This window comes from Numenius arquata, chromosome 3 (genome assembly GCF_964106895.1).
Source record: "Numenius arquata chromosome 3, bNumArq3.hap1.1, whole genome shotgun sequence".
Taxonomy (NCBI): Eukaryota; Metazoa; Chordata; class Aves; order Charadriiformes; family Scolopacidae; genus Numenius; species Numenius arquata.
This window is the reverse complement of record NC_133578.1, coordinates 56,421,760-56,557,811: the sequence shown is the minus strand read 5'-3', so window position 1 is coordinate 56,557,811 and position 136,052 is coordinate 56,421,760. Positions and strand designations below refer to the sequence as shown.

General features: G+C 41.1%; 3 protein-coding genes across 3 annotated transcripts; all 3 read right to left on the bottom strand.

Annotated features, from left to right (window-relative positions):
* Positions 1-12,271: 12,271 nt before the first annotated feature.
* FZD6 (frizzled class receptor 6) lies at positions 12,272-36,131 on the bottom strand. The gene is made up of 6 exons (XM_074145277.1): positions 35,952-36,131; positions 20,331-20,527; positions 16,872-17,889; positions 14,620-14,768; positions 12,915-13,343; positions 12,272-12,428 (listed from the first exon to the last, which is right to left on the bottom strand). Exons 1-6 carry the CDS (start codon positions 36,129-36,131, stop codon positions 12,272-12,274), a joined length of 2,130 nt encoding a protein of 709 aa, XP_074001378.1.
* Positions 36,132-59,080: 22,949 nt separating this feature from the next.
* On the bottom strand, positions 59,081-82,096 carry BAALC (BAALC binder of MAP3K1 and KLF4). The gene is made up of 3 exons (XM_074145788.1): positions 81,931-82,096; positions 62,453-62,622; positions 59,081-59,185 (listed from the first exon to the last, which is right to left on the bottom strand). The coding sequence occupies exons 1-3, from the start codon at positions 82,094-82,096 to the stop codon at positions 59,081-59,083; spliced, it is 441 nt and encodes a 146-aa protein (XP_074001889.1).
* An 18,978-nt stretch (positions 82,097-101,074) lies between these two features.
* On the bottom strand, positions 101,075-123,454 carry ATP6V1C1 (ATPase H+ transporting V1 subunit C1). The gene is made up of 13 exons (XM_074145039.1): positions 123,391-123,454; positions 117,490-117,672; positions 114,925-114,992; positions 113,754-113,839; positions 112,670-112,764; positions 109,231-109,322; positions 108,045-108,143; positions 106,603-106,671; positions 105,148-105,240; positions 104,966-105,059; positions 104,306-104,403; positions 102,995-103,121; positions 101,075-101,820 (listed from the first exon to the last, which is right to left on the bottom strand). The coding sequence occupies exons 2-13, from the start codon at positions 117,619-117,621 to the stop codon at positions 101,725-101,727; spliced, it is 1,149 nt and encodes a 382-aa protein (XP_074001140.1). The 5' UTR covers positions 117,622-117,672; positions 123,391-123,454; the 3' UTR covers positions 101,075-101,724.
* Positions 123,455-136,052: the final 12,598 nt, after the last annotated feature.

The following is a 136,052-nucleotide window of genomic DNA, read 5'->3' as shown; positions in this document are numbered from 1 at the left end:
AGCTGGGGATAAATCACGGATTTCGTTTTAACAGAAGTAGAAGGTAAGGATGCAAAATCCTTCTGAGCAGCAGCGGAATTTGGACTTTCATCGAAGTATTGCCTGACTGAACACTGTCAATTTAATAACAAAAGAAAAGACCTTGGTAACACAGCATAAACCATCTCATTTTGCTTTCATTTAAAATAATGGGGTTTTTTCATCATACAAGAAATGAAAACACTATAAAATAAAGAATGCTCTATGTTCTTAAGCATTAAAAATAGAAATAACAAATACTTGAAAGGTGCCTTCTGTACATTGCAGTCTCTGTGGGGTTTGTAGAGGTAGAGTTTCCAGAGGGGGGAGATAAGATTCAATACATTTTTTTTCTGAAGTATTTAACAGAAGTCCACATTTCTGCTGGAGGAATGCATGTTACAAGATGTCGAGCCATTCACACTAGACCACGCAGAACCAGCTTTTTGTTTACATTAAACCTCTTAATACTGGTCTGACTGCAGTTACCTCTGCACTTCGAGCTCCTTCTGTCTTTCTCCCCTTTCCACGTCCACTCTGGTGGAACCACAGCAGCATGGTGAGATTTGCACCACAGGTCAGGCTGCTGGTCTTAGTGAACACACACGTGCAGAGTATTCATTGTGCCATCGTATGCCGCAGTCAGCAAACCCTCCTGCCTCTGCTCCGGGTTGGTGGTAATACTGTAGAGAAAGTAGCATTGGACTTCTCTGTAATGCACATGTGCACACAAGCGTTGTTGCCAAGTGGCTGGGGGTCCCGTGTTCACACAAGCATCGCTACCAAGTGGCTGGGGGTCCCTAGCATCAATACGGGCTGTTGCCAAGGCACGTCCCTTCCCAGGCTGTCCAACTTCTGTACTACAGAATCAATTTCTTCAGGAGATGTGCAGTAGCTGAAGCACACAGCATGGCAGCACCGTACACCTTCCCAGTACAATTACTCAGTATTTAGATGACAAAATTTGCGCATTTCCCCACCTGCGTTTGCTCCCCATTAGAGTTTGGGTCTGGGCTAGAAGCTTTTAAATCCCAAATGGCTGGCTTGGCCAGGGTAAGCAAACTGAGGAGCGCTGTAAAAGAAGGTCTTACCAAATAACGGTGGGACATCTGCCTTGAGCTCCGGTAAGTGCACTGTGCAGTTCCTAGGGCTCATTTGACTTGCAATGTGCAGGACCATCTGGAAAACAGAAACATCAACATCCTCCTTAGCCTGCTTCAGTCCAAGCGAGCCCTGCCATCTGCTAGGCTTATGTTCTGTGGGCTTTTGATGTGTTTAAATGCTTCTAAGGGCAGCAACTGTTGTTGAATGCTGGTGAGATACTCAAATTGAATCAGAACTACTGATCTATTTTGCCTTAAATATTTTCTGGACAAAAGGAGCTGTTGTAATAAACTTGCCTGAGCATGTTCAAACCAGGATCCTTATTATGTCAACTAGTGATTCTTTCATCTTACCCATACTGCCATATGATATAGAATTTGTCTTTTTCATATGACGTTACAAACGTATCAGCAAAGATGATGCTGTCATTTAAGTGTCACTAAAATCTTCCACATGATGAATCTTCAGGCTCATGTAAGATCACCGTGGTGCCATCGGTGTACCGTACGTATCAGGTGTTCACACCACCAGGCTGGTGCCATGAGAGCAGCCTCTCCGCTGCGGCTGTTTTTCCTGCCTCACATAGCCTCTCAGCATCCCAAAGCCCAGTCACACAAGCCTGGAGAGGAGGACGTGCTCATACACACACGTGTTCCCACTCACCTCAGTTATAAAATGTTTATATTCAAGGATCTGCCCACTGGGTTGCTGGGTCTCTCTACCTTTCTTGTGCAAACTCTTCCAGTTTATGAATACTATTTATTACAGCCCTGGTTTGAATTCAACCAGTAAATAATTGATATTCATTCCTTGGACTTCAGAAAGCGAAACAACTGCAGTAGGAAAGATACAAGCACTTTATAATGGGGAAACCCATTGCCCGTGGTTAACGTGGAGCCTAGGAATGAAAGACCAGGTCCATATTCCAAATCCAGTAGAACAGACCCAGATCTGGTAGAAGAGTCTCCTTATACAGTGAGGAGGAGCTTTAACCACTCAGAAATAGATTCGCCTCAGATGGGAAGTCTATTACTTGTGGCTTTCCACAACCAGGAAAAACAGGCTTAGGTGTCTAAATATTACGGAAGGTTCAAGGCAGACGATCCTGAGCCAAAAGAGGCCCAGTAAGGTGAGTGCCCAGACCTTTCATCTGCTTTTAACTCCTAGTGCTTTATACATTTCCCTGTTCCAGTGATGTCAGGGGATTTCGGCTGTTACTGTCAGTCCTGTCTAAGCATTGCTCTGGGGAACACGGGCACACCCCAGGGAAAGCAGCAGAGTGCTCAGGGTTTTAGCACTGCAGTGCTCAGCATCGCAACGCTCAGGATCTGTGCTCATCTACCCTTGGTGCTTTTAATTGTGGAGTTCGTAATTTAGCTCTTGTTCACTTTATCACTGATATTTTAGGGTGAGCCGCAGGTCAGTGCGAAAGGCTGAGATCAGAGAAGACTGCTGAATTTCTCGAATGGCTCTTTGTAGCCTGCCTGTCGGATCAAGGAAACAAAGAGCCGTCTGTATTGCTGTAGAAGAAAACCCAAGCAAGAGCTCTCAGGGAAATTTATTACAGGTTTAAAAAACAGATTTCATTTTCTTCCACAAAAAAAATATCTTTGGATCTGCATAAAAATCAATGGGATTGTGGCCTTGATCCCTTCTAGCACCTTTTAATTTATGTGTATAATTTATATAGCATGCTTAATATTTTAAAATAATCCAAAGCTACTCTGCCTCTATTTTGTTGCTTTACGAGCCCAGATACACCTATTAAACAAATCCCTCAGTAGCTTCTACATAAACATGGTAAGCATGGCATTGTAGTCACAGTAGTTCTCTGCAGGTACACATATTAACATTTCAATCTTAAAAATTAGTTTGAGGCACATTTTTTAGTGGATTATAATACTCACTAATGTCCTATTTCTGCCTTTGAGAAAAGTTTGAAAGTGTAATTTGTATCAATATTCTACTTTTTGAGCTTCCATACCTCCAGGTGACAGTCAAGTCACACTAACAGCTCACTGCGCAAGTCACAAACATCTGAATGGACCTGTTGGAGTGGGTCCAGAGGAGGGCCACAAAGATGATCAGAGGACTGGGGCACCTCTCCTATGGACACAGGTTGAGGGGGTTGGGGTTGTTCAGCCTGGAGAAGAGAAGGCTCCAGGAATACCCTATAGACCCTTCCAGTACTTAAAGGGGGGCTGCAGGAAACCTGAGGAGGGACTCTTTATCAGATAGTGGAGTGATAGGACGAAGGGTAATGGTTTTAAACTACAAGAGGGGAGACTTAGATTGAATACTAGGAAGAGGTTCTTTACTGTGAGGGTGGTGAAGCACTGGACCAGGTTGCCCGGAGAAATTGTGGATGCCCCTGGGATCCACAGGGATGATCCCTGCAAGTGTTCAAGGCCAGGCTGGATGGGGCTTTGAGCAACCTGGTCTAGTGGGAGGTTTCCCTGCCCATGGCAGGGGGGTTGGAACTAGATCTTTAAAGTTCCTTCCAACCCAAATCATTCTATGATTCTATGAATGATGGCCAGAAAGGAAAGGCAGAGGTTTGTCAAAGACAAGAGGCACACAAGTGCCAGGAAAGTATAGGCTAAGCCTTCAGAGCTTGTCTGCAGAAGAAGATTCCTGTGTCCATACACAGGATGGCATTTTTTGAGGGTGAGACAAAAATCATGCGGTTAAGTATTCATTCTTTACTGAGGTCATTCTTCTGAATAAGCACATAGCACTTCTTAATGTTACTATGGGAAATAATTGTATTTTTGCAGAACAGAAAACACTTTATTACTCCAATTAATTAAGTTTCCTATCAAGATAAATCTTTAACATTGTTACCAGCAAGCCAAGAACAGGAAATATGTCAGATACCAAGGAACTCATCTTGTGGAAATAGATCCTTTAAAAGCCAACTGGAGCTTCTAGGCAGATTTTTTCTGTCCAAGTCATCAGTTGATTTATAGTTGCATTTCCCTATAGCTGTGGCTTTTACAATAATAATGGAAGCATTGAATATCTTAAAATAAAGACCATTCACAAATTGTCGGACAGGGTTAGATAAACTTTAATAAAACTATTTGGGAGAACTGTCTGGTTCACTGATAGAGGATCACTCAGGATGCCCAAACATACCCAGGGTGTAAACTTCATGATGAGAAGCCGATACTGAGACCTGTTTTCATTGGTTTCTGGTTGCAAAAGTCTGACACTGAAGGAGTCTGGTCTGTACCCCTGCAAGACTGTCTCCCACGTGCAGCCAGCACAATCCTGGCTGCTGTCATGAAAACGCTTGGGTTGGAAGGGGGCATCTGGATCTCATCAGGTCGAAGCAGGCCCAGTTAAATCATGTGGTTCAAGGACTTGTACACATAGTAGAACGGGAAAATTAATTCAGTCCAGTTTTAAGTTAAATTCTTGAAGAAGATGATGATTACAGAGAGCAGAAAAATGTACAGGGGTGAATCATCATGTGCAAGGAGAGAGCTGAGGGTCAGGAGAAACATTTGCTCATTAGAGTGGCTGTGAATCAGTCAATGGTAGAAAAATTACTTGGCTGCCTCATGAATCCTCCATAAAAAGAAAGGCCTTTTGCGGAACTGAAAAGCTAACTTTCCTTGAATCCTCCATTAGTAAATAGTTATTAGGATGTGAACTACAATGCTCCATTCAGACAAGAAAGTTTCTTCAATGAGGGCAACAATCTTTTTTCTTCTATGCCATTCATCTAGCCCACTGCCATAGGTCTGTCCTTCCAGTTTTGGAAATGGCACCTTGAATTAGTGATAATCTTGAAATTAAAGGAATGGCCTTGAACTTTGAAATGTTTATTGTTATTTGTATCCAGCATGCCCTTTGAAAAAAAGTTTCTCAGGACAAGCAAGGCAGTGATGAGGAGTAGGCTACTGGCCTAGGAAGGTCTGTGTAGAGCTTCAGGACGGCTTACAGAAACCAGAGGTCTATAGCCATCACAGCTGACACACACAAAATAACACAGAAGCCTGCGGATGCAAGAGGATTCTGTCACAGAAACAAATGAATTGGCCCAGGACACTCTACAGTTGCACAAAACTTCCTGTCCCACGAGCGAGATGGAGAGAGGGACAGAGCCGCAACGCAGAGATGGCAGAGCTGAACGCGCATGGTTGCTGTGGCTCTGCCCGTTGAACGTAGTGGTGGAGCCTGGAGCCCACGGCATTCCTGAGACCCAGCTTCTCAGATCCACACTGTCCCCCCATGGTGGCCTGACCTCAGTGAAGAAGTGCCATGGCTTGCTGCAAGCAGGGCTGTGGAGCTCTGGGCAGCACCTACCTCATCTGCTCACTTTGTGGCCCACTGTGGCCCCCACCAAAAAAGCAATGGATTTACAGGAGCTGCTGGGTCAGGCACAGTGAGAGAAGTCCACCATCAGTGGGGTCATCCCATAGCTAGCCCTGGGGATACTTCAACAGATAAACTCTTGCAACATAATTATTATATGTGCTAAAGTAGAAATCTTATTTGACTTGCATCAACAACTGAGTAGTGCAATGGCACTGGAAAGGATCCAGCACAACACTGAATCCCTGGCTCACATGGAGATGAAATTGTGTTTGGCCAGAACAGCGAAAGACCCACCAGGTTCCTGTGAAGAAAAATGTCCTTTCAAGACCTTCTTTGAGATATATTTTTTACAGCAGGTGTTCATCTAAGTATGCTTTTGTGAGGAATGACTTTGTTTCTAGCATGGTTTCCTTACTTCTGTCCTTGTAACTTTGCTGTAATTACAGCACCTTGTGGTTGATTAAAAATCTCATTTATGAGTTCACAATTTCCTGTTGCCAAATAGAGAAATGTTCACTATGTGTGCCCTAAAAATATCTAATGCTGTTGAGGGCATGTTAATTTAAAAGGCAAAGTCCTCCCTTCTTCGTTATTGGGTGTACTTTCTTGGTTTTTCCTACTGGTTTGATGACTTTCCATTTCTCTCCATAAGGAACCCCATCTCAACTATCAGCTTCCCTCAGAGTGTCCAGTCTCAGGATGATATTGCTCATTAAAATCACATTTTTTAAAAAATAGCTCTTATTAATTTCTGTGGTGAGTCCTGACTTCAGCCAGCCCAGTGCATTCGCATCTCATCCCCTCACCAGCACATCACCCCCCTGTCAGTGCCTTCTCTTCATATTTCACCGGGTGACAGGTGCCTGGATTGTTACTCCCTGTAGTGCATCCACTCGTTCTTTAGTTGGACATCTGGATCGCAGCCCTTCCTGTAGGAATCTGGAAGGAGAGGGAGTCCCAGAGAGGACTGTGTCCATTGTGCAACACTGCTGACCCAAACCCAGCGCCAAGAAACCTCTTCAGCTGCTTCAGCATCCTCAAATCCTCCATCTTCAGCTGGGTCATTCAAGACTTGCATGCACTCTGGAGAGTAGGTATGATACTATGAGAGCTGGGTCTAGAGAGTATGCAGCTTGCCATCCAGCTTAAGTCATCAACTAATTAATTAATTTACTAATCATTTCCTCCAGCACCTTATCTGGCAGTGTCTTATTTTTGTACCCATGTAATTTCTTGTGATCCAGTTTCATGTGGTCAAGCAGAACATCAAGGAAGATAAACTGGGATGCACATTATCTTCATAAAAATATAGGTACTTTGGTCACCTTTCATACATGACCAACACGGACCGTACTTTTTCCTGTTAAGATCTCTTTGGTGGCTGTGTCTAATGATCCCACCATCACCTCAGTAACTTACAAACCTACTTAATGGAAGTAAAATTTCTTCTTGCCATTTCCCTTCACCTTGTATGTCAAGAGTGAGTCCTAAAATATCAGTGTACTCCTCTCCACTCAAAACACCTGATGTTCTCTCATGACTACACAGCCACACACAGCCTGCTCTCCAGGCTGGAGGTCACTGTCTGAGTGCCCGTTTAGCACTTCCCTTCCTCAAAACCTGCTTTGTTCCACAGTTCTTCTTGCAGAAACTACGTTCCTCCCCAGCTCCTGTTTGTGGGGACAAAGCAGCTGTGAGCCGTTCAATGAAGATAGGTCTTTGTACATTTAAAGTTCTCTCATGTTTGTCATTACTTTAACTAGTAAAACCTGAAATAAAGCAAACTTTTCTTTCAGATGTAGTTTTGATGAACAAAGTTGAAATACAGGGAATAAGCATTAGGGAAGAGCTCAGATATAAATGTCCTGGCATGTTTTTAATCCTTTAATTATACTTTGTGTCTCAAGTGCTTTTCAGTAGGAAGTAAAATCCGGGTAGTATACAGAAGCAGATTTCATAGATGTGCATCAGAAAGGTACTCTGAGCTCCGCTTCTAGAGCTACAAAGCAGACAGCTCAGGAAGGTGTGGTACAGGTTGCCCAACTTCTTTGTTTTTAATTACCGTTAAACTCTAGTCCTAATAAAAAAAAAAAATAAATTATAAGGGACAGAACTAAAAGTGAAAGAGTAAGTGCGAAAAAAGGCAATGCGTAGGAAGCAACATTTATTCTTGTGAGACTCTAAGATACCTTTGGTGGCAGCCATCCAAATCACTGCAAATACCCGTGGTTAACACTGGCAGAGATCTTTCCCAGTGAGCGCAGCCAAACAAAGAGCGGCCAGATACCTTCAAAGACCCGTTCAACAAGCGGCCAGTGTCCAGGGAGGGATGTGGCATTTCTCCTTTGATGTGCGGGGATCTGCAATTGCACACAGAGGCTGGGTGGTCAGACTTCAGAGGGAAATATTATTCCTCATCCTATTCAGCTACGGCATTTTGCAGCGCTTTGCAGAATGCTAAACTTATTTTTATTAAAGAAGTTCAACTTTTCATATTCAATTTTTTTTTTTAAATTTTGCTTCGGAAATTCAACTGGATCTGACCACCTTTAAACCAAATATAATCTGCATTCTGTAAAGAAAAAGGACCTATAGTTCTCTGTAAATCAGTTGAAGGACTGGCAAAGAAAACAGTACGATGCTTCAGCTTGTTAGGGCGCCACTCCTGAATTGGTTTGGGTTTTTTTAAAGTTTCAAAAAGCAAAAGGATTTAAAGAGTTTTTAATTACTGCAGATATTTTTATTATCTGCTAATAGCACCTTTTAAATGCTACAAATATAAACAAAATAATTATTTAATTTTTTTCATATCCTGTGTTAGTTTTTCAAACTTGGACTACTTTTTTCCAAGTACGTGCATATATTTATTTTATACTCCAGGTAAACTTTACCCAATTTTCATTAAAAAACCTAGCAGAATAGGACAGTAAAATACAGTATACACAACTTGTACCATAAAACTACTGTATCGGTAATTTCAGTTGCTGAATCAAATTTATCCTGTCCTTTGAAAGATTTTTATCTGCAACCTGAGAACTCAGTATAACGTATACTTTGAAGTGATTTCTGATAGAGCCATTAAGAGAAAGAAGGAAAAGACCATTTGGCACACATATTTTAAGGCTTGGAGTTGTCAGCATCCTTTATTATAGCTTTTTTGCAAACAAAGGCAGAAAACCAGACTAAAATGGCTGCATCAATCTTTTAAATTGTTGGATTGAAAGCACATCTTTCAGAAGACAGCCAGTCTTGATTAAACGACCCCAGTTGGTGCAGATGTTCCAGTAAGAAGTTATTCTTACAGTTTAAGAAAAGCCCTTTTAATGCGAATTGTCTATTTTCAGTTTCAACTTTGGTCAGGTAACAGATGAAAGCAAACAACAGGGTTATTAAACCTTCGTAACTCCCTAGAAAGCACCCTGTGGCAATTGCATACCTTTGAGACTCTTGTGCATTTTGTGCTACTTAAAGGTTTTTTGTTTGTGTATTTTGAGTAGCCACTTCAGAAATCGACTATCTACTGGGGATTTTTTTTTTTTACTAACAAAAATGTTGGCAACTGCATATTTGGTGAATCTACTCTTCCCTGGTGAGACCCCACCTGGAGTGCTGTGTCCAGCTCAGGGGCCACCAGCACAAGAAGGACATGGACCTGTTAGAGTGGGTCCAGAGGAGGGCCACGAAGATGATCAGAGGGCTGGAGCACCTCTGCTATGAGGACAGGCTGAGAGGTGGGGTTGTTCAGCCTGAAGAAGAGAAGGCTCCGGGGAGACCTTATAGCAGCCTTCCAGTAGGGGGCCTTAGGGGGGACCCCCTTCCTTAGGGGGCCTAAGGAGGGACTCCTTATGAGGGAGTGTAGCAATAGGACAAGGGGTAACAGCTTTAAACTGGAAGAGGGTAGATTTAGATTAGATATTTGGAAGAAATTCTTTACTGTGAGGGTGGTGAGACACTGGAACAGGTTGCCCCATCCCTGGAAGTGTTCAAGGCCAGCCTGGGTGGGCTTTGAGCAACCTGGTCTGGTGGGAGGTGTCCCTGCCCATGGCAGGGGGGGCGGAACTAGACGGTCTTTAAGGTCCCTCCCATCCAACCCAAACAATTCTATGATTCTATAACCCAAACACTTTTAGTTAGAGAAACTGTTTATGAGTTTCTCTACCGTCCATCACTGTAAGGCAGCCTTCCACACCCTGGCTCATCTCTGCACCTCTTTTCTTTCAGTTTCTTTCCCCCCATCATTTTCGTGGGCATTCAAACAGCTGTTTAACTTTCCAGTTACTGCTTTGGTGTTTCAAGGTTAAAGCATCCAGAGATCACAATCCCTTAAGCTATAGAGGTCACCACTGTGGGAATTCACAGCCTGTATGTTATTTCTGGTACAGCAGCACTGGAACACACAAGTGCTACAGTCTCATTCTGCCACTGATGCATTTCTCTTCCCATGAATGTTATGATTACTGCTTAGTATTTCACAGTTCTTTGAAAACGTGTCTATTTTTAATCCCACAGTATTGCTGTAACTTCAAAATTACTTTGTATTTATCCTTTTTAGAGTTGTTACCACAAACCCAGAACTTTTTCTGAACTACCTAAAAAAGGAATAATATAAAAAAATTTAAAAATTTGTATCAACATTTTAAGAAGGTGGCAGCAAGCACACGGTGTGCAAATACACATTCTATGTAATCCAAACGTCTTCAGAAGTCATGAAAGAAAGAATGGTCTTAACGTTAGAATGAAAGAACTAGTTCACTTTCTCACTCTACCATAACCCTCCGTGATCACGTGAACAATCCCCACCACTCTTGTCTTGGTTTCTCACTAACACAGGAGTGATAAAAACATTGCAATACTTCTTACCTCACACAGCTCTAAGAAAAAAATACATTAAAGTGTCTTGGGTGCAAAAATACTACAGTAGTAGAACAACAAACATGCTACATCCAGTTAGTAAGAAAATATCAACTCAGAAGCTCTTACTATACAACAGTATATTTTATTACTAACAAAGACAGTAATAACAAAACTACTGAACATGTGTATAAAGTTACCCGTTTACAAACGTGCCTACAAGAATGAAGGGTTCTTAGTGTGCAGTTTTCACAGGAGAATTTTCAAACCTTTCTCAGCAGCAAGAATTCTGTATTTTTTCAATGGGGAGATCATAATAGAAGTGGCATGTCCTATTTAAGGCAATAAGTCACAAATGCTAAAATGCAGATGCTGTAATAAAGGTAAATACATTCCAGTTTTAATACACGATGGATAAAACTAATAACTTTGGTTTATCAGAACTCTAGTTCCTGTTGATTCAGCATTTACATGACCCTTGTACCATGCAATTTTGCTTGACTGTTCAAAGCATAACCGTGAAAGCTGCCCAAATTGGAAAACAATAATATCAAAGTACTGAGAAATATTCTTATTAGTAATCACATGCAAGATGCTGAACAGTCTCACAAAACGCATTGACATTTAGGTTTAGAAAACAGCAAAATCCTGTCTCCAAATTATCTCAGGTAATAAATCACATTGACTTAATTGGAGCCAGGATTTCTTAAGAGCCAAACGATGAAATTCTTATCCATGTCAGTAGTACTTGCTCTTGAGAACCCCCCCATCATAAGAAAGGCTACATGTATTAAGGCCTTTTTGATTTAAAGAAAATATATCGCTGTAGCATACAGAAAATTAAGCTTTGTGGAAAAAATATTAAGGCCCTCTTTTAAGTAAATATAAAGTTAAACAAGCCTGTATATTAATAACTCAAAGGTTTATTTTCTGCAAGATATTTCTCTACAGAATTTTAAAAAATTAAGTTACTTGCATAGAAATAACATGAAACATACACTTTCACTGCAGCCCAGTAAAAAAAGCCCAAAGTGTACACACTTCAGATTCTGTCCCCCATGCCAGGAGGGACGTGTAGTGATTTCTTCTTTGGCACAATGCTCTGAACACCACACCAGGAGGGGCTCCGAGAAGGACGTTCCTGCAGTGCTGCCGCATCAAATGCGCGGTCCCCGTAGCAGAACGCACGGAGGTCTGACCAGCCCTGCCCCGATGCACAGCATATGGCGCACGTTAGGTATAAAGGTACAATCCCTCTTCCTCAGAACGAAGTAACCTTCTCTGGCCACCACAGGGCTGTTGACATCAGTAACAGCCTAAAGGAAGCGTGTGAACTTCACCAAGTTTGTACAATACATACAAAACAGTAGTTCTAAATATCGACCTTATGCAGTCAGTTATTTACAAAATTCATTTTTATGTACAAAATAAATCACTAATTCCAGTTCCCCTTTCATATTCAGTGTACAAGCTACCATAAAACAGTGCTATAATTGATACACCATGACACATTATTTAGAGAGTATTTATAAATTTGTGCATCTAAGTGATACTGCTGCTTAAGACACAGCAAAAAAGAGAAAAAAATTAACAAGTTTTGAAAAATATCAAAGACGCAGATGGAACTTTTATGCCTTGAAAAGTAACAGTGCTTTCTAAGCATTATTTTAATGCAATTCATTACAAAGTGTTCTTTATATTTGGAATAATATTTGTTTCTCTCATCTTGTTCTTAAATCACTGCTACTCAATCCAGCTGTGTCCTATAGAACTTGAATTTTCATTATTCCTGGATAGGATTAGATATATTACAGTATTGCTAACTGTCCCCACAGCAAAACTTACATTTTTTAAGTGCAAAGCAAGATATGTGTGTTTTTTAATAAGGCACAGAATATCCGTTATTTCCAGTGTAACACAGAATCCGTATTTGTTTTATACATTGAAAATGTTCATATAAAAATTCAGTCTTTCAAGGGTTTGAACTGTTTCCTGAATCCAACTCTCTTCTAGTGTCTGAAGCCGAGTAGACAAGTAGTGATGCGGGAGGTGACTGTGAGACATCAGGTATTTGGGAACAGCTGCTTTGTAATGGAGGAGAATCGATAAAATCATTTTTAGGAGTTATTCTGTAAATAATGAAAAATAAAACCCAGGGAGTCAATTTTAAGCACAGTGCATTACACTAGAAAAAAAATACATTTTTAGCAATGAAATTATAATATATCTTAAGCTATATTGCTTTCAAGAGAAGTCAATACAGTTCTGTATACTTTTCCAAGTTTAGGGTCACCATTGTTCTTTTTCACGTCTCAACATGACTGCATTGCAGAAACACATTTCTTGAGGGTCGCCGTTCAACAATACAAAAACATCCTACAAGCTCTCAACGCTTAAAAGGAAAAGAATAATCCTACAAAAACGTAAAATAGCCCATATGCTAAAGATGCACGGCTATGTGAAACAGTTTGTAAGAATTACAGTACTCTTAACAGCTACTGAGGGTTAGTTGTCTACTGAGAATATACTGATTCTGCAGAGAGAAGAAATAGAGAACTTACAAAAATAGCCGTAATACGCATAAACAAGCAAGAGACTGAGTTAAGGAGGCTTACCTTCCTTCACCTACTCTCTTCATGCTCTCAGTCAAGCTAGTCATATCACATGTGCTATCGGCTTTGTTTCTTTTTTCCACCTGATCCACAGTCAGTTTAGGACTAGATAACATTTGATCTCCACTGTTTTCACCCTCCTCGACCCTTCGGGCTGATATTCCGTCTGCCTCTATCTCTTTCTCAGATGTCTCTGGAGAGGTTTTAATTTCTGCAACAGTTTCTTGGCTTAAGTAATCATGATTAGTGATTGCTACCGCAGAAGTTCCATGATTTGTTGTGCCACCCGTACTAGTCCCCATTGACTTCGAAATGACTTTCAATCTGTGTGAAGTTGATTTGTAGTGCTTCTTTTTATGTTTAACTTTGGAATTGTGCCTCAAGAAAAATTCGCATGATTCTTGCAGCACTCTTCGACTCTCGCTGATTGGACTGAAAGAAATACAAGCATGTAACTGAATGAAGAGGATAACCTCAGGTATAATGTAATACAGCTTTGTACACAAAAACGTAAAAAAGCAGCAACCAACGATGCAATCTGAGCTGGATGTTAAATGAACCCAAGGAAAAAAATTGTATGTGAAAAGAAGAGAAAAAAAAAAGTCTGATCATAATGGCTCCAATGTAATTATGTCTGTGGAACAATTAAATAAAGCAGATTTCTACATTTCTTACTTCTGCAAGTAGGTCCAATGACTTCAGTACATTAATCATCTAAGAGAGGAAAGCAGGATTAGCTCATAAGCAGCTGTATTATCAAACTAACTTTCTGTAAAGTAAACCTCATTCACATGAAAAAAGGTAAGTATTATAAAACTGACTTCATTATTTTTAAATTCTTATAGCTGAAAGTAGTTAACACCTGAAACACACAAAAAAATTATACAGGAAGTGGAAAAAGAGAGGAGAGGGAAAGGAAGCTATAAGCTCACCATCAAGGAATGTAGACGCAAAATAAAAGGAGCTTAAGGACTGCTGCCTTGGGAAATCCAAAAAAAATAAAAAGATGTATAATTTATGAGTAACACAGATAACCTAAAAAGAAATAATCAAGGAATTAAAAGGAATTTAAAAAAATGACAACTACAAGAAATGGAGATGTCATTTATAATCTGTTTAAATCCATAGATATAGATTTTCTAAAATTAAGTAACGGAACTGAATTATTCTGTTTCAGAAAAAAAAAAGGAACAGTAGATTAAGACAATAGAAGTGATACTAAGGAGAGTTCAACGAAAATTAATTTTAAAAAAAAACAAGCCTGGCAGAGGAGAAAAGCAGAGGATGCTATTATTGCATGACAGCAAACACAGCTAAGCACTGTGCCAAATGAAGCAGTCGGAACACGTGAAAGAATCTAAATTGATGGCTGAAATTATCTTCCCTCATTCAACTGGAAACCAGAGATGTATTAGCCAGCGCTAAACACAACAAAATGTCTTTCGCTCTATGAAAAAGAACAAATCAGCAGAGGAAAACATTTTCTATTGTCAGAGAATGTTGTCAAAAGGTCACTGCATATGTAAAACTTCAGACTCCAACAGCATTTTGCTGATGCCCATATGCAGCATTTAGACTCCAAAAAAGAAGGGTTCTAAGGACATTTTGATTACCTGAGCTATATTTAAAGAAACATGTCTGAAATCCAACTTATTTTTAAGTAAACACTTTAAAAACAGGAATAAAAAAAAATAATAGTTGTTCTTACTCTCTTTTGCGATTTCTGTTGAAGAAATTGGCCCATTCAGAACAGGTCTTTTTACTTCCCACCCAGAAGACTGGAGATATGCCAACAATTAATGTCAGCAAGTATTTCATCAGAAACAAAAATATTTCTGGTCTTGCTAGTGCCTTTGCCTAGAAGATAACGAAATTTAATAAATGCAAAGAAGAAAATATACTCGCCGATTTATTTTTTTAAATGCAGAAATCAAATAAATTATGTAAAAGAGAGACTCTCTCCTTATGGCTGTTGTTCTTTGTTGAGGCTTGTGCTGCGGACAAATGTTAGACATGTACAGTCAAGTCAGACCTTGTTAATGCCTACAGCTGAATACACAGAGAGGAGATTAGTCAGAAGGAAATATTTTTCTTTTAAATTGAAAGGAAAGATAATTTGGGGGGTAACAGTAATAGGAATCATGTTCTTCAGAGATAGTATGTATGCATAAGATTTATCCCTTCAACTTAAAAGAAACAGTAAGTGGATGAGTTGGGAGTTAATCAGATTAGACAGTATCTTCATGGAGCCACAGGGAACTACATAGTAGTTTTCTGTTTATTGCAAAATTAATCCACCTATTTGCAGAACAGGATCATAGGAGCAGAGACATTTAACCCAGTAAGAGATTATTATCTTCTGCTTCCATGCTGCAAATTTAATTTACATTACCTGGCTTATCTGCCAGTCCCATCTATGAAAGTCACTATTTTTTTAGCCAGGTAACATTGGCCAGATCAAAACCAAACAAAAACAAACTTCAGTTTAAGTAACCAATGTAATAAAAGGCTACAAAGAAGCTCAGGTAAGCCAAGGCCATGCTCGCTACTTCAAGCTCCTCCATAGTCAGCACACGCTGTTTATTATAGGGACAGATTCCACTTAAGTATGTCTTTGTGTAACATTCCCTGTTGCTATTTACTCTTTCCAGTAGGTTAATTAAAGGCTGAGAATACACGTTCCTTCTGTGTTATTATACCAAGCTGTTATATTTAAGCACTACAAACCAAGGTGTGTTTTGTTTTTTTTTTAAAAAAAAAAAAAGCATAAAAGCCTTGTTTTCAGCCTTATGTATTTTAGACCATTTAAGTTTTTACAGAGCTCAGCGTAAACGCACTGAAGATGAGATGTGCTCGTTAAGAATGGTAACGGAAGCAAAAATAATGAAGAAGTCTGTGAGCTGTGCTACACTGACTTCAACACAGAGGATACAGAGGATGTTTAAGAATGCAGAAGGATCTACAGATTATCATTCCACAATGCCTCTGTTTATATTGCTCTGTGTAATGACAGCTTATTGCAGGAAAAACATAGATGGTTAAGTGCAAAGCAATGAAAGACGACAAGAGACACCTGCATTTCTCTTAGTGATGGTGTCTCCTTTTATGTTTGTTCTTAAATGGAAAGAAACAAACCACAAATTACTTGCGATTGCAGGGAGTTTTATGTACTTACTAAAGATTTAATCCACAGACAGCACTGAACATGGCAGATTTACTTTAAAAGCCTTTCCAAAGAAGTTGGTTTTTTTAAGAGTCAAATATTATACACCTCTGCAATTTAAAGTGCTGTTGGGTTGCTGTTGGGTTTGTTTTGTTTTGTTTATTTTATTTATTTGGGGTTTTTTGTTTGGTTGTTTTTTAAAAAGATTTCTTCACATTACTGAAAATCAGCCTGCAAACGCCAGCTATCATGGAAAAAAGTATACTGGAAATTTGTTTTGTAATTTCAAGTGTTTACAACTCTACACTTCGAAGAAAAAAAAGAAGAAAGTGATTTTAAATCTATGGTTAAGAGCAGCATTTTAAATCCAATTTAGACTCAATTTTCAGGAATCATTATTTCAGCATCAACTGATAGAAAGTCACCTTAGGTACTTTGATACTGAGCTAGGCACCCAAATACTGAGCAACTAACTTTTAGGAATAGGTACTGTGAAGAATGATCCTCCCCCCAACACAATTTGTAATGTGAAATTAAAATATTGTAAAGATTACATATTCCCTTTAGAGCTACGAGCTGGAATTTAATTGGTGAGTGCTATCAATATTAGTGAAAAATTTCAAAGCAAAAGTATGATACCACTGATTTTGACTTAAAAAGCAACTAATCACTACATTTCTTGAACTGATTACTTAATGTGAAAATAATTTACTAACTGCAGAGTAGATACGGTGATGCATAAGGGTTTCTGTTAAATTTACTTTCCGGTATTATTTATAAAGGAAACTGCTACTTGCCTGGTAAGGACAAGGAATATGGTACTGGTCACAGTGGTCAAATACCCAAGTCGTCTCCCAGATTTTCCGGTTCACCAGTTCATAGACATAACATCCAAGAAGTGCTACAAGCGGCACCAGGTATAACCCACTAAAAACTCCAATTCGGATCATAAATTTCTTTAGTTTCTCCTGGTTTCTGCCATCGTGCTGTATGACTTGCCGCACATGATTTAAAGAAATAATACCAGCTAAAAGAAGAGAGAGACCGAAAAACACACAAAGGCACAGGGGCAAAAGCACAAAGTACAGAGAGGCATCCAGATCGTAGAGACCCACAAAACAAACTCCACTGATATTGTCCCCTTCAACTTTGTTCATCGCAAGGAGCATGATGGTTAGAAAACCAGGTATTCCCCACGCAACTGCATGGAACCACATGGCCTTTTGTGCAATAGCTTCACAGCTCCATTTTCTTCCCGCTGCAAGGAACCAAGTGATTGTAAGAATCACCCACCATATAGTTCCTGCCATAGTGAAAAAATACAAAACCATGAAAAGGAAAGTACAGGCTTTGTTTTGGGAGCCAAGAACAACTGTTTCACCGATTTCTAACTTATCATCTGCCTTGTTACAGGCAGTTCTGTTCCCAAGTAAAAACCCAATGAAGTACATTAGGGAGACTATGCTGTAACAGACGGAGTAGTATATGATCGGCCTCTCTGGGTACCTAAACCTTTTAACATCAATCAGAAAAGTCAGGAATGTGAAAAGCGTAGCACAGAGACAAAAAATTGAAACTATTCCAATGAAGCTTTTCGCAACATCCAATTCATAATTTTTGAAGTACATATTGGGACACGGGGGTGCGCACTGGTCAATTCCCAGAAACTTGTAGCCTTGTCCATTGGTGGTGTGCAAGTGCCGTGGACACCAGAATCCATAATCCCTTCGGGCCTGGCCTGGGGTCTTCCGAGTTCCATGTAAGTCTGTGGTTACAGCAGCAGTGGCAGGAACAGTCTCATCACAATTGACTAGTCTACATAAACAAATAGAAGAGGAAATGTCTTAATATCCCTCATTCTCAACTATAACTACTTCTCAGAAAAAAGAAAAAAAAAACCTCATTTTGAACCCTGTTAAATTTTGTAGATAATGCAAAATGTGCATTATATGAATATTATGTGAAAAAATCAGATGGCATTTTACAAAACAGACTTCAAATTTTGTCAGTTAAAAGACTATTCAAACCTGCTGTTCTCTAGCTATTGTTTTATTGCTTATGAAACATCACTCAAATTGCAATTTTTCTTTTAGATTCTCAAATTCTACTAAACGTTCATGTATGTACATGAAAATATTTACAGTAGTTTTCCTTTTTTAAAATCTGGATAACAACAGACTGTTGGAGACAGCCAACGGTCTTGTCAAAATGCAAGCTTCAGTCAAGGAACAAAGAAAGAAGACTGACAGTATCTAGAATTAAGTGATTACTAGTATATGATTATTATAATAATTGTTACAGTGATATATCATTGTCATCAGCAATAAACCCACCTAATTGAAAAAGCAGAAAGAGATAAGCATTGTAAAAAATGATCACTATTTTAGCATTTCTTTTTCTAGCTCCATAATGTTCATTTTTAAATTGCACAAGACTCAGTAGCTCAAGGGTTTAATAGGACACAATATGTGACCTTTTTATGTGCTTAATATAGTATAAACAGTGATGGACACATCTTCAAACTACATTATGCAAGTACACTTCAAACAAGCAAGCATTTACTCAAAAAGGGATTTATTTTTATATACATTCCAAATTGAAGCATGTATTTAAAAAGAACAAGTTTTGCATTCTAGCTTTTAAAATCAGATTCTGTTATCTCAAAACATTCTTTGTCAAATGCTATTACGAATTCCTCAGTGTCACTTTGCAAGCTCAGCTTGAGCTAAAAAAACCTTCAGTTCTTTGTTTCTCTGCATTATCATGCTGTCCAAATAAATGCAGACTAATCATTAAGAAAACTGATTTTGTAGCAGATTCTTTTATTAACCATGGGCCACACCAGCATGTGCGGAAACAGTGTGGACTTTATTTACCCATGTCTTAACAGGCATTATGCATGCCTGTAACAATACAATAGTGTGAATGTCAGGATTGCAGCTACTGCCCATCCTCACGCCAGCTCCTCTTCCATGGGGTCCAGCAGCATGATCTCTGCTGTTGTAAGAACATCCTGCATTACACGGACTTCTTTACATCAGCTATTGGGCAGAGATCATTTCATACACGAACAGAGCAGGTTCATTTTCAATAAATGCTAGCAGTAGTAGAACAATTTTAAGCTGCAATGATTCCTGCAAAAATGTAATTTAATTTAAATGCCATTTGAAAGACATATTGAATAACTGGATTCACTTGTAATTTTCCTAATTTTTCAAAGCAACTCTTGAAGACATTTGCTGCGCTGAGCGGCACTACTGTTGCACAGAAGTTGATGCCTTCTTGTTTTTAAAACCCCACAACTTCAATTTTTCTGCAGAACTAAGGGCAATACTATTAATGCCATCTGTCATATTCACTCCGATACAGGTTTCTACCAAGGATCATAGCACAGGACTACTGTCCCAGCCCTCCCTCAGCCCTATCACAGATTAGCAACTGCATGAGGGTTAGAAAAACGATTTGAGTTTCCACTCTCTGCTCCTTTCCTGCGCTTCTTGCCCCGACGTGTGTTAAAAAAAAAACAAACAACCAACATCTGGCTTTAATAACTCATAAATATCTGCAGTTGAAGGTCAGAATCAAGAAGATTACACTGGAGTGTTTTCAGTGGTTTCTATTTAATATATAGAGACTCATCCTTTCCCCAAATTTACTATTAACTGTCTTCTCTCTGGAACAGATACATGAACACCCTGGAGAAAAAGGTGAAACTTTTAAAAAAGAGACTTTTGGCAGGCAGTAGAGGAAAAGCAACACAAGATTGAATTTGCACATTTAAGTGGTTAGGAATAAGATGCGGTTTCTACTATTTAAAGCTCTGTGTCCATTCAAATACAGGATATTTTATATTTCATTATTTTATTAGCAATTACTTATAAAACCCCCGTGAAGTAAGTATGATCATTCCTAGTTTAGACATCAGAAACCAAAGCACAATCTATGCTGAAATATTTAATATTTAAATTTTAAGAAACTTATAGTAAAAAGCTTCTTTTTGCAGGGATCTGAATACGGAAAAGAACTGCTGCAGAACTTTGTTGCAAAAAAGTCACAAGCAGGAAATGCAGGTGATCATTAGATCAATGAAAAAGTTTTCATAAAAAAATAGTCCTGTGCATAAGCGCTGTAGGGTCACCAGTGATGGGGAAGCTAAAGCAAGGTGATATTAACATTTTGCCTCAGATTTTCGACTCAGTCTAGGTCAAATATGAAAATATCACCCCCACCACCTGTCAACATGAAAAATACCCCACCTGCTACATTCCAGCTCTTCAGGCCATGCGATTGCAAAAGTGTCCATCAACTTCTTACAGTCAGAATACACTTTCTCACAGAGGCTCCGACAAGGGTGAATCACATGAACTTGCTCCAGGCAGGCAGGGACAAAGGCTTTGCACAGAAATGTGTGGACGTCTGGTGAACAGTGAAGATTCATAAGCGGAAGAAAAGGCTAGAGGGAAGAAAAAGGCTTTGGTTAGTAGTATTAAAAAGATAATTCAAGGCATCAAAACTAATTTTCATCACTATGGCTCACATTTGTTCCCCTGTATGTTTAAAAATATGATAGAAATGACAGCAAATAGCGTTTGTTCAGCAGTTTTGAAAGAGCAAAACCCAGCGGCCCTGAGCAGTGAGAAGCACTTCTAGCCCAGCCCCTGTCCCGGGATCTTGGCCAATCTGTAACTATTCAAACCTGATTTTTCCTGTTTGACAATATTAGAAATCTGAAAGGTATTATGAAAGTCCATGATTTTTTTAAAAAATGGGAACTTAATATTTTACCCTACATTCACCAGCCAGCTTCTAAATAAGGGCCCTGAGATCTTCAAAGGTGTGTCTGGCCCTGTAGTTCCTGTTAAATTACATTTCCAGTCCTAAGCTGTATCTTGCACTTATTGTCTTCTCTCATTCTCAAGAGGTTTGGGGTTTTTTTGATTAATGAGGTCCAAATATCATTGTTCCTCATTTTTGAAACACTGCATTTCAAAACCTCAACACGACTGAGAATTCCTCTACCTGTACTACTGAGCACCAAGCAATGAATAACTGATGACTGCTCTCACTAGAGAATTCATACAATGAAATTTAATGCAACTTTTTTTTTTTTTCCCTCAAAAATTAATTAAATCCATTATTTACAGACAGGCTTTTAAGGAAAAAACCCAGCCTTCCTTCTCTACCTTTTTATCAATTTTATCATTAGGGAAAATTATTATTTTAGCCAAAATACTGCAGTGTGTAAAAAATTCAGACAAACCAGATGCTGTCGTTCCTTCATTTTTGCAAGTCATTTTCCTGACAGCATCGCCAGCCGCGCTCTGGTACCTCTGAGTGGGCTGCATATCTAAAGCAGTGGAGCCAAGAGGAGGGAACGGAGGTGCCGGGGGGGCTGCCTAAGCAGGCCCTCACCTTAGCGAGAGCAGGCAGAAATAAAACTGAAGAAGCCAACCACGCACTGGTGACCTGTTGGTGACTACAGGTGGATACGAGATCACAGATCAGCCAGGGCCACAAGGTACCAGGCATCGCCAGTTCCTTTTACGTAGGCTTTTTGATTAAATCCTTCTTGTATTTCAGGAAAAAGGAATCTCTGTATCACACGTAAATAGTCAAATTCAGGCATCATAAAAGCTGAAGAAGTATTTAACACACTTTGAAGTGTGCTGATAAATAGGGACACTGCACGAATTTTTTTAAGAGGGCGGACTTTTTAGTAAGGTTTTTATTTAGGAAGAATTTGATTTAATTCTTTGCCGTTAACAGCTACATCTCTCAAATATTCAACCAATGACTGGTAAAGGAAGGATTAACTTCTAAGCCCAGAATACCTTTCAAGTATCCCAAATATATATACACCCATATCCCAAAAGCAAGTCTTACTACTAAATATATAGTTTAAAAGGAAAAACATTGATAAATAAGTTTTCCCCTTCAAAAATGCAGTATCTACAAATCCTCATGGGACCTCAATAATAAACATAGGAATGTGTGGGGAGGGTAGGGGGGGAAGGGAGAAGATAAGGCAGAGTAATAACAGTAAAATGCTTTATGAAAAACCAAAAAAATGTTGGCATCCCTCAGAGCACTCCGGCTGTGTGCCGTGTCTGCAGATGCCATTACAGCAGGCGCACAGAAGTCTGATCCCCCCTCTGGATGTCTGCTCTGGAGCTGCTTTCACAGGAACCCAAGGCTTGAGTATTTTATGACAAGGAGAGAAGTGCAGTTCTGGTATAATATGCTACAGTCCCATGAGTTGGATTACTTCCTAAATGCTACGCGGCTTCAGATGAAAAAAATAGTAAGGAGTTAACTCAAAATGAATTACATTTCCTTTGCACAATTATGATGCTTGTTTTCTTTTTAATTAAAATTTATTTGCTCCAATGTTTAATTTATGTTAGCTCTGTTCTTCCTGGCACTTAGTATAAAAAAGATAATAGCCTGGGTAATCATATACATCTACTATAGAAACTGAGTTTACTTTTGAAATTAAGTCTTGTAGAGTTCATCTCAGTCGATAAAAAATAAAATTAGTTTTCTACAGAAAGTTTTGAGGTGCCAGTCAAGAACTTTTGCGGACTTAGGTAAGAGAACAGTATTTTCTCTAGAAAGTTAAGAATTAAAAAAACCCCCAATATTCTTATCTATGAAACCAACTTTATCTAAAGAGAGATTCCACTAGCTATTTTGATTAGCAGCTAACAATTTTAAAATAGCATTTTCCAACATAGCTAATAACGCCATATTTTGTAAGTTTGCTCCCCTGATACAGAAAATTAGTATAAAGAAAGTGATGTCTGGTGAAGAAAGTCTGGACGTAAAATCAACTTTATCGTTCTAACAGAATTTCTGTTACATGAAAACACCTAAAAGCTAAAGTATCACAAGAATCACCACACAGTAATACTGTATATTAGAGATAAGTAATGACAAGCAAAAATTAAATGCTTTCAAGAGTTTTACTACAGTATGTTGTTATTGGCTAAATACTGTTGTTTAAAGAACATATTTTGTTTAAGTGCAAAACTACCCTAACACAGATAAATGCAAACTGTAGGAAGGAAGCTATGCTCAGCCTCTAATATAATCAGAGTAGAAGTCCAAGGACTTGGCTGAGGAATAACTGTTCTCACAGTATTTATTTCAGCTTGCTAATAATATTTATCTTTTAACACCTGGAAGCCCAAATTAAGAGCGGGATGTCTGGTGTTCTGAAAATACAAGCATCTTCTGAGTCGGCAAGGGGGGAAAACAAGACAACAAGCTGACACCCCTCCCAGTTTCCAACACGCAATGGTTTAGGAAACTTTACAAGCAGCAGTTTATAACACCAGCCTTGTGTTGAAGAGACACCAACAGACCTCCTTTCTTCCTAGAGCACATCGAATCCCTTTTTCAACCATTTATGCTTATACTCTTTGTAAAATACTACAGCAGTAAGTTATATTGCATAATCACACACTGCTGAGAAAATACTGCATTTTATTTGGTTATTTTAACTCCTGGTTTTGCAACCTAGTTTGTGTTTTGACAGTTAATATATTACACTCTACTTTTTCCATGCCATTTTGCCTTCCAGCTATCTTTTATGTATTATATGTATATATCAGCATAATAATGTTTTACATTTTGATTCCTACTCCTTCAATAATATAGTTTGCCTTCACTACATTTTAATACTGACTTCATATTTCCACAGAACCACGCAGAGTGATGACAAAGACTCTTTTCTGAATGACAGTAACTAATACAGTACCGTGCACACCTAATTGTACGAATAGTGGGGGTTATCTTTCCCTTTATTCATTACTCTGCATTTACCATCCCTAAATCTCACCTACCATTTTATTGTCCAATTGCATCTATCACAAGACCTTTCAGCAACTCTTTAGTAATTTTTTTTTTCTTAGCAAATTCACTATCCAACCCACTTCCAGGTCAATTTATGAGTTGGTTATGTCTCGGAGGTTTCAGTACAGATGAGTATGGGGAACCACCCTAGCCATTTATTTGCTGTAGGACCAAATTACCAGCCAATTATTTCATACCCTACTTTGCGACAAAACATTTACTCCTACTCTTCTTCCTGTTCTTTAGGTAGACATTGGAAAAGCAAATTCCCCTTGGGTTACCTGCATAGTTTCTCAAAAAACATAGGTTATGGTAACATCAAAGCCTTTTTGAAAATTGAAGTATAATATGCAGGCTGAATCACCCCTTTAAACAAAGTTACTGAGTCCATCAAAAAAAAACCACTTTAATGCAATGATTTCCCTCAACCAAAAAACTCCATAAAATGTAAAACTTCACCTCAAGCACACAAAAATAGGATTTGTAAAATACAGACTTATTTTCAGACACTGCCTACTTTTACCATTTAAGAACAGCAAAAAAGGTCATGAATTGTGCCTGGAACTCTGCTAACAATTATGTATCTTTAAATGTGGGCTTCACTTCCAGATAGCCAATTTGGAAATGTTTCATTATAGAAAATAATAGGTCTGCATTTTCTGACAGACCATACAAGCAAAATCTCACCAAACCCAAAGTATTCACTCCTACTGCTGTGTAGTGTGTAAGCAAAAAGTGTAAAACCGAGATCACAAGCTCACTGAGAGTATGAATTGGTCACTTCAAGGCTGTATTATCTGGATCATGGGTGTCCCAACCACCAACCATGTTTTACCCCAGTGGTTAGCTGGGTAACTGGCACATACGCATATGTTCACGTTTGAGCATCCGAGTCCAAGATTAAACCCGCAGATTCACCAAACTGGAGAATCTAGAATCTAATACTATGTTCCTCTCCTCTTCAGGAAGGCCAGGATGTGCAGGTGGCACAAACACATGAAGAGACACTTGGCATATCTAGCATTAGCAACCATTGTCCTGTCACATGAAGAACAGAGATGAAAACCTGCAGATCTGGTGGTGACAGCAGTGCTAAAAATAGAGTGAAACTAGGCTATTTTAAAACCAAGAATGGAGCTTCACAAAGCCAATACAAGTCCTAAAATATAAATTCTCATCTTCCTGCCAATGAGAAAAAGCTACCAGTTAATGTGAGGCAATCTAGAACACACTAACAATCTACCAAGCAAACCTCCAACAAACTAATCACAAGCATGAAGCTGAAGATGATGCAGTCTGTAACACCAGGAGAAGCGCTGCCCCAAGCAATAGCAGTGAAGAACCGAGGGCTGTGAAACACAAACTTTCCACCGTGTTGTCAGTGCAGAGAACGAGAGGGCCACGTGCAGAAACCTCCCAGTGCAAAGGGTCTGAACTGAACCCCACGAAGCAAACCAGTGATAATATCCTCTGCACTGAACAAAACACCAACTCCGTACTAAATCCTAGATTCTTTACAAAGTATGTCTGTATTATATTTTATCCAGAGGCAAAAAGCCAGGCTAATCTCAGAAATTCAGTTATGGTGTGGTCCTACAAACAATAACACAACTGAGACAAGTGAAAACAAAGGGTGCAGAGCACAGAACAAATGCCTAGGCGCAAACACGCTCTTTGCCAACAAGTAAATTGCAAGCCAGCACTGTATGTGAATCTCACACTCAGCATGGTTCTCTGTACTGTGCTTAGCAGGCTTACAAGTCCAAGACACAACAGAAACAAATTCGTTATTCCGGGCAGACAGTGCAGATGCTCTGTCCTACCTCATTTCAGTTTTATCCTAGAGAAAAGTATTAGCAGGGATGATCAGATGTCTGTAGGGTTGGGATGTACAATAACTACTAACGTATGTCAAAACAAGTAAGTGAAAATGTTTTCCTGTACTCTGCTGATTAATGTCACAGAAATGTTTATGTTATATAGAAAACAGTGGATCAAAACACCGAGGTCTTTGTTACAATCAGCTATGGTAAACCTTGATTGTAAGAGACAGGAAATATCCTGAATTGCTGAGATATACAGAAGACCAGAGCCTTTGTTCAGCCATTAAAGCCGGTTATTTAAGGCAGTAACAACCTGCTCTCCCGATCACTGAGGTCTAGTTACCAAGTTACAACATTTCACTTAGTTAACACTGGGGTTAACTAAGGTAAACCATGGGAGACACCAGCTGTCTTGCTGTTAAGCGACAGTACTGGTTTCATGATTTGATATGCATCTTATGACCTAAAGCAACATTACAACCTTGAAACACACAGTTGTGTAAGTGACAATCGTGGAAGCAAACACTTAAATCTCAATTTCTACAATCCTACTACACTGTGTACCCCAGATGCCTTCCTAATATGTTAAAGATACACATTGCTATTCATGGAACTATTTACCTGCTTTACAGGAAATAACACTTCACCTTAACAATAAATAAATAATGATTAATAATTTATAGCACCAGACTCAAACACAATTACCGTCAAGTGAGTGTCATTATAGAATTAAAGTACAACCTCAAAACTAAACACAGTATTTATCATGTATTTTTCATATGCGATATGTAGGAAATACAGCCACTGTCATCCATGGTGTATATAAATGGTCTCAAAAGAATAGGCAGCAATTACTCTTTATACTCACAGAGCTACACTAATAATTAATCTTCATGGTATCTTTAGCCACTTTTATAATGATAATCTGTTTCAATTAAAAACAGGGAAACAAGTATGGCACGGCTGATTTAATCCTACACTATTGTTTCAGTGAAGCTATTCTCAACTGGATGCAAACGCCATTAGCATCATACCCAGAGATATCAATGCCTTCACACAATTCCCAGATGGGCTGGCAAGGGCGATAATTTGCTCATGGCCACAGTGAATCAGCTGCCAAGAAACCCTGACTCCTAATTCATGCACAATTAATTAAGTCACGATAAATAAATGTCCTAACTCATGAAGCTAAATGAAGGATGAAATTTTCAAGTTTGATTAGATTCAAAGCAACGTTGAGAAAAGACTCGGTTCTTCCAATTGGCTGCTATATTGATGGATTTAGATCAAAGGCAAGTTAAAGATGCTTTTAAGTTGGTATGTAAGGATTTAGAAACTCAGGAGGTTAAGGCAGTTTAAATGTCAGCATCCTGTTGCTACATGTCTGCTAGAAGTTGCTACCTCAAGAGCAGAGCTGCAAACCAAAAATGTGGGTGCAGCTAAGGAGCATTAGTGCAGTGTCAACCATCCTTTAAACTGCCAATGAAGATGGTATGAACCAATTTGCTATTGATCTGGGTGGGAAGCGGGGCAAATACTTCACGTTACCACCTGAGCTGTGGGCAATAATCGACTATTGGTACCAGCAGCAAGTATCAGTCCTAATCTGTATTTTCTAACCTCAGTCAAAATTATATGCGTAACTCCTCCAAGAAAAAAGTTTTTCAGGACTAAAATTCACTGATAGGAATAAAATATTTTAGATATGAATATATAAAAATTTGATATGCATCATTAATGCATGCTAATTTGACATAGGTAAAAGAAAACCATTGACAGCACATGAATCATTTCCCTTATTAAAATAAGCTACTTTTAAACCAAGCGGCATTACTTTCTACAGCTTTCAAAATAGAATTAAGACAAATACAATCATGTTTAATTTGTCAAACATTTTTAAATGTAATCAGTCTAGCATTTACAGAAGTAAGAATGCAATCTTTTGTCAGAGTAGAAGTCAGGTTACCCCAGTAGTTTAAAAGACACAAAAAGTTCAAGTTTCCTACTCGAGGACAATCTAGAGTTCGGGGCGGAGATAAAAAAGAAAGAAAGGGAAGTGTAGTAAAAAAAAAGCAAGTGGACCAAACAATGCTGTTCTGCAATGGAAGATGTTTGCAAAGATAGGAACTTTCATCTTTGTCCTTCATCTGTGCAGCAAAGGCAATGCATGCACTTGGACTTTCAAAGGCAAGGAGTCACTTCAGGGCTCTGAACAAAGCGTGGGGACAGCTTCACTTTCCAGAGCTGACAAGCTGAACTGTGCCCGGCAGCCTGCTCCTCCCAGAGCCATACAGGTGTGGGAGCTGCTCACCTATCAGCAGCTGAGGCATCATAACTTAGAAGGCGAAGTCAGGCGGCAGCTGCCCTTAAAAATGCTGTGCTGTGAACTCCAGTGGCCCAGGGACCGACTGGCTAGCACCCAGATGCCCCTGCAGTGAAGACCCGGGGCACCAGACTCTCCTCACCCGCCTCAAGCTGAACCAGCCAGGCCTCAGTTCAGATCGCAGGCTGTGCAACTGCTCCATGAGCTGATTTACTCGTCATCTAAACATTCAATATATTATATTTGTAAACTCATTCACCCCTACACCTCTATATGCAGTATACTTTGATACATACTCAGTTGTGAACCTTCATACTGGCTGTTTGAAGTTGATGGGACTGTTAATGAGAAATCCAAGGAGAGTAAGGACAAGGCACATGGGAGAAAGTTTTCAAAGGTCAGTAGGGCAGCAAGAGGCTCACTTATTTTAAAAAAAAGCAAAACAAAAACCAAAAAACCACTCTACCACCACAACTGGGCATTAAACTTGCTATTGCCAGTATACACAGACACATACACAGAAAGATAAAGCAGGCTATTCTGCTCTTTACTTCTATGAGCTCTGGACTGTTTTGCATTAACTAGCAACTACAGAATTTATTTCTGTAGTAAAACAACTCAGTTTCATGGTCTCCCTTTAAATATTTCTTAAGCACAAAATAAAAATACATATATCCCTATATTTCTTAACTGAGGTTAGAAGCAATATAAACAGGAATATTACATCTCACTAAGAAGTTATTCTGAAACAAACTAAAGTACTAGTATTCCAGTACTTTCCAAAATGGCTTACTAGCAAAATTCACTGCATTCTGTGGTACTGACCTAAATTATAGCTTGACTTAAACTGTAGATATTCCAGCCTCTGCAATTTACAGTTCAAAACAAACATGAGAAAGTTTTCCCAAGCATTACAGAACTGAACTATTTATGCAAAGCTTTCAATTATATATGGTTTTATCTCCATGTATACTATACAGAGCATGAAAGACAGATAAATACAAGTTAACTGAAGGGAAGTACACTGTGGGCCCTCAAACATCTAAAGTCTAGACAGAGCTTCATTACATCTGGACTGTGGTAGCTCAAGTTTTTCAAAATAATCTTAAATTCTTCACGCATTTGCCATGTATTACAGCAGCAAATGGATTTATTACTGAACTTTTTGTGTAGAATACTATTTAGAAAATTACCAGTAATACTGTTGATAGACTGCCAGCTACCTATAGAAAAACTCACTCACTTGAAGGGAATTCCAGCAGAAGTCGTTACTGCACTGGTTCCAAAAAAGTCAGACCAGGTTCACTTTTCCCCTGTCTTTGTGAGTGTAGAGATGGATGCACTTCAGCAGAACAGCACCACCCAAGTAACCAGAGCAGTAACCTTGTATGACCCTTTCCTCCTTGCCTACTTCACGCATAAACTAAATCAGGACAACCTCAGTCATGACAGGATTGATCATCTCGAACAAACTTCTGTCAGATGTCTGTGACATCAAGTAAAGCAATCAAGAGCCAGATCCACAGAGGGGACTGGCTATTAAAACAGGAACTTGTGATGCCCAGCTTCCAGGTACTTCACAAGGTCCTCAAAAGCAGTTTCCGCATCTGATGTCCACACAGAGAGGCACCTGAGAAAAACAATTACAGCATTCAGGAAGCAGAGATAACATCACTACTTGATGGGAAAACCCGGTGTGAGCTTTCACCCACCCCTCACAGGAGCCAGGTACAGCCCCAGCACCTCCATCACACTGCAGAAATCTTCCCATGAACAGCTGGGGGCTGTAAGGATCTCACAAGCCATGCTATTGTACTGTAACCTCACAGGCAGTCAAAGACTCAAGTTTGCTTTCACTCTCCTTCACAGGTGCCTCTGATAAAGAGGAGGATGCACCCACCTCCTTATCAGAGGAATACTGGCACCTCTACCTTCTGCCCCTTCCCCCAGCATCTCACTCCTAGACTGCTGCAGGCAAAAGGCAGTACGTACCCTGTGGGGGGTGACCCCTGAGGTGATGCTGCAGCACCTTGCAGCCAGGGGGGCACTGGGGAAGGCAGGCAGAGAAACAACACTGGACAAGTAGTCACTGACAGGCCCACCAAGGACATGGAAAGGGACCAGAGCAGCTCTTGGCCTACCCTGCTCATCCTGGTAAAGGATCAGGAGGCTTTAGACATGTGACAGGGGTGGCAATTTCTGCAGGAGACCTTCCCTCCAGAACTACCAAACTATTGACTGTAGTGACAACCAGTGGGGCAAACGCATAAAGGCCTATAAGAAGTCAACCCAACCCTAGAGAGACTTCCATCCTTAACAATAACTCCTGTTCACCCCCACCCACAGGCACCTAAGCACCCAAGGGAGGGTGGCAGGCAGCATGCTCGACACAGCAAGGACATTGCTGGGACGCCTGCTGTTCTGCCCAGTTCTGAATGCCTGTTATTAGCCAATGTTTCCTTACCGTTAGCCCACAGAGCTCATTTTGTTGGCCATGGTGCCTTTTCCTTCTTATCTTTCCTATTTCTCCTATTCTAAAAAAAAAAAAAAAAAAAAAAAAAAAAAAAAAAAAAAAAATCAAGGCCACCTTTTTTTTCTTCTACCCTTTCATCTTATGATCTGTGGGCCACTTTAACGTTCAGCATGTAACATTTTGTTTGTAGCTCCAGGGGTGCTCCTCAGAGAGATCCCCTACCCAGCCGGATTCTTAAACTTTGCTAAAAATGTGCACCTCATACCATCCTAGCAGGAGCATTAGCTCATGTGCAGTATGGAGCTGGGACACAGACTCCAGGTAACCAGGTATTGCTAGGCCATCATGAGGCTGGGTAGGTACAGCCAATCTCCGAAAAGCTGCTTTTAATTTTTGTATGCAGAATAAACGTGTGGAGAGTTTGGCCACTAAGTGCTCTGTGGCAGTAGTTACTGGGACTGAAGAAATCGGTTGTGCAGGCCCTCTGGGGAACACAGCATGGGCCAAACTGGGAAGGATGCGGTTATTCTCTGAAATATCTTGACCTATCAGAAGTTTAAGTGCAGGAAAGATGGATGATTCTTTTTTTTTCCCCAGGAAGTTCTCATCTGTCTCACTACAGCGATGGAAAGGAGGAGATATCTTTGGTAAGAGGACATCCTTTCTGTCCTGCAAAGACTTGAGTATCCAGGCCTGTCCCTTGTGTCTCTGTATCGTAGCAAGTTTCTCCCCCCTCATTCACAGTGGCTGTCTACACAGCTCTTATGCTCCCCTGCACACCTCCCCTTCCGCTAACAGCTAAGCAGAAAGCAAGTCTCCACTATGTAGTTCAGGAGAAGAGGGCAGACATATGCATCTTTTCCTCTGGCAAGCAAATTACTACTGTGATGCAGCAGTCACAGCTGAATACAGAGAAAAGGTGAAAAGGTCCAAAAAGGCAACAGGAGACAAAGCAACCATGTCTGCCCCATAGGGCTGGCAAATCAACAGCTAACAGATAGTGAGAAAGAAGGTGGCAGCAAGCTTTGTGGTGCAGACACTCCTACCCTCTCCTTTGAAATGGAGTAGAACTAAAAAGCTGACAGATTGGCAGTTTTAGAAATTGTCATATTTAATCATTGCATTGTCACACTGGAAAAGACAGCACTGACATTTGACGACATCCCCTATCCCATGCACTCCCTTCCTGGACCATTGGCTGGAAGTATCTTCATATTGAATTAATTGTAAACTTCTATTTAGTGAAAGCAAATTAAGTGATTACATTAGAAATTATAACCCACAGAACTTCAGTATTAAGCTTTTGAAGGCACTTCTTAATCTCCTTCAAACTGGTTTTGTTAGTTTAAACTGACCCTAGTTCTCACACAATTCCTCCCGCTGCCGCAGCCAGCTGCACCGAACACACAGACACACACACACACATTCTGGCACATGGTCACGAACTCAGAACTGAACGGAAAACTCACTACTGAATTATTTTTCCAGCCTCTGAGGTACTTCATTGTTCTCTGTGGGACATTTTCCAGTGTTTTGTATAGTCTGCTTTAAAAACTCACTGGCAAGCCTTTTGTCTTTGTACTTCTACAGACCTGGAGATCCTACCCAGGTCAGGAAGTCTTAAGGGCTTGTCTACAGTAGACACATTCCAGAACTGCAGCACAGATTAAGAGATATGAACAAAAAGTTACAACACAGTAATAGCCTCTGCCTTCCTGGAATAACGCCTTAATAATAATAAGGCATTATGTTGACCACCTATCCCAGGAGAGTTAAAGTTGGGATTACTTTGGAATTTGAAATAATTTGGTTTGGAGGATGACCACGAGGGGGAGTTACAGCTATTTAAGTATAGCCATAACGAACCAGCTGTTCTGCTACGTCCATCCATGTCACTAGACATACCCTAGGTCTTCAGCCTCCCAACCTGAGCTACTAGTAATATTAGCAGTGTTACTGCTAAGCTGCTTTGAGATATGCATATTGTAAGCATCTGCAAATAATTAGATTCCACTGTCAACTAGCTATTTAGCTAATACACAAGAACCCAAAACTTCACACCAGTCATGTGGTTTTACTTTCCAAAAATCCGCATTTGTTGTATAAACAAAACTAATCCAAATATAAAGCAAAAATCAAGTAGCTTAAACTCAATCCAAGTCAAATGCTTAGAATAAAATTAAAAAAAAAAAAAAGAGGGGAATGGAGGGAGCAACTGGAAATTATGCATTTTCTATTGCAGAAAATAAGATCCCAGAGGGACTATGATCACTAGACAGAACACCCATAACAGAGGCCATAAGATTGAGTTAGTCCTTTTTTCCTGCTCTAATCAGTTCATTATACTGATTTATAGCACATCATTTTGAAGAGCTGATACATGACACTGGTGCTCCAGCTGATTTCCTGGCAGACAATCACCACCTGAGACAGTGGGTCCATATGATCCTCAACTAGAGGATTACTATGAAGACACCATCCCAGAAATGCTAATTTAACACCATCCCAGAAAGCAGAGAAAGTGTAAAGAAGTCTTAGCGCTCCAGCAGACGGAAAGCATAGCTCTTCTGGCTGTAAGACTCACCACAGCAGAACACACCTGCAGGGCCTTGAGAGTGGGATATAGGAGAGAGTTACCACTGTTTTGGAGAGCGAACTTCACCTTCAGGAGACACTTGTCCCCTTGACAACACTTTCTGGGAGTAAACGCTCTAAATAAGTAATGGGAAGAAGTTTCCAGAGGGGACAGCAGCAGAAAACAGGACTAGCATCAAAGTAATTTCTGCACAAAATACTTTGGTTTCTTGAAAAATTCTCGACCATCTTCCCTGAAACTGTACAATTAAGCAGCTTGCTGACAGTCAGTTAAGATAAAGTGAGGAAAATATTACAAGCCTGAATCTCAACCCCAGTGTTTACATCCTAAAACCATGCCCAGTCTTGAGAACAGGCTGTGGTGAGGGGAGTGGGAAGGGAGAAATGGAATTAAAGCCTTTAAGCATTCCTACTAAGGATCAAAAGAAAGAAGTTTTAACCAACACACTATTAAAATTCTTTCTTTGGTATGAACGAAGTTTGGACTACCAATTACAGAAAAATGCAAGCTCTTAAAACCACAGAAGTCTCCTCCACCTCCCAATCCACTGGCTCTTTATGGCTGCAAAGTGAAATTAAACAATATTCCAGAAGTCAATAGCTCCTCCTCCTCTGCCGCAACACCAAGTCCTCTGAAAAGTAGAACCCTTTGCCAGTCCTGAGAAGTTTCCCTGTCACAGGCAACCATGGACAAACTAACTATACTGGTGCCATTACCAAATACCATGTAGAATCACAATAAAATGTGTTAAGTGACATTGGTATGCACTGGTCTCCCTCAGAGAAAAGGCCCAGCAATTAACTGCCCTAAGCTTACCATATTAATTCCAATCAAACCGCTAACAACAGATTCAAAACAAGCTACATACAGAACGGGGGGAAGCTTCCTTACCCTTTCACCAGTAAGGCAGCTGTCTTAAAAATTCAGTTTGACCAAGCAGTCAATCAGCACTGCTGAATCACAAATAAAGGCAGACAGATCAGCCCACATGCACATCAGGGAGTTTAGAAATGTCTGCACAACACTACAGTAGCGAGGTGTAACAAATTAGAGGCCAGACAGTGGCAATGACAGGACACTAGGAAGCAAATGAAATAGGGTAGGGAAATCAAATCTTAATAGACACAGTTTGACATAGCAACCAAGTCCGCTGGCTGAGTACTGATCAACCACTGCAACAGTCAGAGATGGCTGTAAGGGAGACAGGATGGAAAAAGAAAGAAAACCCCAAAACTTCTCACTACCACGCAGTTTTTATGAAGTAGCTGTATGAGAACAGGTAAGCCATGAACCCTTTCCAGAAGGAACTTCTTCCACACAGAAAGCATGCACCAGGCACAAGTTCCTGACAGTTCAGAAAAGTCAGTCATAGCAAACTGAAAAAATGGCTCTGTGGTCTCTCTGTTGTAACAGCAGCATGACTGGAAGGCACAAATACTGACAAAAGCTGGCTCAACAGTTGTAGTTAAGACACACCAAGAACCAGCAGTATACCTGACAAGATAAAGTGGCAGATGCTGTAGAAAGCATTCCTGACAAACGGCTGGAGAAGGCACTGCACAGAGACTGCAACTGAAGACTATAGCCTGCCTTCCAATTTAAAAGCCCGCAATTTATCTGAGATCTGCAGCTGAATTCAGTTGCTTGAATACAGGTGTCTTAACACTTGGCACCAGAATTTCCCACACATCTGCACTGGGCTGGCAAACACGACACGAGACCAAAGCCTGCAGCCTTCCAGGCTGGCAGCTAGAGGCCAAGCAGGGAATCCTGACTATCCCAAACAACACTAAAAAAAAGGTCTTGGCAACTGAACCAAGCTCCTCCCCCAAGCTCAGTAAAGAATATGCAAATAAGATTGCAAATAAGATTTTAGTAATAGTAGCCACCTTCAATACCACCTATATGTTTGGGTTTTTTTAAACCAGAAACTTCTTAATTTTCAACTCACTTCTGTTTTGCACTCTGCACAGCACCGAGTGTGTGAAGCTTACACAGAGAAAAGGTAAGCTTTTCAAGACCTCTGTTAAGGTGTTCCCCCTCCTCTTACCACTGAAAAAGCCATTACTAAAACAGGTTTAAAACTTGTTTTACAAGCCTCTTACCCAGAGAGGCTCTCACCCTTTAGAGCTATTGCTATCGGCAAAGCCTTTCCACAAGGTGGCATATTCTCAAGGGAGCCATGTGTTACAGACAGTTCAGGTAAGAAAAATGTTTGTTTTCAGTTAAAAAAAAAAAAAAAAAAAAAAAAGAAGAACGTTGCTCTTTCAGTCAGAAGTTTCAGCATCCAGTCAGAAGACAACAGAATGCAAAAGCCACAATGGAGAATAAGTTTAGGGACCTCTCCTCAGTAGACATAAGCTAAGTGAGGAACAAAAAGCAACTTCTAACATTGTTTTTGCACTACCTGAGTTCAGGCGGGCCCGGATATCATACACTACATCCCCAGAGAACTTCAAAAATTGCTCTGTGTATCAGTGAGATACCTGGGCTATACGTGATCAGCTCTGCCAAAGAGCTCTGAATAGTCACGCTGCTGTGCTACACCCATTCCTCTTCCACTTCTAATACAGGATCCAAGGCAGTGGGGAGAGGAGGGGGAAGGCGTCTGTAACTCCCTTACACAGTGCTTACACAACCCAACAGCTCTAGTGCACTCCAAAAAAGATTTAAAGAAACACCTAGCCACTAAACATTGTCTGCCTTGTCATCCAGTGCAACAGATACAACAAACCACTTATCAATGACAAAAAAGGCTGTTTCAAAGCATTTATGTTTACGTACTACAGTAGGGGTGGGAGAACTTACCTCCATTTGGAGAGCAGCCGTGTCCTGATCATAGTGTCCCATGATGTTTGGGAAAAAAGTCATATTGTAAGGCATTCCTGAACATCTGGAAATAGTAATCGGCTCACAGGTGAATAAACTGTGCCCTCGCACCAGAGTTAGAAGTAAGCTGCAAGTCGCAGAGAATGCAAGTACTCCCATTTTGTCAGGATCTCCAACTTCAGCACATAGCTCTGCTCAGTAGTTAGACACACCGCCTTTGCACAAGGGCAAAAACACACATCTTCCTCTGCTGGCTCCAGCGCAAGGCAAGGACACGGGCAGCAAGGCAGACGATCAGACTCCTCACCGCTCCTTTAGGCATTTCCCCATCTTGGCTGACCGCAATTGCACTAAACCCCTTCTTCCTCGAGCCTGTACGCTGCAGAAGCGGGAAAAGACAGGACAGAGTAATTAACAGCAGGAACATCCCGCCCCGCGACCCCCCCCCCTGTCCCAAGGCCGAACTCGGCCTCCTCACAGGCCCGCAGGACACAGGGCAGCTCCGGCCGGGACCGCACCGCACCCCCCGTACCCCGCTTCGCCGGGGCAGCGCCCGCGGCCGCCCCCGACCCCCAAGTACCCCGCAGTGCCCGCGGCGCGGCCCGTCCCGCGGAGCGCCGCCTCGCCCACGGGGAGCGGTACGTTTGGCCACCGCTCCCGCCCGGGCCCCGGAGCCACCGCTGCTCCCAACGCCCCGCTGTCGGCGCTCGGTTCCCAGCCCCGCCCTGGGAAGCGGCGCCCGCGGGGCCGGGCGGGGAAGCCGGCCGAGAAGTCGGCCCAGGAGCCGGGGCTCGCCTCGGCGCCGCATCCCCGCCACGCCCGGGCCGCGCCCCCGCCGCCCCCTCACCGGGACCCGCCTCCCGGCGGACGCTTCTCCCCTTCGGCGGACGCCCCGGGGCGCCGCTCCGAGAAGGAGCCGCTACTCCCCGGAGACGGGACGGGACGGGACGGGACCCGCCGCACTCACCCGGGCCGGCCCGGCAGCCGCCCCCTCCCCGCCGCGGCTGCGATGGCCGCGGCCGCCCGGCGCCACCGACAGGATGTGGCGTCGGGGGGAGCGGGGGGGCGCTCGCGCGATACTTGGCGGGCGGGGGCGGGGCGGGCAGGTGAGGGCCGGCTCGTCCCGTCCCTTCACGGCGGGGCCGACCCCTCGCCGCCACCGGCCTGCGAGAAATGCCCGAGTCCTCAGGAGATGAGGGGTGCGGAGGGCCGTTAGGTGAGGCTTAAGGCTGAGGAGGAGGTTGATGTTAGAAGGCGGTGCGGAACGGCGGAATGTCATGACGGACCGGGAGGTGATCGGAGGTGTTTGCTGAGGAAAGGGGAGGACAGTGTTCAGAGGCAGGAGGAGCACCGCGGTGGCTGTGGTGCTCACGGTACCGCTGTCTTCCAGAGACCCGGCTCAAGGATGTGCGAACTGTCCTGCCGCTGTCTGAGACCACACTCATCAAATACATAGAGCCATAGAATGGTTTCGATTGGAAGGGACCTTAAAGATCATCTAGTCCCAACCCCCTGCCATGGGCAGGGACACCTCCCACTAGACCACGGTGCTGAAAGCCCCATCCAGCCTGGCCTTGAACACTTCCAGGGATGGGGCACCCACAACTTCTCTGGGCAACCTGTTCCAGTGTCTCACCACCTAAAGAATTTCTTTAAATATTGTAAAGAATTTCTTCCAAATATCTAATCTCAATCTCCCTTCTTTCAGCTTAAAACCGTTAACCCTCATCCTACCACTACATGCCCTTGTAAAAAGTCCCTCTCCAGCTTTCTCACAGGCCCCCTTCAGATACTGGAAGGCTGCTGTATGGTCTCCCCGGAACCTTCTCTTCTCCAGACTGAGGTCCAGCTGTGCTTAGCTGTGTTTGCAAACACAGGCCTGAGACCAAACTATAGTAATACTAAAGGTTACTAGGCAGAGATGACCGAATTTCCCAGCGTGGAGCCACCCAGGGTCTCATCAGCCTGCTGTTCAGCCATGCAACTCACTCTGCGCTCCAGGACTGGAACAGGAAACACCAGATGCCGAGACATGCAAACCAGGTTCAGAAATGGTTTGACGACGTTCAGGCAATGCTGCCTTTCTGCTAGTGTGCCCCAAGGTAGACCATGCAGAGTCAGGCACGTTTACCCAGAGAGTCCGTCCATGCACGGTGGAAAGTGTGAAACTGCACGTGGTTGTTCAGAGGACCACAAGCATCTAAAAACCCTCTCTTCATACAGCTCTTATGTGTATCATTTCCTGTGTCACTCGACAGAAACGCAGAACCCCTCCAGATTCCCTTGCGTGAAGCCATTTTAGCACCTGTATGAATCATGAGGAGGATTATACCTACCTGCTGCAGATACACATAGCTCTGCCATTTGAGCAAATGGAGTTACTTGATAGCTGGAGTTAAATTTGCTGTACAAACAAGCAGCTGAATCGGGAGGTGACCAACATTTTCCCAGCAGGTTTCACCGGTGATGTTAAATGAAATGTTGTTTGCAGGTTGTGGAAGTTAATGTGCTCTACGGTATGAAAACACTCACCTACATTATCCTTTGTCATGGCTCCAGTTCTCATCCTCCAGCTGGCTTTAGTCCTAGTCTCTCTCAGTAGCTCCTTCCCATTCTAGAAGTATTAGATTTTTCTTTTCATGAGCTCTGAGAGCCTGCAAGCTGTGTGGGTCTGGCAGTGAGAGCACCAGGAGAGAGCATGCAAGAGAGAGTCTCTAAGACTGGAGAAGCCACTGTAGAGAAGTTCTTGCTCAGCCCTTGATGAAGCTGCTGAGTTGCTTTCCACTCCAGGAACACCATCAGTTCCTCAGATATGCTGAAACCTTGCAGGGACAGGATGTGTTCCATGCAGATTCACAGTCCAGCAGATTTCTACTGAATTCTCTTTCCTTTCTAGTTTCATTGACTAAGCCTACAAGCGTTTTCATGGAAACAGCAGCAGAATTACCTAGGACCATCTGTACCAAGTGAAAAGTCTCTGCTTCCCAGTATGTAGAGTGGACTAATTCTCAGACAAGCTTCTGTTACAATTTTAATATGAGAAAACCAGCATGTCTTACCTGATTTTCATGAAAGCTTAATAAGAAATTTTGCTGAAACAACCAGACAAAAATCTAAGGTGTGGAAATTTCAGCCAAACCACAAAAATTTGTCGAAGTGAAAACTTCGAAACAAGCACCTGAAAATAGGATATTGTGAGGAACTAAGACTGCTAAACTCTGCTAAAATAGAGCTCTGCTAGTGTAATACTGTATAAATATGGCATTATATAAAGTGATGGCGTAGTTCTTTCCATCAGAATGCATTTTCATACATAAATTATCTGAAAAACAGATATGGCTAAATAGCATGGTTTTCCTTCCTTAAAGACTCATGTTTTTGTTAGGTGATGGAAAAAGACAGAGAGAAGGAAGGATAAGCCCTTTCTTCAATCACCTTATTAATATACTTTCTTTGCTCACAACCTAGTTGCTAAGCAAGTTATTCCAGAGGTTAGTTCTCAGAGCCATGATCTGAATATATTTGTTTCTGGCTCTATAAAGGTCTTGACTAACCAGAGTGAGGAATGTGGGCACTCTCACTGGTATCTAGCAAAGCACCTTAAAGTATCATAAAGTGTTTTAAGCATGTGCTCAAATACATTGCTGATTAGGGATGCAACTATTTGGATGTGTAAGTGCTTTTCTCACCTGGCACTGGAGATATTGTTAACATTTCAGTTAATGTAATATTAATTTGCTGACCTTTCTCTGGTGCCACTTCAAATATTTATAGTGTAGCAATTTTTACTACAAAGAGTTTAAGTGATTTAGAGCCTTGTTTAAATCCTAGGTCATCTTCAGATGCCTTTTGACAAATGTAGCAGAGGAGGTTTCAGCAGTGGCCAACAGCAGCTCTGTTCCAAGCTCTGCTGGCTCCTTCTGCTTGTGTGACAGACATGGTGGAACAGGTCATCTGCCCACGCTCCATCCAACAGCTTAAACCCGTCCTCGGCAGAAACATTGGCAGTTTACCTGGGCTATGCACTGAAGCACCCTTTTCTCCTTCAAATTTTTGTGGGGACATCCCTCCAGGAAAGGTAAACAGCAACGTGACCACGTTTACCTGCTGTGGGAGCACGTTAGTGCCCCACATGCTCATGCATTAGGGAGGAAGGATCTCAAATGGTTGGCAGTTGTCAGAAAGAAGCCTATGTCTAAGACACAAGGGGTACGTGTGTGTGTGGTTTTAGTGCTTGGAGCCTGCACACTAGCGGCTGTACGCTGGCTTGAGCTTTCTCCTGTTGGCACATCTAAAAGCTTCATAACTGAATTACACTGTTGGAACATTGTACCAAAGTTTGACTTAATGTAATTTAAGTATTATAGATTTGCCAATTACATAGTTTGATGTTGGCTGATTCAGTTATAAGGTTCATAACGTTCTTATTATTCTACATTTACAACACATTATTCATAATTTGGTGAAATTTAAAAGGACTAAATAGCCAGTAGATGGCACAATAAATGCTGCTGTGAGACTTAAAATTGAAAAGTGTAATTCTTGTCTTTTTCTCAAATGCATTTTGGCAATAAAAAAACTAGACAAAACAGCATTATTGATATAATTTATACTTATTAGTTTACAGTAATAGTCAGGGAAAACATTTCAGTTTATAAATAGAGTGTGTTTCCTAAGTCAAAACTCTACCATTTAGTTGAACACATAAACTCATGAGACAGGCTTAGTAGGAACACACAGATGTGTTACAGTGGTTATTTAGAAAATCCAGTCTTTGATGAGTTAATGCCCTCTGAGTACTTCTCCTATCTCATGCAGCTGTGTCAGCTTAAACCTTTCTTTATAATACTTTTTTTCCGTAAAGCCTTTAAACTGGAACCTTCCCCCAACCCACAATAGCAATGAAAACTGGAGAAGGAAGCATATTGAGAAAGCCAGAAGGTTTATGCATTGCCGTGTGCTAACTGCATTACTGGGTGCTTGGAACCTGTGTCATCTTCTTCCCTGATCAAAGTATGACCTATTTAGAAAAGTCCTTCAAAATATTATGGCTGCGTGGGCTGTGGCACCCATACATAAGATGTTGATTTCCTTTATGCTAGAAGGAACTCATCTTTCATAACACTGACAACACTGTGCCTTCCTAGCCTTGCTTTAATAAAACAGTGATTATGCTAATAGTATTCCTTTCCCAGCAGGTTACCTCACCTAGCCCCGGATATTAAGCACGATGTAAACTAAACAGGAAATATGCTTGTGAAGAGTAAACTTTCCTAAGAATGATCAAGGATATTTCATTCCTTGTGGACTTTTAACAGCCGCCTTCACTCCTGATAAATCCGCAGCCTGTTGTCTTGGGTGACAGTAGCAGCAGCAGCAATGCTGTTTTTCTCATGGAGCCCCTCTTATCTTTTGTTTCTGCAGCTGGGGCAGTAATTACTTTGGACAATGTCATAGAGACTGGGGGAAAGGAAATCTGGGCTACAGGGCATGAGTCATTTCCAATGGAAAAGACTTACACCAACCAAGCACTGTGTTAGAGTGGACAGGCAAGGTACAGGTGACACCGACAGCAAAACAGAAAGTCCTGACCTAATGGCCTGTGTTGAAGCTTTTTTATTCGCTCCCTCCAAAACATGTATGTGTTTACTTGAGTTGAACTGTCCCTACCAACACGATGTGCAATTAGCAAAGCAGGATTGACTTCACACACATTTCAAATGCTGCTTTTTGAGTTGGTAGTTCAAGGTATTTGTTGAAACATGAGGATGCCAAGGATACAACAAAACAATAGTTTTGGAAGCTCAGGCACTAACTACTACAAGGTCATTTCAAAGGTACTAATCAACATATTACAGGCAGTCTAATGAGCATCCACAACACTGTTCCAGGGCATTGGTAATTACACCCATCTCATACCTAGCTAATGCTTACTGTCTTCCCCATCACAACTATCCTCTGCTGCAGGGACTTTCCCAGTTCTGGGGAACCATGTAACAGAGTACCTTGTACAAAAAACCAAGTACATCCTTCCAGCATCTGCTCCCAGTGGGATTTCTGGAGTGGCAGATTCACTATTTGCTAAACCATGAAGGAAAAAGTTCAGATAGGAAGTACAAATTTTTGGTTTTCATTGTGTCATAATCTCATATTCATTTTTAATAGCAATTCTTTGAAATTCTATGGAGTAAAGTTATTGTTAATGTGTAAGAATTAAGTAGAAGGTATCATGATCACTGTATCCATTGTCTTTACAAATAGAACAGCAAGTCGTTTTCTGTCAATTCTTTGTCACTGTTTAAGATAACACTAAACTTATTAGAATCTTATAGTTTTAATACTCAGAAATAACTAATGGATCTGCTTTTCCTAAGCTTCTTCACAGGTGTTCCCAAGCTATTACAGAATGGAAACAGCATGCAGAATACTAAATATGTTTTCAGCTGAGATGTACGGTTCTGCCCAAGATCAATGCAGAATTCAAAAATGAGTCATACTTTAGATCTTAGGGTAACTGTAACCACATAACAACTCATTTCTCGGATTAATAAAATTTGCTGCACTCCAGGAGTTGTGTCAGCATTACTGTTTTAAACTAGGATTTGCAAAATATGCTTATGGAACCAGTTATACCACATCCTGGGATATAGTGCTGACCACTGTTAAGACTTACAAATTATATAGACCTCATTTTCTCAGTCTCCTTCCGTGTCTTTTCATCCTTGCTGTTTAGGATCAATCATTATATCACCAGTCTAGAAATGAAGCCTTTCCATCCAGGAATCTGTAGTCAGAAAGATTATGGAGCCAACTGTGCAAGTGTGAAAGCATTCAAAATACAAATTGTGGCAGAAAAATTAAATGTGAAATATTGTTTGGCAAAAAAAAATAAAAATAGGCAAAGCCAGTAATGAATGAGAAAGGAAAGGCTTTAGGATGTGTCAGTAGTAAACTCGGTAGGTCATAAAAAGAAAAAATGCTTCATTAGCAAGGAATTGATTCTAAGCCCAAAAATACATTTTCTTGACTACATCTAGTTAACATTCAAATTTGTCTTCCCACCTGGCATAGCAGAGTTTCAGTAATTCACAGATATCATCAACTATGACTGACAGACAATTTGAGAGAAGGGGAGTCAGAGAACAGGCTAACCAGTACTCCGTTATGTATTTTTACATGATTTTTGTAACAAAGTGTACTGGTTCCATGTTTGTGCCTTCATTTGCTTTCTTGGACTTTCTTCCACCTAACTATGTATTCAACTGGAAGGGGAAAGAGGAAGCCAAAAGCCAAAAAGTAAAGCTTCAAATAGAGAAGGAAGGCCAGGAGGCAAGTGGGAAGGGACAGAGGGATGGTCTTCTCCAAGATAATGGGGTGAGAAGCAGAGGAGAAAGGCCAGGAGGACCTTTTTGCCTCTCTGAGCAGGGCAGACAGGAGGCTGGGTGGGAGTTTACTTGCTCGATGGGGATGGAATGTATCAAGCTTTGCTCTGGGCAATTGCTAAGGATCTTATGAAGCATTCAGAATCGCAAAGCAAAGAAAAAATGCGGTATGTAAGCAATAAGAAAAGAGAACCCTGAGGTGGATTTTATGCGTGTCTGTGACACAGGGATCCTAACCTGTCCTTCTCAGAGCACTGGTTCATGAAGGCCTGTGGTCTTCGTTTCCAAACTGGAAATATGGCTGAGAAACGTTCATAAAGCCTTTCCTCTTTACAAAGGGAAAGTGGAAGGCACTCACAGTGTCATCTCCTGGATCCTAGAGAGCTTCTGTGAGGGAAAGAGACACGTAGCATTCATGGGAGATGTCTTTGGCCTTCCTTGGCAACAGCAGCCTAATCATCATGGTTGCCTTGTCCTCAGAGGACCAAAACTTCCCCTGAATGATAGTGATGCCCATGTCTCCTTCCACTCATGTGCATTGCTGTGTGGCCCTGTCCCACAACACAGTTTAGATCTTCTCAGTAGCAGAGGACAATGACTTAGCAATGTCTAAATGTTGATTATCAGTTTTACCTGCCTCAGGACCTTAATTTTAGTCATGCACTGCTATAAGTAGCTTTTATACCTGTGCTGGGCCATCTGGGGACAGATGATCATGGTGGGTCACCCCAGGCCACCAGTGGTCACCCCATGCACTGGTGATCCTTTACTCAAACTTTCAGGCAGTTCAAGGACCATCTGAGAGGTTCACTTGAGATCATGATATGCTAGAAGTACACATTCTCCTGGAACAGGGTTTTTAATGGTTGTGTTAGGAATAAGTTTGGGATGAGGTTCTCTGTCTGGTCCAACTTCACATTGATACCATGCTATAGGACCAATGACTTTCATAGTGAAAAGTGAAGATAAGCAAGACAATCCCAGCATAGTAGTAGAGGCCATAGGTCTACTGGGCATCTAGATGGAGAAGGTGATCATGGCTGGTAGCTGATATGGACCTAAAGATACTGACAGCACTTAGGGACTAGGCCAACTGAGCAGTCCAAGTCTCTAAAAAGGGGAGCAGGGACATCTCAGGATGGCAGCACTGTTTACAGAGGTCAGAAAGAGAAGAAAAATTCCATACCAAAAGTACTGTAATGCCACATCTGGGACCTTTTCAAAACGTCAGTAGAGCAAAATGGATAGACAAGACCAAAATCAGTTTAACTCACCCAACTCAATTTCTACTGGAAATGCAATTGGAGTAATGTAACTAGGATTTTTCAGGCTGGCCCTTGGATTCATAAATCCAATTTTACTGTCTCTTCTTTGTGCATCAAATGTCGTAACAGCTAGCATAGAGTGAGAACTGAAAATAAGTATCTAGGAACTTCGTTCACCACTCCAGAGCAGTTATTTGCTCCTGCACAAAGGGACTGAAAATAAATTAGAATCAGTAATAACAGACAAAGATAGTGGGTTTTTTCTATTCTCCTCTTTGTACTTGCATTATACTAACACGTGCCTCATTATATTTTGCACCAAATTAATTCAACTTCCTTCTCAAAATGCAGGTGAAGGTGTTTAAGCAAGTGTCATGGAGTAATTTATACTAAAACCAGATACTAAAATTTTTAATAGAAAACAACAAATTCTGTTATCATATAAAAAATATTAATGTATTCATTGATTTACACTAATATAACTAGCATCAGGATTTAATCCAGTGGGTGGACATTTCCATAATTCCATAATTCATGTTTCCCTCATTCTGTTCTCCTCTCTGTGCCTCTTTTGGCAAGATATACATCTTTTTGCACCTTTGCCAATTGCATTGTGTCTTTTCTTCAGCCTCTAGTGAATCCAGGGTTTCTACATTGCTGGGAGTAAAGAGAGTAATTCAGCAAAGCTTTTGTTCAAGCTCTACATGAACTGAACTGTGAGTGAAACTGTTGAATGCCAGGAAAGAATTCTCAGATTTCTACCAATTTGGAAGAATCTAAAGCTGCTTTATATTCAGGAGCTCTAGCTGTGTCGGTTCAACTGCTGGTTTTAACCTGTTTATGAATTTGAAAACAGTAAAAAGGGAAGAAAATCAAACCTGCATTACTGGAGCTTTTTGCTTTCATACTAATTCGTGGTAAAGCAACATGGTTTCTTCTGGATTACAGGCTATTATGGGAGAACAGCAGCAGAATAATACATGTTGAATGAATAAAGAAAGAGGCTGTTTTCACTTGAGAACATGCACAAAAGTAATTTATTTTTATATTGTATAAAATTATATAAACAAAAACCTTGGAAAAAATACAACCCACTGATTTTTCCCCACAGTTAAGTCACCTTATACCACATTGGCAATATAAAGAGATTCATGAGAATGTGCAACATACATTCATTTTAAAGCCTTTATGCTAGCAAAATAGACAGCATGGTACGCAACCGTCTTAGTAGAAGCAAAACTCAGTGTCACCGATGAAAACTTACCTTCGGTAGGCGCAACCGAAGTAGTCAGTCAATGGAGGAAGAAAGATGTCATGTAGACCTATCTCCACTGAGTTTTAAACTGATATTTTACATATATAGAAGAAAATCATAGAGTAGAAACAATTTATACTGAATTACACTGGTGTGACTAAGCAAAGCTTGAACTTGTATGTCATGTGAAGAAGGAAATCATTATTTCTTTTGACCTCAAAGACATCCCAAATACCCAGCAGAAGTGGAAGGTGCTGTTACTTTCCTGGGAGTCGGACAGGCAGTTTGAGAGCAGTGTCAAGATATATGTGTTTGTTGTACTACTCGTGTCAAAAAAGTGGTCACCTGGGTTTGCTCAAGCAAACCTCCAACAGGTTTTTGAGAGGACAGAAATATATCTAAGAATTCAGCTGCACAAACTGTTCAAGTATGTGGGATAAACACCATTTGAATTTGAAGAGAAACAGTTTAAAGAACTGAGCTAATAGGAAAAGATAATTAATTTACCACTGGAGAGGTCCATAAGGTGATGATAAATGTGATGAATAAGAACCAGCAGTACCTCTTTTTAGAGAGCAGCCTTCCACCTGCCTCAAAAGCACCAAAATAAAAGCCCTTAGTTATTAATACCTATGACAGTGGACTTCCAGAACACAGTGTGCTTGAGACAGTAAGAAAGACTTCTCCATTAAGCCAAGTGGATAACCACAAAAAATCAAATGCATTTGACAAGTTACCACTCCTTGGTTCTGAATGACCGACCTCCCACCCGAGACAGGGTGTCTGGCCACCCCCAGAGTAACTTCTTACTGCTTCACAATGCACTTTGTGTGCTTAAAACACCAGTGGAAAGTTCTCTGATGTATGAAAAAGTCAAAATTTGAATCACTGCAGGATCTTCCAAGGAGGACATAGAGACTGTGAGTGCGGATCACTTGCTTCTGCTATGAGACGTGCTTAACTCGAAGGGTGTTGAGTCAGAGAAGTAGTGCTAACGTGGCCAGGAGAAAGAGCTGAGACAAAACTTTTCAGCAAATGTTGGTCACAGAAGTGCTTGGAGACATGAGAGAAATTATTTCCCATTGCTTGCATTCTGCCATGGCCAGGGCAACCTGACTTTTTATACTCTATAAATAAACAGGAATACATCAGAGATATCTAGATCTCTCATTAAAATGTCCTCCTAAATCAAATGATGTGAATTGTGCTAGTCACTTTGATCAAAAAAGGGTAACACATAGTCAGTTCTGGAAGGATTAATTTATTGATTTTCCCATCAGGGAAATTCCCATCCCAGGTATATAAAAGTAACCCAGACCTTACAAATTTATAAGAGTGGAGATAAATGAAAAACTTTGCCTTTCATGTGAGGAGTATCATATGAACTCTCCTTAGTCCAAATTCTGTCCAGATCCAAATTTGGCTATGGGCAGGTGGCAGCTATGCTCATGAAGGCATCAGGGCTATTGTAGCTTAGCTCAAAACATGAAGGTTAGTCCCTCCTAGAGCAGGCTGGCTGCATCCACAGTGCACAGCCAGGGAGCTCGGCTTGCTCTGTACCTAGCTGACTCCACCAGCTCACCCGTTGGCCTTTCCTGGTGTGCCATGTATGGCACTCTCCTGTCCCATAGCAGCGACTGCCCCAGCAGACTCCATGCGCTCCCCACACCTACATTCCCTCACTGCAAGAACACGCTGCCCACCACTGCTGCTGTTGCACTCACTCACACTTTTTGGTGCTTCTGCCACTGCTGTATTGACTGCTCACATTCATGTCAAAGAAACTTCGATCTTATCTATGGGCTGTCCAACACCTGACTCCTACTCTTGAACAAAGTCTCCCCAGAAGAGCTGGAGACATCAATCCTGACAAATAGAGCAGCCGTCTATCCCAGGGGAGCCAGCTTATGGGCAGGCTGTTGCCACAGACATGAACTGCCAGGAGTCACCAGGGCTATATTCTTGCTGGTTTCTCTGTAGATCAGAAAAGTTTTGTGACCCAGGATAGCAGTGTCCCTGGTGGGAACAGGGTGTGCCAGGACCACCAGGAATGACCACATTCTTTTATATGGGAGGCATCTCCAACAGTTGATGGAGGCAGCTGGCAGAAGTCCTTGGCAGAGTACAAAGCTCTGAAACCTTGTCACCCTTAAGGGCACTGATTTACATCTATTTAAGTATGATTATGGTGGAAGTTTTTGAAGCCATCATCCAGATCATTTATCCCTAAGTGCACTGGGTGTGTTTATAAATTAATGACTTAAGCAGTGATATTGCCACAACTGGATAGATACTGTAGATATGGAGTATTGTGCCTGTGTCTTCTTGTGTCTGAATGTGTGTCTTCTGGTGTGTTGTTCTTGTTGTAAAGTGACAGAGTTGGCTCTAAAGCGAGGATGTGAATGCAACTAAGTTGTGCTAATAAAACATTAACTAGGTTATCAGAAAGCTACAGCTTTATGGTGATTGAAGGAAAACAGGGTTGTAACAGGAGTCCCTGGAAATACAAGCAGAGGGTGACAGTAGAGGCCTTCAAGGTGTAAGTGCAAACTGATACTAAAGGTGCCAGGACTCTAAGAACAAATCACCCATGGTCAGTTATTAGTCACTAGAGGAGAACAACCCTGTGGATTGGGTTAAATCTGTTTTAGGGATAACAAAGAGAACTGGCAACGAGCCTCCAACATATGCTATATATAGCAAATTCAGACAAAACATGGAATTGCAAACCAATGAGCAAAGAGCAAGTAAGTAGACTGCGTTAGAAAAAAAAATATAAAATATTGCATATATATATATTACTTCAGACAGAACCAGACTGAGGAGGAAGCAGCCCCCTAGCATCAGTCATACTCCTCCTAGAGAAGATGAGGTGGAAAACTATGAACCTCGTATTCCTCCAGGCTCCCCTGCCTCCTTCTTGGAGCAGACTGGTGCCATTGACGCTGGGATGCAGAGGGGCTGGGCAGGAGAGGGACAGCCCAAGACAGTGGGATGGGGGCTGAGCAGCGAATATCCTTGGATATTCCTGGGAGTGAACAGGAATAACTGGACAATTTGGACAATCAGTGTTAGTATACCATTGTATAACTGGACTGATAGTAATTCTTTTCTTGGATTCTTAACATTTTTGTTAGACTGATAATAAAGTCTTGACTGTGCACATAAACTGAGCGATCCGTGCACACAGGTGGACAGAAATGTGTGACAAATGAAAGCGGAAAGAGCGGTGTATTCTGGTGAAATATGTGTGAGCAAGTGTGAGATCCCAGGAGGGCTGAGCTGGGGAAAAAACAAGGAATGCACACGGGGTCGTTCTGCCTGGAGGAGGATGGAGACATAAACGCTGAGGGCTTGGGCTGCGGTTGGGCTGCCCAGGTGGGGTTCTCTAGGAAGCTGGAAAGGAGGAGCTGATAGGAACAAGCTTTCATGATGTGTGAAAACACCTTTCCCAGAGTAATTAAAGGGTTGCTCTGCAGCTCACAGAAGCTGTTTATAACACGCTGCCGATGCTCTGCGAGATGTGCCCTGGGGCATAATGCAAGGGCATCTATGGGTGTGCCAGGCTGGGACACCGTGGGGTGTTGGAGGTCTCTGCAGGGCAGAGGGAGAGAGACACAATGTGACCTGTGCTACCTGCCAGGAGCAGCTCCCGGGCCAGCCCGGTTTTATCGCAGAGGGAACTGGTTGTTTTGTTCCCGTGTTCAGCGGGAGTGAAGATGCAGATGTGGATATGTGCAGTGCAGACGGTCTGGGACCAGCATCCAGGAGCAAGTATTGGAGGGAAGTGATTTGGCAGCACAGACTCACCTCATGAGAAAAATGCATTTGTAACATGAAATGCCAGTGAGAGCTTATTAGAGGGAATTGAAAAATACCTATATAGTGCAGGCTTAAGAAGCTGTTTTTTTACCATGGATACGAGTAATTAATGTGTTGTAAGAAAACACAGTGTGGAGGCAGATAAGCAGTGATGACAGCTATTTCCTGCTGAAAAATGTGGCCCAGTATGTATTCTGTATTATTCTGTTGTATTTAATAATTATTTTTCTAAATTGTCGAAAGATTGCCATGATATCAACCATAGACAAGGGAAATCCTTATTTGCTAGGTGTGAAAACCCAGCTAAAATTGTAAAGTACTGCATTCCAGGAGTGGGTGTAAAATACTTGCCTCAGCAATGATTTTAAATGTTAGTTCATCTGAAAGACAGTTTTGAATTGGTAGCATGAATGATGAATATAATTTGTATAGCACACTATACCTGTCCATTAATATTGAACTCCCCGCATCCCAAGAGTTCCCAGAGGTGATGGTACTGCTCGGGTGGGGTTGTGGCTGGACAGTGAATCAATGAGAATCAAGCTCCTGTGCCTGGCAGTTTGATCATGAGCTTTAGCTTCCCCAGGTCCATGTCTGAATTGGCAAAATTATGCTCTCTGTAATATAATAATGTGCTGCAAAAATTGTGTCATATTAGTACTTTGAACGAAGCGTAAAAAGTGTTCAGGACCGGGGGGAGGCAGGGAAAGAATCTGAGGATGATGTAGGTGCCACAGCACTGCAGAAAGGCTGGTTGAGGGACATCGGCAAGACTCAGCACCTGATGTTTTAGGATCAAATCACAGAATCACAGAATGGTAGGCTTTGGAAGGGGCCTTTGGAGATCATCTGGTCCAACCCCCCTGCAAAGCAGGTTCACCTGGAGCAGGTTGCACAGGAACGCATCCAGGCGGGTTTTGAATATCTCCAGAGAAGGAGATTCCACAATCTCTCGGGGCAGACTCTTCCAGTGCTCTGTCACCCTCAAAGTAAAGAAGTTTTTCCTCATGTTGAGAAGGAACTTCCTGTGTTCCAGTTTGTCACCATTGCTCCTTGTCCTGTCACTGGTCACAACTGAAAAAAGTCTGGCCCCATCCTTTTGACACCCACCCTTTAGATATTTATAAGCATTGATGACGTCCCCTCTCACTCTTCTCCAGGCTAAACAGACCCAGGTCTCTCAGCCTTTCCTCATGAGAGAGGTGCTCCATTCCCTTGATCATCTTCATAGCCCTCTGCTGGAATCTCTCCAGTTCCCTGTCTTTCTTGAACTGGGGAGCCCAGAATTGGACACAATCAGCCCTTCAGCCCTTGAGTCAGGCAAACTGAACATTAAGCCACAACATTAAGCATGACCTGGAAAGTTCTATCAACCTTGCATGAACAAGCCCAATACTTTTATTTCCTGGTAAGAGCAGACACAAATGACCATAATTTTCATGCCTTTTGCATTTGACATGGGCATATTCTTCTGGTGAAGAGTAGCCTGCTGTTTAGCTGTGGTGCCTTTTCTTAAGCTGCTTTTTGACTGTGAGCAAACTGTTCTTTCTATCCATGCAATAATGTCCCAGATATATTTCCCTGCATCCAAACATGTGGGTGTTTTGCAAAGGTTAATGGAAATTAAATTAAAGCTGAATAATAAGGATTATAATGCAGGAGTGTGCAAGCAAGGCTAATTAATACAACTGGCAGCACAACTCAGTCCTGACCTGTGCCGCCACTCCCTTTCTTTTTCCCTCAGCCCTATTTTTTTTCCTTAGCGGGCACCCACAGCAATCTAAAGCTGCTTGTTTCAAACAGTCTGGCAAAGACAGATTTACAGAGACATCCCACTTCTCTCACTCAGGACTTAAATGGTGTTCAATCCTCCAGAAAGAAAAGAAAAGCTATGACATTTTCCCTTCATCCTTCTTGCTTATGAACATCCTAGTTCTACCATTAAGATTGGAGTATTTCCTACATTTTAGTGTTTGCTGAGCTTGTCTGTGCAAGGAGCTGTTGCAAATAAACTTGGATTTCATCTTGTTAAATTAGCATGTCAACAACTGTCTTTTCTGGTGAATCAGTTCACTTTTTATCCTATATTAATCCTATCCAGCTTTGCCATTAATTTACTGCAGGAGAATGGCTTTTAACTCTGGATAATATGTGTAGGTTACCTGAAAAAAAAAAATCTGAAAATCAGACTGGAGGACTTGGAAAACCTTAGAAAGATAACAGTATAGAACAAGAGGTCTTGCATCCCCTACATCTTAGACCACCACATTTTATTTCTTTCTGGTACCTGTTCCACATCCTTCACTGAGAGAATATGGAAAGGAGGCACCTGGGAAGGCACTAGTGCAACAGGGGATGCTTGGCCCGAGGTCACTGAAGGCTTAATTTTGAAACATCACAGTGTAATGAGTTTTTCAATATATGAGGCTAAATTTGCTTCACTGTGGAATGAAAATGCAGTGTGGACGCACTGTGTCCACAGTGTTGTAGATCACATAACACCTCCTAAGCTTGAAATTTAGAAATGCCACCTCATCACATACTCCCCAGAGGCACGAGAGGAACAGAGTCCATTAAACCCCAACTGCTTTGGGGGCTTCGCTTGCAACAAGCTCCCCGCTGTCCATCACTCCCTGCAGTAACAAGGGCTCCGCTTTCCAGGCACGGTCTGAGCCCCAAATTCAAAGTGTCCCGTCTGCGAGGTCCACGTGGGCTCTTGTATGCCTGACTGCTGGACTATAGCTTCCCTGTGTTCCCACATCCTTTTTCTTTTTGGCAGATCTGAAAGCCGTTCCTTTGATACTATTCTTCCTTTTCCACAGGAAAGAAACCAGTTGCTGTGTCAGCATCTTGGCCAGGAATCAAAAAGAGCAAGCTACTTGTCAGACAACACCCGAGGCACAGGCAATTAGGATGGGGATGATATTTCAGCAAGAATAACCCTTTCTGGCACTACGGAAAATATCTTAAAATTTACTGCAATTCTGAAAATAAAATGTGCTATCTGTAAAAGTTATGAGTTTATTTCTATGGCACAGGTTAAACAACACAGCAACTACTTTCCCCACCCTGTGCTTTCCAGCTCAGGCAGGAGCAAGGGTATTTGATTAGCTTTGTATTCTAGTTGCCTCATACATTTACAACTGCACCAACTAAACAGGGAGAATAAACCACATCTCCTTTACTCTCCCCCCCTCACTGATTTTCCTTCTGGATGTGAACCAGGCTGCCGGCTGCTAATCTGTTGCTGCTGGAGTCCTGGAGACCACAGATGTTTTTTGATAGGCAGTTAATAGCTTTGCTGCTAGCACGGGCCATGAAATTTCTCTAGCAGCAGCTTTGTGCTGTTTTCTTCAGCGCTGTACCTGGCTGCCTGTCTTTCCACACTACTGGATTATTTTTTTTTATCTTTGCACAGGTACTGACTGTAATTTGTCATTATTTCATTGGTCTTTTTTTCCCCAGTGTCACAGAAAACTCCAAACACCATGGATATATTGCCTTTAATGGGAAACTACGTGCACAAGCCTCACTAAAGTCATGTCTCTATTGGTATGTCACTAGGGTACGTACAAAAAAAAGAGCTTTTTGTACCTGCTGTCTACAGCAGCGAGGCCTCCAGGCAGGATCCGATTCTTGCTGTCTCTTGTGGCACTTTTTAGTCCTTCTCTCACATTTGGCTACCTTTGTAGCAGTCACTCATTGCACACCCATTGTACACTCTACAGGAGGGTCTCAAGCACATCAGCAATCGTTAATATCTTGTGGAAGAAGAAGGGGATATGGCTGTATCAAACAGATATCAGAAATGCCTAATATTCTCTGCAGGATGCAGAGGATATAGCTATATCCTGAAGCCTGAACTGGGACTGACTCTATACGTTGTCCCACTTTTTTTTGACAGTAGCATTTTTGATAATGCCTTTTTGATGAATATAGCATGTCCTGTAGCCATTCCTCTGGATGTTACCTGAGCACTGAACAATTTCCAGTGATTCAGAAGTAAATGTTGCCTTTTTTGCATGTTTCAATACACACTTTCTTTATCTATTGCCATGCCATACAAATTCTATCCAAGATCTCGAAATTTGCCTCACCTGCAGAACTCTCCTACATGGCTAATGTACAGAATCATCCTTCTCCTTAGCCGGCTTTTTCAGCTTTTTTTTATTTTTGCTGTTGCTCATACTCAGTTCCCATGTCTTGTCTAAGAGAACACTCTGTGTACCTTGGGACAAGGACTGTCTCATCCTATGTCCTTACACAGTAATCTCAGTAATAAATCTTCTGGGTGCAACTGGTCAAAATGACAAGAGAGGAAGAAGGAAAAATAGCTATCATTACCACCCTAGGAGAAGTGGGGCTTTCATTACATTGGCGTATCATGCCTGATATGAGCATGTCATCCCTTTTCCCCACAGTCATTATATTTGGATGAGCCCTGAGTAGAACAAGACTAATACTGTATGACAAATGCCTTTTCTATTCACAGGTTACCTCAGGGAAGACCTCCTTGGAGAACAAGATGTTCTAGAAAATTGAGTGGAACTGGAGTTCCTGTGGGTTGTGATAAAACAACGTGAAGAATCAGTTGTCTCTACACTGTACGACAGGTGTTTACTTTGATCTTAATAAGCTTTCCTAGACAATCTGTCAAATACTTATTGATCCCCAAAGTTTTTTATTTCCTAGCATTAATCTTTCCAACTTTCCCTTAAGTCCATTTCTTCTTGTCTTCTTCCCGTAAAGGAAAACCATGAGCACCATGAGCGGGCTTCCTTGGGCTCTCCTGGGGCACTGGGCATCTGAGGCCACCGATTGCTTTTGCTGGTCTCTTCCCAGCTTTCTTAAAGCGAGGTGCCAAAAATAGTTGAGTGCTTCAGCAGGGACCTTCCGAAGCTGCGTAATGGGGAAAGATTACCCCAGCGTGCACCAAATTTGCTATTTATAGAGGCAACTCTGAGCTGGCTCTGAAACTCCCAGTTCTTGGTTTCCTCTCTCCCCCCAGTAATATGACAACTCACTAGGGAAAATGTCTCAGATTCCCAGTGTCTTCCACTTTAGCCATGACAGCAATCACAAACTCTCCCATTTATAATTACAAAGCCACAGTTCCTCTCTTGAGTTCATAAGCTCTCTTTGGCAAATACAGCAACTTCTTATGGGGAATGTATGTATTTTAGCTTCTCTGATATGACCACACAGGCCGTGAGCCACAGCCTGACGACGACAGAAATATTCTGATTCCATAAAGAGAAGGAACCATTCATTATACCTTCACAGTCTTTGGTCTTAGCTCTTAAAGATAAATCAACCACAAACACAGGCATGTAAAATGCATGGAGTAATAAACGGACACTTTAAAATTCTTCTAAATTTTCATTTTCAAGTTCAAGGTCAATCTTCGGTAATTTGCAGATAAAATGAGGCTACAAAAATGCTCCCGTTAGTCTAGTTTGAATTTAGATAGATTGTTCATGATTTCCAAATAAAACTAAGCCGGCTTTTTCAAACGCCATTTCTCTGCACAAATAATATAGCTCATTCTTTTCATAAGGCATGTAAACCAGATTTCAGCTCAAACGTTAAAACATTTTATGCTTGGGTGTCAGAATTAAAAACACAAATAAAAAGTTTGCAAAAAAACCATGCCTAAACTGCAGAACAGAAGTACACACTAAAGACATGACAGTGTACACACATAGAGACATGCACATGTGAATATATATGTATATTAACATACTAGGAAGATCAAAAATATCTGTTTTCTGTTGGGTATGCGATCTCAGTCATTTATCTGACAAGAATGCATGTCTAACCCAGTACTTATATATTGCTTACACAATAATTATACTTTCCTATTTTTTCAGTACAAGATCCTTTCTGTCACACAGTAAAACTGCGTTTTTCCAGTCAATGTCCTACAGTAATAGTGAAATGATGAAATGCGTTAAGGAAGCATAAGGGACAAGGTGAAGGAATACTGAAAGATAAAATTGTACTCTGTCCTTGAGAAGATGAATTTGCCTAATGATGTCTATTGGCAACTAAATTCTCTCTATTCAATGTCCGGTTTCTTTTGAGTGATTCTATTTCAATAGAAGAAAATGTATTTTACATGTATATACACATCAGAGGAAAATCCAAGCTATACATTGTATTGGAAATATGGAAACATGACAAAGTAAGTTTGTTTCTGTTTTAAACCTGAACTCAGATAAATCATAAAAACTCACCAGATGTTGGCAAATCATTCCAGCAGAAAGCGTGTTGTTTCAGTGGAGCTGTAGAAATCTCCATGTGCAGCCAAGGGACATTGAACAAATTAATAATATCTTTTTGGGGAAAATGACATTTCAAAAATCCTGTCATATAAGAAGACAGAGATGTCCGCAGGTCCTTTATCTAAAAGTCTATGTTATGATTATTTTATTTCCTGTATTTGAGCTGTTTATGTTTCAAAGATGCTACTCAAAGAACAGAACCCTGTAAATAAGACTCTTTACTCCTAGGAAGGGCACCTGGAGTGAAGATGTCCAAATGATTATTTGAGTTTGCTTCTTTCACTAAAACCAGCATAGGAATCTATTTTTAGGACTTTAAATTGTCTTAAGTAGTATAGACTAGTGTCCACCTTAATTATACAGAGTGCTATATTATTTTATAAACAAATTGGTTGTTTTTACTGGTGGTTGTCTCTAGTAGAAAGTAAAGAAAGCATAAACATAACCCTATCTATGTACAGAGGCAGTATCCACATCTCCACAACATGATCTTAGTTTTATTAAGGTCATTGGAAGCTTACGCATCAAGAACTAAGAAGCCACCTAAGACATAATTTCTTTTCAGTTACCACCTAATGATTAAGAACAGTAATGTGTTATATGAGAACAGTTTACAAAATTGCTTGTAACTAGACATGGTTTGTACCACAGAAGTTGGATCCTGTCTTTGAATGCCCTAAAGTTAATTTTCAGGATATAACCAGGTTTACGGGATCTTGAAGTAGCTCAGGAAAGTCACCATGAGCAGACAGAGGGGTGATCCAGCACAGTCAGCCTCCACCACTCCACAACACCCACCCTGACAGAGGATGGGGTCAGCATAAGCAAGGTCTGTAGTATTGCCCAGATAATTATGTACCGAGGCCGCCTCCTGCTAACCCTCCTGTCGCATCTCACACTGAATACGGGACTCAAAACCCACCTCCCTGCTGACTGCTGACACGCAGCCAGGGCTATTTCCCATACCGATGCTCTATGCAGCACTGTGGGCTTGCTTCTGGTGTGTGACCCAAGCCATCAGATGCATCTCGTCAGCATATCATTACGAAATAATTTCTTAGCCAGTAAATAATCTCACTGCCAGGACTCCTTTGTTCTGGCCTCTACTCACCCTAACGTGGTATCCACCCAAGGCAACTGCCTGTGGAACAGCTTCTTACACAGCAAACCTTCCCTTTTTGCCTTCCTTCAAAATTCCCTCTACCCTTTCACACATCAGCATCGTTCATCGCTTTCTGTAGCTTTCCTGTATCATATGTGTTTATATACTCTCTGCCAGAAAATCCTTTGAAACAGAAGCGGGTTACAAGTCTGGCACAGATCTGAAATGGTTCATCTTCTGTTCCACACAAATAATGCAGGATCCTGAACATGTGCTTTCAATTAGCTCAGCAGACGTCCACCAACAATGGCTATCCGTTTCTAAATTAATAATGGTGAGCTGCTTACAGCCACTGTTTGTTGTTAGAATGAGTCAAGTCCCTTCCTGTGCTATGATGTTGCCAGAAAGTTGGCAGAGAGCCACAAGCTGGAAGGTCGTACAGACTGCTGTTGTCTTACCCGTACAACACTATTTTCAATATTTTTTAGTTCTTGTACATAAATGTGCAGCGCAAGGTCAATTACCAGACAACACGCTGACCTGCAGAAAGCTTAGCACAAGTTCTCTGCACCTTTTTAGGACATCTAAAAATAAATATTTTTTATACATATGATATTGTATGCAAAAATCTCGCACTGGCTCTGGACTTCAGGTTGCCCTTTGTGTCGGAATAATTAATAAACAATTCCCTATTGCATAGACTTGTACTCCAAGGAAAGTTTTAAGTACTCACATGTCTAGCAGCAAGTTATTAAAACGATCGTAACAAGGAATAGATTAGGAGTCAGTCCCAAAATTCTACTTATACTTATTTGCCTATGTGTAAAAAGGACTTCTTGCAGTTCATACACAGAGTTTGTTCCCAACGCTGTCTGTTTGTTATGAACAACTTTTGAATAGTTATTTTAAATGGCCCTCTAAGGATACTTATATATGTCTGATGGGGGCGGCAAATAAACTTACCTCTTTTATCTTCATAAAGATACAAACTCACAGAGAATATATATTATTACTTCTATATTAAGAAGTAATATGTTGAGTTAATTCCTGGTATTTACTACACTGAACAATTATATTCCTTTTAGCTGTATATTTATAATAGACAAGGAGTACTATGATACAGGATGCTTACAATGCAATTAAATAAGTTCTGCACAGCAAATCAACTATATCTGATCAAATAAAGTTAATTTTTGGAGCTGTTGTTGGAATATGATTTTAAGAATTACGGTTATATTCATGTAATGTTAATGATTGCTTTTTTCCCAGGTCAGTCTGGGCCTCAACATAATAAAACAGCATGTATAAAATAACTAAGTAGCCAGAACCCTACCTGCCAGCTAAGACTAGGAACTTCAAGTAAAGCTGATCAATATGAAAGTGACTGTTTTTAATGCCTAAATTCTGTCAATACAGAAAAGAAATTAAAACTAAGTAATTAAAAGATTAATATATAAAAATGTTACTATATGACTTAACTATATATAACCAATATATATAATTAAAAAAAGAGATTTAGTGGGGGCCACCCCTGTGTCTTTTTCTGAGGCCTTTGAGTTTTATGAAAGTGAGCTCTTTAAATGAACTCCGTGGGTTTGAATGTACACACTGGAACCCCCTTATGACTAAAAATGCAGATTCATTTGTTCATTTCCTGGTTTAAATTGCTATGAACTGTACCTCTCAGCATTTAGTCTCATCCTAATAGCAATGCAGAACAGGACATACACAAGGAGATAACATAGGACTTAGTAAAACCCAAATGGCATGAATTTTGGCATATGTCCACACAGTGCCACTGCTTCAGACAAATCACATCTGAACATCCTACAGCGTCTGCAGCTGGCTTCTACAAGACATGTTTCTGAAGGCACTCAGCAGCAGCTGCCTGCTGTATTCAGCATGGAACATCGGGAGATCCTCATATATTCAGCAACTGATGACATTTAAAGTGCAGCGAAGCAATGTTAGGTCCATCCTCACTGGCGCTTTGCTTCGTTAATTGACACAATTCTTTGTTTTCCTTCTGTCGCTTTGTCTGAAGCTTTTTGTAACGTTAATGGTGACTTCTTTTGTGGACACTTTCTGTGGGTCCCATTTACTCTGTGAAAGTTTTAAACAGTACAGTGAGTTCCACACTGACAGCGCAAAGAGTCATGGACAATGACCTCCTAATATATAAAACCACTTCTACTTAATAAACAGAAAGACTCATAAAACCAGTTCTACTTAATAAACAGAAAGACTCCAACATTCTTCACGCAGCACTGTGATGTGGAGCAACTTTCTCATTCAGCATGGACACGAGATTTTATAACTTCCATAAGGGCTCTGGACACCGGTGGGCTTTGGATCAACCCTCTTGGCTACCATTAGCATCTCTGCACATGTGCATTCTGAAAGCGGAGCAAACAAATCTGTTTTCAGTCCAGAAGTGGAAATTAGAGGTTCCTTTTGATGTCACTGGGAGTTGCGTGCGACTAGCCTGAGACAGAATTTTCTCTACTTTATGTTTCTTAAGTGAAAATACAATTTCAAAATAACAGTTCTGTCTGCATATGAGATGCAAGTATAACATATACCTTTCAGAGCTTCATCAGATTATTTCCAAATATTCAAAAAAAGTCAGTCCGTCTGAGGCATGCAAGTGCATCCCTAATTTAAATTTAACCTTCTCCATCGCCTAGTTTGTCTGCTTGTTGCCATAAGCAACACACTACACTGCACACTAAACTGGCTGGGTCTAGCAAAGGACACTCAGAACCTGGCTGATAAAGACACGGAGCTGAGTTGGGTGGCTTTGATTATTGCATTTCCAGTGTTTCATGAGACACTTTGTAGGTGTAAAGAATGCCAAGTAAATTAGGCATCATTTAGATGGTAATGATGGCAGATGCAATGATGTCTGGTAAGCTTCCACTGACGTGAGTGGAAGGTACATATTTATTTGAGAGCAAAAGCTGTTTATTTGCCAGTGTGTACTACTGCAGATTTCTGCATCCTGAATACACCTGCTCCTTTGCTATCTCCTCCCCCAGTACTCCTGTTCACACAAGGACTCTCCAAAGACTATACATCTTATGAAAATCAAACCAAGTTATTGTCAGTCAGTGACATAATCTGATACTACCTTTGCTTTCGGGGTGCTTGGCCATTCTATTGCCTTCACTGGTACTAGACTCCTTTCATCATCAGCATATTTTACTTCCAAGTTGTTTTGACATGACCCTTATGAGAGGATAGTAAAATTTCCCAACTGTATCCCATGTCAAACCCTTTTGTTTTTGACACCACAACTTGAACCCTGTCAGGTAACTGATGGTAGGGGTAAGGCAGGAGGATGCTTTAGAGCTTGATGCCTGAGAACATGAGGAGCAGAGAGGTAAAGCAATTTACCCCCTGCTGCCCTGCAGGTTGATGGCAGAACCCAACTCTCCTGAGAGCACCACGTGCTGCATCGTGTTGTATTCTACAGCACGCAAGAGATAAAAGAAAAACTGTAGTCAATGTGAATATTCAGATGAATAAAACGGGCACATTTTGATTTGGGGGGAGAGTCACATTCTCAGCTCTGGGCACCTAAACTTTAGGTGTCCAAATTAGAAACCTGCTCATCTTACGCTTCCCGAAACAGTCGGTGGAAAAACAGAGAATCAGAATGGCAAACCAGAGCTGGAGCCTAACTTAGATAATACACTTTCACTGTAGGAAAATACTTTTTTTTTTTTTTACTATAAGAAGATGAGACAAATTACTTTCCTTTCTTAGGCACCTGCATTAGATGCATAGAATAATGGAAATGCCCTATTTATTATCAGAAATTTTGTTTGCGCTGGGTTGCAACAGTACAGATGTATGTTACTGAATGTATCTTAGCTAGAAAAAGGTGGGAAGATGAATTCAAAGCCATGGGGCCCCAGGTCAGGAACCCACACTTCACTGAGTAGTCCCATTACAGTTAACACTCACATTATTAATTTCACTGAATTTCACTGAATTTTTAGAGTTGGAAGGGACCATAAAGATCATCTAGTCCAACTCCCCTGCTGAAGCAGGATTGCCCAGAGCAAGTTAGAGCAATGTTGCTAATATGTTGAGGGAATTTGCCCATGCTTCCTAGTAAGTCTACATGCAGAAGTAATTTCTTAATCGCATACAAAATTAGACAAACAATTTTCTCCAACAATATGTCAGGTATACACTATAATTCTCAAGCGTGGCCAAGTCTTTTCCAAATTGGATTAATAATTATGTTAGTTCTGTTCAACCATATCCAACCTGACCAATTAATTTTTCTCAGTGGGCTAGTGGCTATGGCAGGCATTTATGTTTTCCATTTACAGCAATCCCGTGGCACTAGATGTCATGCTGCTGTAGAATGTGTCCCTGGATGTCTGGAGCTGCAGTATCTCATGGAAAGATACAGCAGGATCCAAGTCACCAGGGAATATTTCTGTACTACAGCAGTACAAAGGATAACACAGTGAAGGTATAAAATAAACAGACATGTTGCAATGTGTTGTTTGTTAGCAAGGTGAAGTTCAATCCAAATTCCATTTTTCATTTGCTCAGTCCCCCTGGGTTTAAATTTGCCTCTCTCACGGACGTGATTCCCAAGAGGGGACGGCTTCTGATGGGGTGGGTGTCATGGTTCAACCACACACCATGATGAGAGGTCATCCCATCTGAGAAACCGAGGAAGCAGTAAACCAACCGTAGCCTTTGGGTGACTTTAATCTGCAGCAGCTCAGCAGCTGCTACACAAACAGGGCGGCAGGTGGAAACCTGTGAGAGACAGGACAGAGACACTTGGGCTTTGGTCTAGCCCCAAAGCCTTGGGTTTCCTTATGTTATTGTTACACTGGGTGATCCTTAGACTACGTATATGGTCAGTGAGGGGGAGAAGGGAGGAGAATCTGATCCAAAGCCTAGTGAAGTTACCAAAACGACTCCCATTGATATTTTTCGGGCTTTGCATCCAGCCTTAAATGAACCAGAGTTCGTGCAGTGCACGTAATTTAAGCAAAGCAGCAATTAAGGAACATTCCCTTTCAGATAATTAATCTAAACAATTTGCACAATACATGCCACACCTGGACTGAGCTGAAAAAAAGTAAGCATAGGGTTTTTTGCTGTACCAGTGTGTGTATTACTCCAGTTGCCAAATAAAACATCAATTCTGTGGCCATTCAGGCATGAGACATTGTCAGAGGGGCTAGGCTTAATCATGCTGTGCCTGTGGTGCAGCCATTTTGTCTTACCCCAAGGCATTAAATACAGTCTGACTGCAACGAGGAAGATTATCACAAAAATAAGTTTGACCTGGTTGAAGCTAGTGCTGAGCATCAGGGTACATAATTATACTCTTACCTCTGCTGCTCTGAAGCTGTTCTGTCTCTGCGTCCTAGCTCCCATGCCATGGACCATGGGGTTCTCACACTGAGGACCACCATTGCTCCTCTTCTCGGTGTTCAGCATTCCAGCTGTGGCTGATGCTGTAGTTACACCTGTCTGAGCTGATTTTCCATCCTCCAGAATACCTAGCAGGGACATGAGAAATTGTGCAATTAATACTGAGGAACAGTTTACAACTGTGCCTCTGGCTTCCCCCTATTTCACCAGGTTTTTGTGACAGTTCAAGTCATGGAAGGTGAGGTAGGGGACTACAATGGGAGAAGTCTACCTCCTTTCATCACCTTTATCCTCACACTTCCCATTTTTTATTGGGCCATTATTTATGGCCCATTGTTATTGGCCATTCTCCTGTAGTTCACTGCTCCATGAAACACTGGCTCAGAAAACATGGAAAATTGGTTGCTGGGTGCGGCATATCGGTAGCCTTTTGGTCACCTGTAGATCACCGTTGGCTTCTCCACACACGCAGCTGCTTGCATGACCAAGGGTTTAACTAAGGACCCAGAGGGGCTCCGCTTAAATCTGTTTCAATTCTGGAAAATGACAGGGTTATATGTGAGCAGGACAGATGAGACTGATATGGATGGAGAGATTGCTCTATTTATGGCCTTGAACATTTCTTTAATCAGAAGTTGAGGAAGGAAATTCAGAAAAAAATATATTTCATACTATTTTGACTATTGGTAATCAAATAAATGATTAATTTGCTTTCTGCTCTAGCTGAGTGGGTAAGACACATTGTACAATGTGATAGTGGCCAGCCTAAGAGAATTTTCTCATCTTATTGGATTAACAAAAATCAGTTGTCATTTATAGTGAGTGCAGAGCACTAAACATCTGGTTGCAATGCTGGATTTGAAATCCAAATACAAAGAGAAAGTGGAATGCATGATTGGAGCTCTCAAATTTATTTATAAAGAGCTTTATGTTCAAATAGAAAAAAACCCCCAGATTTACTAACTGGCAATGCAAGTATCAAAACTGGAGGATGAAGCAAGGAGTCACAGATACTAAGGGAAAAATAAATATGAAGAAAACCAATGACAATTCATTGCTACTTGAAGTGTGCGTTGTGTCAACAAAACCTTCTGCCATGAATCAGGTGGGAATTCAAGCACAGTATTAAAGGCATTAAAAAGGAAGCAGAAAAAGTCCTGAATCCCTTCCCAGAAATCTGTAAGAAAAGCTGATTTATCAGCAGAAAGCAACATCAGTGGCAGCTGGCAAAGGCAATGACTGAAATCAATAAAGCCTCAATCAAATATTCAAAGTCTTTATATTGAAAATATCTAAAGTCATGTAAGATTTAAGAAGTATAAATATGAACTAGTCACTGCATTTCCCTAAGCAGTCAGAAGATGGTGTCAGAGTGTTCCTAAAACAGTTTACTTGCAGTGGTGGTCACTCAGAATAGTGCTAAATCATCTACTTTTTGATAGAAAAAAATATTGAGTTGGAACTTGAAAATATTAAATTATAGTTAATTTAAAAAAAAACAACCAACCACGAGCAGTCTTTGGAAGCTGCCTTTTCTGCTAGATATAAAAGCTGTCGTTCTCCCATCTAAATCTTACTGTCCATGAGACAAAAGTCAACCTCACCGCTCCTGCATCTCCTGAAAGTCCATACCTACTTGTGATTTAGGTCTTATCTCTTCCTACCACTCCACAGTGCACAATGAGAGACAGAAAAATGGCTTGGTGCAGAATGGTAAGTGGCACAATGTGATATCATAGACAAAATCAATTGTCAGGGAGGGAGATGGAGAGGCAATTAGCCATGTGTGAGTCAGGAGTCAGTCCGTAGTCTACTGCTTCACCTTGCAGTGGAGCTGCGAGAACAAGCTTGAGCACAGCTTTGAACAGACAAAACGCTCTGGGAATTACATACTAATTCCATTAATTGAATCTTGGAAGTTTCAAACATATACATATTATGAGTTTTTCCTTCTGTGGAGTCATCCTACTAAATTACTTTTTCCATGTGTCCCTTTAGCCATCTGGCCTCCAAATTGTCTGGTGAAACAGCTGTCAGCTGAAAAGCCAATTTGTTATTAGGCACAATTGTTCATGTATCAGATTGTGTTGCATCTTTTGGTCTCGTACAGAACAATTCTTACATCAATCCATTTCTGGAGGCTGATGGAAAATCTCTATCCTGAAAATGGTATTTCTGGTTCATTTTTTGTCCTCTGTTAGTTTGCAGCCCAGGTGGTCCAAAATACTCATGCAAAAAGCTTTTTTATTTTATTCTGAAATACGTTTGCTATTCTGAAGTTAAGAAACCATTTTAGAATTCTTTTTCATCGGCAAATAGATGATTTAGAGAGTGGGCAACAGTTTAAAGACTTCAGTGACTTGCTCTTTATGTATGAGCACTGAGCAGGAATTACAGTGAGAATGCCTGAGCAGTGGAAGCGAGAGCACAAGATTTGTTGGCAATTCATAAAGTGACACCTATTTCATAGACTAGATATAAATAACACAAAATGCTGATTGCAAAACAGAGATGATGTTAAAAAAAAAAAAAGATGAGGAACACATGGTTGCTTTTAAAATAGCAAATATTTTTGCATTGCTATTTAGGGTTTGCCACAGTAAACAAAAATGGAAGAGTTAACTTTCTTCTTCTATGCCATCTGGAATGTGCAAGCTAGCAGGGTGGCAATACTCAGGGTCTTGCCTCAGTGTTGTTTAAACCAAGCTAACTGGCGAGATATTTATATCATCCTCACAGCATGGGTTCGGTAAATAACCTCCTCGGTCTTTCACTGTAGGGCTTCTGTAGAAATTTAAACAAATGGGTTCAGTAATGTTGTTTTCGTTCTCATGTTCTCTGCCAGAGCAACCCCTGCCAAAAGCCTGTGGGCCTCCTGAGGCCAGGGAAAACAGCAGATCCCATCACAATGCTCTGTCAAATACACGTATTTTATTTTTAAATGAACTGGCAAGCCTAGAATATTTTTATGGCTCCTTTCCCAAACCCTGGGTTTCTGGGTGATTATCAAACCCACACTGATGTGACGGCGACCTTTCCCTCAGGAATGGTTTGTCAGGGTCTGGGGGACTGCCAGGCTGTTCCCATTACGAGGAGGAATGGATGACAAGAGGCAGGTATTTCATTGCACACAACCAGGTTAATTTATAAAGAACATACACGAGTTCTATCTCGGTGGACGCAGGGAGAATACCCAAGCAGAAGCCCCATTGCTCACAAATCCAAGTCTATCTTTCCAGCATGAAATGTGCTTAAAAGAATTTTCTCTGCCATGGCAAAGCTTGCTGTCATCTTCCTTTTCACCAGCTTGCTAGGTTGCACAGCCCAGCTTACTCTCGCCTTTCTTACCAGGCCAATAGGCTGCAGCTTGACAAACAATTTTTTCAGCAGCACCAGGAAAAAAAAAGGGTTATTTGAAATTGAAATCAATCCCTAGACTCTATTCATCACCCAATGATGCAAGCAGTCGGACTGGCACAACCTGGGAGGGAGGACAGGAATCGAAACAAGCAGCAGAAAGCAGCTGAGATTGGTGCGTGACCCAATAAAACCAAACCAAACCAAACCCCGCTCATCCAGCTACACTCGTTCTTCTCACCCAGTTGCCTTGCTGAGCTATCCACATCCTCTGGAGGTATTTTCACATTGCTTCCAACTACCCCTGCATCAGGGGACACACGTTTGTTTCACCCATTTAGCCTGGGTTCCCTAAAGATTCCCCTTGTGTTACAGGAAAAAGTGTGCCAAAGACTTTTGAAGAAGTTGCTGGCCCAGAGTAAGATGTGATGTGATGTGGTGTGACTGACTGATTACAAATAACCTGTACAAAGAAACTTTATTTCTAATATCTCTTTCACTAAGAGATATTAGAAAGAATAAGAAACTAAGAAATCTGATGATTTAGACCAAATGATGGCAGTTCAAGTAATCTTTCGTCTTGTGTATTTTCACATTCAAAATTTGAGTAGATTTTGAAAAAACAAATTTGCCCTAGTTTTTTTCCACTAAAATACTGGCATTAAATTACTGCCTTCTGTTCAAAATTCCTAAAATACAGAAGTTTTGGAAAATTTGGATACAGACAAAAATCAGCTATAGTTATTGAATTGTATATATCAAAACTAAAAATTGGTCTGTGGGATATCTGGGTATGTTTTAGCTGATCCACAATTTAAAAGAAGGGCATTTAAGAACAGTTTCACAATTAAATCAATGAGTAATGAAGAGAAAGCTACCTAAAATCAGAGGTATCCCAATACAAGTATGAAGACCAGCAAGACAGAACAAATCTGTCTGAAATATGTATCCTATGTGGAGAACAACAGGCATATTAAGGAGAACAAACGGCATATTAAAGATAATATAAAGTTCTAGAAGAGGACAAATAAATAAAATAGAACATGACAATTGTCACTACTAACACAAAAATAAAGGCACTGGTATTTTTAAGTTGCTCATATAAACAGTATAAATAAAATTAACTCTCCAAGAACTTCTGCTACTGATAATTAATAGTTTATCCTAATGTTGAATATTCAGGCAGCCAGTAAGACACCAAGTTTTTCCAGTCTTTCTGGGATAACCTCCTACTCTCTCTGCTGCAAACGTAATGAAAAATTCAGTGTGTCCAAGCAAACATCAACATTAGCTTTTAGAAGGAAGACTCAGAACACTTCAATGCTTCTGTTACCCTAATTCTCTAAAATTGTATTTATTAATTTACCATAATTATTATCATCACAATATTAATCACAGGTAGGACACAACCATTTTGTAGAGAAAACAGACAGAGTTGTAGGCAGCAAACAGTACTGTCCAAAGGCATCCTTCAGTTCCTAAATGCCACTCGGAAATCTGAGGCAAATTCACCAATGCCTTCAGAGAAATCTGTCTGTGATGCCCTTTTCTCTCTGCTGGCTGTAACATACTTATGCCCTGACTCCTCTCTCTCAACATCTCCCTGTCTGCCCCACTTACCTTCCTGGCAGGCTGCACCTCACTTCTCTAAGAGCAAAAGTCACCAAGCCCCATCTTCTACCATGCGCTACAAGACCTCTTAATCTGTCCTAGCATCTATTCTTTTGTCTACAAGCCTAATAATTTTTAAATATTAATGAGTTTTCAGAAATTCCCAGACAGAAGCACCGCACATCTGTGAAAAATGAAATAAGACACAAGGTACAGACAGGATTCCCTTACATATCACCAAAAATTAATTACATAAAACTAAGGCCATCCCTGCAACATTTATTTTCTGTAAGCACTAGATACTTTAAACCAGTTTATTAATAATACTAAAGTATATAAGTTCTTAATACCTCGGGCATTTTGTATTTTAGGAGATATATACTTAAAATCATACTCCAAAAAGTTGCTTACAGACTTGCAAGCTTATAGGCATTCAAAATAAAGCATGCTTAAATCACATTTTATAACTCTTTAAAACCATTTAATGGGGAAGGAACAAACTAAGAAAGATTTTTAAGGAATCGTTTTAGTAAATAGGATGTTCATCGCAGAGAAGTCGAAGAAAATGTAAAACATGAAATGGAGATTTTAGACGTGTATTTCTGATTTCTTCTACTATATAATGGCAACACTAGTGACAACAAAACCACGGATAACCAATGCATAGACACTGCCGTAAGTGTATATGAGTGTATATCATATGTCATAAGAACTGCCAGTTCTTAGAGCCTGGTTACATCTAAGAATTCTAATGATCCTTTATGAGAGTATCTCATGAAGAGGAGAGGAAATTTTTACTCTTAAGATTTAATACTTTCTAACCATATTTTAGTATAGAAACGAAGATGACGTGAAGAGGAGGAAAATGACATAATTAATTCCGATTGTGGAAGTAAAACTGGAGTAAAAAGCAAAATAGTGTGATGGATCAACAGCTGGAACAGAGAGACAGGGAAAAAAAAGGGAATCAGGGGGTCAATTTTGTGCATGACGAAATATAAAGATAAGACTTCCTCAAGGCTTTTTCCGACATCTTATCTATGTACTAGAAAGCTAATATGTATTTGCAAAAGATCAGATATGGGAGAAAGGAACCAGATAGCAACATTTAAGGGTAGCCCTTAATTATCAGGACTAGAGGAAACTTCTCAAACCACAGGTGGCATGAAGCTAGGTCTGCCTGGATGTCTTTGCATAGACCTGGTAAAAGGGCAGTATCTTAGTTAGATCCAAAGCTGAACTGAAAATTTCTGTGACTAACAAAAATTAGCTAATGCTGGCAAGAAACTCGGGAGGGGTATGAAGCCTTGTAGTACAGAGGTGAAGTTAACCTTAGCCAAAAGGATCAGACCTTTCTGGAGAAAATTATTCCACACGTGCTTGCTACAGTATTCTCCTACCTGATTTTAAAGCAGCAGGTAGTGGCCAAAACAGGATGTGAATTCTGAGCTGGATACTCTATAGATCTGAGCCAGTACTGTGGACCCTGTGCCGTCACACGCTCTGCTATTGAGTAACAAGTGAGGAGCTGTTGATTAGTATGCTACATTTGTATCTTTGGAATTGACTATGAACAAACCAGTAAGGTTCAATTTTCTGGTTCAGCAACACCCTTTTTTTATTTATCGTGGCTGTTATCTTATTAATAATGCATAAGATGCTGTTTTAGAAAACGCTTGAATAATAAGATACTGCACAGTAGAAATGGACTCTGAGAAAACTCACAGTAAACTTGCACGGACAATGTCACCACAACATGCAGTTGCTTTCAGAGGAAGTATGTGTTTGTTACCATCACGGAGTTTCTTGCTTTTAATGCTACAGAGTGATAAGCAGAGAGAGCACTGAAATACCCATTTTCTATACCTGTTTTCCTGATTTGAAACTATTAACGTTCGGGAAAATGACGTATCTGCAGGCCTGAGTGCTGGTTACGTACTTCCGCTGCAGAAATAAAAGACAGCATGGATCCTATAGAAAATGAATCGAGTGGAGGTTGTGACAAAAGCCAAGCTTAAGTCTTTTCCTCCAAGGCAAAAGCCTCAGGGTGAGGCCAGATGCTTAGAAAAGTGGCAACAGGGGGTTTTTTTCCTAACAAGGAAGAATTTACAAACTTTCAGACATAGCAGAGAGTGGGTTTGTAAGCCAGGATGAAGGATCCAGAAGATGTGCAGAGGGAGGACCTGTTGCAGCAGGAAAACGACATCAGAAACAATGTTTTGTATTTATTGAATCAGCAAATACAGTAACATAATAAATTTGCTGCCCAGACACTCAGGGAATCCAGAATGATTTATCCGAACTCTAATGCAACAGGAATTTTAGACGGTGAAGCAAAACAAAACAAAACAAATGTATTTGCATCTTCCACACATTCTGCATCGGCCATCAAATGCTGCGGAGCCTCTCTTTAAAGATGTGGGTGGTGAGACACTGGGACAGGTTGCCCAGAGAAACTGTGGGTGCCCCATCCCTGGAAGTGTTCAAGGCCAGGCTGGATGGGGCTTTGAGCAACCCGCTCTGGTGGGAGGTGTCCCTGCCCATGGCAGGGGGGTTGGAACTCAATGACCTTTAAGGTCCCTTCCACCCTGAACCATTTTGTGATTCTATGCCACAGAAATACTATCCCCCCAATGGACTGGGGACAAGGCAGGGGAAAGAGATCTGTCCTCCTCACATGAAAGCCTCCGTGCCTGGCAGGTCCCTCCAAAGCTGCCTTTGCCCAGGCAGGGCTGAGCCATGCCCGGTGCAGCTTGGTCCGACAGGCGCGGGGAAGAGGGGGGAGCCGTGTGCCTTCCTCCCTACCTCCATGGGAGGCTTGTTTGAACTCAGCTGGCCTTGGAGCATAAACAGTCTCTTCATTCTCTGTCTAGAAGGTATCTGCTTTACTTTCAGCACTAAGGGAAGTAGGTGATAAATAAGAGGAAATTCTATATTTATGCAAGATGACGGGGCTCAGATAATAGCTACTAGCAGAAGGCAAACCAGACTCTGAGATCCTGTCTGGCCATGGTTTTGTCGCATTCAGGAGCCTTATGGAATTATGTTCTTTTGTAAGATTATGGTCTTAAATGTCAAATTCAGTACAAAAAGAACTGGCTCATGATGAACATATTTAATGCTTTTAAATGATTTTATGTGCATTGGAGTCCTGGCAAAACTGTGAGACCAAGCACTACATCTTGTAACGGTTTTGGTGGGCAGGTTTGCTTATTTTCCTATTTCCTGCCACTTCATTTCTGAGCATGAAACAAACAAGGGTCCTATAGAATTCTGTACTTCAAAACTTCTTTTACTGCTGCTGTTTTGAAGTGAGGCAAGTGGCTCCTCTTTTTTAGATAGAAGGAATTTCTACAAAATTTGAAACCTGGAATTTAACATGAACATGCGTAAATAAATATATGATAAATAGCTCTGAAAGGCTGATCAGATTTATTACTAAAATATGAAGATTTCTACTAGAGAGTATTCAAGGATTCTAGCAGACAAGTAGAATATAAAAAGGGCAGCATCAAAACTGCAACCTTGATGTTCCTTACATGGCCTATTTTCCCAGCTACAGGCAGATCTTCACATATCGGTATCTTTTGATTTCAAATTATGATACAGAATCAGGGTACAACTATCTTGTAAACAAACTTAACAGTGGTGCAAGCACATCTATGAAAGGAAAGGTGAATATAAAATTTATATTTACTCCAACTAGAAAAAACACAATTCAACAGTCTTTAATGATGTGTGATATGTCAAAGCTCAAGACAAAGGATACTACATGGAAAATAGACTCCAGAAGCAGAACAGGGGTGAATTGGTCTGACCATAAAGGGAAAATAGGAAAGGTAAACTTGAAAGAATTGTAATCAGGGTGCAAGGGAAGGACTTAATGGCAGAAAGACAACAGAGTTTGATGGAGGAAGATACAGATTTTAGTAACTGGAACAGGAAAGAGGAACTGAATTATCACTATGTTGTGGAATAAGAATTAGCAACAGTTTGGAAGACATTGGAGGCTTATTATATTTTATGCCTGGGAAAATCACAAGACAGAATGGATTAAACAATTTACAATGCCACGTGATGTGCCAGAAACAGATCACTCATTCCTCCCAAGTGAAAAAACAACATGCAAATAGCAAACCTCTGAAGTGCTTTTCATAATACTGCATTTTAGCAGGGCATCTGCTTCTCCACGTGCAAAGATAGAGGCTATGTTTCAGTACTGCCCACAAAAAAATCACCCTAAAAATTATATCCTCCATGCACAGTACATCATGGGTGTCCAAACTAAGTCAAGTCAGCCTGCTTTCCAAAGGTACTTGCTTTTGGCTCAGTTCCTGTCTGACTCTTTCCTTAAGATACAAAGAAAGAAGTTCCCACTATAGGAAAGCACCGTGTGAGACGGAAAACAAGCAGGAGACTCCTGTCCCTCCCTCAACCACTCTTCCCACAACTGCACCCACCCTGTTTGAAGACGGATTCTGAACAGTGGCTTAGATTTGTAGATGTTCACATGGTTTTTCCTCCTCCTTCACGTGGTCTTTCCCTCTCCTTCAGGATGTGGTAATGAAACATCACTCATTATGTTTCAGACTAATTTCCAACACAGAAATGGAAAGTATTATTATCATTCTCATTACCTAGATAATCACGCATGGAATTTTAAGATGAGTGGATAGCATCATTTCAATTAGTCATACTGAGAAGCAGCAAAAATGTTTAGGCAGACTAAACAAATCCTTGTGAAAGGCATCTGCATCTACATGAAACTTCAGTTTTGCTCACCAAGATCCAGCAGCTGGAAATTGAAGCTAAAGGTTCCAGGTAAGACGTTAGACAAGTATTTTAACAATGAGTGATTAGCTACCGGCCTGATTTACAAAGGCTTAGGCAAAATGTCAGCCACTGGAAAGCTGTAAATTAAGTCTGAATGTCCCAGATGTATGCTCCATATAGGAATTAATTTGGAAAAGACTAGGTGGCCGTATGGCCAGGTGACGTTTCCAGCCTTACAGTCTGTGAGTATATGAAAGGATACTGATGACTTAACTGGCTCACGGTGTGAGTGTCATCATAAAATGCTTTGGCTTAAGGTATCTGTATGCATGTGAAAAAGTGACCACTCACCTTTAGTGTTCATCCTAAAATGAGGGCAGCAGCTGTGTTGAAACCTAATGTCATCAGCTGTTAACAATCTATTAGATAAATCCATGACATTTTTTTCATCTTCTCCACAGACAGTGCTAAACACTCAGAAAGCAGTTGGGCTCCAGCCTTATGCAAGGGGCAGAAATTCCTACTGTTAGCACTGCGAGTGCTTAAAACAATTCTGATGGCCCACCTGGGAAATACTAGCAGCTTACAAGAGTGACAATTGCAATGGCAGAAGAAACAAGGAGAAGACAATATCCCGATGAAACGTACAGAAACAGAAACACGACCACATGCATTGCTAAGAAACTGGGGGAAAAAATAAAAATCAGTCCATCAATAGAAGGGTTGGCTGATTATTTTGCTCTTCAGTAGCTGGCATCACCTGAACAGGCTAGCCCCAGTCCGTGATCTTCCAGGAGGAATGAGAAGCTCAACGTTACTTCTTTTTCATCAGCTGCTTAAAATGTAAGGCTCAGTCAAACAAAGAGCAATGCAGGAACAATCTGGAGGGTTTTGGCGGATTCAGGAAAACCTTAAAATGGAAAATCCCACCTCACAGCCTACAGCTGCCAGTGCTAATTGGTAAAACATCTGTTCCCCGTTTACCTGTTTGGTTTACTTTTAACCTGTATTTTTCCTAAACAGAGGAGAAAAGTCAGTGTGGCAGTCTAGGAAAGTAATTATGCATGTACTCATCAGATAATAAAATTGGGATAGGAACACATTATTTATTTGCATACAGTAAAGGACCAAGCCACTTTTTTAATGCAAGGCCACTGCTGAGAAATGCACACGATCACACAGCTTTTGAAATATTATCTGCATAATCTAGAAAAGAGTGCTGCCTTACAATTAACTCATTGTTTCGATCACTCAGTTTCTGGGTCTTAACTATTACTGTATTTTGGTTTAAGATAAAACTTAACTTTGAATCTCAGATTTTCTTTAACTGAAATAAACTTATTTAATTTTTAAGCTGCAGGAATACCTGAGAAAAAAGTGGGACTAGGAATATCAGTTCTGCTTCTATTAAGAAATATATTTCTATACCTGACTGCAGGTACAGAAGTAACAGATTTCTGTTACTTAAATGCTGGATTACTGCAATATGTGTTCAATGTGGAAATTTTGGAAATGTTAATCAATGGACAACAAGGTAAACTACACTCTGAACTGTTTCCTGTATGAAATACATTACACCTCTACTTTGAGATTGGCAGGAGTCTTCACTTAAAGCTAATTCCATTTTTAGGTGTTAGGTTTGAACAATACATTCCTAAAGTGGAAAATACAGGATTAGAACTGGCCAGAAATTGTAAATTCACCCCTGAGGAAAAAAAAAATAAATTTAAATGTCCTGAATCAGGATAAAAAGGGGGAGGAAGGGAGGGAGAAGGGGGAGCTTTTTCCACAAGAAGAAGGATTCTGCAGAGCAATTTTCTTCTGAGCATCCTGCAGGCAGGACCTGTCACTGACAAAAACCTCCGCTCAGGTTTCCTGCTCAAACCCTTTCAGACACTCTCACTCTCTCACCACCCCTCCTCCCCACCGCCCACTGCAGAGGCAGAGGGCAACAGCTCTTCAAGTAGTTAATGACAGCCCTTTGGCTCTCAGTAACTAAGAAGATTGTCTCATGAAAGATTTCAACGCTGCAAGAAGGATTTTTTTTTTCCCCTGGAAAATTATCCAGAGAGAAGGTTCCAAATTGTCGCTCTTGCAAATCATCTCCACTGATGCTCAACAACCTTTCTCCTTTCTGGTACTGTGATAGCTAGGAAAGCCTTTCATGTAATTCAAGTGTTCACGCACATTGCATTTTTAGTGAATTTATTTTATCTGTGGGTAAATGACTATTCTGGGGTAAGCTGTGGGCGATCAAACCTAGTAGGTCTGCCTTGGACTGCAGAAGGGATTTAGCGAGACTGTTGGCCATTAGCTAAGCGGGAATTAATCAGATACTAAGATACCCCGTGGAAAAGTGATCATAACACATTTAAATTTTTTTTTTTTTTACGGTTTTTTCATTGCTTTGAGAGAATTCTAGAGGCAGAAAGTGCAATTAAGAGGCTTCTGAGGAAGGAGCAGGCATCTGGAGAGCCCTGCTGAGCTCCTGCCCTCCCCTTCTGCTGCAGTACCTGAATGTCACTAACCACCTAACATTAAACGAGATCAAAACTTTTGCAGCATTTGAGTCTAATACACCTCACAAAATAGCAAGCTGAAGGCTTATAATAGAAGAAATTTTCTTATTTATCAATTATCTCTGATACTTGTAATAAAATTTTGCTTGCTTGGACTCTTCCTTTTAATATGGCAGTTGATATTTATTTTAAAAGTATTCATTTAAAAATCACAGAATCAGAGAATGATATGGGGTTGGAATGGACCTCTGGCAACCCTCCTGCCAAAGCAGGTCCAGCTAGAGCAGGTTGCACAGGAACATGTCCAGGCGGGGTTTGAATGTCTCCAGAGAAGGAGACTCCACCACCTCCCTGGGCAGCCTGTTCCAGTGCTCTGCCACCCTCAAAGTGAAGAAGTTCTTCTTATGTTCAAGTTGGTGCCCATTACCTCTTGTCCTGTCACTGGGCACCACTGAAAAAAGACTGGCCCCATCCTCCTGACAACCACCCTTTAAGTATTTATATGCATTGATCAGATTCCCCTTCAGCCTTCTCTTCTCCAGATTAAAAAGAGCCAAGTCCCTCAGCTTTTAGAGGTGGTGGTGGGAGGTTGCTTAGTATGTTCTGACGGGCCAAATGAGTATCAGTGACATTTTTTTACTGAATCAACATAACAAAATCCATGCAATACACACAAAGCATATAATTACACAGAATGGCCACAGTGCAAAAGAGCAGCAATAGTCCCATCCAAATTACTTACATTCCCCATACGTTATCTTAAACAACATTTGCATTTGTAACAATCCTACTCTCATAATTTAGCAAAAAGCTTAAGCACAGGTAGGTGGTCTCAATATCAATAGGACTTTTTCCATGCTTAAAAATAAGGAGATGTTTAGTTTTGGGGGGTGGGATGGGGAGAAGTGGGATGACTTGAGGGCATAAAATTAAAATGCCGAAGTTCTCTGACAATATATTGAAATATTTTGTTGCTTCCAATCTGTATTTCAGCTTTTGTTCTAAAATGATATTTTACCTATGTGAAATTTAGACAATATTAAACTGTCATATGAGAGCAAAAATGAAAATGTATGGATTGGAAGAATTAACAGCAATGGTTGGACTGAAAAATATGGCTATTACAAAAAGCTGTATTTATCAGATGAGTCTGATTTTTCCAATAATTTAAATGCTGTCTTGTGGTGGAGTAAATACTGGTTTAGGCCAATACTAGAATATTTGACAGCGTTCTATGCTGAGCAAACCCCAAGTATATGAGTTGAATGATGAATGGGAATGTTGAGTAGTTTGAGGTCAAAGGGCTGACAAGCATAATTTATTACAGAGATTATCCATATAATTCTATTATTTTCCTCTATTGCCATCTAAGGGTCTTTATCACTTCCTGCTCCACAGACTGATGCAAAAATATCATTTTTTACTGGCAAAAATTGTTATTTGCCCATTTCTGAGGGAGGCACACAGCTGGGCGGTGCATCCATGTTACTCCTCTTCTGCCCTGCGACACTCCCCACCCCTGTCCCGCAGACATGCTGTGAAAATTCCAACTAGGAGCCCCTAAAGCATATGGGAACGCTTAACTGTTGATACTGCAGGGTCCCTGGGCTTTTCCATTGCCTTGGCTTACTTCCACGTTTGGTACCGAGTCTGTACTTGCAGTCCTGACAGGCAGGTTCGCTGTTTATGTGGTCTGCCAAAGTTGCACAAGGATGACCTAAAACTACGTGCCATTCATTCTTTGAAGAATAGTCCTATCAAATCATGCTTTTAAGAAAGTGATTTTCAGAAAGCTTTGAACACAATCTCCCTCTTGTGCAGACGGAAGCACCTACACAAACCCACTCTACAGAGGCACTTTACATATATAAGAAGTCTGTTACCCATCCATGTAAACATTAATACACAGAAAGTTGGTGTACAAGGTTGAGCAGACACATAAGGTGGCTGCTTTCTGAAACCTAGATGGTAAAAATCAGATGCAAAAGCTTTCTCTCCCTACTCTATGAAAACATCCCACATGCTATTTTTTTCTTCTCTTTTTGTGCAATTTAGAAAGGTTTCCTTACTACTGCTCATCATACAGAGGCTAGCGACAACTGTAATGGTAGAGATCATATAATTAAAATCCAGAAACAGTATTAAAATGGGACCCTTTAGTAAACACTATATCATTATAACCAAGGTCTGGACTAAGGTGGAATAGGGAATTACTGTAATATTTCTACAGTCCAGGGAGAGGCTGTATTTATTCACTTTTACTGTAATTCTGAACTGTGATAAGGTTATCTCCTGAAAATATGACATCAGAATCACTGTTATAATTGTTTGTTAAACATAACAGATTTTGAACCAACCCGTTAATAAAAGAACACCAGTAAATGGGCATAAGACCAGAAAGAGATACTGATATGCCTGTATTTTGCACTAGCAAAAGTGATCCCTCTTTGGCTCTTAACCTAAAATAGATTTTTTAAATTAAATACTTCTCTGCAGTCTGATTTAAGAGAAACCATCTGCTGCACAAAGTAAGTTTTTCATTTACAACCTGATGCTTGCTTATGCCTTTCTGTTAAGCTTTTAACTTTATGTATACCTGGTAAATGGAGGAGCAGATGACTGCAGCTGCGGTCCAAGCCAGCACCAGTCCCTGTTGTCATGGCAACTGGTGTTCGCACAGCCCAGCTCGCTGGCTGCGGCTGCTTCCAGCCTCTCCTACTGTAAAGGATGGAAAAGCAATTTTCAAAAACTTCTCTAGGAAAGGTTACCTCTGAAACCCCAATTTCTTCATAGTGGGTCTCGACCAGAGGCTAACTGCACAGGTGAACCCAGTCTATAAAACCTCCCACAGTCATCAGCGATCACAAAATAGCAGAGCAGCAGCATAAGCTGGTCATTTAAGACAATAATTATTCATAAATGTGCAACTATATTAAAGGCAACTACGTAAGGTAAACTGTTAGTTGGCCGGATTGCTAGATACTAAATAAAATTTCTCCTGCATTCTTCTGATTTTATTTATTTGTTTTTCAATGGACTTGATTCTACTCTCATTTCGTAGCTATTTTGCAAATGTCTTCACTAGGGAATGAATTGATCCTAAATTGCGGATTTCATTCCTGTTGGGGCACTGACTGCCGGTACATTTGCTGACTCCATGAGCAAGTTTTTCTCCCAAGTGCATCAGGTGAGTCTGTGTGAAACGTGGATAATGTTTTTCTTTAATACGCTTCAGGAGAATACACTTCAGGAGAATACACTGCTATAGAAACAGTGCAAAGTACAAAGACTGAAAACCAATTGTCTTTGTTTTTAAAGTCTTAGCCAATACTGTGAATCAAGTAATGATAAAAAATAAGTGTTTTATTAGTTGAGGCACTGAACAAATGAGTCTTTAGGCAGCTTTTCAGTTCTGATGCAGGAGAATTATTTTTTCCTTGGTTGCCACACCATTTAAAAATTAATTTTTTTTATTTGCATTTCAGTAACAATCTCCAGCCGAGACTGGAGTCTTACTGTGCTGGTTGCTGTTGGAAAACAGTAGGGACAGATCCTGTCCTAAGGAGTTTGCAGCCCATGAGGTAAATCATGATTGTAAGGTCTCTCTGACCACAAGGCAACACGCTGCTTTATCCACTCTGAGGCACTTTCAAGTATAATAAAGAAAAAATAATTGAATACAGCAGCTAACATAGTCACTGAAAAATGGAAAGAAATAGAAGTAAGATGACTTAAAGCCTGCTTTAGACAAAAATACTGATTTTTGTGATAGCTGCTACTGAACGGGTTTATAAAGCACTTTTACAGTACCAGTGCATCTTATGCTACTAGCACACATATATCCACATATCAGCAAGTTATCCCACTCTAACACAGAAGAACATGCAAATGTGTTCCAAAACACTTGACAGTTTTTGTGCAGGTTTTTGTTAATTCAGCCTTTTCCCCATGGTTTGCTTGTAACCCATGGTGACTGCCCTGGGGACTTGCCTGCTCCTGTAGATTCTTACTTCCCCAGAAAATCATTACTTGTGCTAACACTTCCACTTAGCTGAATCAGACCTTCTAACGAGAAGGCAATTTGTGCAGAGGGTTGCAAGGATCAAGGAACGGTTACTAAGCAGAAATGTAGTCTATTATTTTCCCCAGCTATAGCCTACGCAGTAGCTGAATCCTGTGAAAAGTTCTCCGCTTACATAGCAATGGATGTTCTTAAGAGAAACTGCTCTATTGTATGGGCTCATGCGAGTCCTTCCTTTTTTCCTCCCTCCTGGAAGCCACTTGCCCTAGGAACAGTACGTACGCTTACCTTCTAGAAGATGCCTTTCAACTTCACCACCTGCAGTGCTTCATGAAGTTATTTATGGCTTTTCTACCCCTCTTCAGCCATATCAATTTACCTTGTTCATAATTGTCAAAGCCTCAGCAGTGCACTGCAACAAGTTGCTACCACCTATAGTGATGGCTGTTAGTGACTTGTGAACCTAGGAAAAGTCATCTCTCTTATTTTAGCTGTATTATAACAACTGATACTGTCCTACGTGTCTTGCTGTAAAAAACAGGGAGACTGGAATACGCTTTATTAAAATGGATGTAAATAATCAAGTAGAGAACTGAAGAAATATGCTAAGAAAGAACCAGTTGAAATAGGAAGAAAGGAAAAGCAATGGGAAAATTAAAAAAACTCCTGACTTCCTTTTTAATTTAATATTTTAGCTTTCAAAATGCTTTAGTAAGGATACAAACATTTGGCTACACAAATACATATAGTTCCGATAAGAGCAGACACAGAAAGCTAAATATGTTGGCCGACAAAAAGAGAAGGATATAATGAAATTTAGGAGTGAAATGAGATTAATATACTGTAGTTACTAACCCTTTCCTCTTTGATATACTTGTTGAGCCTGTATGCCATATGTTCTTTCATCCCTGAGTGATGTACCCCTCTTACCATTTTGATGTCCAATGTCTGATGGTGGTTTTTTCCACTGAATTGAAACATGTTGGCAATCACAGCCACCTTTTACTGCTTTCCTTCATCCTGCCTCCACTTCTCTCTCTTCACAAAATTTCACCAATTTATTCCAAGTGAAAAATGACAAAGAACTTCACCCTCTTCTCCCCAGCCCCCTTTGCCTGGTCCCCGCTTCCCCAGCTGCCTCCTCCCTTTCCATGTCCCAGTTACAGAAGTTGCCTACTCCACTTATGCCACTGTCACATCCCACCTCCTCATCTCCCCCATCCTACTCTTCTCCCCTCTCTTACTCCTTCCTTTTGTCTCTCACTCTTAGGTAGTTTTCAGTTCTCACACTAAAGGCATGTTTTCCTCTTCACGTCTTAAACCCATACTTGACCTCATTTGCCCCTCCAATTGCTGCTTCCTCTCCCTTTCATCTGTAAATTCACTGAACGGTGCTGTTTCTAGTCCCTGGAGTACCTCTCATTCCTTTCCTTTCCTACCTCAAGCCTTACCCTACAACAGCTTACAGCAAAGTACCGTAAGACTTTCAAGACACTAATTGGGACCAGTGTGCCTTCCTCAGGTTCTTTAAGATATTGCCACCACAGCAGTGTTGAAGGGTGAATCTCATCCTCTCTGAAGTCCTACTAGCCCTTCCTTTGTTCCTTCTAGTCTGTCCTCTCCTCATTCCCTTCCTCTCTAAATCTCTTCTTCAAGGTTTTCTTGTAAAGAGTTTCTCTTACCCTAATCAGTCTCTATTGGACTTGATTGTTGTCCTCTTCTCCTTATCTCTGGTATTCTCATCTGTAAACACAAATTTAATTATCACATGTTTCTAGGAAGAATATTTACCTCTTTAACACTTCCTATTCAATATAAAATCTTGGACTATCTGGCTTCTGTTTATGATGTTTAGGCACCAACTCAAAGTAAACATGGCTAAGATAATGCTATGCATGGGTACAGAGGTCACATCCACTGTGTTTAGCCTTCATTGCTGGAGACAAGACCATCACCTGTCATTCAAGCTTACCCGCCAGTATCATCTTGAACCTCTTTACATTCCTTATATAATCTTCTTTAATACAGCATTTCATACACCAACTCACCTTCAAATTCTCATATTTTCACATGTGATTACTACAAAGTCTTTCTTTAGCCTTCAGGAGTACAGCCTCTATGACTTCTCTTCTCCCTCCCTGTCATATTTTGGTCAGTGCAGAGTCATCGTCTCCCTGTTCCAGTTGGCCTGTGATGACCACCTTTTTGAATCTTCACTCATGCACTTTCATGATTTCTTCCTGGTGCTTTGTAGCTCGCTACAAAAGTCTGCAAAGCTGCTACTTTTCCTCTGAAGCTGCCTATAGGCATTTACTGCTTTATATGCAAATTATAACCTATCTGGGGCAGCGACCATTTTCATATTGTGTTTGTACAACATCTAGCATGAATAATTTCTGGACCTAGACTGAGATTTCTAGATACCCCTGCAATGCATCATAATTCTGAAAACATTTTAAACTTCACATCAGATCAGAGCTCCTCATTCCCTTTCCCATCTCCGTCCCTACTGTAACACCGCAGGTGCACAACGAAGAGCGTACCACACTGACGAGAACTGGGAAATTCAAAATTGTGGGTGAGGTGCTGTGCAGCACACCATCTGATCAGTTTTCTGTATATCATCCCAATTTGAGGTATCATGGAAGAAGGCTGGCACATCACTACCTCTTCCTTCTTTTAAACCCAAATTACTTGCGTTGCGAAAAAGGGGTATTCCACAACAAGAGCCTCAAAGACCAAGTCCTCTTCCTTTCCGGTGACATTATTACATAGTTGATGACATTTAGATGCTCTCTCTCATAACCAAGCACCACAGTGAGAAGGTCTCCAGACACCGAGCCAGCTCTTTCAGAGACAAGCCCGCCCCGGTGCGGGTCGCGGGGTGGGGGGGGGATGCCGGTCTCGGCGGGGCCGGTCGGGCAGGGCCGATGCCGGGACCGCACCGAGCTGCCGGGGAGAACCCCCGGGATTTCTCAGCGCCGACTTTGGCGTCTGCATTTCTTGGTGGGGGGCAGAAAAAGACGGCCCCGGACAAGTAGGTAAAGCGGCTAGGTGGATATACACACCTATATACACTATATATATGTATGTATGTTACGGTCTCACCCGCTCGCGGCGCTCCCCCCCGCCCCCCCCCCCCCCCCGCCACTCACCGGGACGCGGCCCGCCCTGCTCCCGGCCGCCGGCCTCTGCGCTGCCGCCCTCCTGCGGCGGGCTCTCGGAGTCGGTGTTGGTCAGCCAGGTGGACTCGGTCTCCCGCGTCCAGCTCTCGTAGTAGCGGGGCTCGATAGCGTCGGCCCGGCTGCCCCCGCAGCCCATGGCGGTCCCCCCCCGCTCACTGCTGCCGCTGCCGCCGCCGCCGCCCGGCCAGCATCCCGCCGCCGGGCACGGCTCCCCGCCGCCCCCGCTCACGCCCGCCGCCCCATCCTCGCTCTCCCGGCTCTCCTCGGCTTCGCTCGCCTGTCTCCCCCTCCTCCCCGGCTTTATTATCTCCTCCAGCCTCCCCTCCTTCCTGGCTGTCCCCTCCCCTTCTCCTCCTGTTACCCCTTTCCCTCCCCTCCCGCTTCGCCGCGCTCTTCCATCCCGCCGCCTCCCGGCCCGGCCCCGGTCTCTCCCCATCCCGACCCCGCGGACGGCAGGGAGCAGGCACACGCCTCGGGATGGCAGGCTTTCCCCTCTTCCCTGGGATTCACACATATAGGCTTCATACATAAAGGCTGGCAATACACGCCAGCCTGCCGTAACTAACGTTACACAGCAGTCCCCCTGGCCTGGGTTTGCACCCCGTTTAGGCACCCTGACTGGGTCTTGCACCCCATTTCATAAAGCCATCTGCCCCTTCCTTGATTTAGCCAGGAGAGCCTTGCTTCCACCTTCGGCGCTAACTGATTTCCTGCTGCATAATTGGGAACTGAAGGTGCAATACTGAGTGCTTAACTCCAGAGAAACTTCCACTCCTTCCTCTTGGATACACACTTTGGGAAGCAACCGAGAACATCAGATTCCTGCAAAACAGCCTATAGTTTATGCTATTGCAGGTAATCTAAATGACAGACATACAGGGATATTTGATGCTGTTTTGAGTCATATTGATGGGTGGTTGTAGTTTGTATTGCAAGATCTGCTTCTCGAGGCCCCACATCAGGGATGGAGCGTGCCCCGTGAACACTAGTCACTGTGGGACTGTATCACGAGAGGGAGACTCCTTCACAAATAAATGTTTCTCTCCTGTAATGGTTTTGCAGTAGAGAAGCAGGAATGACTCTTTCCCCTAAGACAACTCACAGCGTGATACACAAGTTGTGTGTGCTGTGGTTCATGCCGTTGCACAACACGGCTGTTGGCTAAGAAGGATACTTCCAGTGAAACCTGGAGAAACTCAGGCTTCCCTGTCTTATTAGAGTTGCAAGTAGAAGAACAACCTCTCTGGAGCTAAAAGCTCTTGTTCCTAGAGGCTGGTAGAACATCTTTAAGATGATCCAACAGGCCTTAACTTTGCATCCCAGCTGGTAGGTCCCGCGTTCTGATCCCACGTGATTCAGGTCGGAGAGTGCTGCCTAGGTTGCTGAATCACCCATTACACTTCCCAAAGCAGATGACTATTGAGATGTTTCTAAGCAGCTTCTCAGCCAAATGCTGACTCACAACCATCTTACTTTCCTACTGAGATCTGCTGAGATCCCTTACAACATCAGAGTGCTGCTGACATTTATTGCCCACATACCTGTGCTACCAAGACCCCAGGATCAGTGGGACAACAGTCTGAGAGGAAGCAGCCACTTTTTCATCACTGTGGTAGTGTTTTTGTGGATTAATAAAACTTTTTTTTATCTAAAAAAAGGGTTCCAACAGAGATTTTATTTCAATCAGACTGCCTCACCAGCAGATAGTCCCCAGGGCAATGGAATATAGCGGTGTTTGAAGCCAACAAAGAGGTCTAACACACATCCCACTTCCCGTGGATTGCGTGTACCTTAGGTGGGCGCAGGGCATCGCCCAGGAGAAACTGCCAGACGTGCTTGAGTCTCCAAATGGAAACCTGAGCAACACAGTCCCTGTCTCACACTGAAATTGTGTGAAGCAACTTTCTAGACCGAGAGCGCTAACCAACATGCACGCTGGAACAGAACCTGAGGAGTCTTTTTATTTTGTTTCATTCTGTCTCAAAAGTTGGCAGGGCTCTGACAGGATGCTGTCTCCTTGCACATGTACTTTCACACCCCTTAGATCTCAGTTCTAGCTGTAGTTCACCTTCCAACATATTTTTTTCCTAGCACAATTTTCAAACCTTTCAAAAGCCTCTGGCAAGAGAACAACGAAAGGCTTCTCTTTCTTTTCCGTTATTACTACCACCACTAGAGAGGAATTAGACCATAAATGTAAAGTAGGGTCTTAAAGCATTATATCAAACCACGTTTGTTTTTCTTGAGCCCTACAGAGGTGCCTCCTTTACAGTTGTACTTTGCATCAAATGTCAAATTTTCATTTTTGGTGGAACATGGAACATATTACTGCAGAAAAGTAAGAATATAACTATTACTGCTTTCATATTGAAGTGTCTGGTGTCATTTTTGATCACTTTATTAAATCAGTTGGACAACACTAAGACGTCATAATTTTCACTCTCAAATATTAAGGTTTGACAAAGTTCAAACGAATTTTAAAAATCCTTCGAAATAAAAATGTTTGCATGACTAATACAAACAAAATACCTTTTTTAGCTCTAGTATGAATGGTTTAATTTTATTTTCATCAGTTCCTAGTGGAACTGAAACCTGCTTTTTGAAACTGGAAATTTTTTCCGCAGCTAAAAGGACATTTATTCTTTGGTGTGTTTTAAATTAATTTAAGAGACAAAGGGAAAAAAAACAGAGTTTTGCATTGTTTTGTTAAAAAAGTCAAATGCAATCAATCACAGGTACTTTTGCATCAAAATCCATTCTGATTAATTAAGAAAATTACTTCTCACTGGCAAGAGTGTGGGGCACAATGTTCATGTATCTGTGCCCTTCTGATTCACTCCTGAGCTAAAGAGCAAAGTGTGAGGTACACAGCAGCTGTGAGACTGGGCCTGGGCCGGTTCCACGAGCGACGGCAATGAAATGTGAGTTGGCTGACACGAAACGGATGGTGGCAGCTTTAATACAGCACGGTCACGACATGAGAATACTAGTACAATAATACTACTTTTGCACTGAGAACGAGATCAGGGAAGAAAGTGGACAGAAAAGGAAATCTGCCTTCAGAAACACGGAAAATACCCAGAATCAGATGAATCCTTGGCCTGAGTCCGTCTCCTCCGGTGGCGTAATCGGATGGGAACTAATCCGCTGGTGAAGCCGGGTGGAGAGCAATGGGTGTAGGGCAGGAAGAGGCTGATGGTAGTGTGCGAGTGAAGAACTGAAATCTGCAGAAATCTTGGGGGGAGAAACTTTCCAACTTGTTTTTCTTCCTTTACTTCAGCAGCTGAGGTGGTGTTGCCTGGCAGGACTGAGATTAACAGTTCAATTTTTTGGGTCTTGTTTAATTTGTCATGCTGTTACCTTCATGCCAGGAGATGATTAAGGCAGTAAAATGTGACCTCTCTCCATTAATCATTAGCAAAAAGATGGTCTCCCAGAGATCCTATTAGTGGAGCTTGGACTGTATTTCAGCTGTTCTGGTTTTTGTGCTGCCTGATGCCCACTAAAGCCCTTCTCAGGCTGTCAGTAATGTCTGCTCTCTGGATGCTGGCTTCAAAATATGCTACTTCAAAAATGGGAGTAGGAAGTAAAGGGCAGGGGATGAACAAGGGAAAGGACTTTTGGGGATTTTACATTTATAATTTTTTTAAAATGGGTTTAAAATAATTAAGATACACACTTCCTCATAAAATCCATATGAAATTGTGGTAGGACCCATTATTAATTTTCCCTTCAAAATTACTGGGGTCAAATTAATTCTTTTGTACCCCAGTGACCCCAACTAGCTGTACGTTAGTTTTTGTATTTGCTTTCAGAAGGAGCAATAGGAGGTTTAGGCAAAAGATGTCCTGCCTGTCTTAAGCTTTTTGGGTGGTATCTCCATTTGTTCTATTGGATGGTGTTTAGCTAAAGTCCACCAGCTAAATGGTGGGTTTAGGCCCCAGATTTTCTCATAAACCTGTTCACTTCATGCCAGAAAGCAGATGGGAGGTCCCTTTACCCACTTATCTAAGGACCCCTGTGGTTCAAGGGTGTCATTAGGGGAGAGAGAGAGAGGTTTGTATTTAAAACTTGTTCTTTCTAGTCAGGTATTTTGTGTATCTGAGGAGAAACAAAATTAATTAGCTGTGTTATGTCCATTTGACATCATCACTCCAAGCTTGCGATATGCCTAGAAGCGAGATTGCCTCTGAAGCTTTCACATTGTGTATTTGAATCAGCTTTCCTCCTGACAGCACATATTTACTTCAAGTAAATGATAAAGCATGCATCTTTACTGTTGTGAGTACTTGGAAAATATCATTTTCTTGGCTTGATTGCTCAAATATTTCTCTCAATTTTCAAATGTATACCGTACAATTTCCACATTGCTCTGCATTAATTATGCATTTCTTTCGACAAGGAAATGATAGCATTCATTTATCTCATATGGCCATTCAAACCAAGAAAGTTTTCAATCTAGTAATCACAGTTTCCTGAAAATCTATATGTGATATTCAATATTAGCTACAGCTGAAGGTTTGGTAAGATGTCTCCAAACAGCTCATAAATAGGAAGAAGTTAATTAACTCGCTCTTCCACTGCATCTCTTTCATGTCACTGGGGTGTTTGAAGGGTGCAGTAACCAGCTGTGAAAACACGACCAACGAAGTATTGCCAGGTTGTGACAGCCAAGCTGAGATCTCCTCCTTTTTAAAGAAGGTTGAAGGTCTTCCTCCGGTCCCTCTGGGTGTCCCAGACTTGTCCAAATAAACTGGCAGCTGGTGAAATAAAATTATTTTCTGGGGAAAAAAAAATAATTGTCAGCTGCACACCAGGCTTTATTGGAGAGTGTTTCAATATCTATTGGCTAAGGAGCCTGAGCAGGACAGATCAAGTGTAATATCCAGCGAGGACATGAAGTGTAAGTGCAGCAAGGATAATACAGAGAGAGGCTGGAAATTTTTCCCACAGAGAATTTGTGGGTGGCACTCCCCAGAGGAAGGAGCTATTGAGTTTATCGCTAAAAGGGTGCAAATCAGCCGCTGGCGCCTTGTGGAACCTGCCATCGGCACCAGCCATAAAGTCGCTGGAAACCTCAGACTGCGAACTGAGTAGTGGCACTGGGTGGTGATGGATTTATTCTCATTTACCCGAGTCTCTGCAGAGCTCCTCCACATAAAATCTGTTTACCTTGTACTCTGTTCTACACTTTGTCCCTAATTAAGAAGGTAAATCATAAAACCTGGTTATGAAATCAGTATTTCATGTAACTATCATACTGGGTAAACATTTATCACTTAAGATGTTCCTGGCACAGCGAGTCTGAAATTTTATGGCCCTAATACCTAAATCTTAATTAAAATAGCTTTGACTTTTTTTCCTTCAGATGCATTCTTCTCTCTGTGGGTATTACAAGATTAAGCAGGTACTGCTATGTTTTAATTGTTTATAGGTAATTCATTTGTTTTATTATAGACTAGATGCTCTAAGAGCCTAAAGCAACAGCACAGGGAAATGTAAATGCAATTAAAAAGGAAGTAGGTAGACACTCCATTAGTTGTGTACTGCATTAGGAAAGCACTGTAAGGCGAGGAATTGCTAATTCTATACGTACAAGGTCCATTCAGTCAACTAGAAACCTGACAAAATACAACATTTGGCTCTCTTCCCTTCTTAGGCCTTGTTTCCATTCCCTACAGTGCCAAGAGGATGGAAAATAAGGAGGGAAACTGGCAGGGTTTGACTACATTTGTGTTAGGTAAGAGTTCAATTAGGAGCAATCACACTGATTTTTTTTTAAAATCATGTTTTGTCATTTAATAATTAAAATGTTTTAAAATGAGAGATAAAGATAATTTCCATTCAATAAGCGCTTTTGAATATTTCTGAGCTTCAGCACAACCCTTTCCTGATGTATGAGTCTTCCTTTGAGCTCCAGCACTTCTGCTGAGCTTTTTTACAAATTAAATTGAAAACTTACCTCCGTACAATTATTTATGAATTCATCCTCATTCTTTATAAATGTTAATTTTGAAAGAGCCTGTTCTCCTGATCATGTCACCTTTTGTTCTGTCTAAACACTGTGGAGTCTAGAGCAATTTCTTCCTAAGCCTCCTCCAACATTTTGACTCCGGGCTAAGATGTGGTCAGTCCCAGGGGAAACCAAAACAGGGGTACACCACCAATGCCCTCTCCCAATGCCTTTTTGCACTGAGATGTGAAATGCAACTGTAAATATTTTGAGGTTTCAGGCCTTTTAGGTTGGTACACGGCATCTGACTCACCGGCTGCTGCACAGTGCCTGTGTTTGCCGTTGTGTGTCAGTGCAAGAGGAGAAAGCAGATGATACCGCTATTATGCAAAATCACTTCCACCCACCCTCCTGACTCACCAGCACGTCACCCAACAGGATTTACATCAGTTTCAAAATATATCTCCGTTACCCATTCCCATCTCAGCAGATTATTTATTGCTTCCTTCCACTCCTTCTCTGAACGACGACAACAGGGCTATGCGCTTTCCCCTCGGAAGCGGAGCAGGGCTGGTGGCCGCTCCTGGTCGGTTCAGCTCCGTTTGCCAGAAGCAATAGTCTCTTGCTTACGGATGGCGCAGAAATGCCGTGTTGCAAGGGCTGCATCTTCCCTCTCCATTGAATGACCAAGCCCTTTTCCTCTGAAGGAGCTTTTTCTTCTTCAGCTATGATTTTTTTGCCTCTGTTAAGAGCAGGTCCATTCATTTGTATCTTAAAGAGTTGACTCATCTGTGAATTAACGTAAGGTAGCGGTGATCTCTGCTTGCCGTGATGTGCCAGTCTGTCAACAACGGCAACTCAAGGGCTGGCTAACTTAAGACAGACTCATTTGCCTCAGTTTAAATTTGCTACTGGTTTTAACACCTTAGTCAACCAAACTATAGGGGGAAGTCTGTCGATTGAGGAAAGGAAAAGGAAGATAATCTGTTTCAAAATAGCTATTCTCCAGTGGTAACACACTATCTCACTATTGTGGAAGCAGTATAACTGATTTTAACCTGTTAATAATATTAAATAATTAATTGCACTCTTATTTATTTGATGAATTTATTAAATTATGAATTTTGTGATCCTCTACTCTGCCATACTTTGTGTCTAAATGTAAGTACATGACATTTAAGTGTATTAGAATATTTGGGCTTAAATTAAATTAAGATCAGACGGATTTACAAATCTGAGCATCTCTGGAAATTTGGAGGTTTAGCTCCATGCCTCATTTCTCAAACCTGCAAAACAGCAATATTCCAGCCTTTGGGTTGCTGACAAAGTAAATACACACACATTGTATGAGATGCCGTGCTGGTACACAAACTAGGACATGGTGTATAAAAGCCAAGAGGTCTATCAAGTGAAAGATCTATCCTGTGAAGGAGGCCGGCTGCTCTCGACTTCCTTACTAGTTATCACAGACATTTTGAACAAAGATTTGGATGCAAATAATAATTGAATTTTATTGTTCTTATTTCAAGAGCTTCATCACTACGTATCGGTTAGGTTTTGAAAACCCATTTCAATATACCTAACTTGATTTATTAGTGATGAATTGTTCTGAGTTTGAACATGATGATTTACAACTTTCTTGCAGTGGCGTGGCTGAACGATGAGCTGAAGTTTCTGCTTTTTCATACAATACCAAAATTTCAACATAAACCGTTGCTAGGTTTCACTGTTAGACATTTTTAATATGTGCTGCTTGAAGAACTGTGATACCATTTTCCTCCTTCAAAGATACAAAGCAGAGGACCTATACACTGAATAAAAATCTGTTAACTTTGAAACACTGTGCTTTTCCTTGTGGGTTTTCTTCCTATCTACTTTTTGGCATTTTAACCTGGCAAATCCCATCTGATATCCACATGGGAAGAAGTGAGTTCACTAGGATACAGCCGACCTCAAATGGCTGAAAACTCCTGCTAAGACAGAAGAGCCAAAAATGAGGCAAACTTTTACTTTCATTTTGAAACGGAGAGGATGGCACTACCATAATTTAAGTAGAACTATGGCTTACTGAACTGTTATTCTATTTAGCTGTTTAAGATTATGTGTTTTACCACGAAAAAAGCACTAGCTCAGTGAGCCATTTCGATCCAGCTGCAGAAGTTACTTGTTGAAATTCTGTGGTTTGCTGCACATAAATATCCTGTTGGAATTGAACACATTCACTCTCCGGTCTTCATCAAAAGAAATCTATCGTCATGACTGAATAGAACATAAATGTTACATAAAAGCTTGACAACTTTGAAAATCACCTTCTCCTAAGAATTATTTCACTGAATTTTTAGAGTTGGAAGGGACCATAGAGATCATCTAGTCCAACTCCCCTGCTGAAGCAGGATTGCCCAGAGCATGTCAGAGCATGTTACTCAGGACTGCATCCAGGCGGGTCTTGAAAATCTCCAAAGAAGGGGACTCCACAACCTCCCTGGGCAGCCTGTATCCCTATCTGCTGTTGCTACTTCGTTTTGAAAGGGAAGCAGTTTGTATTATCTATGTACAAAACCATCAGAGAGCTGCCTGGGAAGAAGTTGTCCCACAATGACATGAGATTTTCATGACCTGTCTTCGGCTTTGGGTCTCCTGCTGGTCTTGTCTCTTGGTTCATGAGGTGAACTCACCACACTAGAGTGCTTCCCTCAGGAGAGCATCAGGGACTGTGGATTAAGATAAAATAACTATGATCTTCTTTCATGCTGGCCTAGTGCGTGAGGAGAAACATAACAGATTTGTAGAGTCTGATCAGACCCAGACCTCAAGGCGAGGGAGAGGGGAAATGCAGCCCTGGTGATTTCTGGCATTGAAGATCCTCATGCGAAAACTCGAGGAGTCCTGCTCAAAATAAATCAACAGAGCTGCGAGGGGAGGTCAGAGAAGTCAATTCTGGCCCCGCTAAAGGAACATTTTTCTTTTCCCATCTTTCAGGAAGAGAAGAGTCAGAGGTTTGTGCAAGATTGTATGCTGACATCTCTGTGCGCAAGTAGTGAGACGTGATCCAAGAGAGGGAGGAGGAATTCAGGCATGACCACGGTGTTAGTCACAACTGTAAAGGCTTCAAGGCCTATTTTTATGGTACATGATGGTACGAGCACTTCGTGTCGGCCAGCTGTATGGCCTTCTGTAACTTCAGCCCGGCTACCACCCTGTTATTGCTACTGCCATGGCAAATCAGAGAATGGGAGAAGCCTAACTTCAGATAAAACCAGTAGATTTCCTCATCTTCATGGAGGAAAGAGGAAAATGGGGGTAAAGAAGAGAGGCCAGGGAACAAGAGCTATCATCCAAGAAAATCTCTCATCTCAGCCATGATCGTGAGGTTACTCTGGAGCGCAGTGAGGAGACAGTAACTAAACAGTCATGTTAGTGAAAAATCAGCCTTCTCCAGATGTCACCTAACGCAGGCAAAGCCTGCTCATTCAGGCCCAGAACATTCCCTGAACTTTGGATTTACCCAGCTGCGGTTTCCAGAAGGAGCTGTGCTATAGACCCACACGCTGCTGGAGGGCATTGCCTCGCTTGGCCATTAAGTCTGCCCACGACCTCACTTCAGCACACAGATGATTTATTCGCAGTTTCACCCCGCTCCTGGGAGCCCTTAGTGTGTGCCTTACTGGGTTTATTGTTCCACATACATCTCTGCAAGCAGGGCAGCCTGCGTCAGCCGGCCTCGGAGGATGGTAGACCGAGAGCTGGGAGGGCAGCGGTTGTGTTGTTTGCGTTCCTAATGCTTGAGACAAAAAGTCACGAGCCCAGATCTGCTGTCACGGGCCACGGCTGTATCACTGAGACGATACCAGTGAGTTCAACGTTCAGCTGGGTGCACACCCACCAGGGCAGCAGCACCTTTGTTTCATGCTCTGCGCGTCATTCATCATAAGGATAGGGAGAAACCCCACAAATTTAAGTAGCTTCAGGAACACTTGAAAAGCAACAGCAAAAAAAGGAAAGCTTCGTCTTGAAGCAGCCCAGCATAACACTGCAAACCAGTGATTTGCAGAGGGCTCCGTGGAAGGACTGCAGCTTGAGACAGGAGGCTGGAGACATCACAGTATGGAAATGAAGCACTTGGGATTCAGTTAGGGATGAAGACATCTAACTATCTATGCCCCATTATCCCCAGCGGGGATCTAGGAATAGCTTGAGAGCAATTCAACAGCCCAACCAGAAGGGCTTCAAGTCAGGTGGATAAGCAGAGCACCTAGTGATCCATGATCCAGACAGGATCCAGAAGGATCTAGATCTCCCATTGGCCCCATGTCTTACGCACCAGTCCTACCAGGGTATCTCAGCTGTCGTATGGTGTGTGCAATGTCACTGGACAGCTCTGTTTACTCAGCTGTAAACAAACTCTACATCTCAGGTTGTCTATACTGAAAGCTTAGACACCCAGCTTACGTGTAAACAGCGTGGTTTTTGCTGCCTGGAGCTGAATCTTGTACCTCGTCTTGCTTGGTTAAGCTGCCTTCTGTCTAACTCTGCTCCTTCCATTCTTTCACAGGAGACATTCATGCTGATAAAGACGCCTTTGCCATGTTATGCAAAAAGGTTGGATACCTAAAATTTATTGATTTATTATTTGAAAAGATTTGCTTAAGTCAAGATATAGCAAGGTGGTTTTAATTATGTGAAAAAAATTAATATTAGCACGGTAATAGCTGACCTGCTTTTAAAGATGGCTGTGAAATTCACGTTTATCTTCTTTTGAAGCTCAAACTTCACAGTTTGGGGATTTTTTTTTATTATTATTAGGAAATATTTCAAGAGGAATAACATTCCCACATAGTTATTTTAAACATAAATGTTTTTTGTATTATTGTTCAGATTGGACTATTAAATTCCTTGGGGTCGGGTGCGTGTGAGCCAGTGAGCAATACAAAGGCTCGAATAAGGAACCTGAATTGTCATGCAGGAAAGCAGAGCAACAGGGAAATTACAGGTTTGATTCACTATTTCAAGCGTAATCCTAGCCTGACTGAAACAAGTGGCAAGACTGTCATTAAGTGAAATGGGGAGGGTATTTAACTCATTCATTTTAGCTTTTAGAGTTTTGAAGCTCTAAGGTTTGAAATGCTTGTATATTTAAATAAGTATTTTTATTATTATAAGAGGTTTTCTCACCTAAACGCAAAAGAATCCTTTTCTTCATTTCCTATGTAATACCTTTTCAGAAGCTCAGCTGAAATATTTAATGAACCTAAAGCTTTTTTAAAAGAATTTAAAGCTTTTTTTTAAAAAAAGAATTTAAAGTTATTTTTAGACTCTACTTAAATAATTAAAGTATTTTCCATTAGAAAAAATTAGAAAATTATTAGAAACAGCTACTTTACAGAAGTAAAGAAACCAAAAATATTAGTTAGTTTAGAACACATGACAATAAGGAGTTCCTATAGCATGAGACTTGGTATCATGGACATTTCTCTCCACCTTACCGTGTCTCTAAATGTGCTCAGCCCTTCTAAGCAGTCTCGATGCCCGGTATATAAACGATGGGCTGATAAAGCCTGTGGTGCCGTATTGGTACTAACATCTCTCCCACAACAGTCCCAGCAGCAGTACAGACCTGTCACTCTGATGAACCTCTCTTTGCTTGATTTTGTGTGTGTTTCCTATTGCATTTGTCCAAGCTCATGGAGTTGTTTTCGTGTTCTTTTCTGGCGCCTATTTACTGAAGCTTAACCTTGAACTGAGCTATAAAAACACCAATACAGGTAATTCTGATCCACAGATTCAAAAGGAGCAACTGGGATTTTGGGACAGTTTGGCTTCAGTAGCTTGTCAAAACTTTGTCTTTTCATCTTGCCTCTTCAAACATTTTCTGTACTATCAGTAACTGAAAAAATCTCTATATAACTTAGTTTTTCCAGACCCTTAATCAATAGACCATAATAAATAGATTGATCAAATAATCAGTCAGTGTACACTTTGTCTTATGATGCTTTGGAGCATTGATGATCGCTGCAGCACAACAGGCCTCAATTCATGTGCTCTAGCGCCTGGTCCGGGTTGGATAACCCCTGATGAACATATTACAATTCTCTTGTAACAACACAGTCAACAAGAACATTGCGAAATACAGCCAATTCTGAAGCAGTATTGTCAAAGAAATCGTTTTACTAATGTCTATGAAGTTTCACATGGGTGAAAATGCAAGTTAGGTTGCCATTTAGCTATGGGAGATAAAGACAAGGATGCATCTGAATTTAGGGCAACCACGTGCTGGCAGCGTAGAAATCCAAGAGGAAAGAGGGAAGGGAGCAGTGGAAGAGTGTAAGAATGAGAGCAAGGGGAAGACAGGAAAGCTGGAGTAGCAGAAGGACAAAGAACTAAGAGATTCAGTAAGGAGCATGCAATGACTTAGGGCAGAGTGATGCGACCAAGGTGATATGACAGAGCAGAACAGGACTGGGGAGCAAGCAAGGATAAGCCATTGCCCTTGGCTCCGGTGTGGAAAGCGGTCCTTACTGAGTGAGATTGTCCTGTGTATCCCAGATGGATGTTTGTTCTTACAGTCGCTTTCTCCCTCACGTTTACAGGTGAAGTTAAGTTGAAAAACAGTTTTTCTGTTTTCTATTAGCTGAAGCAGGTAAACAGTACATGGGAAAACAAGTGGATTTCAGCTGGACCAGCTGGCAGATCTGCCTTGGACTGACACTATTACTGACACAAGGTAGAGAACGGCAAAACAGACATACTCAAGAATAAAGTAACCGTGTAACGATGTCCACAGTGCCTCTGTCCCCACAGACCATGACTGTCTCCTGAAGAGTCTGGAGAGAAAAGGCAAGCCTCTGCCAGGCTCTATTATAAGTTATCAAAACCCTACATTTTGAATATTAAACTTAGATTTTAAGTTTGTTGTGGAAGGAAAATTTGATAGCTCAGGAATTACAAGAATATTTTCACATATCAAAAAATTCAAAAATCTATTTAAAAAAAAGAAAAAAAGGCCTGCGACAAAGTTTCACAGCCTTCAGCTGCAGGATCACACTGTCTTTACCCTGTGTTGCTGTGGATGTAAAGTAGGGCTGTGTATTGCAAAAGGAGATGATACAGAAGGTTGGAAGTTAAATACTTTTGCTTTGATGGAAAAAGAACATGATCCCTAATAATCCCTTCATTTAATAGTTGGTAAAAATAACAGAAATAGTAAACAGTACAGTCAAAGAATCCACTTTTAAAATATTGAAATCCCATAATGTACCTGAAATTAGACATATAGAACTTTAAGCAGCAATTCTGAGTCCTCCAGAATTCCGTTCCACTGTCAGGACATGTCAATCTCTTCTCTTCAGGCTCTTCACTGAGAGGTTTAACACATGCACAGCGCCATATGAATCTCTAGAGAGTATGGGGAAGCAAAGCATAATAATTATGGATAACATTAAAAATTGCCTTGGTATTATGACACCATGAGATGAAATCATTAAAAGATCAAACACTTTAGTTCAAACCCAAATTATTCAGCAAAGGCTTCGTGAAAGTTTTACCCTGGCAGCTTTTTGAAAATAGTTCGAGATCGCTCTCTAGAGGTGAAAACTAAAGACTTCATTTCTGAAGACTATTCAATCCAACCAATTTGTTAGAGCGCACACACGCAGACATGTTGTAAGACAGGAGAGGCTCTTAATGAGCCTTGTCGTGGTTTAACCCCAGCAACTGAGCATCACGCAGCTGGGATGGGGGAGAGAATCAGAAGCGTCGAAGTGAGAAAACTTGTGGGTTGAGATAAAGACAATAATAAATAAAGATAATAGGTAAAGTAAAAGCAAAACAAGGAATTCATTCACTGCCTCCCATTGGCAGGTGGGTGTTCAGCCACCCCCAGGAAAGCAGGGCTCCATCACGCGTAGCGGTTACTTGGGAAGATGAGATCCATAACTTTGAATGTCTCCCCTTCCTTAATATACTGAGCATGATGTCATATGGTATGGAATATCCCTTTGGTCAGTTGGGGTCAGCTGTCCTGGCTGTGTCCCCTCCCAACTTCTCGTGCACCCCCAGCCTGCTCGCTGGTAGGAGGCCTTGACGCTGTACAAGCGCTGCTCAGCGGTAACGAAAACATCCCTGCATTATCTACACTGTTTTCAGCCCAAATCTAAAACATAGCCCCATACTAGCTACGATGAAGATAATTAACTCTATCCCAGCCAAAACTGGCACAGCCTGTATAGGACAACAGCTAAAACCACCACATTTTTTAGAACGATACTGGGGGCAATAAATAGCAAACAGTGAGACCCCACCTGGAGTACTGTGTCCAGCTTTGGAGTCCTCAACACAGGAAGGACATGGACCTGTTGGAATGGGTCCAGCGGAGGGCCACGAAGATGATCAGAGGGATGGAGCACCTCCCCTATGAAGACAGGCTGAGAGAGCTGGGGTTGTTCAGCCTGGAGAAGAGAAGGCTCCAGGGAGTTCTTATAGCAGCCTTCCAATATCTGAAGGGAGCCTACAGGAGAGCTGGAGAGGGACTCTTTGTCAGGAGATGTAGTGACAGGACAAGGGGTAATGGTTTTAAGTTGGAAGAGGGGAGATTTAGATTAGATGTTAGGAGGAAATTCTTTACTGTGAGGGTGGTGAGACACTGGAACAGGTTGCCCAGGGAAGCTGTGGATGCCCCATCCCTGGAAGTGTTTAAGGCCAGGCTGGATGGGGCTTTGAGCAACCTGCTCTAGTGGGAGGTGTCCCTGCCCATGGCAGGGGGGCTGGAACTCGATGATCTTTAAGGTCCCTTCCAACTCTGTTCTATGATTCTATGATTGCGCATGCTCACCCTTCCTTCTTTTTTTTGTAACTCTTTAATGTAAAAGTGCAGTTGTCTATTCAAAGCTGGATCTCCAGCATCTACTTTTGCTTCGTTTATCTTTCCCTGTAGTTTTCCCATTGGCTTTGTCCAGTGCAGGACTTTCCAAAAGTGTCCACACAGCCACAGCTTCTCAGGTCTCACCAGCACCACCATCTAGCCTCAAAATCTCAGGGAAATAAAACATTGCAATAATCTACTTGTAGGCTCAAATGAATCTCAGGAAAATCATATTCAGTTCAATGAAGTTGCAGGAATTTAAATATTACTATATTATTAAATATTTAAATATTCTTGGTGATACACAAACCCCAGACCTTTGAAAGATGAAGCATTAATGATTGACTCTATCTTTGATTCTTACAGATTCTTACTAGGTGATCTTCAGTGGTGCATGCCAACCTCAAATATTGTCATTCTGTGATGTGGTCTCATCAGTGCTGAGTTGAGGGGACTAACCACCCTCCTCAACCCACAGGCAATGCTCTTCCTAAGGTATGCTGTCGGCCTTCTCCACCGCAAGGGCACGTTGGTGCCTCTTACTCAACTTCTTTTCCAAAAGGAGCCCCAGGTCCTTTTACTGCAAAACTGCTTCCCAGCCCGTTGACCACCAGCCTGTACTGGCACAAGGAGTTATTCTTCCCCAGATGCGGGACTTCAGTGAACAGTGAAGTTCTGTTGAACTTCAGGAGGTTCCTGTCTGCCCTTTCCCCAGTGTATCAGGGGACCTCTGAACAGGGACCATCTGGTAGATGAGCCACTCCTCCCAGTTTTGTTTCACCAGCAAACTGGGTGAGGGTGCACTCTGTCCCATCATCCAGTTTATTAATAAAAACACTAAACAGTACGGGCCCCAGTAGTGGCCCCTGGGATACACCACTAGTAACTGGTCTCTGGATGGACTCCATGACACTGGTTACAAGCCTTTGAGCCCATGAATTCACCTCACTGTCCACTTAACTAGTCTGTACTTCATCAGTTTGTCAACTAGGATGCTATAGGACACTGTGTCAAGGGCCTTGCTGAAGTCAAGATAAACCACATCCACTGCTCTCCTCTTCCACCGAGTCATCTCATTGTAGAAGGCTATCAGATTGGTAAGACACAAATCAACACTGACTACTCTTAATCACCTTCCTGTCCTTAATAGCTTGCTCCATCATCTTCTGGGGATCAAGGCGACTCTGACCAGACTGTAGCTCCCCAGACCCTCTTCTTGCCCTTCTTCAAGATAGAGAGATGTTTGTTTTCTTCCAGAAAGTTCATTTGTGCTTCTTTTTCCTTAAATTCACTGAAATTCTCTCCTACTCTGTCCTCAGCTATGGTGATGCTCCCCCCATACCCTTTCCTGCTCTTTCATGAGACTGACTGGCTCTTTATCTGCTTAACTGCCCCTTTCATGAGCTCCCAGCTACCACCTTTCCTCTTCTTCTGCCCAGTTCTCCACTCCTCCTCCCCAGTCCTGGTGCTCCTGGAACACAGTTTCATTCAGTTTCCTAACGGTATCCATCAGCATTTCAAAATCCATGTTAAATTTACTAAAATACTCATACATTGCTATTAAAATATTAGTACATCCTGCTGTGCAGCAGCTGTCTCCCCTTCTCAGATTTTGACTACAGACATGTAAATTGTGACAATCCAGTCATGCCTGCTTTTCCTATTAGGACATAAATCATCTGTTGTTACTCAGTATAATAAAACTAAAATTCCCATACTCCTCACATTCCAGAGTAGACTACGTTCTTCATTTCTTCCACAAATTACTCTCTATCTTAATCACCTGGCATGCTTCTCAGAAACAGAATGCAATTTTTCCATTTCTCAGTAGTTCAAACCCTGCTCCATTTGCCAGAAGTCTTTTAAGAACCACAGAAATGTAACAAAATGTAAAAAGAGAAGCTTTTCGTTCTAGCCTTTCCCTATAAATCAAATGTAACAGACTTATTCCCACCTCCTGTATCCAAAGTCTCTCTCTTCACCACTAGGAAAGCCTGATGGCATGAGACACCAGTTGTTCCATGGCTGGTCACTAGAGTTTAATACTCCATAATCTTCCCTCCCGTATAAGCAGCCATTTTGAACCTGTTCAGGCACAGACAAGTCTGGTCTAGACGCACTACTGAAAGGCAATGCACTGCAGGTTATTTCCCCGCAGCCCACAGTGTGGAACACAGTGGAGTAGGTATTGTCCTGCAGCCCACGGAGAGGCCCATGCTGGAGCAGATATCCACGCTGTAGACTCTGGAGCACCCAAATCAGAACAGGTGGACATGCCCTGAAAGAAACGTGGTCTACAGAGGGTCCATGCTAGATTAGGTTTATCCTGGAGGACTGCAGCCTGTGGAAGGAGCCACACTGGAGCAGGAGAAAAGTGTGAGGAGGAAGGTGAAGCAGAGAGGAATTGTTATGAACTGACCGTAACCCCCCAACTCCCCATTCCTCTGTGCTGCTGGGCAGAAGGAGCCAGCCAAGGTCAAGCCACCGTTCTCTAATGAGAGTTTCCCAAATTCAAACTTTGTCCTCTGCCTCTCACCTTACTACCATGTAGCTCCGAGAAGTGCTCAGGCACACGAGAAGGCTCCATCTTCATTGTATCCTCTGCTCAGGCAGTTTTAAGTATCGGTAACATCTGTCTTTTGCTTTCTCTCTGTCTTTTCCCCAATATGAAGAGACACAATTCTCCCAGTGTGTCACATGCTCCAGCCCCCTGAAGAGCTTGGGTAGCCTCCACTGGACTTCCTCCATCGAAGTAATCCATTTCTTGTGCTACAGAGCTCAGACATGACCTCACAAGTGCCAAGTATTGGCGAAGGATGGCTACCCTCTTACAACATACCAGGAGATGGTTGGCCTTTGCAACAAGCAGTCCCAGGTCCTTTCCTGCAGAGCTGCTTCCTGGCTAGTCAGCCCCCAGCCTGTACTGGTGCACAGGGGTTGTTTCTCCCCAAGCACTGGACTCTGCAGTTCTCTCTGCTGAAGTTCACACAGTGCCTGCCAGCCCGTTCCTCCAGCTCATCCACATCCCTCTGGAGCTGCAAACCTGTCCTGCTTCCCTCACCCTGGGGGGGCGGTGCCATTCTGTTGTCCAGCTGCCTCTTGCTTCCATTCATTTGAGAAGAATCTAGTGCTGATTTAGCAGGCACTTGAGCAGGGCCAAATATCCAGCAGTTTGTACAATACTTACCGGAATCATAAGCCTTCATACTGCACTTGTCTGTAGGAAGGCTTTGAAAACCAAGTCAAAAGAGAACTAAGATGACTAACAGAGACAACATTTTAGCCTGATTCCTTCTGTGATCAGGGAAGCAGCATTAAATGCTTCCAGTGGATAAAGTACCTAGGGGTAAAGAGGGTTGGGTTTATTTTTTTAATCTCAGTTACAGTGGGCTCAGAATCAAGACAACGCTCTATACATAGGAATAACGAAAGCCAGCGGAAGGGACAGAGCTGGGTAATAAAGGGGAAAACCCTTTTTACACGCTTTAACAACCTGGTAGCACAGCTGTTATCTTCTGTAAGGAAGCGAGAGAGAGCACAGGGGCATAAGCACAACTGAACAATTGATCTCACTCTCCTTTTACCTATAAAAACAATAAGAAAAGCAAATATAATTTTACACAGTAAATATTTTTTTTAATAGACTTCAAACCCCATTTCGCTATCAGTAGTTAGATGCAACTCTTTCACCCAAAAGCTAATTATTAAAAGAGAAAGCTAGAGATCTCAATGTTGGCTTATCAGAGACAGCCAATTCCTCAAAAGCGCTTCCGGTTCACGATTAGAGATTCTACAGCTTGAAAGCTCTATACTGCTTAGATTCACAGCGCTGGTATCTTCAGCAAGGGACCAAATTAGAAAAAAAATCCAGTGGTTACAGTACTTGAAATAGTAATTTTGACAAAAAAGTGCTCCTCCAGTCTCAGTCTTAACTGAATGCAGTTTTAACTGCATATTTAGCAACTGGAATACGCAGAATACTTGCAATAGCTGTGATAACTGCTACTGAAATAGACAACCCTTTTCTACATACATGAAAAGGAAGCATCTAATAGCACAGTATTCAAAGCCATAAAGCAGCCCCAAGCTTCAACTGATTGAAAAGAACAAAGAATTATCAAAAAATCCCAGATCAGCCTAGCTTGTTAGCATCCCAGGTTACTTCCATCTTCCCAATAACCGTCTCACACTTTTTCTTCAGTCACAAATATATACACATGAAAAACATTTACACATATGTTCGGTGGCCAAACAAAACACTTGAGCATTTCTGAAGAAAGGAAAAAAACACACCTGCATTTCTTAAAAGTATTTGTGCTGAAGTCAATTGCATTCCTGTACCACTGCAAGCAGGATGCAGCACTGGTTTTAACAGTTAATGCGTTGCTTCAGTTTAGATACAGGTATCTACAGTTATAGCTGGTACAAGAAAATGACACGTTTGCACAGGCATATTTATTTTTTCCTGTGTTTACAGTGCTTCGATTGTAATTTTAAACCATTCAGAAAGCACAATTCCATACCAATTTTACATACTTTACATCACAGTTCAACAACATTAACACAACTGTATCTACTAAATCAAATGAACAAAATGGCCATGAACATTTACACTATTCTTCTGTAAACAAGTTTGTTTTTTTATAAACAATGGTAAATGGAATTAATACAGATCACCATATGAAAGAGGAATGAGCTTTTCCTTAAATAAATCACTCTGTTTATAAATACTTCAATTCTCTCAATATACATTTACAGACATAGTTGATTAAAAGCAGATTACCTACACTGTTCTTTAAAAAGAAAACGTCTAGAGATGGACCACTGTGTGTTAAATTCACCTAACATAAGAAGCAAGCATATGATTAGTAGAGTGTTAAAAGTATCACTGTACTTCATCCTCACTTCTGTTTGTTTACACCAACACTGAGAAGATTGTCATGTTAGGGAACTTTTACTTGAATTCCAGCAAATTACAATCGATCTTGTAGTACACATACGGGTAGTACTCCTGCTGACTGAGGTTTAAGCCTGGAATATCCACAGTTGCCTGCAAATAAAGTTTTGAAACTGGTTTACACTCTTACAATTCAGACTCCTGTTCAGAAGTAGATGAAACATTCTTATGTATTAGAAGCAAACAGGCCAGGCAAGACTTCATGCTTACATTTTCACATTCAAGCAACAAAGTCAGAACTTTGAAAAATGTGTAACAGTATTTTTCAAAATGAAAGACAAGTACTTTTTCCACAATCTAAATAGCTCTGTATCAATAATTCACATCTGTTGCTATAGTAAACACACCGCCACTAAACGGGAGGAAGAGTACTGCCCTTATGTTTTACTACTTCTAAACACAGTTAGTTACGAAAAGGATGTTAGAGGGTGCTGAATTATCCAGGAAGTTACATGAAGTTCAGTATCTTCAATTTTCACCTTAATCATCTCACATCCCCCTTCCCCAAAAAGGCTTGGAAATACTTTGGATAAACAAGGAAGATTAAAAGTAATCTTTTTAAGTTCAGCCAAACTCAGTGGGTGATGTCTACCTTTAGTTAATCTTTAACTGTGAAAAGCACTGCTTTTCAACACAAAACAAGTCAGTAGAATAAACCTCCTAGCAAATCAGTTTTAAAGATAAAAGATCTCTACAGATGGGAAAGGATGACTCCATCTTGACATCAATTCAGCCTCCTTCAGCAGACAAGGACAACTATGTTAACTTCAAAACAAAGACAGCAATGGAACAACAACAACAAAAAAATGTTGTTTCAGTATTCAGTATATACTGTTACATATACTGTGGACAATTTATGTATTCCTTCTGGGCTCAAAAAAAAGATGATATGAAATGTGTTTAAGTTCCTTAGGCCTAGTTTCAGATCAAAGCTGACTTTGTTTGAATTCTTTGAGGATATGAATATGTATGCAGTCTGTAAGACACGTTTCCATCAGTAGAAGGAAAGAGTGCGGTAAGAATGTTACATGAAACTTTTGTACCAGACAGCTTGTCAAATGTATTGGTTGCAAGTTTGAATACCATCTGCTTGCAAAAATGTAAAACAGAAGTGGCATTTTGTAAGGAGACAGAATTTTCTGTACTGTGAGACAATGGTGGGGAATATGGACAGGTGTAGCTTTTTAATAAACAAACAAAAAAGTCTATTGGCTTTAAACAGACTAAACCTAATATTGAAGGGCAGTAGCCGTTACAAAATACTTACATCAATGATAGCTGCTGCGCTGCTGTCAAGGTGTTTGTATAAGTCATACAAAACCTCCCTCAGTTTCTTCATTGTTTTCTTATTAGGCTGAAGCAGCATTGCCTGGAAGTTAACTGGCAAACCATACCTGAGGAAGTCAAGCAGAACAGTATGAAAATGCTGAAATAAGCCTTCTTTTATCTTTCAAAGCAGAATTTTATTTTAATTTTGAGAAAGAATCCTATTGCTGAAAAGAAAATTCTGCTCATTTTCATTTTTGCAAGACCATTCTGTTTCTACAATTCATAAGGCATCAATAAAGTAGAACTTCTTTCTTCAAGTCTAAAAAAACAAAACAGAAGTCTAAATGCTTTTAAAATAATTTTAAATCCTTAAGTACTTAACACAATTCTCAAAGTTACTTGAAGTCTTGGACTAGGTTTTGAACATTCCAACTAGTTTACTTGCAAGACTTTGCTTATGCCACTAGGTGGAGAATCTAGTCTCTACCGAATCTTCCTTTCTAGGTGTGTGGAAACATTTGCCAATACTCAAATCAAGTTCAGCTTGCTTTCTTACTCAAGTTTGTCTTCAAAATAAGCCTACAGCAGCTATGAAACAAACTAGAATGCAAGTCAATGTGATTTCCCCCACCACCTTTTCTCTTCTGGTTGTCTCCTATACGATAACTTATCAAAAAGGCTAAAAAAATCCTTTCCATTTTCTAAGGCAGAAAAGTCATTTCAACTCAAAAAAAAAAAATCCAGGTCCTTCCTTCTGCAGAATAACTACAGCTGTTCTTAACTCAACTTATTCACTATACTTCTGAATAGGTATGAAGAAAAGAGAATAGAAATTTTATAGTTAAAATATTGGAACAGTTTAATACTGAAAAGTTTAGACTACAAAATTCTTAGAAATGCATGTTTCAAAGAAAAAGCATACATTTCAAGATGTCAAGCTATATAACTCAAATCCTGAATATTTATTATTCTAACTATTAACATTTTCCACTTAAATAGAGGATACAGTAAGCTCTTTTTAAAAGCAGCTCATAAAGCAAGCTAAGAATCAGCACAAACACCTTGCTACAACTTACAGAGTACCTGCAATTCCTAAAGCACTGGTGGAAAGACTATCCAAGGTGCAAGACACACAATTATCCACCTCAAATAGTCCACAACTGGCAACAAGAACCATTGCCATCAGCTGTTCTTGTTTCCTCCTTCCCAGAAGAGTGGCAGTCGCACACCTCAGTTTGGTAAACCCAAGCTAGATGTAAATTCTTACAAAGTCTAGGAAGGAAAGCACTATTCAGCTCTGCCTCATTACCTTAAAACAGATTCAACAAAAACTCGTAGCGCTTTCACATGAATCCATGCAATGAAAGCTTCACTGAAATTAACTTTCAGCCATCGAACCAGAGGACCCTGTGAAAGGGAAGAGGGAAAAAAAAAAATGTTATTCAAACTTCAGGAAAAGATTCAGCTCATTAAGCGTGTTTGAGGAGATACTCAATATCTGCACCATAATAATAAAGACAACTTAAAGGCAGAGCTCACTATGCCTTTAGTAACTAAACTTTAGTGAACCACTAGGTTCACTATAATGGCTCAAGGGCGTTTTGATACTACATAAAGAGAAATTTAATGAGACTTCCATTGTCTCTTCAGCACACCATCTCAGCTGCCATGGGCTAACAACATTAAGGACCATTTCAGTAGTATCCGATTATTTAATTCAAATACTTGTCCATTTTCAAACTTCATATATTATCAGCTGCAATATCAGCACTTGGTTCAACACAGCGAAGTGCATTTGTGCTACAGGAAACTCAATTATCCCTGAGCAGATTAGCTGAGTGGCAGCTGGGTGGCATCATGTCACCCTTGCATTGCTTGCTCAGAATCACAAGTTCATGAAATTGTTATACAGCAATAACATGTCTCGGATGTCTCATGTTTCTATAATGACTAGTTTATACAGACTTACAAACTGTTTCTTCTTGTCAGTTGACAGTCTATTCATTTCTTCTTTATCTGCTTTCATCTCTTCTTCATTATACTGGAAGTCACGGACCATAAATCTGCAGTTGGAAGTGAATAAAATCAAAAGTGGCCATCTAGAGATACTTCAAAGCATGACAGACAGAACTCACATAAAACAAGCCTTACTTATATTCTCTGGCTTTATGCTTGAAGTCATCCACTGCCTTCCTGAACAAGGTGACGTTACAAAGGTAACTATCTTGATCCTCAAAGAGTACACTACACAGGAAAAAAAAAGTGTCAGAATTAATAAGGTTCAAATCACCACACATCTGAAATACAGTAGATTAAATTATACTTTATTGCTATTAGGCAAGGTCATAAATTTATATAATTCACACAGGATAAATTCCCAAGTTAAACACCTGATACAGAAGTAACCGAAACTTTAGTAACTGCTCTTATTACTCCCTTTGTAAAGGATGGCAGTGTCAGTTTCACACTCAGAAACACTTCCTACATGTCTGGGTATTTGTTCAAGTTAAAGTTATTTTACAGAAAAAGGAACTAAAGCTGGTTTAATACTGAGAAATTTGGACAGTAATTCTTAGAAATCTGTGTTTTAAAGAAAAAGGAAATGGATCAAAATAGAAAAAGACACAAATTTAAAAACATAGGTTGATAAGAAAAAGTGTTTCCTAGGCTGTAAAGACAACCTCTAGATTTACTATTCAAGACAATACTGCTTATTTTGAGACTTCACCTTTGGAAAAAAGCTTGAAGAGATTTATACTGTTCCTTAGTGTTATACTGTCTTCAATACAAGCATCATCCAACAGTTTAACAAGTCACCTCTTCTTAAGCTATCACTAGATCATGGTTTCCCGGTAAAGAATCATTAGCAGATCTCCCACTAGGCTTAAGTTGATCCAACTCAAATGTGAAATTAGCCAGAGCAAGCTCAGATTTTGTAAGTGGCATAGAGCTGGTAATATCAGATCTGGTTGATCAAACCTCACCCAAAATTAACCCAAACCTCAAGTCAAAATTAACAACACAGCACTGCTTTGTGCTACGTGCTGACTTTATTTTCAATGTGGTTACAGGATTGCTAAAGTGGCTTAACAGTATTATCAAATCCTGGCCTCAGTCTTGCCCACCAGAGACATCAAGCACCAGCTTACCGAGGACCTTTGTTAACCCATTACAAGTTACTTCTCTTTGCACAGAAGGAAACCATCTACACTTCCAGTTCTTCAATCCTAAGCAGGTTTCAAAGGGTATATTTAACTTGTTTCAAGTCCTCTGAATACAGGCCGAAAGCTTACAGGCTAGCTGGCTAGTATTTGCTGCTAAACCTCACCAGGCACTAGCCTGAACCTGAGTGGGCCTGACCTGAACTAGACTAACTTTTCAATTCTTTTACTCATTCCACATAAATTAGTTTGATAACTTTGTTAACCCTAGAGTTAGAGATCCTTCGGTTTTTTCCTCAATTACAACATAATCAATCTTGACCAGATAAAGCTATAAAGCTAGACATTTTGACAAGCTTATACCAATCTTGAACATTCAAAGTCACTACATACAAATAACACTTATAGCACATGAAAATATGAGTTTAAGCATTTAACAACTTACTTGCTGGAACGTGGTACAACCATCTCTGCTAGTGTTTCATATTGCTTAACCCAGTCGTTATAATTTAACCTAGAGAACACACAAGTTATGGTTAGACTTTTACTCTACTTTCTACTTTAGTAGAAATCTTAGATTAACAAATCATGTTTTTCCAAAAAGCGTTAAAAACATTTGATCATCACATCTTCCAACCCAGGTCTACGTTGTCAGAAATACAAGACATCAGGGACAGTCCTCCTCATGCTTTTTAAAAGATAATTGCTAAATAAACTATAGTTATACCAAAAGTAACATAGTCTTTATGTTGTGTCATTATACAGTCTTTATATAAGTTTACAAGTGCAAATTTTTTGAAATCAAAGAACTACAAAATTAAATTAGTCATCATTAACTGAGAGATCTCAGGGAACCAAATGGACTTAACTGTCAAGGTTTATCAGAAACTCCTTACGTAGCTCTGCTCTTCTGAGTTACTAATAGGAATATTTTTTCCACAGTTACAAACAGGTTCCCCACAATCCTGGCACTTGCCTGAAGGACCACTGAGAATTTTGGAAGCCCTGCCTTCTGTAGGTGGTGGTAAAGAGGTTCCACCCTTTCAACACCAAAAAGTGGAGTCAAAGGTAAAAGAAAAATAAGTGTGGAGATATACTAACAACGTGTTTTCTGCTAAAGCCACTGCAAAACTATTCTGCCTTCATCAGAGTTTTACACATGACAGGCACTACCACTTTGTGTGATAAACAGCCTACTGGCTATATTTACAAGTGAGAAGCTCTCTTTGTTCCCAGCTCCAGAAAGGCAGTCTAGTGCCATTTTCTCATTTTACAAGAGTCTTAAGGATATCTGTATCACCACTTTCCTTGGCCAGGGGAAAAGGTGGGGTTTTTGTTGCTTAAACATTTCAGACAGTAACAACCTGTTCCCTTTGACGTGACATAAGCAGTGTTCCATTGGTAGAGACTTAGATACCTAAAAAACCAGTGTCCTGACAATCTGAAAAAGTGCAGAGCAGAGAAGAGCTCACTTCATTCACTAGGTGGTGAAAACCAGCATAGTCCTAGCCAGGATAATTCAATCATGAAGCCTTCTAATGTAAAACAAGTCACATTTTTACTCCTTATTTTCATAAGGATACCTTCTGCAACATGACTAGCCACAGCTAATAATAGAGAAGAGACTCAAATCTAATCTCCGGTTTCTTAAAGAATTTGATGAGCGCTCAGCATTCCTTATGATGAGCTCTCGTGAACAATGGAATACAGGTACACAGGCTCATTTGCCTCTACTAAGCATCAAAAAGTTTGTTTTAGTTCATCAAGGAAAAACCCAAACAAATTCAGATGTCCTTTCTTACAGTATTATAGGGTTGTGGGATCTATTACTTGATTTAATTTTCTTATTTTATTCTGCTCTTAACAATAAAATAACAATAAACTTACTTCGGTACAATCACTAATAATGTGACCAAATATTCTGAATCAAGTACAAAGTCCTCTTTCTTTACAATATCAGCAAGACTTCTGGTTAGCAAGCTTCCCCTGCAGAGAAAGAAAACGCAACAGCCAGAGTAAATACATGTTTAACAACTGAATTCATCTGAACAACAGTTTCCAGTACTTGATAGTGTAACATTTTCAAAAATATATTTTACCGGAGCATTTGTTATTAGCAAAGCAAACAAAATGTCCTTATATGCATTTTATATCTTACTGTCTAAAGTCATTGAAAGTTTTTATCAGTAGCTCCGCTGCTGTGCGTCACTTCCATATTCCAAACACCTCACGCACTTAAGAAACCAAGTTCTCTTTTTAAGGGATTTAAAAACACAAGAACCATTAACCATTAATTGAGAAGTCTAGTACATGAAGCCTCAGAGTTACAATTAACCTAGTACAGACCTACATATAGAACCTCAATAAAAATTTAAAGCAGCATATTGCCTCGTATTCACAAAAGACTAAGAACATACACCTATTTAATAGGGTTTAGCTGACAAATTACCATGGCTTAAGACAGAACTTAAGGCTCATAAAATGGCAACCATTAGTGTGACCCATGGTTCCGAATCAGCCAGCAGGCTTGTACTACTAACTGTAATGGTAGGGCTGGGTCAAATTAATCAACTATATTTGCACAGAATAACTACTGTACCTCAACTGTATTTCAGATAAGCATCACATGTACATGTCAAGACAACACACAGTCCTTGTTTGATTTATTACCTGCATGTTTGCAACAGCTGTGTCTCTGCTGGTCAATTTTGATGGGAGAAACCCAGAAATATTGATAGGCTTAAAGCATAAGTTGGAGCGAAGGGAAAGACTTCCTTGTTTAGCCAGACACCTAAGTAGCAGCGTTACACACCACTTTAACAGCAAGCTTCTCTCAAAAGCTCCAGCAATTCATACTATTTGTACATGCTTTTGTGTATTTCATATTGTTTATCAATAGCAAGTGAGCTAGTACCAGCAAGTCAGCTGGTAATAAATGTTCTTTTATGACAGCTGCTATTCAAGATTGATAAACACCTCAAAAACACATTAAGCTTAAAGCCTGTACCTCTTCACACGTTACTAAGTTTTCATTGTTTCCTGTGCTACATCAGCAAAAAACAATGTGACTTACGCATTCTTTCTTTCCAAATTCTGAAGGTTCCCTTTCAGATTATTGTATGCCGACGCTCTTGCTTTTAGATCATTGTCAATCTGGTTAACTCCCTTAAAGATAAAAAGAAAAGGAGCTCTGTCTAAAGAACTTGAACAGTTTTTAAATGATTTCTTAACTTCAAAGCTTAGATCTGCCAACAAGAACTTAATAAAAAAAAATACACAAGTTAAAATATTTATTTCCCTAGTGCTGGAAAAACTTCACTTAAAACTCAGAAAACTAAGTTAGAATTTCTTTAAAGAAAAATCAACCAATAATAAAAGTTACACATCCTCTTCTGGTATCAACTGGACATGCTACTGCCTCCAGCTGACCATTACTCCATCACCTTGAGGCTACAACCCTCCATCTCAGCTGACAGGAGAGATCATTTGAAGTTTACCTTCCTACTGGGATACAAGTTCACTTGTGAACACCAGGTATCATTTCCTCCAGCTGTTACCTCACTTCTCATTCTACTTTTCCCTCTTTAGAGTTTCACAGACAAGGACAATGTTTTATGAGTAGCAGATCAAGAATTAAGTAACCCGAAGCATTATTGCTTTGCACCATCTACAACTTAAGAGGAGACTCTTAAGTCTCTGTTTGCCCTCCGCAATTTGCACCTTTCCCTAAGATGAACAGCCCTGGGCACTCAGAGATAGAACATCAACTAAATGCATCATCTGCCTCATCCAAATGGCTATTACTATTTACAGTTCTAAATATTATCACATTTTGTCTTCTTTCTTCCCCCTGAACGGAGCTATTTCCCATTCTGTATGTTCCCAAAGGAAAATACAAAAAATTATATCATTGTCTCCCTTCACAAAGTAGTCTTTTATGCTGCTGTTTGGCAGTGGCTTACAACTAAAGGAAAATCTATTTCACAGAGACTTTCCTCATTTAGCAAAAACTTGTGTATTTTGGAGTGTCTGAAGTTGCACAGGGCCAGTTCCAGGGTAGACAGATAAACAGTATTTCTGAGGAATCCAATTTATTTCAGACAATAAATATACCTATCTAATCAAGTAGAGGCAGCATTCTATGTTCAATTTCACTGGCAGCCTTCAATCCTCTTTCAAACTTTCAAATCCAAGTTCCAAATATTTTACCCTTTAGACTCAAGACTCTCGCATTCGGCTTCCCACTGCTGCTCAAGCAAGCCATCTTTTTCAAATCCATCCTCCAGGATTAATCAGAAATTACCAAAAATTATTCATTCCCAGCTAGGTAACTTGGCAGCAAGTGAAAGAACACAAAACAAATTAAGCAATTAGTAGGTCTTAAACATCCGATCATACTCCTATCAGTGTGTACCCTATACACGGAAGTATTTTAAAATCAATACACTTAGTAACAGTCGGATAACTGAAAGAACATGGTACAGTATTGGTCTGGCATCGTACTGCTGCCTACTCTCTGCTTCCTCACTATGGTATGTAGGTACAAGCATATAAAAATTCCCAGAGTCAAGGGGTTTTCCCTTTATTTGGACATAGGCCATTAACAATACATTTTGTTTGCATATAACACTTCAGCTTGTGGATCCAGATATGATTTTATTTCCACAAAATAAATCTCTCTCAAAAACTACGACAGTTATAGAGTGATGTTGTTTATGGTAACACAGAAGTCCACTTGTCTGTAGAAGAAAGTAGTCATTAAAAGCCTGAACATTCTGGCCGTTTCATTGGCAACACGTTAACAGCTTGCACCTTTACAGATACAGCAAAATACTCCTAAAATAAGAAAATGTACATTTTAAACAGGCAAGTATTGAAGGTTAGTTTAATTCTTTGACTGATGTGACCTTTAGCAAGGCATGTGGAACATTTCAGCAGGCATCACAAAGCATACCTCTTCATGAAAACTTTTTTTATACTACAAGAAATGGCACTTTTTTCAGCTAGAAGACAGCATTAGGGGGAAAATGAATCAGAAGCTATTAAGCTAGTACCTTTGTGTGTTTGGACTTTTTCCCAGACCAACAACCTTCCCCTCTCCCTTTTCCAAAGATCAAAACTTTCAACAGCATTCTAACTATGCATTGTTTAATGACAACAAGTGAAAACCATCGACACCAAACACTGCCTTTATGAACCAGTTCCATTCATCATTTCGTAATTGTCAATATTCTAATTGTTCTCATTTGTAAAGTCAGTAGCCTTTTAAAAGATGAATGCTTAGACAAAAGCCTGTTACTGCTGCACTGACTGGAGTTTACTGTAAACAAGAATCAGCTTTGCTTCCTATTAAAATGTTAGAGAATGCAGAACCACAAACCTCAATGGCACAACAGAGCTCTTGAAAATATATTTGTGCAAAACTGTCAAACAAAGTGATATCCAAGCTTCCTTTTGGTAGTTGAACTGGTGGATAACTCTTAAATGTCATTGCAAAACGAGGAAGACCATGATATTGCTACAGAAAGTATCAATCTAACATAGTGGGCCTATTTCTACACATAGCAAACCCCAGATATTTAAACCAGTTACATAGTCATTGGCAATACATGAGTGTCTTCCTGTACCTATACAGCCGAGCTGTTGTACTTCAGGAGATACCTGGGTCGCTGAAAAGTGTTGGACTAGAGCGCTAAGGCTATTGAGGTTGTCTTCTTGCATAACAGTCTTATGACTGTAATTTCAAATACAAAGAATGACTAGATTAAGTGACAGCTCTCACATGGCACATCTTCGAAGTCTTCAGTACTGATACCAGGGTTCACAATACTTCTGAAAGTTAAAAGCTGAAAAAACTCAATGGATAGCTTTAGTAGATTTCCTCTGATTTTAAAGATTTTAGTAGATTTTCCTCTGATTTTAAAGATTAAAGAACTGCTATAGTTCTTCCTCAGCTGACAAACTCCTCATTGCAGTTGCCATTACTCTCATTTTGGCAGGTATCAGAATCTCCTGCTACAGTGAATGAGGAGGATATAAAACCATGCAAGAAAAGTAGTATCTCATGATTTGACAAGCTTTTCAAGTTATTTTAATATCAACATGTCCGGAGGCTTCACAGATTTTAATTAATGTAGCTCTATCAATTTTCCTATATCTTCATGTTAATCACATGCCAAAGTGAAGATTTTAACTATGTTAGGGACAAAACTGCTTCAAGTCCTGTGACATTATCTCCTAGGTGTCACTCTGCCTACAATAGTTCCTCTTCTCCCAATTTAAACTTCATGCCTATACCTGCTGTAAATAGCTGAATGCTTCATTCCGATACCTTCCTCTGAAGAAGCAAAAGCTTATGTACTTAAGGAGTGTCAGATATTAAGATGGTTAATTTTATCTGTGGGATATTTCTAATGTGCAAATCTTAAGTCATAAATCAGTACAAGTACCAACGTCTGTGCGTAAATATCTCAAGTTCAAATAGGAAAGTTTTACAAAATGAATTACCTTACCTTTGCAATAATTTCTGAAATATTCTTCAAGGACTGCTTGATTGGGTATTTGGCCATATCCCACTGGAACCTTGTTATATAGGTGACCAAGTCAACTAAAATTTTAAAGAATAACTTTGTTGAGATAGACAATAAAAAGACTGATGTATTATATTCCACGTAGGATTGCTGTAACAGAAGAGTATTGTAACAGATTGTGGACCTTCACATGTGTGGACCTTGTTGCTTAAGAAATTTGAAAATAAACAATCAAGTTGTAAGTTATCCCGTGACCTCTGCCTTCAGATATTGGTTTCTCCACCTTTGTAGACCCCAAACGATATTAACTAAGTCGATGGCTGGAGAAGCACAGACAAGACAACATATTTTTTGCTTTGTGTGGGAAAAAAAGGGTAGGAGAAGGGAGGGTTATGATTGAAAAAAAAAAACCGCAAAGATTACATGGCTCACCTGAAGCAAAAGTTTTCTAGAGCTATCTGTGAGAGAGACTACTCAAAGCCCCAATCTAAGAATAACTGTGTTATTAGGGGTGCTGTACTTGTCTCCATGTTAACCGTATAATAACTCGTATTAACCTCTCTTGCATCAATACAAGCTGTGCTAAATTTTATTAAATGGCTATTGAAAACAAAATACTTATTTAGAGACCAGTGAAACTCTTCACAATGATGAAATGAACAAATATTTCCATGAGACAACTAGTTTTATAAAGACATTCTATCACAATTTGGGAACACCTGAATATTCCGGCACAGTTTACATAAAGTCATACCTATTCAGATGACAGACTAATACAAAGAATGCTTACAGTGATCAGTAACAGTAATTTTTATGCTCCACCAGAGACCAGTGATGACAACATATATCCCTAGAGGATTAAAAGGCTTCTGTAAGCGAGTATTTAACGTGTAGGTCTACTTTCTTGCTTTCTGGATCCTCTAATTTGTTTCAGGGCCGGTGACTCACGGGAAAAAGTACCTCCCATGTCTAAACTAGGCTTTCAGAATGTCATACAGAGAAGCAACATTCAGTATATTTCAGGACCATTGCTTTAAAAATGCACATATTATGGTTAACACTTTACCTCCATTAGCCAGAAGATTCTCCTGAACTTTATCTTTACTGTCTTCTAGAACATCAGCCATATACTGGGCCACTTTCTTTACAACACTGAAAAATGAAAGATAAAGATATAAAAAAAAAATTTAAAAATCTGCCATTTTGAGAAATACCATTCATCATACAAGCTTTACATACAAGCCTTCCAAGAGCACAAACTGGGCTCAGTATCTGAAGGAGACCAACTTCTCAAATACATGCCAGAACTTTATTTAAATCCTTCTGTAGTGTTGCTACTCATTGGTTCTCAACAAGGTGAGATTAGTTCCCTTGCCTGCAGATAGCAAGCGTTGACTTCAGGTGTAATCTCACTATACTCCAATCTTTTTTTGAGGTCTGTAGTACTTTCAAAACCCTAATCTCTTTCTAAAAATAGATGTCAAGATAGAAACCATCAGTAATCCAAACTAAACACAAGGCAACCATGACAACGCAGCACCAAAGATAACTGAAGAGCTATGGAGAAACCCCAGCCGTAAGCCCTCGTGAGATCTGACACACAAGACCTGCCTTCCTCACTAGAAAAGCTATGTTTAATATTACTCACATGTGCCATGCCATGTTTCCTTTTCTATTTAAAAGCAACTTAACACTTCTCTCATTGAAACAGAAGATGGCTCCACAGGTTCTAGTTATGTGAAATTTTGTTATAGTTGCTCAAAATAACTTTCAAAAGACCATTAGTTTCTTCAATACGCATAGGTTTTGCGTTTTAATATTAACGCTGCTTAATCATCTCTGTGGATTAGGAAACAACATGGTTACCTTCTCAAAGTCTGTAAATCGTATTCTAACTTGCTAAAAGAACAGTTTTCACTTGATTTCATTATCACTTTCTGCAGCTGTCAGGCTTATTTCTTAGCAGTTCTCCAGGACCTGGCAGCACACAGTGCTACTATAGGAAGCAGTATCACTGCATAATGACCCACTACTCCACAACAAGTTCATATTTTTTTTCCCCAAGTACAGATACTAGGAAAACCATCAGCTTCACTTATTGAAATCTTAGCTTGCTGACTGCCTACAGAAAATCACTATGGAACCAAAAGTGGAAAATAATGCATGTATTGTTTGGACTTGCAAACCATCACATCATTATCCTAATATTTTACATGCTAGTAAAAATAAACTGTTACCTCTCCACAAACGCATCCAGTTTAGCCAGCTCATCGGACAGACCAACCAAAACATCCAGTGTCCCAACCTAGAAGGAAAGATCAAAATGCACTAGCAATTGTATGTAAACATAGAAAGATAAAATCAAATTACAATAAAAGCTAAATCTCCTAAATAGGTAGCTTTTCAGAACCACATAAAATACTGTACTCTAGTTGCAGACTTGATGCTTTGTTAAAGTCACACTGTGCTTCATTTGCTCAAAGTACCCCTAAAGCACCACTGTATCAGACCTAACTCACTCCAGTGCAGAGTTTCAGTCCTGCATTCCAGCCACCCAAAACATGTTAAGACAACCTCTACAATATGAATTGGCTGCACTTCCCACAAGTCACTTCCTTCAGCATTTGATTTACTACTTTAGATCAAATCTGAAATCTCTGTTATCAGACATCTCAGTGCTGGAGGCAACCAGAACATTGAAAACTTTGAAGATACAAGAGTACTGCAGCAGTCAGACCAACATCAGTCTGGACTTCTCATATGTTGAGTAATGAAATATCTAGCTTGTCTATAAGCTTTCACTCTTTCTTCCCCTCTCTTCCAGAAATTTCATGTAATAATCTAGATCAACATGTATACCTTTCTGGGGCCAAAGGTGACGCTATTTCAGACTCTGTATAATTCAAACATGAAACTTACAGCACAGTAAAACATTCTCCGTTTAGCTCTTTCATACACAAGTCTCAAATGGATCTAAGACATCAAAATGTGTAAAAACAGTATAGCTATGCGCAAGTTAAACAGCCAAGGGTGATTACTTTTAAATAGGTCACATATCAGTGGTTTTTTGGTTCTCTCTAAGTACTTACACATTTGTTCATTCTATTCAATGAAAGTAGGAGATAGACAACGCTTCTTATCCCTAATATTTTAGCTACTAGTTTGTATTTCTTGCTGAAATATTATTAGGCATAAGTGAATCTTCTGTCTAATCAAGATGCTATTATTTAGCATGATTTTTTAGTCTAGCATCTTTGTTCTGTATATTTGACCACTCAACTTTGCATGACTCCTGTTCTCTTTAGCCTTGAAGCAGAAAGGAGCACAACTACTTAAGTAACATCACAATCAAATCGCTTTCCCCACCTTCTGAGCTATATGCAGAACAAGGAAGCTAATGTTTTGACTAGTTACTTAGAAGCCACAGGACAAGTAAGTCTTTAAGCAATAAGGCTGCTGTTCAATGGAGATGAAATCACAGTTTCATTGAGTTTTAATTAAAGGATCTCAGTCCTTAAACAGTTTTACAAGGTCCGCAGAAGCCAGACTATTTCCCATTGTATACAAAGTATACTCCGTTTCTGCTCCTTTTGGGGTGTAGAAACAAAAAAAATCATTTATAACCTTAATGGGCCACATCAGTTTTTAGTGATTACTTTTCTAAATGCTGGAGGCACCCTACAGTTTGAAAGCCATCCTGATTTAGTCCAAGAATTCCCTGTGAGGAGATGGACATTTGTTGTAGTTCCTCTTCTTACCTCCACTAGTGTATCTATTGAAATAACTCAGGACAGTCCAAATGTGAATATAAGTTATGGCAGTTGAAGATCCGCTTTAAAGACACACTGGAGCACTTTGTGCCCTGGACTTGTTCCTTCGAAGAGACAGGAACAAGGCATCCCACCACCTGAACTTGATCCATTCTGTAGACAGAGATGGGTGGCATTTTTTTCCCTCTTCATTTTGATAAGCTCTGATGAGCTTTCACACTCAGTTAAACCAAGCTCACAATTCTTGTTCAAGAAACATTTGGGTGCCAGGACAGACCTGCACTGAATGAATACACTGGCTCATGACTTTTCCATACCCCAATAATTGCATTTAACCAAGAGAAACTGCTTTCAGATTTTGTTTCTCTTCACTTTTCACAGTAATAGTTCAAACAGTTTTCTTCCCATTTTCTCTAACGCACATCAGCAGGTCACACTAGAATGCTCAGCCAGAGACAGCCACTACTCAAACAGAAGAACATCACTTTTGGGCAGAGAAAAGGCAGCAGCTGTTTGATCCACCCCTATATTTTAAATAGAGGCTTTTCACTGCATCTCAGCCACAAAAGGCTAAGCAGACAATTCAGAAGTAAAAAAAAACCCATACCAAAAAACCAAAAACAAACCACAAAACACCCCCCAAAACCAAAAAACAAAAAAATAAAAAACCACAAAGGAAACCACATCATCTGAATACTCAGATCACAAGTCTCCATTTTTCTTCTAATTTTCTTCTCCAGTTAACTGCTAGCAGTATGAGGTCGAGACTACTGTCCCTGGAAAAAACGCTGACTTAGCGAATAACTCCGCTTGCTCAACCGTTAAAACTTAGAGTGATAATTTTTTAACTTAAAAATTCAGAAAATTATAATTGTCTCAATTATTGTTTAGATCCGCACATAATCATCAAAAGAAGTCAGCTGCTCTCTCTAAAAAGTCTGCAAGTATTCCCCATCTACAGATGTAGTCTAAAGAAACAGAGATGATGCAAAACAAACATACTTCTTAGGACATGACAAGGGGCTTACATACCTTCAAGTCTGGAATATTGAACTTTGAATTAGTAGACAGATTGTTATTTTTTGTAGTTGCTGCATGTAGTTTCTCCCATGTCTGTTGACAGGTTTTTTCCCCAGGAGCAGAAATCAGCCAAAACTCGGTCATTTTTGTGTCTTTATCTTGATGCTTTCTGCTTCTGAAGATAGAGGCGAGATACTAGTAGAAGGGAAGCGGAGTGGGGAAGAAAGAATATCTGACATTAGTTCAGGATTCAAAGCTTTGCCTGAAGAAAAACATCTCATTCTGTGTTACTAAAGTGCAGTTCCAGCCACTCTAAGAGATTTTACTAAGAGTATCACGTGGTTCCAAATTCATTTTTTCCTATCTTCCAAATCACATTTGCACAGTTGGAAAGTCTTTTTAAACTGCCCATCCTGCAAGTTAAAGTGGCCTGAGTTTGCAGCATTAGCATCTTTCAACTGCAGTTCCACAAAAGATTATAAGCAAACAATCTAAGTGAAAATAAATCCAATAAAACAGGACCCAAATCATATTTTCACAACTGTCTATATTTCCCAGCATCCGTACAACAGACAACCTTTTCTGAATGCATAAAAGGAAAAAAACCCCAAATTTCAACTGACATTACAGCTTTTCCAACCACTTTTCAGATTAGTACAGTGTTTTAAACAGAGTAAATGCCTAAAAATATATATATATATATATTTAAATCTGATAAACTTTAGTTTATTCTTACAAGCAAAGAAGGAGGTTCTCCTGGAAGCTAAAAAAAAAAAAAATCAAGGAAAAGAAGGACACTTTCTAGTCTTGGTATCTCTGTTGGCATTGCAGACTTTCAATAACGTTACACATATTGACATTAGTCAAGAGAATATCGGTACTAAATACAAATTATGTTCAGCTAGTTTCCAAACGATCTCAAGAAGTTAAGAGTATATATGTTCTTCTGTCACTAAGAAACAGAACAAAACAGCTGAGAGTTACTGGAATTTTTTAATAAAGGAGTGATGAATAAAGTCAAAATGTACCTTGACAGCATCTAAATGCCAAAGTTTGATATTTGCAATGTCTTCTGTAGCAGCTTTAACAGAGTAGACACTAACGTACATGAGCACAGAGTGCAGTACTCTGGGTTTGTTGTTTGTTTTTTTTGAGAGAGAGAAAATCAAATATTGTATTTGTAAGAATTAAGAAGCAGTAGCAAACACTGCCCAAAACCACACATATAGGTCCTTCATCTGTGTAATCATTCTGGGCTCAACAAGTTATCAAGGGTGCTGAAGTTAGAGATGAGCTAAAGAAAGGCCTGTTAGCTGATTCTTTTCTTCAGCTACTCAGGAAGCCTAAAGCTGAAGAAACCATTTACCAACCATTAAAATAATATCATGAAGCACATCTTGTCACTGGCACAACAGCCATTCTCCTTCAATTAAGGGGCCTTGTTTATAACAAGAGATGGTGACATCCAGTTATGGAGGCTCTTGATACAGCACATTCCGTGACACCTGACATGCCATTATGAGGTAGTAGCACAGCAGTGCTACAATCCTAAGTAGAGAGAATGCCAAGGCAGGTACAGGTATTTGAGAAATCACAACATTTACAAGACCAGGCACAGGTCCCACTCCACACAAGCCTGTCTGGCCTGACCCAGCCCAGTTCTGGGCACTCTCCAGAGCTGGGGCCATGCACCTGTACAGCCGCTTCTATTCAACAGCAGAAAGTCAAGGACCTGGAAGTTATCTGTGCTCTCCTCACTGGCACTACTCTCTCTTCTCCCCTAACAAGTTGCCAAAGCAGGGTGGAAGGAGAAGCATAAGGAGTTCTTTGCTCCTGGAAATAGCATGGGTGAGAAAAGGGGTCCTATGTCTGAGAAGGATGGGTGAAAAGCCTGGGTCTATATCCCCACCATGCTGTGGCCCTTCCTACTGGGGAAGGTCCCAGAGAGGGGGGTGAAACCCATGCCAAGGGCCCCTCAGGCAGCACTGGCCCCTCACACTAAAAAGTATGTACTGTGACAATCCTTGGTCATACCGTACTGATTATTTTGGTGTCAGGAGGTATCACAAAAAATTAAGGCAACATCAGTCATTACCAACGTAACAGCATGTTACGAGGCTTCTTTATTTAGGGAAGGACTAACCAGATTATCTCATATAACGGGTCTCCACAGGGGGTCTACTAATTATCAATGATTTGGAACAAAAGAAAAATTTCCTCTTGTTCAGACAACTTTGATGCATTATCTTCCTTAACACATGCCAAACTTAGTGAATCCACTGCAAATGATGCTCTCCTATGCTTCGATGAACTCTGGCCCTATAAAAGACATGGCTGAGTTTACAGTAAACTTCACCCACGCAGGGAGACACCACTACAGCTGACACACACACTCAAAGTGTTTAAACTTTAAATTGTTTTTTGTTTGGATTTGACTAGACTAGGAGAGTCTTTGTAATAAATGTTGGATAAATAAACACGTTTAGGTGGCAGCAGCAGCAGCATGCAAATATCCAAGTACAAGACAGAAGAGCCATAATGTAGAAATCCAGAATCCTATTCAGTAAGACGGATGGAACACTGCATTCTCATGTTTTCCACTAAAACATAAATAGCCCTTAAAGAGTAAGTATAAAGTTTCCAGAGATTATATCATCTAAGGAAACAGTTACATGTTTACAGTGACACAGTCTCATTCCCTGCACTACAGATTGGGAAAATAAGCTCACCTACTCAATGGAGGTATTTTCAAATACATACAAGGAAAAAAAAGCTTGGTAGAAGAGTTATAAATGCTTGTTCCTATGGGTTTGGGTTTTTTTTTATGTAAGGAGGGGAATGAATTTGAAATCAGAACTATGCGGAACAATAAACAAGAAGTGGAGAAAGGAGAAGTACCACTGAATGGTAAGAAAAACAGAAACAGACGTTAGTCAGCCAAAAAATTCACACTGACCCACTATAAAATGAAAGCCATTAAATTTAAAGAGAAGGATCACAGAATAAAGCAGTTTTTATACCAAGTTTTCAAGTCCTTTAAGTACATTGAGAGGTATTTTTTAGTAAACTATTTTTTTTCCTTTGATTCGCACAAAAAATGGTATATAGTCTGCCTTGAGATTCACCGCTGTGGTGAATTTACTCTTTCTTTAGGTCAACAGGTATTTCTAAATTGGCAAGCTTTGGCATCTCAGCAGCCCGCAAAACCTACCACCAGTCTCTTTTTGGCCTTTAAGTTACATGGACAGTATCATTTATTAGCTACACCTTCCCCTGAAAAGCCTAACCTGTACTTTTGACAGTATTTTAAAACTACACTATTGCAAGTATGTGATCAGCCAAAAATTCTATTCCAATGCAGACTGGGATCTCATTGTACTAAGCACTGTCTGTGTAAGGATACAGCACTCAAACATCTGCAGGCTGAAGCACCGTATGTTGAAACTTACAATTACAGGGGGGAAAACAAACAACAAAACCAAGTTACAAGAAGCATGCTGGCAGAAGCAAACCTTGTTTGGCTTTTACTCTTCTCATATCCCAAGAAAACCCCAAAGGCGCAGTTCAAATTTTTAAGTACTTGGCTAAAAACCCAATGACTAAACTTCTTTCCTTTCTCTACTTTGCTTATGATTGCAACTGAAAGCATTAAAGCTGAGAACTAAAGCAGAAGCAGGGAGGATAACCCCAACAAAAAGCTGCCTATCAGCCATCATCTCACTTTCCTCTCTCCCTGTCGTGGTTTCAAACCAGGACACTCCCAAAGACCATTAACTGCATCATTCCAGTCTAGTTTTCTCAGGCTTTCCTGCTTTTAGGTTTTTGGACAACAAATCAAGGAAATAACAAAAAAAAAAGAAAGTATAAAACCTAGAATAAGCAGTAAAAATGGACAAGTGAACTCTTGTTTACACTGTGTACCTCTATGACCAGCACTTTTTTGTAATGTACTATGGAGTAGAATTTGTCATAGCATAATTCCGCCTCATCACTATTAGCTATTTTTCCTATTTCTATTTTTTCTGATTCACACTCATTAAAAGAAACAGTCATAAATGGATATCCACATACATAAATGGAATTGTCTACAACACATAAATCTATCAGTTTAAAAACATTCAATACTATAGCACATGTATAGTTAATCAAGCTAATGCTTTCAAGGTGGTGGTTTTTTTTCTAAACAGTGTCCATTCAGTACCCTACCACACTACGATATTAGGTGAGTAGAAATTATGGTCCTAGTTCTGCTGAATACGGGTAAAGCCACCTGTTAAGGAGTGCAGCTGCTTCCGAGATGCCACTGTAAGCATTTTTTGGCCAACTTCAGCAAAAAGCATTTGCTACACAACTGAAAAAAAATTAAGGCAGGAAAATGAGAAACAAAGTTTATAAAATAATATCTATACAGACCACGCTGAACAAAAGTTCAGGACTTCTAGGAACAGGTTCTGTATACAGTACTGACCTAGCTACCTTGAAACTTACAATTCCACAGGTCATGAAATTACTATTTTCATACCGATTGACCGAACTTTCCCTATCTCAAAAACAAATATTTAACCTTGCAAAACCAGAAGTGCTTTGACCCATTTTTATCTTGTTCAGTACTCATGAAGAATGAGTACTCATCCATAAAGGCTTCATACTAGAATTTCATTACAGTACACTGTTCTCATTTTAGATTCAACAACCAGGCAGCATCCCATTGAGTTTCCCTTAACACCTTCTCATAAACAAACCTGCAACGTAATTTTGAAGTTTAATAGTCTTCCATGTGCTGTCACAAAGAGATTTAAGTAACACATTGCCAAGACGTTCTGCTAGTCAAGTAAGCACAGCTCATCTATAAAACCTTTGAATTATTTCTTCCCTTGAAGCATTCCTCTGGAGAACCTGTTTTTGAACTCTAACTACCCTAATGCCCCAAGAAAGTTTGATATAGTATTTAAAATGTATTTTGCATTGCTACCCATAACTTATACTGCTTAATTTCGATGTTATTAGGAAAAAATGGATTTCCAAAGAAAAATCTTTCACGCAGTATACTACACTATAAGCAATAAAACCATTTAACAGCTGTTTCTATGCTGTACCTGGAAACACATAAGCAGTGTCAAAACAGAATCACAGCTAAGACCCTACGCACTGCATTTTTCAAACAAAACAGGGCTGGGGGGAGGGGACAATTGTTTCTCCTTTCCTATAGCTCAATCCACTAACGTGACGTAGAAGTCTCCCAACATCCAGCACTAAGTCCCGCGAGTTATTTTTTTTAAGCTCACTCTCAGAAATCACTTCTGACACTCGGCATTTGGCCTTCACTGCTTCTACGTTTCATAAACAGAAGAAGCCACAAGGAGGAAGCCAGAGTTACACCCGGGAAGGTTTCACAACGGAGAATTCACATACACCCCGTGCAGAGGCAACACGGGCCTAGCACACGGCGGGGGGGGGGGGGGGGGGGGGGGGGGGCGGACGCTGGCCTTCTTCTCCCCAGAGCGGCTGAGCTGGATCACAAGGATTAGATGACAGCTCTCGCAGCCCGGGCGGGAGGCAGCTGCCCCCGGCAGCCACCGGCGCAGGCTCCCAGCGCCGCGCTTTCGCTTCGCCCTTCCTCACGCTCCCGCCGCGGGAGCCCGGCAGAGCAGCCTGGGCGCCCGGCAAGGCCCCGAGGCCTATCAGAACCCCAGAGAGACGCGGCGGGCCGCTCTGGGCCTGGCGTGAAGGGCAGCGCCGCCCGGGCCCGGGCGGCGCTGCCCTTCACGTCAGGCCCAGGGCGGCCCGCCGACGGGGAAGGCCGAAGCACTGCGCTAGCCGCCCTGGGAGCGCCGCCGCCCGGCCCAAGCCCTCCTCCTCCATCCCTCCCTCCGCCCCTTGAGCCCGGGCCCCGCCGGCGGCGGCGGCGTTTACCGGTCACTGCTCCATCCCCCGCCGGCAGCCGCCACCGCGCCGCCCGCACACCCGCCGGCGGGTCACGTGAGGCGCCGGGTCAGCTGACGCCGCCGCAGCGCCGGTCACGAGACGGCGGAGAGGGGCGGGGCGGGGGAAGGAGGTGCTGCCGCCGCGGAGGCGCGATGACTGACAGGTCCGCTCGGGGCGCTGTGGCGGCGGGTTCGAGACCCGATGCTGTCATCTCCTCACTCCTCCCCACCACACAGCCAGGGCTCTTTCGGGGCACTGCTGCCGATATGGACACCGTCAGCCTTCTCCGGGCGGCGAGCCGAGCTGCCTGCGGCCACCACGGGCACCTCAGGGCCCAGCAGGCTCCAGTGGGCACCAGCCACCTCAGGGCCTGGTCAGCCACGGCCACCTCAGGGCCCAGCAGGCTCCAGTGGGCACCAGCCGCCTCAGGGCCTGGTTGGCAATGGCTGCCTGAGGGCCTGGCGGGCTCCGGCAGCTTCTGATAAACCTGGGCTTGATTTGGGAATTTGTGGGAAAAACACACATGGATGAGAGCAGCCTCGTCCATCACAAGAAAGCAGATGGAGTTGAGGGCTTTGTATGATTTTGCTCTTAGAGCAGATAACGACAGGTTTGACGATGGGCGTGTTTGGTTTTGCTGTGGTCGGCTAATTTTCCTCAGATCAGCTCTGGGAAAATGCAATGGTAGCTCAGTGATCAAAACTGTCAGTATATATGTACTTAAATGCTATTCATCTGTGGTGAAGGACTTGGAAAAGAAGACAATATGCATGCAGGTGAAGAGTGAGAAAGACTTAAAAAGACTTTAGAAGTTGCAGTTCTTTTTTGGCACCAAACCCCATTTTGCTTATCTGGCACAGTAGTTGCTAAGTGAAAAATAGCAGGCTGTAAATTGCTGCATTACTAGCAAAGTCGATTCATTTTATTGTGGGAAACTGCTTATCATCTTAATTCACAGTATTATCTGGAGAAAGCAGGAACCATATACAAAAAGCAAACTACTTTGTTTTGGTGGTTTTGCTGAACGAAAAGATTTGTTCCTATTTTTCTTCTTTTTTTCAAGTAGGCGTGACTTAGGGCCATCAATAGCTGTGGGTGGCTAGTGAGGAGCTGCAGTGCAGAGGAGGCACAAATGCCATCGCAGATACCAAAAAGGTGACTTCACACAGTCCCAGCCCAGCAAAGGATGGGGCTGCATGTTTCTGGGAGCAACTCCATGCCTCTAGTCCAGTGGTCTTCTGCCCCTTAGGTTAGATCTAGCAGCTCCAAACTCTGCTTAGTCAAGTTCAAAGTGTAAATGTTGTTAAACAAACCCTAATGTGGCAAATCAGTCTTCTTTCAGCCACTTATTTTGTTGTTCAACTGCCAGAGGCTTCTAAAAATGCTCCCATTACTGAATGCCCACAGCCAGTTAAAATGCTCTAGTCATGCTCCTACTGGTACGATTTAGTAAGAGACATTTCTCATATCACTGTAAAAAAGCATACTCTAAAATAATTCAGTAAAACAGAAACTTACCCACATCAAAAGTGGGCAAACTTATTTTTAAATGCCCACATTACAAACTCCAGCACAAATCATTTCTTAATGGCTGAATTACTATAATTCATTCAGTTTTCAGTGAATATTCATATAAAACTTTACAATAGACAGATTTTCTCATTATTATTGCAAGCCATTTCCTCAAAATGTGGCAATATATGCCATATGCCAACACTAACTAGCAAATGCAAGTCATTACCTCTGTTATTTTTGGAACAAGATAAGATTTTTTTTTGAGTGATCTGCAGCTCCAAGCTATCAGACGGAAACTTGGCATTAACCTCTATCAATAAACAGAGTAGTTAGTAAATGATACTATAAAATCAGTACTTAGCAGAAGAATAGCTAGCATTTCTAACCTGCACGATGACAACGTGCTTGTAAAACCGCAGGAGGGGATTCTGAGAACCAGGACCTATGATCTACCGCTTAAAGTCCGCTGCCTAATGTGGTTGGTTTTACAACAATATTTGCCATTTGGTTAATTAAGATCAATGAGGTACAAAGCAGGCCTGTAGGCAGTCTATAACTTTTCACTAGGAAACAAAAAAAAAAAAAGGAAAAAAGAACTAACACAAGTTTGATAATCGAGATATTAGCACCCTCAGAATAAACCCACAGTAACTCTGAGCTGCAATACGGTCTCTAAGTGAGCTGTTGGTGAGAAACCCAATCCAGGTGTGCAGTAATTATAAGCGGTATAATGGAGAATGCTGTAAAGAATAACATTTAAAACCAGAGCTGCTACGATATGAGTGGGTATGTGGTAGGTTAAACAGATATGTTCACTAATATTTTTATAAACGTACTTGCCTGTAACATTGCTCCATCTGGCCTGACAGGGATATTTTTGTGAAGACTCAGAAGCCTGAAAGAAATAGTATGCACTTTCTTCTTTTATGACTTGAGGAATGTGCTTGTTGACATGTCATTTGGGGAGGGGGGAAATCTAGTGGGTCTTTTTGATCTCATTTGTTTTCTGTTGTATTTTAAAAAAAAAAAATTGTCTCATTAAATCATTGCATACAAATCTCATTCTACAACCTAAGTTTATGTCAAAAAAGACCTTCACATAGGGGTGTATTCAGCTTTGAATGTCAGAGTGACTCATTTTTGTTCAGGATAACTCTTATGCGCAGGCTGAACACTGACTGACTTAAGTGTTCAGCGGGGTGCACAGAGGTATTTGCGGACAAAACTACTGTGGCTGGAGAAAGCCTACCTAGGAGTTAGGCAAGAGGTTGCCAGGGGGGCAGGGTTGCCCTTAGGCCTGATCTTTTGCCAGCTGCGTGAAGTGGTTGCTCTTTTAGGTTCAGGGAGTGAAAACAAGAACATGTGAGATGGGTTATGGAAGTAGCTGCTGCCATTTGAAAATCCTGGTGATGAAAGTAACACTACACGGGGCTAGCAGAGTCCCACAGGGCTTACATTACCCAGAGCATGTGTGCCGCACCAGGCAGCGACAAGGAGTTCCCAGCTGGGGAATCCGGGGAATCCACGCCTGCTGCGCAGGAGCCTCGGCCAAAAAGCCCATTGCAGGCTGCTGTCAGAAGCCATCCAAGGACTCGGTCCTGTGAAAGCCCTCTTATTTGCTTAGTGACTGGAGGTTTCCATTCCACATTCCCTCACGGCGACAAGTGTTTCCAAAATTAATGTGGTGAAAAGATTTTAGCTTTTCGTTCTAGTGCAGTGATTCTTGACATGTCTGAGCATTTCTGAGGGAAATACAGGTTTTGTTTGAGTTCTGGTTATTTATCCATTCTCTTTCTATTTATTTGTTTTAATTTGTAGCCAAGTTCTCTGCAATGATCTCTGCAGAGCTACCTGTTCTTTGGTGTGTAGATGGCATATACAACAGAGATTGGCACAGATGATACAGATTTCCTTCGCTTTCTGGCATTCTCTGAGGATTACACAAACAAAAGCTGACGAACTGAATTCCTGAAGACAATGGAAATATTATCATCAGTTTTAACACGATCGGAATTTTACTTACGGTTTTATTAACGTGTCAGTGGGATTTCTTTATTCTGGTGATAAAGGTGCTAAAATGAAAACCTGTACAATTTGCAGGGGTAAAGACTTAAAAAATGGAAAGCTGGATTTTCTAAAGCTTGAGAATATCTGTAGATCAAAAGACAGAGAAGAATAATGCTGCTGTACACATATCCCGGTATCAAGTTGCACAGGATTCAAGTATCTGAAAAATAAGAAATCCAGTGGGGTAAGAGCATGATGTTCTGTGTAACGTGGAAAAACTGCAGTGTAAGACCCTGTTCTCCAGCCTCCATCGGTTTGACTGATAGGAGAATGAGAGAAAAAATATTCTTGTTTTCCCAAAGTTGTTTGAAGAAAGTGGAGAGAAAATAAATTTGTATTACTTTGTTATTTACTTTTATTTTTCCTGGAGGTGGCTTTTTGAAAGCATTTTAATAAAAGATACCTATCAAAGCACATTGTGTTTTAATCTTTCTTGATGTTGCCTGGGAGACACAAGCCTTAAGATTGAAATTTAAGTCTTTGAAAAAAGATGTTTGCAAACCAGAGCAGAAACGGTATATTTTCTTCAGCCAAGCTTTGTGAAGGAGACAGAATGTCTCTTCCCTCGCTGCTTCTCTCTTTTAAAACTGCCTCCCTGACTTTCAGCTTCAGGGACTTGAGGACAAGGACTTGAGGAAAATAATAAATTTGAATTTTCCAAAAATTTAAAAAATCCTGAATTACCCCCATTGAAGTTGAAGTCCCCATTTAAATGTATTTATGCATATGAGCATTTAATTATTCTATACAGTGTGGGCAGCACCAGGACAGGTGCAGAAGGACTTAAACCAGCAATGCCTGGAAAGCTCTGGGGCAGGAGGTGCTCTGAGGGACTTGAAATCCGTGTCTAAAGCCTTGCTCCAAATCAAGCAGAGGGAATTGTGATCCCACCCGGCCACCCGTGGCCACTGCCTCACCGACTCAGCGTGGGGCAGAGAGTCCTCGAGGAGAGGACCCTACTGATGCTGGACTCAGAGCCGAGATGTTTGGGAGAGCCCCTGATTTATGGAAGGGGGCGCTGGGAAGCTCAGTGCGGTCATGAATCTGAGCCGCTGATTTAGAGCTCTGTTGTGGAGATAAGCTGATGGGAACTTCTGGTGGGGGTCTAGCTCCAGGCGTGGACTGCTGAGAAGGGGCTGTGGCACTGTATGGTCGGCAGTACCCCGGCACACATTCAGCACGTCCATCCGCAGGCTGCTGCATCAGGCTTCGTGTTGGCCCTGCTCTCAAATAACGCAAAGTCAGGCAACGTCCTCTTTGGCCAGCACAGCTGCGTCCACGGCAGAGCTCGGCTGGCCTGGCCATGCCAGCAGAACTTGCCAGGTCCAGCAGACCCCCGGGGGGAGGGTCTGTCAGCAGAACGGTTGGATGCCTTGGGAGCTGTGGGAGCAGCCAGGAATAAGCTCTGCAGACACCAGTGATGTCAGGTGTCACTTCACTGGAGTTAAATGTCTGAGCCCCACTGTGAATCTTCAGTGAATTAAAGTTCCCTTTAGGTAATTTCAGTATCATAGAAGAGTATTTAAATGAATAACATGTCTGTATATTCTGAAAAATGGAAGCGATATATAATCACAGCAGTAATAGCAATAATGGATTGGCAACTTACACTTTATGAAAGACTGTGAAGATACAAGTGACAATAAAGTACTATTATAACCTGGCACCCAGCTCTGCAAGCGCTCATTTAACTAAGCAGGACGTCCCTTGGGCCTTTGTAGGAGGCACCTTTGAACACAGAAGTTGCTGGCTAGAGTAGAGATAATACAGGCTACTACCACAGTGGGTTCGACAGGAAAAACAGAAGCCCCATCTCACTCCTATATAACTGTCCTAGAGATTTTTCCTTTAAAATTTATTTTTAAAAAACCAATATTAATAACCTACTGTATAATCCTAACTTCTCAGTTGCCTCTCATTCGAATCCTTTGGTTATAGTCCTGGCCAAATATTTTCCCCACCACAGCATTATGTTAGCAAAGGTTTTAGGGCATAGTTTGATAAGAAACTATTTGAGATCAGAGCCAGCTCACAAAGTCACCGTCTCCCTTCCGTGTCCTTGCCTTCTGGTCCTGCCCCACGTTACCTCCCCTTCTGCCTGGTGCTGCACCAGCACAAGCGGTCTGCAGCCACGCAGTGGACTCCTGTGGCTGAAAACCAAGCTTTTTTCCACCCCCTCCTGTTATTTTTCGGTTGAATCATTTCTTTAACCTGATCTACTCTGGCTGTAAATGTGCCAGCGCATGGAAGGAGGGAGCTGGTGGGGGAGCAAGAGGCTGAGAAGGTAGAAGAGCACTGAGCTGTGCAGCTGATTCATGCACTGACTCATAACCTCACGTAAATAAAATTATGTATGTGTTTATGGTTTATATGCTGCTATACGTTTCTTATGCTAACTACAACAAAAATATCTGCCAAATACAGATCTCATAAATCATGGAAATTTTTCCTTTACTTAAAATTTCTGATAGAGGGCAATGTTAGTACAGCTCATCTTGTGATTCCTAGTTCTGCCCTCGTTTCTCACAGTCTATAAACGATGGTATGTCTGGCTCTTCACAGACGTGCAGCAAAGCTAATATTTCACTTCAGGTTCCCAGGAGCTGAAGTCTCATTTTGGCCAGCATACCTCCAAGGCGACCGCATTGACTATGTGACACTTACGTATCACTGCCTGTTTATTTTTAATTTGCCAAAAGGGCAGTGATTTACCTGCTGGTAAATTTAGATATTTAAGTATGTTCCCCAAATGATAGTGGAAAGTCTTCCCTCTCTTCTCACAGTAGGGTTTTTTTTACCCATGGGCAGATGGACTAAAGAAGTGCTAAAATTCAGGCAGTATATTGGAAATGCCTGATATGGACAATACAGTGAGAGTGAGCAGCGTCAGTTGAAACCAGCCAAGCCTCTATCCAAAGCAAAACTGCAGCTTCATTGGACTTGATGACCTGTGGCTTCTTTTGCTCACCTTTGTATTTTTCAGGATTTCTTGGTCCTGTTCAGTAACAGAAGCAACCTGCAGGAAAAGTCTCAGGAAAGGCTGGTCTCAGGGCAGTGCGATGGTGCAAGTAGTATCTTCAGTGAAAAAGTAGTGAAAACTGGTAGTGTTTAGTGTTTCTTGAGCTTGGAACTGATCTTTCCAGCCCTGGTAAAGCAGAAAACATCAAAATTTTGCAGAGTTTTGTAGAAGCGTTATGGTCTCCAAAGATTTAGCTAAGTCATCCATCTCACATTTGCTTTCTCAAGCGACATTTTTTCTGGCTTGGCTGTCACCGGGAAGGGAAGTTCAGGAGGTTTATTCACCAAACCAGAATTGCAAGGCTCCATTTTTCCAGTCTTACAGAAGCTGCAGGTGAACACAGTGTTATCAGGTTGCCCATTAATGAAAGTGTGGAAAATACCTTGTTTTTAATCTGATGTTCAAATGAAAATGCTGCTTGGTGTAATGTCTTTTATTAAGTACTTTTATGGTCTTCATCAGTATAACATTCAATTTCCGGCAGGTTTTGCATGGTTGTTGGTGTTCTTGGGGATAAGGTTATGGTGACGAGTGTACTCTGATATGGGCAGTAGTTAAGTCTTAGACACGGAAACAAAACCTTGGTTTTGAAAATGGTGGTTGAGGAGAAGGCTGTTGTTGGCTTTGCTGTGTTTGAAGAAATATAAAGTTAAATCCTGTCAGACTAATTCAGCTGCAAAGCTTCCATTCAATGTATGGAATAGGATTGCACCCTCAGGATACAATTTAAGCATATTAAAATTGCAATCTATGTTACATACAAGAGGTGAATTTTAACAGCAAGCCCCAGATAAACAAACAAACATGCCTTCCAGCCTGCTCACAGTCACAAGCCATGTCATCTCAGACCTGATTTTTTACCGCTGTGTAGCACGATATTGTTTTTTCCTATGAAAAGAAGACTTGAAACACAGCCAGGCTAATGCTTGGGCAATGTGTATTAGCCAAAGCAAGATAAAAAAGATTGTTTTAAAGGTGAGTTACCATGTGCTCATAGAGTTTGGGAGTCCAGACAGGACATTTGCTCCCAGTAAAATATTGCTCTTTGGAGAGATACTTATTCCTTTACCAGAATGAAATGACCTCACAGGAGGCACCCACATTTGTAGTAGTACTTCCTCCTTATTTAAGAGGATTACTGATCAACCAGCAGTGGCATTTTGGATATTTTGTCTTTAAGTCTATTCTAAAAGTATATTCCAGAGTTCAAGCAAGGAGTATATTTTGTTCTCTGTGACACCTGGAACACAGAAACACTATAGACATCTTTCAGTTAATTCCATTGCCATCCTTTGCATCATTTTGCCCTTTTTTTATTCTGCAGCTGAAAATTTTAAGGTCTCTCTTTTTGCTGTGCTCTTCTGGACTTGGATTAAATAATGTACTAGATTCTTCCATGTCAAATTCCTTTGAATCACATTTATTCTGCTTGGGCAAATTAGTAACTGGATCAACTGTTTCGATTAAACAATGCAGACAGACATGCACTTGCACTGAATTCCCTGGATTTGGAAAATACAACAAGAAACATGACCTTCTTAAGATAAGGCATGCATTGAGAACAAGATAGATAGCTAGAAGAAGTGTTGGCATCTGTTGCATGAATTCAAAGCAGCTGTAAGATAACGAGGCACCTTTTCTTGCCTAAAGCACAACTTGGATGGCAAACAATCAAATTTGGTAGATGCAGTTACAAATTTCACATGAGGTAATACCTAACACATTGCAGGTGAGAAACGAGATGCAAAACTGCAAGTAATAATAAATAATAACAGCAACAATATCTCTTTAATGCCGCTTTCATTTGTAAATCTCAAAGTGATATATGTCACGTAGATCTTTGTTTTATGGGTGAGGAGAACGAAGCATTGGGAAGGGACCTGATTTGCTCCTTGTAAAGCAGTGTTAGAGCAAAGATTGAACCCAGGTCTTCACCTTAGTCCAGGTGGGAATGGCCCCGCTGTAGGAATGGCTACCTTCTTCAGGCTGTCTTTTCTCATCAAAAGCAGGACTTTAGATTTACTTTGAAATGCAGCTCTGCTAGAAGGACTGCTGGTTCCTACCGTGCAAAGGCTGGCTACAAAGATGCACTTCCCAGTAAAGGGGAGCTTAGAAAATTCCATGGAAAGCTTTGGTTCTTCCCATTTGGGAAAAGGAGACTTTTTGGCAGACTGTGCTTCTGACAATGCAGAGCGTAAGTTGCTCACAAAAGTGCTTGGTGGATCACGTCCCTTCCTCTGCAACTGAACAAGGACCCGATGCTAACAGCAGCAGCTGCTTATAAAAAAACCTATTATTGGGAAAGTAACTGTTGTTTTACTTTCTTTAATGGTGTTTGGTGTGTTTTATTTCTTCTCTGAGCCAGGTAATTGCTCTTTACTTCTTCTCTCCCATCTGCTTTTCTTCTTCTCAGTATGTTTTTCCTGTTTGCAGATTCAAAGCTCTTCCTCACACATTGCACATCAATCTGCTCCTCTCCTCCATGAGCCCTGCAGGGCAATGCTGTCCTAGGAGTGAGGGATCACTCTGGTTGCTGTGCTGTGGTAGCCCTGATTTGGGGATGGCCCTTGAGTTAATTCTCACCCCTTCTCTTAAATATATACATCTCCTGGGAGCTTTTGGCCCAGAGGCTCACAGGTTTCTGGGGTACCAGGAGCAAAAGTTGAGCCTAGGTTTAATCTCTTGTGTATTCATCTTATACTGATCCTCTGATTGTATCACTGGGTTTGGAGGAGTTACACATATCTGGAATTATATTTATACCGCAGCTTGATCGGAGCTACCGTATGCTCTGGCCACGAGGACAGAGCCTGTTGGGAGAGCCTGGATGTGCCTACAGCGTGTGCCTGGAGGAGATGCAGCAGTCGTGCTGTGCAGACCAGGCAGAAATAGGGCAGCCTCCTCGTGAGACCTCCTTAACCTCGCAAAACAAAGTGCTCAGCACGGACCTGCCTCCGCTCCTTGTTTCTATGGCATTTGGAGAAACGAAAGCTGAAGCCCACTTAGGTATTTAGAGAGAAATGTTGAATAATGTAGGTTGGAAGGGACCTCTGCGGGTCCCCAGTCTGACTCGCTGCTGAACACCAGTGGGGTGAGACGAAACAGAAGTGAGAGGCTGGAGGTCTCCCCCGAGGGAAGGAACTGAAGCCCCATGGCCTTCCAGCTCTTTGCAAACACCGTGGATCAGTTGGAAAATGCCGTCATAACAAACACAGCAAGAATGCTCGGGGCTCAGCCCCTTTCATCCAGGTGCTTTACACACAGTCTGTTTTATAGAAAACACACTGTTTTATAGAAACAGTCCTTTTTATAGACACGGTAGAGATAGGGAACGTGAGGCCTTGTCTGAACTACTTAAGTTGCAAAAAATCTCACTATCAAAATCTCACATTTTAAAATTGATCTAGTTAAAGCAGGACAGTTTTTCCTTATAGGCATGCCCCAGGGCATGGAGGGATTAACATCATGCTTCCCAATGTCTGGAGCATCCTCAGGTCCTGTTAATTTCATTTGGGAATATGAATGCTTAACAGTCATGGAAGCCTGGCCCTCAGCAATGGGCCTGAGGAGACGTGTATTTTTCGCAGCAAGGCAGTGATAGAAATGAGAGCAGAAATTTGGGGTTCACAGCAGGGAAGAGGCTGAGGAAAACCGTCAAGTGGCTCTGTAGGGTGGCTCTGCTCTCCTGCCTTCCCTTTGCTCCACAGCCAGCCACTGCTGGTCATACACATAGGTATATCTCTACTTCCTTGGGGTGATGTGGCTCTGCAGTGCCCTGTCCAGAGCCACAGCAGCATCAGGAGGTGTCCGGGGAGCCAGGATTGGTGTCCAGGGTACACACGGCATCTCAGCTTGCTTTGCCATGTTAGCTTTTTTCTAATAAAAGTAAATTATTTACATCTCTGTGGTGAAGTGGATCTTGTGTCTGTGTGAAGAACACACGGCTGAGCACGGGCTGGCCGGGCAGAAAGAGTGGGGCGCGTTTCTAAGCTTCGTTGCTCAGAACCAGAGTGCTGATAGTAGTGCACAAACTGCAGCCCTGTCAGCTCCAAAAACCTCAAAATAAGTAATTAAAAAGAAAATCTTATGATTGCATTTTAGAGATATTCGATGCTTTCTGATACCTCTAACGATCCCCACCTGCGAGTTTTTCTACACAGCCCGTGATTTTTTCCCTTTAATGAGTGTGCAGATCCCTTCACTGTGGCAATTGGGCAGAAAACCTGTGTAATATCTCAGGCCCTCGCAACCCCTTAGCGAGCGTTGCGACACTGCGGCTGGCTCGCAACGTTTGCAGAGAGACCTTTTGCCGCCGTAGCTCACACATCCCCTTGGTCTTAATGCCACGACGCCGGCCCAATGGATTAATCCAGACTTTGTGATCTGATAAAAGCTGGTGCTTGCAGGGAAACTGGAGTATCGGAGTGAGATCTAATACTTGATATGTCCTTTGCCGAGCTGGTGATGTGCACAGACTGCTGGATATTTCTGCTTGTGTGATTATTTTTTCAATTTGACTTCTTAATATTCAGAGTAGGCTGTTTTTACAGAGAGTTCATATATATCTAAATAGATTTCTTAGAAGTGTCACTTTGTGGAAAGGAGCTGTGCAAAGCTAATTATGATTGAGAATTAGCATATATCTAAGGCCGTAACATACCTGTAATCTGAGACATTTATCTGTTTTTAAAGGGCAGTGAACAGAAACGCTCCTGGGAGCCTCCACCTCCCATCCAGCCACCAGGAAGTTCGTTCACTAGATTTGACATGTTTTGGATTTTCACTTTCAAGTTATTCATGAATTTATGCAAGAAATGAAACACACAAGCGAGTGAGAAACTGTTTAAAAGGAATACCATTGTCACCAAGGTTATAGCTGTTGCAAAGTCACACCATTTTTTAATGTGACATCCCTGTGTATGCCACACCAGCTGTTTTGCTGGATTAGCCGCATGTCTCAAGTAGTCCTATATCGTTTTCCTGAGAGTAGTCAGCAGAGGAAGGGACAAGAAATGTCCTAATCTTGATTAGCTGAGGATTGGGGTAAACCTTGACTGGTTTCAAAATTTCAAACTTTTGCAACTCTGAACACTCATGTTAGTATTCATGCCTTCACTGGCTTCTACAGAGCTTTTGCCATCGATAACATCTAGTAGCTGGGAGTCCCAATGTTGAACTACCCGTCATGAGGAACAACTGAACTTCACATCACTTCTGAATGTGTCACACTTTGATTTCTTCAACTGTCCATTTCTCCTTGCATTATGAGAGAGGATGGAAATCCATACTACACCTTTTCTATGTTGTCATTATCCGATGCATTTCTGTTACTCGTGTTTCTGTGCTTAAGCAGACTTTTCCATCTTCAGGCTTATCTCCATCTCCACCCTGGAAATAAACTGTTGACAAGTAAGTGAGAGTATTAATTCAAAGTGCAATGCCATTTTGCACAACCTTCTTGTCTGGCCAGCCCTGCTCCAAGCTTGGAGGGCTTTTTTAAAATGTGTTCCAGCTTACTTCTACTGCACACAGAGAGCAGGTTGCAAAACTCCAGCTTACTCCCCATAGCTCAGAGCTTTTCCCTCCATACCTTAACAAGTGGGGCAGACGTGCTGAGGTGCAACCACACAGCAATACCGTCTGGGCAGGACAACCATGTCCCCTGACAACATCCATCGCTATCCTCATGCAGGCAGCCTCTCCAGGAGGTTGTTGGTGACCTCCCCAAAAGCCTCCCTTAAGCCCCTCTGACCTTATCATTCCTGAAATAGGGTTAAGTGCTGTCATCGGGTGTGCAGGGCACAGTGCAAAATGAGGGGCAAGAGAGGACTGTAGGGAGATTACTTGGCTGCAATTTTACAAATTACGGGTAATATGGAAGATTAGGTTTCAAGTGATCAGAAAATGAGAAGGTAGGACAGAAGTGTCTCTCTGATTGTTATCTCTGCATTTGCTGTGCAGCCACAAACTCTCTGGTGTCCAGTCCAAGAAGAATTTGATCATATGGGCAAGCTCAGAAGGCAGCTGGGTGTAATTACTTAGCTTTTAG

Excerpts from the sequence above, each read along its gene's own strand:
- BAALC (XM_074145788.1), bottom strand. The coding sequence starts at position 82,096 with ATGGGCTGCGGGGGCAGCCGGGCCGACGCTATCGAGCCCCGCTACTAC. Across the intron at positions 62,623-81,930 it reads GCAGGGCGGGCCGCGTCCCG|GTATTCTGGAGGATGGAAAA; the intron begins GTGAGTGGCGGG and ends TGTCCCTGCTAG. Across the intron at positions 59,186-62,452 it reads ACAGCTTCAGAGCAGCAGAG|AGTAAATGGGACCCACAGAA; the intron begins GTAAGAGTATAA and ends AAACTTTCACAG.
- ATP6V1C1 (XM_074145039.1), bottom strand. The coding sequence starts at position 117,621 with ATGACCGAGTTTTGGCTGATTTCTGCTCCTGGGGAAAAAACCTGTCAA. Across the intron at positions 106,672-108,044 it reads TTATTAGTGATTGTACCGAA|GTTAAATTATAACGACTGGG; the intron begins GTAAGTTTATTG and ends TGTGTTCTCTAG. Across the intron at positions 104,404-104,965 it reads CTGACAAGAAGAAACAGTTT|GGTCCTCTGGTTCGATGGCT; the intron begins GTAAGTCTGTAT and ends TCCCTTTCACAG.
- FZD6 (XM_074145277.1), bottom strand. The coding sequence starts at position 36,131 with ATGGGAGTACTTGCATTCTCTGCGACTTGCAGCTTACTTCTAACTCTG. Across the intron at positions 13,344-14,619 it reads AACAGAAATCGCAAAAGAGA|TCCAATCAGCGAGAGTCGAA; the intron begins GTAAGAACAACT and ends TATTTCTTTCAG. Across the intron at positions 12,429-12,914 it reads AAGAGAGTAGGTGAAGGAAG|AATAACTCCTAAAAATGATT; the intron begins GTAAGCCTCCTT and ends CATTATTTACAG.